This window comes from Oncorhynchus mykiss, chromosome 14, assembly GCF_013265735.2.
Source record: "Oncorhynchus mykiss isolate Arlee chromosome 14, USDA_OmykA_1.1, whole genome shotgun sequence".
Classification (NCBI taxonomy): domain Eukaryota; kingdom Metazoa; phylum Chordata; class Actinopteri; order Salmoniformes; family Salmonidae; genus Oncorhynchus; species Oncorhynchus mykiss.
In genome coordinates this window covers 20,819,954-20,964,132 of record NC_048578.1, presented here as the reverse complement: position 1 = coordinate 20,964,132, position 144,179 = coordinate 20,819,954, and the positions used below count along the sequence as shown (strand labels likewise).

General features: G+C 43.6%; 1 protein-coding gene across 7 annotated transcripts; it reads right to left on the bottom strand.

Moving 5' to 3' along the window:
- Window positions 1-50,911: 50,911 nt before the first annotated feature.
- Window positions 50,912-141,090, bottom strand: pcdh19 (protocadherin 19). 7 transcript variants are annotated; one of them, XM_021561495.2, is made up of 5 exons: window positions 137,825-141,090; window positions 132,651-133,002; window positions 86,279-86,334; window positions 83,616-83,800; window positions 50,912-53,707 (listed from the first exon to the last, which is right to left on the bottom strand). In XM_021561495.2, exons 1-5 carry the CDS (start codon window positions 139,969-139,971, stop codon window positions 53,118-53,120), a joined length of 3,330 nt encoding a protein of 1,109 aa, XP_021417170.1. In that variant the 5' UTR covers window positions 139,972-141,090; the 3' UTR covers window positions 50,912-53,117. The 7 variants fall into 7 exon arrangements, with proteins under 7 accessions (XP_021417170.1, XP_021417171.1, XP_021417174.1 ...); XM_021561496.2 differs by having other exon boundaries at window positions 83,628-83,800; XM_021561499.2 differs by having other exon boundaries at window positions 132,873-133,002.
- Between the last annotated feature and the right edge of the window lie 3,089 nt (window positions 141,091-144,179).

Here is a 144,179-nt window from a genome sequence, read left to right as displayed (position 1 = left end):
ATTCCAGCCCGGCTGCTGTCAATCAAAATTGCACGGCCATTCGATACTAAGGTGGCTTTGTGTGCCTAATAGCCCAGTTACGTATCCCAACCTACTCCGCGACAAACGTTTCTTTCAATTTAATTTCCCCCATCTCCAAATCATGGAATGTCAACTCTGGTTCATATTATGTTTATTGTTTGATGTGCAATAGCCACATCATTCCCGATCTCTGTCTTGTGGAAGGCCAAACTTACATATCCTATATCTATTCGACTACACCTCTAACATAACCAATTAAACAGTTTACAACTTATTCAATAGGATCTTTTACATGCAGATTCAGTCGATCTATTAATTAACTAAATCTCTAAACACAACCAATTAAACAGTTTAGAACTTATTCAATAGGAACTTTTACGTGCATACTACACTTCTAAGCCACAACCAATTAAACAGTAAGCACTTATTTAATAGGATCTTTTACATGCATACTACACTTCTAATAATAGGCCAATTGATAAAAAATAAAAATACAAATAAAAAATAAAAACGAGCAAAACAAGATCTCCCCGATCAATGTCTTAGGTTATGTAAAAATTTGGGCACCGATTCATACTCACGCCCAGTACTTTCTGATCAAAATTTGGTTTAGGCTATAATACAATATGCAGATTTCGATATAACGGGCTCTGCTCACCTTTATATAGAGCGCTCCGATCAGATTTCCTGAGGCAAGATGAATGGCTGGGGAAGTCACTCTTCCGTCTGATTTTTTAGCCGTGATCAGTCTCGTCCTCTCACACTAACTTAAAATAGATCGAATTCAAGAACAACCATCCTCTGCTACCAATTTTGTTAGTGTTCAAATACTGGAGAGTTGAGACCAAATCACGGACGCTGGACAGAGTGGATTTCAGTTGTAACAAAAGACAGTTTTAATGAGTCAGAGATATCTTGTCCCGCAGTTTTACGTGCACGGACCTAGTTCACATAACTCGGCAAGGAGCCAGGTGAAAAAGAGGCCCATACAATGGCCACATACATTTTTATACACAGAACAAAGTAGGTGGAGTCCTGTCATCTCGGTCTTCCTGACTGGTCGGAGGGCTGGAGGCGGGCCCCGCTCCAGCCAGAGCGGGCCCCATTGGTGCACAGCAAAAGCTCCTTGCTCTTGGGACCGGCCAGCCAGAGGGAGATGAGACGTGCGTCTACATAAGGAAGAGGGGGCCAGTCCCATGGCTGGGTGTATGTGTTCCTACGACGGAATGTCTCTGTTTATATGAGCTATGTGTATGAATATTTATATAACAAAGGCTTCTCCTGTCTTTAGTTGCTATAACACCTCTCCTGTCTTTAATCGTTAGAATTCTTCTGTCTTATGTCGCTGTAACTCTTCTCCTGTCCTTAGTCGCTGTAACCCTTCTCCTGTCCTTAGTCGCTCTAACCCTTCTCCTGTCTTTAGTCACTGATAGGCTTCTCCTATCTTTAGTTGCTATAAAACTTCTCCTGTCTTTAGTCGCTAGAACACTTCTCCTATCTTTGGTCACTGGAACACTTATCCTGTCTTTAGTTGTAGTAACACTTCTCCTGTGTTTAATTGCTAGAATTCTTCTGTCTTATATCGCTGTAACTCTTCTCCTGTCTTTAGACGTTGTAACTCTTCTCCTGCATTTAGACGCTGTAACTCTTCTCCTGTCTTTAATCGTTAGAATTCTTCTGTCTTATGTCGCTGTAACTCTTCTCCTGTCTTTAATTGCTGTAACCATTCTCCTTTCCTTAGTCGCTGTAACCCTTCTCCTGTCTTTAATTGCTGTAACCATTCTCCTGTCCTTAGTCGATGTAACCCTTCTCCTGTCTTTAATCGCTGTAACCCTTCTCCTGTCCTTAGTCGCTGTAACCCTTCTCCTGTCTTTAATTGCTGTAACCATTCTCCTTTCCTTAGTCGCTGTAACCCTTCTCCTGTCTTTAATTGCTGTAACCATTCTCCTGTCCTTAGTCGATGTAACCCTTCTCCTGTCTTTAATTGCTGTAACCATTCTCCTGTCCTTAGTTGCTGTAACCCTTCTCCTGTCCTTAGTCGCTGTAACGCTTCGCCTGTCTTTAGTCACTGGAAGGCTTCTCCTGTCTTTAGTTGCTATAACACCTCTCCTATCTTTAATTGTTAGAATTCTTCTGTCTTATGTTGCTGTAACCCTTCTCCTGTCCTTAATCGCTGTAACTCTTCTCCTGTCTTTAATCGTTAAAATTATCATGTCGCTGTAACATTTCTCCTGTCTTTAGACGCTGTAACTCTTCTCCTGTCTTTAGTCGCTGTAACTCATCTCCTGTCTTATGTCGCTGTAACCCTTCTCCTGTCCTTAGTCGCTGTAACACTTCTCCTGTCCTTAGTCACTGTAACACTTCTCCTGTCCTTAATTGCTGTAGCTCTTCTCCTGTCTTAGTCGGTGTAACCCTTTTCCTGTCTTAGTTGGTGTAGCCCTTTTCCTGTCTTAGTCGCTGTAACTCTTCTCCTGTCTTTAGTCGCTGTAACTCTTCTCCTCTCTTTAGTCGCTGTAACTCTTCTCCTGTCTTTAATCGTTATAATTCTTCTGTCTTATGTCGCTGTAACTCTTCTCCTGTCTTTAATTGCTGTAACCATTCTCTTGTCCTTAGTCGATGTAACCCTTCTCCTGTCTTTAATTGCTGTAACCATTCTCCTGTCCTTAGTCGCTGTAACCCTTCTCCTGTCTTTAATTGCTGTAACCATTCTCCTGTCCTTAGTCGCTGTAACCCTTCTCCTGTCGTTAATTGCTTTAACCATTCTCCTGTCCTTAGTCGCTGTAACCCTTCTCCTGTCTTTAATTGCTGTAACCATTCTCCTGTCCTTAGTCGCTGTAACCCTTCTCCTTTCTTTAATTGCTGTAACTCTTCTCCTGTCTTTAGTCACTGGAAGGCTTCTCCTGTCTTTAGTTGCTATAACACCTCTCCTGTCTTTAATCGCTGGAACACTTCTCCTGTCTTTAGTCACTGGAACACTTATCCTGTCTTTAATCGTTAGAATTCTTCTGTCTTATGTCGCTGTAACTCTTCTCCTGTCTTTAGACGCTGTAACTCTTCTCCTGTCTTTAGTCGCTGTAACTCTTCTCCTGCATTTAGACGCTGTAACTCTTCTCCCGTCTTTAGACGCTATAACCCTTCTCCTGTCTTTAGATGCTGTAACTCTTCTCCTGTCTTTAGTCGCTGTAACTCTTCTCCTGCATTTAGACGCTGTAACTCTTCTCCTGTCTTTAGACGCTATAACCCTTCTCCTGTCTTTAGATGCTGTAACTCTTCTCCTGTCTTTAGTCGCTGTAACTCTTCTCCTGTCCTTAGTTGCTGTAACTCTTCTCCTGTCTTTAGACGCTGTAACCCTTCTTCCGTCTTTAGTTGCTGGAACTCTTCTCGTGTCTTCAGTCACTGGAACTTCTTCACCGGTTTCTTTTTTATCATGCTGTGTTTCTTTTTTTTTTTTAGATCCTTTCGGTCTTTGTCTTTTTTGTTTAAAAACTCTGTATTTTTTATGTAACTACTACAATTGAGCCTGAGATCAATACTTTTTCGTGCATATTTTGGAGACATTTAGGGTCTGTATTTTTTTTAAGAAAGACAGGCACATGCAGGACAGTTTCTCTGCTTGGGAAATCATCAAGTCCACACTGCAGTAGCAACCTGAAAGCAACGAGGGACATTTTTTTATCCAGAAGAAGATATCAATGTAGTTTTCCTCAAACTTGATACTATTAATTAAACTCCCCCTCTCCCTCAGGGGCTTTGGAGGTATCTGATCCTTTCACATGGAGGACTATTTTTTGTTCCAGTGAAGTTGCACTGTGAAGAGGGGCACACCAAGATCTGAGTACAACGTAATTGATCAACTCCATGGTGCATTTGAAACAACATAATAGCATCATTGCAAAAATCTTTATGGGTCCAATTGCTATGATACCATACCTCAAAACACAGCATAGACTGAAAGGTTTGTAAATTGATTTGGTTGTCACAGCATGGACTGAAAGGTGTATAAATTGACTTGGTTGTCACAGCATGGACTGAAAGGTTTGTAAATTGAGTTGGCTGTCAGGTCTTCTGAATTGTTTTGCTGGTTTGATGGGGAGAAGATTCAAGCAGAGGCGTAAAACCTACATCCAATGTTTATTTTAGCAGTAGCTGTAGGTAGATATTTAAAAATCCTGGAGAAAACCCTATTGGTTATAACATAATGTCTATCAACACTTATGAAATCAAATCAAATCAAATCAAAATCAAATCAAATTTTATTTATCACATACACATTGAGTAGCTTGGATTAAAAGGTGCCCAGAGGTGCCCAAAGTAAACTACCTGCTCCTCAGTCCCAGTTGCTAATATATGCATATTATTATTAGTATTGGATAGAAAACACTCTGAAGTTTCTAAAACGGTTTGAATGGTGTCTGTGAGTATAACATAACTCATATGGCAGGCAAAACCCTGAGAAGAAATCCAAACAGGAAGTGGGAAATCTGAGGTTGGTTGATTTTCAACCCGGCCCCTATTGAATACACAGTGGAATATCGGTTATGTTGCACTTCCTGAGGCTTCCACTAGATGTCAACCGTCTTTAGAAACTTGTTTGAGGATTCTACTGTGAAGTGGGACCGAATGAGAGAGGAATGAGTCAGGTCTGGCAGATTGCCACAGGCTCTGAGGCGCGATCACGAGAGAGTTAGCTCTCGTTCCATTGCTTTTCTACAGACATAGGAATTTTCCGGTCGGGATATTATTGAAGTTTTTTGTTAAAAACATCCTAAAGATTGATTCCATACATCGTTTGACATGTTTCTACGGACAGTAACGGAACTTTTTGACATTTCGTCTGCAACTAGGGAACGCGCTTCATGACTTTGGATTTGTTTACCAAACATGCTAACAAAAGTAGCTCTTTGGACATAAATGATGGACATTATCGAACAAATCAAACATTTAATGTGGAACTAGGATTCCTGGGAGTGCATTCTGAAGAAGATCATCAAAGGTAAGTGAATATTTATAATGTTATTTCTGATTTCTGTTGACTCCAACATGGCGAATATCTCTATTTGTTTTCTGAGCGCCCTTCTCAGATTATTGCATGGTTTGCTTTTTCCGTAAAGTTTTTTTGAAATCTGGCACAGCGGTTGCATTAAGGAGAAGTGTATCTATATTTCCATGTCTAACACTTGTATTTTCATCGACATTTATAATGAGTATTTCTGTAAAATGATGTGGCTCTCTGCAATATCACCAGATGTTTTTGGAACTAGTGAACATAACGCACCAATGTATACTGAGATTTTTTTATATAAATATGCACTTTATCGAACAAAACGTACATGTTTTGTGTAACATGAAGTCCTATGAGTGTCATCTGATGAAGATCATCAAATGTTAGTGATTCATTTTATCTCTATTTGTGCTATTTGTGACTCCTCTCTTTGGCTGGAAAAATGGCTGAATTTTTCTGTGACTTGGCGGTGACCTAACATAATTGTTTGCGGTGCTTTCGCTGTAAAGCCTATTTGAAATCGGACACTTTGGTGGGATTAACAACAAGATTACCTTTAAAATGGTATAAAATACATGTATGTCTGAGGAATTTTAATTATGAGATTTCTCTTTGAATTTGGCGCTCTGCTCTGCACTTTCACTGGCTGTTGTCATATTAATCCCATTAATGGGATTGCAGCCCTAAGAAGTTTTAACTGACATACCTAGTTAAATAAAGGTAAAATAAAAAAAATATATAAAGAACTTGAAGGTTAGGTATGAAAAGAAGGGAAACATATTTTGACCCTGAGTAAAGTCACAGTGAACTAATCAAGATCAAACCAGCAGTGTTTATGAATACCGATGGAGAGTCTTTCGCCCTGCACGAACACAAAAGACCTGACATCCTCCACAGAGCCAAATACTTTCATGCTATGAATGTGGCGGTGATAAACCCTGACTGAAGTTATCAGAAAACTTTGATCAGGTCTGGCCGCTGACCTGTGTGCCACCAATGAAAGCACCCTGCTCTGAATGGCATTATTCATTTCCAGAGTCCTGCAGGAGCTCTGCTGTCTGGGAAAAAAATGGATGTCGCAAACATTAATTTAGGCTGAATTGTAAATTTGCAGCTATTCATTCATAAAAAATGTGAATACAAATATTGTGTGTGTATGTGCGTGCGTGCGATCGGTCAATAAAGCCCTCAAAATAGACAACATAACATAGCTTGATTGACAAGATGGTGATTGTGTAATGTTTAAACACAGGGTTCAGTATAATGAAACTGATCTGGTTGACTAGGAGAGAGGTGTGAGTCACACACATCAAATAAAGGAAATGTCAAAGATGATACCCTGCACAAATGAAATGTCAAGGACAATACCTCGGTCTGTGGCCCCTCTCACTGTGGCCCCTCTCACCTGTCCTCATCATCCCCAGCCAGTCATATTTTTTGTTAGGCAATGTGAGGGTACAGCAATAGGTGCTCTTCCAGGCACAGAAATTGGTATCCAATTGACCCGTTAGGACCCCATTATTTGAACTGCTGAATGGAAAGTGCCAGGGCCTGCTCCAATCTCCAACCCACCAGAGAGAGTTAAGGTCACGAAGTACATTTCCCCAACACTTTTCTCCATCCCTCGCCCCCAGGCACTTCTCCTCTCTGTTTCTGCCTTCTTGTCCCTGTCTGGGACTCTGCCTCAGTTTCTCCCATTGCAGGCAACCCATCCCCCCCTTCACCAACTCTGACTAACAAAACAACAGTCGTTAGGCACATTTGCTTTGGTGCAGGATTACGTTAATTATGATGGAATTATCACTTCATTAAAGCGGGTAGAGAATTTTTTTTTAGCTATTACTCGACGAAGGAAATAAAAAAAGAACTCCTCATCTCGTTCCCAAAGAGCAGGCCCAAACCCTAAGAGACATTGCAGAACAATGCGACATGAGAGAGCAAACGTGTTTAAACCACCCATGCTCGAACACGACTCATGAGGCACAAGCTTCTTCCGGGGATTTCTTTCCAGAGCAGGCGGGTAACTTTTTTCCTATTGCGTGTTGCATGTATCCATTAATCACACCAAATACCAACTATAATGAAGGCTCGCATCCGCCTGGTGAAGCTCCTCTTTGTTTGCCTAACAAAGTATGGAGCTCTGCGGCAAGACTGGTGAGTGTAATTTGGTGGATTGATGCCTCTATAATAATAATTATAATAATGACCATTATTATTATTGTTGGGATTATCACTGTGACAGCCTTTGTTCTAGTTTCTTTTCAGTGAAACACAATTACGCTGAGTTGAATGTCAAATATGGTACATTATGAGAATGTACCGTCGTGGTGTGAGGGAAGGTTTGTTATGGAGGACGCCAGGGCTGTCTTATCTAAATGTGTATCGTATTTGTCACCCGGGTGATACACAGCATGGTGACCAGAGGGATGCAGTGTACGGCTGATCTGCCGTTATTAAAGGGGTCATATTACTATGTCAACTTCCACAGGACTCCTGTCTCCCCGTTGCTCGGTGATAGAGTGACTTAGGGAGTGGGTCAGGCATCAGACAGCAACCAGGCAGAGGATAGGAGGGATCACTGAAGCCGTGGCAGCCTGGTCTCTCTATCTGCAAATCCAAAGAGGCATGGGTAGGATCCACGATGTGTAGACACGAATAGTCCTGTTTTCACTTCTTAATACTTCAGAATCTATTGACTAAATACGGTCCAAAGATTTGATGTGTTTTTTTGGATTCTATTTATAATCCAATCAGCGGAATACACATTCATAGAGAAGTGCTGTACAAATATTGAATACACAGGGCAGGGTATGGTTGTGTGGTTCAGCGGTTACAAAAGCGTGTGAATAAAAGTGTCCTTGGTCTTGTTCCATGTGTTACAAAGATTCAGCTGGTGTTCTGCAGTTCGATGAATACAACGGATTGAAATTAGCATAATATTTGCCTTGCAGAGTTAGTGAGTAGGTTTAGGTAGACTTATTCAGACCACAGCCCAAACCAGATCTATCATTTCTAAAATTATATTACACTGTACAAGTAGGAGCCCAACAAAAGTATTATTTTTGTTGCTTACTCATTCCCCAAGTTCCCAGTCTCCTCTCTCTCTGGGATAGTACCTTGGCATCATTTATCTGTGTTTGAGGTGACTTGAATGAACACTTTTCATGCATGTGACCAAGCATCAGTAACACAGCATTCACCTTATTTATAAAAAGTGCCAGGGTTGTTTTAAGTCTAACCTCAGTAGGTGGAATAACTAAATGTAAAGGCTGCTTGATCTTATATTCCTTTCACATTCCTCTCTGCATTTGTTTAGACTTTTTTTGTGTGTAGATTTACATACTTTTCTATAGTCAGAGGTGGCACAATAGGTTAAAAAGTGGTGTCAACTTTTTTTTTCTGATCTCATGACCTTAAAGAGGTTAAACTCTGGTTCCTATTCGTAGGCAATGTCAAAATATTGTTATTATAGATAACTTATCTTTTCATCTGTCGTATGACTATAGGGCTGAGGGTTTTCTTGTCGGGTTATGTGAATTGGAAACACTCCTAGCCTAAGGTGGATAAAACCCTTTCAAACTACCACACACCTTGTTATTATTCATTCTGAGTCTGATATCAAAAGAGCCAGAGACAACAACTTCCATGGACAACACACTGTAGTTTAGTGAACTACTATAGCATGGCTGAGCGTTATGTGAATGGTTACAATGCCTTTAAATATTCATGTCACTCTTTACACACAATGCTAAGCAAAGACAGACAGGTTTCAATTTAGAAAAGTATTTTAATTTGATGTCATAAAACCTAGTATTATTAATATTAATATTAATATTATTATCACCTGATAATAATTATCACCTGATTATCACCTGCTATTCTGCAATTATTCATTATGTTAGCTTTATTTAAGTTATCCATTCACCACAATACACAGTAGACTTTGTAACAATGTTTTTTATGTGTCATAAAACCTATTTTAAACTGGGTGGTTTGAGCCCTAAATGCTGATTGGCTGACAGTCGTGGTATATCAGACCGCGTAGCGTCGTTTGTAAGAATAGCCCTTAGCCATGGTATATTGGCCATATACCACACCCCCTCAGGCCTTATTGCTTAATTATACCACAGCATTGTTGAATGATTGTTTCTGATTTTCTAGAAGGGCTTTCTAGAATGGACATTAAAACCAGATAACGGGACAGTTGGAACATACAGTGGGGAGAACAAGTATTTGATACACTGCCGATTTTGCAGGTTTTCCTACTTGCAAAGCATGTAGAGGTCTGTAATTTTTATCATAGGTACACTTCAACTGTGAGAGACGGAATCCAGAAATCCAGAAAATAACATGATATGATTTTTAAGTAATTCATTTGCATTTTATTGCATGACATAAGTATTTGATACATCAGAAAAGCATAACTTAATATTTGGTACAGAAACCTTTGTTTGCAATTACAGAGATCATACGTTTCCTGTAGTTCTTGACCAGGTTTGCACACACTGCAGCAGGGATTTTGGCCCACTCCTCCATACAGATCTTCTCCAGATCCTTCAGGTTTCGGGGTTGTCGCTGGGCAATACAGACTTTCAGCTCCCTCCAAAGATTTTCTATTGGGTTCAGGTCTGGAGACTGGTTAGGCCACTCCAGGACCTTGAGATGCTTCTTACGGAGCCACTCCTTAGTTGCCCTGGCTGTGTGTTTCGGGTCATTGTAATGCTGGGAGACCCAGCCACAACCCATCTTCAATGCTCTTACTGAGGGAAGGAGGTTGTTGGCCAAGATCTCGCGATACATCCATCCTCCCCTCAATACGGTGCAGTCGTCCTGTCCCCTTTGCAGAAAAGCATCCCCAAAGAATGATGTTTCCACCTCCATGCTTCATGGTTGGGATGGTGTTCTTGGGGTTGTACTCATCCTTCTTCTTCCTCCAAACACGGCGAGTGGAGTTTAGACCAAAAATATCTATTTTTGTCTCATCAGACCACATGACCTTCTCCCATTCCTCCTCTGGATCATCCAGATGGTCATTGGCAAACTTCAATCGGGCCTGGGCATGTGCTGGCTTGAGCAGGGGGACCTTGCATGCACTGCAGGATTTTAATCCATGACGGCGCAGTGTGTTACTAATGGTTTTCTTTGAGACTGTGGTCCCAACTCTCTTCAGGTCATTGACCAGGTCCTGCCGTGTAGTTCTGGGTTGATCCCTCACCTTCCTCATGATCATTGATGCCCCACGAGGTGAGATCTTGCATGGAGCCCCAGACCGAGGGTGATTGACCGTCATCTTGAACTTCTCACATTTTCTAATAATTGCGGCAACAGTTGTTGCCTTCTCACCAAGCTGCTTACCTATTGTCCTTTAGCCCATCCCAGCCTTGTGCAGGTCTACAATTTTATCCCTGATGTCCTTACACAGCTCTCTGGTTTTATCCATTGTGGAGAGGTTGTAGTCTGTTTGATTGAGTGTGTGGACAGTTGTCTTTTATACAGGTAACGAGTTCAAACAGGTGCAGATAATAGAGGTAATGAGTTGAGAACAGGAGGGCTTCTTAAAGAAAAACTAACAGGTCTGTGAGAGCCAGAATTCTTACTGATTGGTAGGTGATCAAATACTTATGTCATGCAATAAAATGCAAATGAATTACTTAAAAATCATAAAATGTGTTTTTCTGGATGTTTGTCTTAGATTCCGTCTCTCACAGTTGAAGTGTACCTATGATAAAAAATTACAGACCTCTACATGCTTTGTAAGTAGGAAAACCTGCAAAATCAGCAGTGTATCAAATACTTGTTCTCCCCACTGTACATATTTACGCTCAGTGTGACGTCTTGATCACTGTTGAAAAGTTAGTTTCTGTTGGAGAGTTTTCTCTCTCTCTCTCTCTCTCTCTCTCTCTCTCTCTCTCTCTCTCTCTCTCGGTTAGAGGGGATAGTTCAGAGTGACATTCATTCATTTGTTATAGAAATAATTTTGGCAGTTGTCGTTCTTCGCGTTCAATGATGCCGAATTCCTAGCTGCAGACTAGTAATTAATATCAAAGACTTGTTATTATTCTGTCGGTATCGATAGTCTAAGAGTTTAACCACATGGTGTGGTTAAAAGATTCAGCAATGGTCTGCAACCTACATCCCTTCCTAATGGAGAAAAACATGGTCTGGAGATAATTTCTCAAAGTTGGGTTTTATTCGGAATTGCAGAAAAGGGCTGTCCCAGGATGCCTGACCCTAACTGGGCTCAGGGGCGGTCCTCTGATTTAGTTAAACTCAAAAGGAAATTGGAGTTTCCTTCATTAAACAGTCCAAAATCACATCACACAATTTTACAAACAGTATCATACTCACTCATTCATCTTATACAACAATTAGATGTAAACCTCACATCTGAGGCTGTTAAATAAACAGAGTTATGGCAATGTGGCCACACCGTCTCCCATGAGCTTCCCCAAAATGTAACAAACGGACCAGTTCGTAGCTGGATTCTTCACCGATCTTTTATACCTTGTCCGGAACTTGAAATTTGTTCGGACCTCAAGTTCTGTGAGGTGGAAGAAATTCCTTTGTTCTCTATGAAAATGCACTCTGTCCCTTATGCTGTGTGGCCATGAGGCAGGGTATTCTCAGAAATTTACGACCTCTCTCTGACCACAGCAGCCTAGTTGAAGGAGGCAGGGGGAGGCAGGGAGAGGGGGATGGGCTTGCTGTACCCAAAGAGGGCAAAAGGCAAAATCGGGCATTATCAGCTCATTGTTATGGATGTATCCAAATGATTGTCAATAAAAACATCTACTTTGTTGTTATTCTGGCTGCAGAGGTCGTGACTGTGTTAGTCGTAGCTAGCTGGCTAGCTAACAAGCAAGGGATAAGAACATTGCCAGCAAGCATGACAACAGAACATAAAGAACGAATGACTGGGTCGCGTCCATAAATATCGAACTAATCGAATGAACACATTTCTAGCAACTGTCTCTTGCAACCAAAATATGAGAAATTATGTATTTTCCAATATAAATTAAAATATTTTATTTCTACTGGTAAATGTGTGTTTATAGTATTGTATTCTTTAGTATAAGTGGGTATAAATTGGTTCTATAAGTGGGATAAATGGTGGTATAAGTGGGATAAACAGCTTAAACAAAGGTAACAAAATAAACATATCTGTTATTCTGGCTGCAGGATAAATGCCTCAGTTCTGTACATTACCTTGGAAAAATTTACTCCGAAAAGGAACATGACTCCTCGTCTGTGTTTTCCCTGACTTTTTTCATCATCTAATTAGTGTTCTTCTGTAATTATTCATTATTTTAAGTCCTACTCCAGTCTCCTTTTCACCTCAATTATTTACTTAACAAAAGGCACACATCTCAATAGGTCCAGGCATCCTCATGACATGGCACATGTGGGGGGAGGGGCTTTCCTCTTGTGTTCACTATTACTTCTCTATGGTTGAATTTGAGGGTTTTTTACCACAAATATTTGTGAATAATCACCAGCAATGGAAAGAAAATAATATGCCCACTTTAACAAATTAATAAACTGGCTGACTAACCTTTTCATAAACTTCAGTATCCCGTGGCCTTCAGTAGCAAAAGCAGATCGTTTCATCTTCTTTATGCCAAATGCATTTATTTAGTGAGTCTAAATTATTATCGTTAGCTGCTGGCTGAATGATGGAATGATCCTAGCTTGCTAGCGATCTAGCTAGGCTAATAAATATAACATTAGTAGATTGGATCATTCTAGAGCATTTGCTTTTATTAACACATACCTTTTCTTCAATGAAAATGTGTGTTTTCTCGCGATGCAGGCAACCAGGTAGGCAGGAGAGGAGGTTTGTCACTAGTTACCACAGCCACAAAGTCAAAATTGGCGGTATTAAAAAAATGAGGCTATGTAGGGTGTTGGCTAGGAGACCACTGTGACTGACAAGTGAATCTACCTGTTGCAGCGAGCGTGGGGTTACTCCGTGAAATCTCAGGGAAAGGGCTGTATTCACTAGACAAATCAGAGGCAAACGTGCTAAAATTGGGGGTGGTACTATGTCAACTTGTCCAATAAGAAACTTTTCTGTTGCAAAATCATACTTCACGAGGCCATATCAAACAATGGTGCTCATCCCCAGGATTGTTCTATGTCAGTTGCAACTAGTACCTCCAACAGTAGCTGTATTGCTAGGCTCAGGCACATATTCGCAGTAGGCCTATAGATTGGGTGCTATAACCCTAAAAGCACTAACAAGTGTCAATTTTAACACCATGTCACGTTCGTCGTATAGAGGAGACCAAAGCGCAGCGTGATTAGAATACATTATTCTTTTAATGAACGCAGAACACTTAACAAACTATACAAAAACAACAAAACAAACGTGAAGCTATATACAACGAGTGCTGAAACAGGCAACTACACATAGAATATAACCCAAAGATAAACCAAGGAATATGGCTTCCTAAATATGGTTCCCAATCAGAGACAACGATAAATTGAGATTGAGAACCAATCTAGGAAACCATAGACATATAAACCCCTAGACGAGAAAAAAACCCTAGACAGAACCCCCCCCGAAAAAACAAAGATAACTAAGGTCAGGGCGTGACACACCAAGTGGTAAAACATTTCATAATTTAGATTTTTTTATCCTTCAGAAATTTTAGGGCATTGTCAAGCAACTAGTCATGACAAAAAAAAATGATCATAATTTCTATATTAATATGGAGGAATAAAAAAGCCTAAACTGAAAATTAAGACTAAAAAGCAACAAAAAGTTTCCATACATTTTCACTATTCATGAATGTATAGATATAGACCTACCCCAGATTTTCCAAAATTACCCCTGTTGGTGCTTTTACATTTGAAATATGTTGCTGCTTTTAGGGTTAGAAAGGAAACCAATGAAACTAAAATGAAATCCTCAGAGATACAGTCCTACGTTTGTATACATTCACAATACACCGGACCTAGCCTTTTGGACTTTCAATGTTTGTTTGGTTTTAGATTACTTTTTCATGTCTTTTTCCGTTGCGGGGAAATCTCTCTTTGGCAATCTCCAAAAAAGTTAGGCTCAGGAGAAACCAAATCCAATTTCCTCCACCTGCTGCACTGAATGCTTTACACACCTGTCCTCAAAGCTCCTGGCAAGCTCTCCCTGGCTTTTGTTGGGATATTTAATTAACATCACAGAGACAAAGGTAGTGTAGAAGCACACACACACCACACATGCACAGTGTGTTTCAAAATACCATTAGCAGCAACTACAACAACAATAATGAGAATAACAATACATTAAAGCAAAGCAATAGTAGTTGTCAGATATACAGTATGTGTATAGGTGGCAGGGAAGTCAGGCGCAGGAGAGTCAAACAGAGTGTAAAATGGAGTCTTTTAATAAATGTCCAAGTAACATGCTCCATAACACTAAATAGAAAAAATGAATATAAACAAATATGGGTACGAAGACCCGTCGCGCACCTATACAAAAAAACACTACACTGACAATAAACAATCTCTGACAAAGACATGAGGGGAAACAGAGGGTTAAATACACAACAGGTAATGAATGGGATTGAAAACAGGTGTGTGGGAAGACATGACAAAACCAATGGAAAATGAAAAATGGATCAATGATGGCTAGAAGACCGGTGACGTCGAACGTCGAGCACCGCCCGAACAAGGAGAGGCAACGACTTCGGTAGAAGTCGTGACAGTAGTAGAACAGTCTCAACATGGCTGAGAAGACACATGACATGGTATGAAATCCAAAACAAAACCAAAATGTAAATGTTATTGACATAAAATTGTACTTTTCAGTGGCTGTCCCTTAGGTTGTGACAGGACACATTTAGGCTTTTCACCCAATAAATATTGAATTTTTTCTAACTCTTTTATAGTTAAAATTCTTTATACTGAATGGTAATTTGTGAAAAAAAGATTATCTTAGGCCTGAGTATTTGTCACAGTGTAATTGGAAAGGCAGCTCTGTCTCTCCCCTGGAGCAGAGTGGAGCAGAGTGAGCACAGCCTGTCCTCTCTGGGCAGCCAGATTTGCCTGTGACTACCGGTCTCTATAGCCAGACTGTGCTCACTGAGTCTGTACCTAGTCAGTGTTTTCCTCAGTTTTCTATCAGTGACAGTAGTCAGATAGTCTGCCACCATGTACTGTCTGTTTAGAACCAAATAGCATTGAAGTTTACTTGGATTTTTTTGTGGTGTCTTTCCAATAGGTGATATATTTTTATTTTAGCTTTGTGATGATTTGGTCAGCTGTCCTGAGACTCTATGGGGTTGGTTTGGCTTGGTGAACTGAGCCTCAGAACCAGCTGACTGTGGGGACTCTTCTCTTGTTTAATCTCTTGACATTGTAGGCCTGTGTGATGAAATGTTTTGGGGTCCCTTGTTTTTATATGGTTGTCAAATTTGATGGCTCTTTTTTATATTCGAATAAGGAGGGGGTATTGGCCCTATTCTGCTCTACATGCGTTATTTTGAGTATTTCGAATAGATGTTTGGTAAATTCATTATTAGAGAGTGGACCACATACTTCGCTGCCATATAGAGCAATTGGTTCTATAACTGATTGGACAATTTTGAGCCAGATTCTAATTGGATTTTCAATTTTAATGTTATTTTTAATGGCATAGAATGCTCTTCTTGCGTTGGCTCTCAGCTCGTTCACAACCATGCGAAAGCTACCTGTGTTGCTGATCTTTAGTCCTAGATATGTGTAGTTTCTGGTGTGTTCTATTAGAACTGTGTCCAAATATAATTTATATTTGTGATCCTGATTTTCGGACCTCTTTTGGAATTTCATTTTATTTGTTTTCTTTACAGTACCAGTCAAAAGTTTGGATGCACCTACTCGTTCCAGGATGTGTCTTTATTTTTTACTATTTTCTACATTGTAGAATATTAGTTAAGACATCAAAACTATGAAATAACACACATGGAATCATGTCGTAACCAAAAAAGTGTTAAACAAATAAAAATATATTTGAGATTATTCAAAGTAGCCACCTTTTGCCTTGATGACAGCTTTGTACACTATTGGCATACTCTCAAGCAGCTTCATGAGGTATTCACCTGGAATATATTTCAATTAAATGTTCATTTGTGGAATTTCTTTCCTTCTTAATGCGTTTGAGCCAATTATGTTGTGACAAGGTAGGAGTGGTATACAGAATATTGCCCTATTTGGTAAAAGTCCAAGAACAGCTCAAATAAGCAAAGAGAAATGACAGTCAATCAACACATTAAGACATGAAGGTCAGTCAATATTTTCTAGTTCTTCCGGTTTTGACCATTCTGCCTGCCCTGACCCTGAGCCTGCCTGCCATTCTGTACCTTACTGATTCTGCCCTGGATTACTGACCTCTGCCTACCCTTGACCTGTCGTTTGACTTCCCCCTGTTTTGTAAATAAACATATGTGATTCAAACTGTCTGCATCTGGGTCTTATACTGAGTCGTGATGGTACGAACTGGCCATGACTGACCCAGCTGACTTGGACCAGCTCCTCTACAACGTCTCTTCCCAAGGAGCCACCATTGGGAGACACGAGGAGTTACTTCGAGGTCTTATGGAAGGATTCCAGTCCTTTGTGCAACGCCATGACCATGCCTTGAATACACTGCTGTAGCAATTCCACGGATTGTCTGTTGGGCTGCCAGCCATGACAGTAACCTCCCAGCCCATCAGTAACCCTGCTGTCAGCAGCGCGTCTCTCCAGGCCACCCCAGCTTCCCGAGAACCCTGCTTACCTCCTCCGGAACGCTTCGCTGGAGAGTCAGGAACCTGTTGGGCATTTCTCTCCCAGTGCTTCCTCATCTTCGAGCTGACTCCCGCAGTGTGGCAGACTACGCGGTTGATTTCCGCACGTTGGCTGCCGGAAGTGCCTGGAACCTGGAATCCCTGTTTGACGCATTCCTTCACGGAATATCGGAGGAAGTTAAAGACGAGCTCACAGCCCGGGAGCTGCCTACGGATATCGACTCGCTCATCGCCTTGACCAACCGGATCGATGGACAGCTACAGGAACGTAGGAGGGAGAGGAAGTCTGATTCTGGTCCCACTTGCTCGCCCAAGGATACCACCTTGCGTCCAAGGAATCCCGGAAGTCCCTGACATCTACGTTTCTGAGAGAATCCAAGGTTACCCAAGTTCCCCCAAGAGTCTCCGAGGTCTGCCGACTCATGCAGAGCTAGGTTGTCTCCAGCCGAACGTTGATGCAGACTTAACACCAAGAGATGGCTGTATTGCGGAAATACCGATCATTACGTGTCTACCTGTCCATTAAAATAACAGGCTCATCAGTAGGTACGAGTACTCTGGTGGGCCATACAGAGAATGTTCCTTCTCCCCTTACTCGTACCCCTCTCCATGCCATCCTGCTGTGGGGTGACTGGTCAAAATATCTTTGGGTACTCTTTGACTCTGGGGCCGATGGGAGTTTAATGGACACTACCCTGGTGTCAGATCTGGGCATCCCCACTCAGCCCCTCTCCATTCCTATGGACATCCCCTCTCCATTCCCTAGCCTGTATAGGCAGAGTCACCCATAATACTAGGAAACCACAGTGGGTCTATATAGTTATGCTCATCAAGTCTCCTCGGGTACCCGTGGTATTAGGGTTTTCATGACTCCAGCGACACAATCCCCTTCTCAACTGGACTGCTGGTGCTTTCACAGGCTGGTGCCCGTTCTGCCACACTCATTGCTCGAAAGAAATCTTGGATGTCTCCACCGTTCCCGCTGAGTACCAGGATCTCCGGGAGATTTTCAGCAAGGTCCGGGCCACAAGGTTCCTCTACATCAACCCTACCACTGCGTGATCGACTTTCTCCCGGGCACTACACCACCCCGGGGACAGCTGTATTCACTGTCAGGTCCGGAGACCAAGGCTATGGAAACATACTATGGGGATGGCTGCAGGGTGTATCCGTCCTTCTGCCTCCCCCGACGGTGCAGGGTTCTTCTTTGTGGAGAAGATGGACAAAACCCTTCACCCATGAATCGACTACCGGGGCCTTAATGACATCACGGTTAAATACCGCTATCCGCTACCACTCATCGCCTCGGGTTTCGAGCCACTCCAGGCGGCCACCATTTTCTGACGAGAGGAAGACAACCTTCAACATGGCTAGCGGACAATATGAATACCTGGTGATGCCATTCGGTCTTACCAGTGCTCCTGCTATGGTCCAGGCCTGAGTAACAACGGTCTCCGTGACATGTTGAAATGGTTCGTGTTTGTCTACCTTGACAACATCCTTCTCTTTTCCCGCTCAGCTCAAGAACACATTCTCCACGTCCGACAAGTCCTCCAGCTTCTCCTGGAAAACCAGCTTTTTTTTAAAGCAGAGAAGTGCGAATTCCATTGCGCCACCATCTCCTTCCTGGGATACAGCAGGACCTCGGAAAGGTTGCAGCTGCAACGCTTCCTGGGATTTGCCCATTTCTATCGCCATTTCATCCAGAGTTACAGCACCCTAGCTTCCCCCCTTTCAGCACTCACCTCTCCCAAGGTCGTGTTCACGTGGTCCTCGGCTACTGATTGGCCGTTCCTGGACTTTAAGCATCGCTTCCCCACATCTCCCATATTAATCCATCTGGACCCGTCCCGCCAGTACGTGGTGGAGGTCAACACTTCAGACTTTGGAGTGGGGATTGTTCTGTCCCAGTGTTCTGCCCTGGAACTTAAGCTGCATCCCTGTGCCTTATTCTCCCATCGTCTAAAATGCCACGGAGAGGAATTATGATGTGGGAAATTAAGAACTACTTGCGGTGAAGATGGTGTACTGTCCTCCGTATGCGTTAAGGTGCATATTCTGACAGCAAGATGAACGCCTTTACATCAATAATCCTCAAACCATGATCTCTGTGTTCACAAAACTCACTGAGTAGAAACAGAGTGAAACTGAAACACAAAGACAATAATGTCTGCATAAACCAATGTAATCTGTCCTAAAATACAAACTAGATATGAACTTAACCTGATATTTTCTTACACTGACAACTAGCAAACTCTAGGCTAACATTCTGTAGCAATTACGCTTGTGCTGACCATCTATTCCACAAAGTAAACATACACATCCAAATTCTAAAAAACAATGCTCTGAAACGAAAGATATGCAAAGAGAAATAAAAAAACTCACTGACAAAGCTTCCTAAGGCACACAACATAAAGGATGGATGAAGACTGTAAGCAGACAGCTGAAAGAGCACTCTGAGCTCTAACTGAGGCCTACAATGACCAACTTCCTCCTAACAGGTCACATGACGGGTCATTTTTTAGCTAAAGGAAAATACTCCAGATCAACATTAGGGGAGACAAATTCAAGGTAAGTAATATAGGTAAGTATTACAACTAAAATAGAACAGATGGCATTGGAGTGGAGGCACTGGTTAGAGTTGGTGGAACAGCCATTCATTGGATGGGTAGATCACAAGAACCTAGAATATCTCCACACCGCCAAGCGTCTCAACTCCAGGCAAGCTCGATGGGCCCTGCTTTTCACTCGGTGGCAACACCACTATCCTTACGGTGGTGGACAGGTGTACCAAAGCCATCCATTTCATTCCCCTACCCAAGCTACCCTCAGCCAAGGAGACAGCCCAGCTCATGGTACAGCCCATCTTCCAGATCCATGGACTTCTGGCGGACATGGTCCTCAGTACTCGTCCTGGTTCTGAAAGGCGTTCTACACACTCATTGGGTCGTCGGCCAGTCGGAGCGGGCCAATCAGAACCTGGAGATGACTCTTCGTTGCCTTGTCTCCAACAACCCCACCACCTGGAGCCAGCAACTTGTGTGGGTGGACCCTTCCCTGCTCAGCCACTGGTCTCTCGCCTTTCTAATTTTCAATGGGTTATCAGCCCCCGCTCTTCCCTGAGTAAGAGGAAGAGGTCAGCATACCCTTGGCCCAGATGTTCGTCGGCCGCTGTTGCCGTACCCGGAAGAGAGCCCGGACTGCTCTTCTCAAGACCACCTCCAGGTATCGATGACAGGCGAACCACCACCGAACCCAGGCTCCCCATTACCGTCTTCGGCAGAGGGCAAACTTTCTCCCCATTTTATCGTCCTTTTCCCTATCTCTAAGATTCTTAGCCCCTCTGCTGTTCATCTTCTGTTGCCCCGCACCCTCCGTATGTATCAAAGAATAAACCTCTGTCTCACAGCCCGCTGTCTCATCTTTCCATTCTGCCTAATATGACCCTGACCCTGCTTGCTGTCCGGTACCTTTCTGACACTACCCTGGATTACTGACCTCTGCCTGCCCTGACCCTGTCTACCATTCTGTATCCTATTGACTCTGCCTTGGATTACTGACCTCTGCCTGCCCTTGACCTGTCGTTTGCCTGCCCCCTGTTTTGTAAATTAACATCTGTGATTCGAAATGTCTGCATCTGGGTCTTATCCTGAGTCGTCATAACTAAAGGACACCAATAAGAAGAAGAGACTTGCTTGAGGCAAGGAACACGAGCAATGGACATTAGACTGGTGGAAATCTGTTTTTTGGTCTGATGAGCACAAATGTAAGATTTTTGGTTCCAACCGCTGTGTCTTTGTGAGACGCAGAGTAGGTGAACGGATGATCTCAGCATGTGTGGTTCCCACCTTGAAGCATGGAGGAGGTGTGATGGTGTGGGGGTGCTTTACAGGTGACACTGTCTGTAAATTATTTAGAATTCAAGGCACACTTAACCAGCATGGCTACCAGAGCATTCTGCAGCGATACGCCATCCCATCTGGTTTGCGCTATAATTTGTGGGACTATAATTTGTTTTTCAACAGGACAGTGACCCAACACACCTCCAGGCTGTGTAAGGGCTATTTGACCAAGAAGGAGAGTTATGGAGTGCTGTATCAGATGACCTGCCCTCAACAATCACCCGACCTCAACCCAATTGAGATGGTTTGGGATGAGTTGGACCGCAGAGTGAAGGAAAAGCATCCAACAAATGCTCAGCAGATGTGGGAACTCCTTCAAGACTGTTGGAAAAGCATTCCAGATGAAGCTGGTTGAGAGAATGCCAAGAGTGTGCAAAGCTGTTATCAAGGCAAAGGGTGGTTACTTTGAAGAATCTAAAATATATTTTTATTTGTTTAACACTTTTTTGGTTACTACATGATTCCATATGTGTTATTTCATAGTTTTGATGTCTTCACTATTATTCTACAATGTAGAAAATCGTAAAAAAATAAAGAAAAACCCTTGATTAAGTAGGTGTGTTCAAACCTTTGACTGGTACTGTAGGTTAACCGTCAGAGCCCGGGTCTTACAAAACCTGTGCAGATGATCTAGATGCTGCTGTAAGCCAGCCATGTGTCATGTTCACATTAATCATCACTTCAGCATTCACATCCACAAAAATCTTACAGAATTAGCAATAGAGATAACTTTCACCTGTAGTCCCTTATGAAGCTAGATGTGTATGGACATCCATCTACTTTGTTTAACTCTTCTGAAGGAGGGTCAAAACAATGCCCATGGTTCCAAATTGACCCCTCTACACAACAATGACTCTCTGTGACTGTGAGTAAGCTCATTAATGTCTATCTGGCAGATGTAGCAGCAACATCCCCTCTCCACTCCCCATCCACATCTGCAGCCCCTTTGTCAGCCTTTCAATTGATTGGAAAGCCCTAATTACTTGCTTGCTTGAGGGAGAAAACAAAATGGTGTGTGATTGGGATTTGACTAGTGATTGGATCACTCAGATTGGCTTGAATAGGGTGACCGAATGGAAATTGCCAGGTGTGTCGTCGTTTTTAATGGTGTTCTGTTGTGTTTTATGGTACAACTGCACAATGCATGCACATGTAACCAGTCTTAGAGTAACTATGCTATAGCTGGAGTGGTGTGTAGTCAATCATATTTGTTCCATAGAGGTGCAAGCTTGCTTGTTATGAGATGAGACCTTGTATTCACTCATCATCTCCAGTTATGAGACCAGACCTTGTATTCACTCATTATATTTAGTTATGAGAACAGACCTTGTATTCACTCATCATCTCTAGTTGTTAAGAGACCAGAACTTGTATTTACTCATCATCTCTGGTTATGAGACCAGACCTTGTATTCACTGATCATCTCTAGTTATGAGATCAGACCTTGTGTTCACTGATCATCTCTAGTTATGAGATCAGACCTTGCATTCACTCATCATCTCTAGTTGTTATAAAACAGCTGCCTAGAAGATTAACAACTGCAAATTACACACGATAATCACTTTGTCATATTTTGCCCTGAATCATAGCACAATGTACCTAGGTTTCATGATAGTAAAGCATTATGTAATATCTCGAGAGCCCTCTCATTTATAGTTAAAACACAACACACTCCTCTGTTCGCACCTTGGTATTGTGACTCAGTCACCTACCTGCACATCTTCAGGGAAGGAAGTTAACATAGACCACTGTCATCTTCAGGGAGAGAACTTAGCATAGATCACTGTCATCGTTTCAAGTTCCTTGGCATTAGCCGTGTTTGTTAGCGAGGCAAAAGGAGAACGTCTCTACACCAAAGAGAACTGATTTTCATGAATAAAAAAACAAACATTGCTTTGGACAACACACAAAAGGCATATCCTAGATTAAAAAGCAGAGCTGTCATCACGGTGATGGCAGGATTAAACAGGTCGAAACAGAGGAGTTTTATTCCTCTAGCCATGTGTCATCTTCCCACTGGTTTAACGCTTTCTCTGTGTAAAATATGAATCGTTATAGCTTCCTACGCCTCATACAAATTGATTTTCCTTTTTTGAGATGCCTTTACTTTATCGGAACTGGTTTGGAAATGGGAAAACGGGCGGTTGCAATGTTTAGGGAACCACTGCACTGCACTTATGATAAGACTTCAAAGTGGCACTAGGGTTGGGGAAGGAAAGTAACCCGCGCTCGCCTTAGGGGTGAACAAGTTAATGGAAGGAGAAAGCTGTAAATGTGTGTATTGTTTATATAAGGGTCTTTCTATAAATAATTGGACTAATGTGTGACTTTGATCAACATTACAAAATCGTTTGAAACAAAATAAGCAACAACAAAAATGATGCAGTTTCACATGTGTACATAGAGGAATTAAAGTGAATATATGCAAATGGCCCATAACTCAACCTATGCAACAACAAATGCCTAGAACTATACATCCTTTAAGCAGGATTCATACAGCCATTGGCAAGTCAAATTCTAGGACTTCTGGGGACCTTTTCAAGCATTAAATTGTCATTTTCAAGGACCTCAATGTTATAAAAAAAGAAGAATATTGTGCATAATGCTTTTAATTTAGAACCCCCCCCCATCTAAAAAAAAGTAGGCCATTACCACTATTAAGAATATATACATTTTTTAGGCCTTACTATTGATATTACAATTATTATTACATTGTAAAATATGTGAGAATAATGTGGACATTACCTGACGAAATAGACTGTATGCATGGCGATGTTTCTGTAGCCTATGTGGCCAACGCAGGCACACATAATAAATGGTGGTAGCATTAATCTCACCATCGTTGTTTTTATAATGAGAAAGTGACCAAAAATCAGGTTGCCTTTTTAATGGAAGGATTTGTATGGAAAGCCAAGTTGAAGCCAACATTAGATGTCCTCAAAACACACATGGTTTTACCGCAACAGAGTAGCGCAACACAGTTCAATTAAAGCGAAACAAACAAATATGGCCACATCTCTCACAAAAAAATGGATCAAAATGAAATTACGGATAATTTTAATGGAGCAGTAGAATTTAATAATTACAAGGACTTTTCAAGCACCAAATTGAGGAAATTTCTGATTTTCAAGGTAGGCCTATACCAACACTTGAATTTCTGATGTCCAAATTCAAGTTCAAGTAGGCTGCTTCAAGGCCCCGGTATTGTTTAAAATTGTAGGTGAAAATTCGCAAATACTTTTTTTTACAGCACTCGGGCTGTTGTTGCATTGCATGCGCTATCACAACACTTGACTGTCATTCAGAAAATGATATCCTGGATCAGATGATATGTTAAAATATCACCCGTAACTAATCAGCTGGACACCAACTGCGCATCCAACATGCATAATTATTGAAGAACCACGTTAATGACTATAGATGGTTCAATAGGTGACTCTTTCGGTTAGAAGCATTCGATTTTGCAATCTCATTTATTATTTTGGATTTGTGTGCACATGAAAACTGTTTTCACCCCGTAACATAAGGAGACATGAAATGTTATGTAGTTACACTGCATTTCTGAGCTCTCTATACAAAAAAAAAGTCAGACAGCTAGATTCACGATTCTTACATGTTCAATGTCATGTTTCATGTTCAATGTCTAATTTAACTGATTAATGCCAACTTACACTTCCATAAATGCAAGGACAGAAAAGTAATGTTTTATGTCACACAATTTTGGACAAATCTATTGTCACACCCTGACCATAGTTTGCTTTGTATGTTTCTATGTTTTGTTTGGTCAGGGTGTGATCTGAGTGGGCATTCTATGTTGTGTGTCTAGTTTGTCTATTTCTATGTTTGGCCTGATATGGTTCTCAATCAGAGGCAGGTGTTAGCCATTGTCTCTGATTGGGAACCATATTTAGGTAGCCTGTTTTGTGTTGGGTTTTGTGGGTGGTTGTTCCTGTCTCTGTGTTTTGCACCAGTTAGGACCGTTTGGGTTCTTATTTGTATTATACATTCAAATTATCATCTTTATTAAAGATGTTTATAAATAACCACGCTGCGTTTTGGTCCGCCTCTCTTTCACTAGAAAACCGTTACATCTATGGAGACACCAACCATGATTTAAAAGCTATGTTTAACCCTTTATCAACTTGTGAATTTTATTGAATATAGTTATGATCCCCCCCCCCCCCCCCCTTATATCTTAATGTAATGACCATGAAAATATTTAGCTGATTGTTATCAATGACATATCAACAGCTGTTTCAAGTTGTCCAGTGTAAGAAATCCTCAATGGTACCTAGTTTATAGAAAGACCCACGTAGTTATTTCTAATACAGTCAATCTGTTTTTGGATTGATTTTTAAGGCAGCAAAATGTGAAGGCTTTGCAAGGGGTGTGTAGACTTTAACTAGGCACTGTACATACAGCAAAAACATTCACACATTAACAACAGTAAGTACAGAAACAAAGTTTGTCGTAGACCCCGATCCAGACGTTTTTGGAAGGTAGTAGCGGCTTTCACGCCGACACCCTTGGGTTCGATTTATATTCCAACTGATCACAGAGTAAGACTACTTTTCCTACACACCTCCACGCCTACGTCTCCACCTCCTCGCTCAGAAATAAAGTATGACAGCTGTTATTCAACATAAGTGCTACTCTGCCTTCGTTCGCATGTGTCCAGCTCTCACTAAAGTGCTCATGCATCTGGGCAAAACCATTGTCCACTTATCAACTCTCTCTCTCAACGCTTGGGTAACCTTCGCTGCTTTCCTACACACGAGAACAATACCTTCAGCTCGACCTCACCTAGAGCATGTTGGTTCTAGGCCCTTGGCCCCCTGGTGAAGATTATGATAATTAATAAGGGCTCTAATTTATCGGGTTGACGGCATGGGGGCTCTTCTCCAGACAGAGGATCCTCAGAGAGCCCTGTTTCCAGGTCAGCATTATCAGGACATCTCCAATGGTTATGATATCATCTGTCTAGCATCAATGCCATTTACAGGGGGGTGGAGGGCATTTGGTCTCTGGTTCTTGTCTCATTGGGGCTGCAGCAACGCACCATGAATGCAAAGCATTGTTTGTCCCCTTCATTTCAGCAGGGTGATCAAAGTTCCATTGGGCTCTAATTTATCAGGGTAAATTATGTTTGCACTGTTGCATGCATTATGTACTGTGATAAAGCACACAGCTTAATATAAAGATGGAGCTCCCTCCTAAAATGCATGAATGGAGGACAGTGCTATCTATAACACCATGTTATGGATAGCACTCCATATGGGTAGCACTCCATGTCCTCATTACATAAGTAATGTGAGTCACTCTGTTTTGAGAAATAGCCCCAATATAGGTATTCACACCAGAACAGGTTATCACAATTAATTGCCTGTGGGGCAAATGTCTTTCACTCTTTTTCGATTATATGTATATAGCTAAGAGTTGATTGACAGTGATAACTGTGACTCCAACCTGAGTGAGTCACAAGATTAAAATCAAATGTCTTGTATCACCGCTGGAATAAAGAGAGTGAAATGAAAGGATATTCCAGGAAGAAAGTTGTGGAAGATATTGCATATTTCATAAAATTCTATTCCCTTGTCTCGGAGCATACCTCAGTTACCATGGGAACTGACATTTAAAGTGATATGCTCCTGTGATTTTAGCTATCCACAGAACATTTTTGGTATTTGGACTGTAGTCCAGCTGAATTACTATAGCTCCGGAACAATTGATCTGATCGTTTTAAGTCCATAGTAAATTCCACTAAAAGGCTTTGCACCATTTTACATTTTAGTAATTTCTCAGACACACTTATCCAGAGCAATTAGGGTTAGGCTTTGCTTTGCTTTGCTCAAGGGCACATCAACAGACTTTTCACCTAGTCGGCTCTGGGATTCGAATCAGCCACCTTTCGGTTACTGGTCCAGCGCACTTAATCACTAGGCTACCTGCCACCCCACCAGAGAGGAAGACAGAGACACATTTGAGTTAGATTCAAAGACAGATTAAAAAAGTGGATCTCATAAAGTAGTCCTTTGTTGAAGGAAATACTTTTGATTGTATCATACTTCAACTCCTACCACAGTTTGACAGACAACCTAACAGATTGGCAACCTTCCTTACAACGCCGGGCAAACTTTGGCCTTCTCTTGTCACTCTTCTTAAACCTCTATTAGGATCAGAGAGGTCAGGTAGCTTACCTCTGCAAGGGTAAAATAAATCACTTGCGGGCAGGGAGTTTAGGTCAACTAATCAGCCCTGCCATAATGCACGTCCATGGAGAGGCCCGGGGAGATTCACTGCCCTGCTAGCGCTGACAATAATGGAGGCTTTAAAAGGCCAGACTCTTTAATTACTAGTCCCGGCTATCAGCGCTTTTATCCTCCAGAGAGAGGAGGGGAGGTCAACGGCGTCTGTTCCCCAGCCACAGAGCCTCGTTTTGGGGCTTTGAGAGCTGAGAGAGGTGCCCATGGGTCAGTGTCTGATTGCTGCTGGAGATGGCAGGTTGACGGCATGGGGGCTCTTCTCCAGACAGAGGATCCACAGAGAGCCCTGTTTCCAGGTCAGCATTATCAGGACATCTCCAATGGTTATGATATCATCTGTCTAGCATCAATGCCATTTACAGGGGGGTGGAGGGCATTTGGTCTCTGGTTCTTGTCTCATTGGGGCTGCAGCAACGCACGATGAATGCAAAGCATTGTTTGTCCCCTTCATTTCAGCAGGGCGATCAAAGTTCCATTGTGCGCACCACAAAAGGAAGTTGCCGGGTCTACTGGACATGTGATGGTGGAGGGAGATGGAGAGGGGAATGAGTGTTCTCACAATTTAACTGATAGTAATGACCAGCAATGACCAGTGATAGCAATGACCAGTGACCACATCAGTCACTGGCTTCAATAAAAAGTGTATTGATGATGTCGTCTCCACAGTGACTGTAGGTACATACCCCAACCAGAAGCCATGGATTACAGGCAACATTCGCACTGAGCTAAAGGGTAGAGCTGCCGCTTCCAAGGAGTGTGACTCTAACACAGAAGTGTATAAGAAATACTGCTATGCCCTCTGACGAACCATCAAACAGGCAAAGCATCAATACAAGATTAAGATCGAATCGTACTACACCGGCTCCGACGCTCGTCGGATGTGGCAGGGCTTGCAAACTATTACAGACTACAAAGGGAAGCACAGGCGAGAGCTGCCAAGTGACACAAGCCTACCAGGAAAGCTAAATAACTTCTATGCTGGCTTCAAGGCAAGTAACACTGAAACATGCATGATAGCATCAGCTCTTCTGGACAGCAGTGTGATCACGCTCTCCTCAGCCGATGTGAATAAGACCTTTAAACAGGTCAACATTCACGGCCGCAGGGCCAGATGGATTACCAGGATGTGTACTCCGAGCATGCGCTGACCAACTGTTAAATGTCTTCACTGACATTTTCAACCTCTCCCTGTCTGAGTCTGTAATACCAACATGTTTCAAGCAGACCACAATAGTCCTTTTGCCCAAGAACACAAAGGCAACCTGCCTAAATGACTACCGACCCGTAGCACTCACGTCTGTAGCCATGAAATGCTTTGAACGGTTGGTAATGGCTCACATCAACACCATTATCCCATAATCCCTAGACACACTCCAATTTGCATACCGCTCAAACAGATCCACAGATGATGCAATCTCAGTTGCACTCCACACTGCCCTTTCCCACCTGGACAAAAATAACACTTATGTGAGAATAATATTCATTGACTACAGCTCAGCGTTCAACACCATAGTACCCTCAAAGCTCATCACTAAGCTAAGGATCCTGGGACTAAACACCTCCCTCTGCAAATGGATCCTGGACTTCCTGATGGGCCGCTCCCAGGTGGTGAGGGTAGGTAGGAACACATCTGCCACGCTGATCCTCAACACTGGAGCTCCCCAGGGGTGCGTGTTCAGTCCCCTCCTGTACTCCATGTTCACCCACGACTGCATGGCCAGGCACGACTCCAACACCATCATTAAGTTTGCAGAAGACACAACAGTGGTAGGCCTGATCACCGACAACGACGAGACAGCCTATAGGGAGGAGGTCAGAGACCTGACAGGGTGGTGCCAGAATAACAACCTATCCCTCAATGTAACCAAGACTAATGAGATGATTGTGGACTACAGAAAAAGGAGGTCCGAGCACTTCCCCATTCTCATCGATGGGGCTGTAGTGGAGCAGGTTGAGAGCTACAAGTTCCAACAAACTAGAATGGTCCAAGTACACCAAGACAGTCGTGAAGAGGGCACAACAAAGCCTATTCCCCCTCAGGAAACTAAAAAGATTTGGCATGAGTCCTCAGATCCTCAAAAGGTTTACAGCTGCACCATCTGCATCACTGCCTGGTATGGCAACTGCTCGGCCTCCGACTGCAAGGCACTACAGAGAGTAAGTAGTGTGTACTAGAGGTCGACCGATTAATCGGAATGGCCGATTAATTAGGGCCGATTTCAAGTTTTTATAACAATCGGAAATCAGTATTTTTGGGCGCCGATTTCCGTTTTTTTTTTTACTAGGCAAGTCAGTTAAGAACACATTCTTATTTTCAATTACGGCCTAGGAACGGTGGGTTAACTGCCTTGTTCAGGGGCAGAACGACAGATTTTCACTTTGTTAGCTCAGGGGATCCAATCTTGCAACCGTACAGTTAACTAGTACAACGCTCTAACCATTGCACTAAACAAGGAGCCTGCCTGTTACGCGAATGCAGTAGAAGCCAAGGTAAATTGCTAGCTAGCATTAAACTTATCTTATAAAAAACAATCAATCATAATCACTAGTTATAACTACTAATCCAGTTTAGCAGGCAATATTAACCAGGTGAAATTGTGTCATTTCTCTTGCGTTCATTGCACGCAGAGTCAGGGTATATGCAACAGTTTGGGCTGCCTGGCTCATTGCGAACTAATTTGCCAGAATTTTACGTAATTATGACATAACATTGAAGGTTGTGCAATGTAACAAGAATATTTAGATTTAGGGATGCCACCCGTTAGATAAAATACCAAACGGTTCCGTATTTCACTGAAATAATAATGATAGTTTCCGGATTTTGACCATATTAATGACCAAAGGCTTGTATTTCTGTGTGTTATTATGTTATAATTAAGTCTGATTTGATAGAGCAGTCTGACTGAGCAGTAGCAGGCCCGTAATCATTCAAACAGCACTTTTGTGCGTTTTGCCAGCAGCTCTTCACAAGCACAGCGCTGTTTATGACTTCAAGCCTAATGGCTGGTATAACCAATGTGAAATGGCTAGCTAGTTAGCTGGGTGTGCGCTAATACCGTTTAAAACGTCACTCGCTTTTAGATTTGGAGTAGTTATTCCCCTTGCGTTGCAAGGGCCGCAGCTTTTGTGGAGCGATGAGTAACGCTGCTTTGAGTGTGGCTGTTGTCGATGTGTTCCTGGTTCGAGCCCAGGTAGGGGCAAGGAGAGGGATGGAAGCAATACTATAGTGGCAATTTTTTTTTTTATTATTTTTTATTTCACCTTTATTTAACCAGGTAGGCTAGTTGAGAACAAGTTCTCATTTACAACTGTGACTTGGCCAAGATAAAGCATAGCAGTGTGAACAGACAACAACACAGAGTGCCTATACTACATAGTGCCTATAAGAACATCCAATAGTCAAAAGTATATGAAATACAAATGGTATAGAGAGAAATAGTCCTATAAATACTATATTAACTACAACCTAAAACCTCTTACCTTGGAATATTGAAGTCTCATGTTAAAAGGAACCACCAACTTTCAATGTTCTCATGTTCTGAGCAAGGAACTTCAACTTTAGCTTTTTTACATGGCACATATTTTACATGGCACACATTTTTACATGACACATATTACATTCTTCTCCAACACTTGGTTTTTGCATTATTTAAACCAAATTGAACATGTTTCATTATTTATTTAAGGCTAAATAGATTTTATTGATGTATTATATTAAGTTAAAATAAGTGTTCATTCAGTATTGTTGTAATTGTCATTATTACAAATAAAAAAATAAAAAATTGGCCGATTAATCGGTATCGGCTTTCTGGTCCTCCAATAATCGGTATCGGTGTTGAAAAATCATAATCGTTCGACCTCTAGTGTGTACGGCCCAGTACATCACCGGGGCCAAACTTCCTGCTCTCCAGGATCTCTTCCAGGCAGTGTCAGAGGAAGGGCCTAAAAATTGTTGAAGACTCTAGGTCCAAGAGGCTTCTAAACAGCTTCTACTCCCAAGTCATAAGCTCCTGAACATCTAATCAAATGGCTACCCAGATTATTTGCATTGCCCCCACCCCCTCTTTGACGCCGCTGCTACTCTCTGTTATTATCTATGCATCGTCACTTTAATAACCATACCTCAATTACCTCGACACCAGTGGCCCCGCACAATGACTCAGTACCGGTACATCCTGTATATAGCCTCACTATTGTTATTTTACTGCTGCTCTTTAATTATTTATTATTTATATCTCTTGCTTTTTTAATGTATTTTCTTAACTGCATTGTTGGTTAAGAGCTTGTAATTAAGCATTTTACTGTTGTATTCGGCACATGTGACAACTAACGTTTGATTTGATTTTGACCTCTTTGCTGCATGTCAAGCAAAATGCACACCCCTTTTCTTTGACATTGCTAATCTCCAAAATGATGGGTTCAAATCTTAACGTTTTAGTGTCAGAAAAGCATAGTAACCTCATGAGAAAAAAGTGTCTCAAAGGCTCTGACTGATTCCCAGTCTTATTCTTGAGTGAAATCAGTGTCTCTTGTCAGATAATGTGGTATTCTTGGGGCTCATCACCTCCAAATGACTGTGACCTTATAACACGTTGTGGGAGATGCTTTATCCACTACTCCTGTGTGCTGCTTCCCAGCTCCACAGTCCTCATCCAAGCCCCATCCAGGGACTACTCTGAGCCCCATGCAGATGGGCTGTGTGTGGGCTGCATGCAGGGCGGCAGGGCCCCGGCGCTGGGTCGATCCGATTACCCTCCTGCCGTGAGGATAATGGTTTCTCCTAAAGGTGTGGATCTTCAGACCAAGACCATTATCTGCCTGACACCACCCACCTCTTCCTCCCTGTACCTTTCCAACCTCAATCTAAGGTCCTTAGGTCCTGACCTCCCACCCCTTCCTCCTGACACCCTCCTCCCTTCCTCCTGTACCCCCAACAATCCTCCTGACACACCCCCACACACCTTCCTCCTGACCCCCCACCCCTTCCTCCTGACCCTTCCACCCCTTCCTCAGAGCCCACTTGGATCAGCGCATAGGTTTTATTGATTGCTACACTAAGGGATAGACTAAGTATACATACCCCTTGATCCATATTTTGTTGTGTTACAGCCTAAATTTGGCCACCCATCTACACACAATACTCCATAATAACAAAGTACTTAAAAAATGTTTGTAATGTATTGAAAATTAAATACAAAAATATCTGATCTACATAAGCATTCACACACCTCGGTCAATACTTTGTGGATTACAGCTGTGTCTTTCTGGGTAAGTCTGTAAGAGCTTTCCACACCTGGATTGTGCAACATTTGCCCATTATTATTTTCAAAATTCTTCAAGCTCTGTCAAATTTGTTGTTGATCATTGCTAGAAATCATTTTCAGGTCTTGCCATAGACTTTCAAGTAGATTTAAGTTAAAGCTATAACTTGGCCACTCAGGAACATTCACTGTCTTCTTGGTAAGCAAACTCCAGTGTAGATTTGGCCTTTTGTTTTAGGTTATTCTCCAGCTGAAAGGTGAATTCCACCCAGGGTCTGGTGGAAAGCCGACTGAACCAGTTTTTCTTCTAGGATTTTGCCTGTGTATAGCTCCATTCCGTTTCATTTTCAACCTGAAAAACTCCCTAATGATCCATAATGATTACAAGCATACCCATAACATAATGCAGCCACCACGATGTGTGAAAATATGGAGCGCAGTACTCAGTAATGTGTTATATTGGATTTGCCCCAAATACAACACTTTTTATTTAGGACAAAAAGTGAATTGCTTTGCCACACAAGTATTACTTTAGTGCCTTGTTGTGAACAGAATGCATGTTTTGGAATGTTTTTATTCTGTACAGGCGTCCTTCTTTTCACTCTGTCAATGAGATTAGTTATGTGGATTAACTACAATAATGTTGAGCCATCCTCAGGTTTCTCCTATCACAGCCATTAAACTTAAAGTTACCATTGGCCTCATAGTGAAATCCCTGAGCAGTTTCCACCTGTATCTTTGTAGTGACTGCGTGTATTGATACACCATCCAAAGTGCAATTAATAACTTCACGACACTCAAAGGGATATTCAATGTATGCTTTTTTAAATTTATTATTATATACCAATAGCTGAATATCTTTGTGAGGCATTGGAAAACCTCCATGGTCTTTGTGATGGAATCTGTGTTTGAAATTCACTGCTCAACTGATGGACCTTACAGATAATTGTATGTGTGGGGTTACAGAGATGAGGTAGTCATTCAAAAATCATGTTCAAAACTGTTATTCCATACAGAGTGAGTCCATGCAAGTTATTTTTATCTTGAATTTATTTAGGCTTGCCAAAACAAAGTGGTTGAATACTTATTGATTCAAGACATTTCAGCTTTTAATTTTGTATTAATTTGTAAAACATATGAAAAAAATCATTTTACTTTAACATTATGGACAATTTGATCAGAAGATTCTACTTATCCTAGACTGTTGCAAAGGTTTGCAGGCAGATTAACAGTCAGTGTATTATATAATAATCAAGACTGGGTGGGCTCTATTCCTTGCAGGCTGATCACGTTCAATAGCCACCTCAGGATGCTGCCTAGTAGCAGTAGTGTAAATTACTTAAGTAAAAATACTTTAAAGTACTACTTTAGTCGTTTTGCGGAGTATCTGTACTTTACTTTACTATTTATATTTTTGACAACTTTAACATTTTCTTCATGCAAAATAAAATAACATACTTTTTACTACACACATTTTCCCTGACACCTGAAAGTACTTGTTACATTTTGAATTCTTAGCAGGACAGGACAATTGTCAAATTCACATCAAGAGAACATCCTTGGTCATCCCTACTGCCTCTAATCTGGTGAACTCACTAATCACAAATGCTTCATTTGTAAACATGTCTGGCTTTCCGTAAATTAAAAAAACAAGTGGTGCCATCTGGTTTGCTTAATATAAGGAATTTTAAATGATACTTAAGTATATTTTTGAAATTACATTTACTTTTGATACATAAGTATTTTTAAAAACAAACACTTTTAGACTTTTACTCAAGTAGTGAATGAATGAATGAATAAATGAAAAAAAAGTTTCCGTCAAATCGTCAATTGGCAACTCATCCCTTATGGGATTAATTGACACGTAACAATATTTCACCTTGGTAATTAAATAATAATTATTCTTCCGGTGTTCTCTGCATTGCGCATCACATAAAGAGTGAAAAAATAAAAAGTAAATCAATACATAATAGTAAATAAGGTTATCTAAACAATAATTACATCCCTAGAGCAGTAAAATAATATACAGTATATACACATACATACAGTGGCTTGCGAAAGTATTCACCTCCTTGGCATTTTTCCTATTTTGTTGCCTTACAACCTGGAATTAAAGATGAAGATGCTAAATTTTTTTTTTTTGTGAAACAAACAAGAAATAAGACAGAAAATCAGAAAACTTGAACGTGCCTAACTATTCACCCCCCCAAAGTCAATACTTTGTAGAGCCACCTTTTGCAGAAATTACAGCTGCAAATCTCTTGGGGTATGTCTCTACAAGCTCGGCACATCTAGCCACTGGGATTTTTGCCCATTCTTCAAGGTAAAACGTCTCCATCTCCTTCAAGTTGGATGGGTTCTGCTGGTGTAGAGCAATCTTTAATTAAGTCAAGGCATACAGAGGGTAGTGCGTACAGCCCAGTACATCACTGGGGCTAAGCTGCCTGCCATCCAGGACCTCTACACCAGACGGTGTCGGAGGAAGGCTCTAAAAATTGTCAAAGACCCCAGCCACCCCAGTCATAGTCATAGACTGTTTTGTCCTAGAGTGCCAAGTCTAGGACAAAAAGGCTTCTCAACAGTTTTATCCAGCTTTTAGCCATAAGACTCCTGAACTGGTAATCAAATGGCTACCCGGACTATTTGCATTGTGTGCCCCCCCCAACCTCCCCCAACCCCTCTTTTTATGCTGCTGCTACTCTCTGTTTTTCATATATGCACAGTCACTTTAACTATACATTCATATACATACTACCTCAATTGGGCCGACCAACCAGTGCTCCCGGCACATTGGCTAACCGGGCTATCCGCATTGTGTCCTGCCACCCACCACTCGCCAACCCCTCTTTTACGCTATTGCTACTCTCTGTTCATCTTATATGCATAGTCACTTTAACCATATCTACATTTACATACTACCTCAAACAGCCTGACTTACCGGTGTCTGTATGCAGCCTCGCTACTTTTATAGCCTCGCTACTATATATAGCCTGTCTTTTACTGTTGTTTTATTTCTTTACTTACCTATTGTTCACCTAATACATTTTTTTGCACTATTGGTTAGAGCCTGTAAGTAAGCATTTCACTGTAAGGACTTCTTCCGAAGTCGATGCCTCTCCTTGTTCGGGCGGTGTTCAGCGGTCGACGTCGCTGGTCTTCTAGCCATCGCCGATCCATTTTTCATTTTCCATTTGTTTTGTCTCGTTTTCCCACACACCTGGTTCTAATTTCCCTCATTATGTGTTGTGTATATAACCCTCTATTCCCCCCATCTACACCTGTTGTATTCGTCGCACGTGACAAATAAACTTTGATTTGATCTCTAGGAGACAGAAAGCGTCTCCTTCCTGAGCGGTATGACGGCTGCGTGGTCCCATGGTGTTTATACTTGCGTACTATTGTTTGTACAGATGAACGTGGTACCTTCAGGCATTTGGAAATTGCACCCAAGTATGAACCAGACCAATTTTTTTCTGAGGGCTTGGCTGATTTCTTTTGATTTTCCCATGATGTCAAGCAAAGAGACACTGAGTTTGAAGTTAGGCCTTGAAATACATCCACAGGTACACTTCCAATTGACTCAAATTATGTCAATCAGAGGCTTCTAAAGCCATGACATAATGTTCTGGAATTTTCCAAGCTGTTTAAAGGCACAGTCAACTTCCGGCAGCAGGAAGAATTAAGTCCTCCACAATAGTATGGGGCTTGCCTGTCCTAGCCACTCGGTAGCTCACCATATAATACGCTTCTAGACCCTTCTTATTAATGGTATCTGTTGTTTTTATACGTCTTACTACTCGAAAGTCGTCTTATTTCTCACTCCAAAAACTCCAGTGGCTTATTTTTTAAATTGGCATGTTTTGTTTCTAAATGTCTGCGCAAGATTGAAGGTTTCATTGAGTTGTGAGATAGTACTTTTTTTTTTTTTTTATAACACACTGTGGCTGAGGAAAGGCACTACTCCCAATACGAGTGAACCCCATCATATTTGTGCCTCTTCGATGGTCCAACGTTCCTGTCTGTTTTTCGGTGCTTTCCCGGGTAAGGGGGCAGTAGCTCTTTGGCTGCATCAGATTCACAACTGTCAGTGTCCATGCTAGCTGGACACTGACATTAACAACAAATGTATAATTACTGATGCTAGCATTGGATGTGCTCGTGGAAGCAGAACAACTTGTGTCATCGACAGGTGCAGGTGTAGTACTACTGGTAGCAGGTGTAGTACTGCTGGTAGTAGCAGTACTACCAGTAGAGCTGGTATGTGTCTCTACGGATGCGGGCCTTACTTTTTTTAACCATTTATCAATTTTCGAGCAAACAGAATGGGCAGCAGCTACGTTTAGCTACATATGAACCGTTAGTGGAATTCCCGCGAGAGACTAACGGTTAATGTGATTGGATGTTAATTATTTGACTAGGTTACCTGTATTTAACATTGTGTTGTTATTTTGTTGAACACTAGATGGTTTAATTTTATTTTTGGCAGTAAAACGAGGCTACTCAGGTGAGAAAATATAAAATAGAAATGAAATAGAAATGAACTGTTTGAATGATAATTAAATGTTTTTTTAGTTTAAAAAAAATGTGAATCATATTTTTATTTGGAGTACCCCCAACGGCATTGCATACCCCAGTTTGGGAATACCTGCCCTAGACTGAATGCATTTGGTAATTAATTTGAGAAGAAAGCACATTAGGCCTTGGATATTTATGGCCCAGACACCAGACAGACCTCCCTAAAACAATTAATGGTGCCATTGTTGACTGGCCACAGCTTCGGCCTTCAAGCCAGCTTGAATAGCTGATGCATTTCAATGGAGTTTAAAACAAACATGAGGTCTACATCCATTCTTTCCTTACAAAAGTCTATATACTGTATTCATGATCCCTAATTCTGTAGGAACTCCAAATTATAGTTGTTCTCTTTCCCCTGACTTCTCTGAAGGTGTTCGATGTGTCTGAACTGAGATTTGATGTTGCCTTAGTGGCAACTCAAGCCTTTGCTATTTGATGGTGCTGGACTCTGTAGGCAGACAGTTTGTTAGCTGCCAATATAATCCCCCTGTGAAAGTGTTGTGGGGCTCCCGAACTGGTCCCATGGTCCCAGAGGTTACAGTGAATAGGAATTGTGGGCCACAATGAGGCCTGTCCCTCTGCAGGAGAAGCAGCTGCAGTGCCTTTTGAAAGAATGAGGTTGGTGCAGGAATGGAGATCGATGGCTGTGATTGCAGGAGGAGGGGAAGAGGAAGAACAGGCAACAAACTGTTTTGTATTGGAGGAATGTTCTGCCGTTGATGGTGGTGGACCCCCCTCTTCAATGGATGTCTGTGTCAGAAATACATCATTTTAATTGTTCTCTGATTCCCCCTTTCACCATTTCGGAAAATGCTAATTGAAACATTAATAAGACGTTAATAGGACATGTGTTCCGGTAACCTTTTATATAAATCTCTGCGCTGTAGTGGGGGAGATTTCACCCTGACCAATGGGAATCAGAAATAATTAAATATGAGGAGAGTGCCATTTGGGGATGGCTTGAATTATAAATATGGAAACGATTTGCAAATACAGCTAATAAACTCGGGGGACTCTGTTGATAGTGAAGGCCACAGTATTCACACAAGGCTGTGAGTATTACAGGATCGGAATCTTTTGACGCTAGTTTTTATTTTATTTTGAAATGCCTTCTTGAACATGTGAATTTTCATGTACCTTAATTACAAACTTATATGGGATCTGGAAATATAACTCAAATGTAAAATGATGAGCCTAGTTTAGCCAAGGAGAAAGCACTGAGCTATACAGGGAGAAGACAGGATCCTTCCTGGCTAGCCATGATTGGCTGAGATAATGGTGTGGTTGGCCATGCCAATAGATGAGTCCTGATTGGTCTGTCATGTAACAGGCGTCTGTCCATAACAGAATGGAGCTTCCCTGGTCAGTATATAGATAATATTTTCTACCGCAGACTTTTGGAAAGATACAGACTATTGTAGCTATGGACAACTGCAAAACTGTTGCTATGGCTCTCAAAAACTGCCCTGAATTTTGATGTTGATATTGACTAAGCTCACTGGGAGAAAGTTTAAGTAGAGCGAGTACTTTCTGGAGGACAATTCTATGCTGACTCACATACGTTTACATGTGTGGGTGTGGTGAGGCTAAGGCTTAAGAGTGTGTGAACGATGATGAATGGGCATAAACAAAGACCTTGAAGACAGTAGCTGCTAGCTCCAGGTTAAATGAACACAAGGTTTTGAGTGTATACAGTATGTGTTTGCTACTGAATTGCAGTATTTTGCTGGTTTTTAATGGTATAGTTTATGATATAGGCCTCTTTGAAGTGCAGGTTTTGACCTTAAAGAGTAAAGCTGGCTAGCTCCAGGTTAAAGGGACTGTTATGGGAAGAACCCATGGGTCTAAACTATAATAGAATGGCATGAGTCATCCATATGAATGGGGACAGGGCTAGCATGCTACTGCCTGGGAGGAAGGTGAGGAAGCGTTAGCTGGAGGAGTCCAGATCCTCCTAATAGATTAATGGGACTGTTAGCGAGTAGGTTTTACAGCAACTTTCATGTTGGCTCGACGAGAGGGTAGAGAGGCAATGGCAAATGAATTAACAAATATAGAAAGGACAGCTACTGTGGGGTCTTCTTCTTCTTCTTATGTAGCTCTAGTTCTGGAATGTCTCCTAGTCAATTAGCATTTTGTTATTTGGAGCATAAATCCATTGTAACTCACTCAAGGCAGTAATCTGCACCTATGGGGGCAACCTGGACTCAAGGGCAGATATCATATAGTAATGTAAATCCAGTACACTCCAGTTAATATGATATGTTACATTTCATATGGTATGGATTAATTTGTGGATCTCTGTCATCCATTCCGTATGATATGTTGTGAATTACAATTCATATGATATGTGACTAATTGCAATTCGTACAATATGTTATGAATTTGCAAAATGTATGATATGTTGCGAATTCCAATTTGTTGTTGCTAACATTAGCTAGGTGACTAATGTTAGCTAGGCTAGGGGTTAAGAGTTAGGTTAAAGGGTTAATGTTAGTGTTAAGGGAAGGGTTAGCTAACATGCTAAGTAGGTGCAAAGTAGCTCAAATGTAGTAAGTAGTTGCAAAGTTGCTAATTCGCTAAAATAGTAGTCCATGATGTCAATGGTGTATTGGAGGCGAAATCAGGTGCTGGAGAGCAGAGTATACTGAACAGGCACACTTTTCTTATAGTTCCAAAAACGAGAGCACTACATAAAACAAACGTGCTCAAAAAACAGAACATAAAAGTAAACTAACACCACGTAACATGAAACATTTACTCACAAAACATGATGGGAAACAGAGGGTTAAATACAAGTAGATTGATTGGGGAAATGAAAACCAGGTGTGTATGGAAACAAGACAAGACAAATGGATAATTGAAAAATGGAGCGGTGATGGCTAGAAAGCCGGTGACATCGATCACCGCACGAACAAGGAGAGGAGCCGACTGATGAGAAACACACATTTTTGTAGATTGATAAAGTTTTTGTGAGTTACTTTTTCCACATCTGGGCAAGACGATTGGTCCAGTGTATGTCAAATTGTTGTTCCAGTTATGTTTCAACGAGATACTGAGGTTGGGTCACAATGGTAGTATGGTAGGCCATATTGGGGTCAACAAGACTTATGACCGGATCTTGCATAACTTCTTCTTGACTGTTCTGAAACAGGATGTTGTGGCTTACTGTAAATCCTCTGCCGTTTGCCAGCAGACGAATAAACTGAACCAAGCTGTACCGGTTGCACCTTTTCAGCCTATTCCTGCTTTTGATTAACCTTGCAGCAGGGTTCTGGTGGACTGTGTTGGTACTTTGCCCAAAGCCAAGAGTGGTAACCAGTTTATCTTAACCATCATGTGTGCTGGCACTTGTTTCCCTGAGGACATTCCAGGAAAATCACATCTCCCAGTATTGTTAAGGCCCGAATTGCATGTCAAAGGTCTTCTTACAAGTGCTACAACGGTTGGGTGTAACCCATTTCCCCTCTAGTGCCAACCACCCAGAGTTTCAAGGTGCTCTTGAGAGATTTCATCAGACTTTGAAGTCTATGTTGAGAGCTTACTGCTTTGAGTTGACTAGGATGAAGAGGTCCCTCTTGTGCTGTTTGCTGTGCCGAAGGTTGTTCAGGAATCTCGTTTTAGGTACGAATTAACTTGTGTTTGGGCATCATGTCAGAGGTCCTTTGAGTTTGCTGAGAGAGAGGTTGTTGCAGGGCGGGACCTTAAAAAACAAACAAATCTGTTGGAGCACGTTAACGCTTTTCGTTACAGATTGCACCACATCTTTGAGTTTGCCAGTGAGAATCTGGAGAGGGTGCAAACGAAAATGAAAGTTTGGTATAATCGGAAGGCGTAAACCCGGACTTTCAATGTGGGTGACCAAGTCCTGCCCGTTGAGGGGTCAAGCTCGCTTTTCAAGCTCGCTTTTCAGGCCCTCACCCCATAGTGAAAAACAATTGTTATCTGGATTACATCATCGCAGGAGAAAAACCATGTCAACATGTTGAATCCATACTTCACCCGCTACGATCGGCACGAAGTCAGTGGAAACCGGTAGTGATGTTCTGCCTGTGTCCACTGCTGTCACCATTGACTATAGTCTTCCTCAAGAGTACGAGGAAAGCTCAATACGCCCTGTGCTGGTTGTAATTTTGTAATTTTGGCCCTTTTATTAGGATCCCCATTAGCTAATGCCAGATAATCTTCCTGCGATCCAACACCAATTAAGAAGACATTACCAACAACCAATTAAGAAGACATTACCAACAACCACAATCAAGACTTCACAAACATACAACAAGTAGACAAGACAGATAATTAAAATACCTGACAGGAAACACATTTAACATTCAGTTAATACTTTCTATTTGCTGTCCAGTCATATGGTCTTTCACATTAGACATTTTTTTTTCTTTCTTGAAGGTGTATTTAAGTTTTGCCTGAGAATTATGGATTGGTAAAGAGTTCAATTCAGCTATGGCTCTATATAAAACTGTAGATTTAAGGTGATTTGTCCTTGGCTTTAGTTGTTTTAGCTGCCCTGAATTTGCCTGTCTGGTTTGGTGGTTATGCGTGTTGCCAGTATGTACTAACTGGACTGAAAAATACTGTGTTTTTTTGAAGAATATAACATTCCTAAAGAAAATCAGAAGACTGGATTGTAATTTGTTTTTAACGTGAGGCCTTGAGAGATTCTGCTGCATTTGGATAATATTCATACGGTTAGAGCAATGAAGAGCTAATCTGGCAGCACTGTTTAGAGCAATGAAGAGCTAATCTGGCAGCACTGTTTAGAGCAATGAAGAGCTAATCTGGCAGCACTGTTTAGAGCAATGAAGAGCTCATCTGGCAGCACTGTTTAGAGCAATGAAGAGCTAATCTGGCAGCCCTGTTTAGAGCAATGAAGATCTATCAGCCCTGTTTTGAGCCATTTGGAGCTGTTTTATATCTTTCTTTGCTGCAGGTGACCATAAAACTGGACATTACTCTAAGTGTGATAGGACCAGGGATTGACCATATAACCAGACAGTATTCTAAGTGTGATAGGGCCAGGGATTGACCATATAACCAGGCGGTATTCTAAGTGTGATAGGACCAGGGATTGACCATATAACCAGACAATAGTCTAAGTGTGATAGGACCAGAGATTGACCATATAACCAGAGAGTACTTTGTGTGATAGGACCAGGGATTGACCATATAACCAGACAGTACTCTGTGTGATAGGACCAGGGATTGACCATATAACCAGACAGTACTCTGTGTGATAGGACCATGGATTGACCATATAACTGGGCAGTACTCTAAGTGTGATAGGACCAGGGATTGACCATATAACCAGACAGTACTCTAAGTGTGATAGGACCAGGTATTGACCATATAACTGGAAAGTACTCTAAGTGTGATAGGACCAGGGATTGACCATATAAGTGGACAGTACTCTGTGTGATAGGACCAGGGATTAAGTCACCTGATTCAGAGTGTAAAAGATGTTACATACTCTGAACATTTTCTTGTAACAGCAATTCCCTTACCCATCTTAATAACAATAATTATCTATGTGTTCTGACCATGATGTGCTGGTTGGACAGTTGAGTAACTGATGTCTTTTTGGCACATGTAACGTAGACGCAGGGAGTCAGGTAGTTAGTTTAATGATAACAAACATGGAACGATACAAAACAAGAGAAGTGTCTGGCATGAAAACACAAACAATACTACCAGATGACTGACAAAACAGAGTGCTAGATAAATGGTAAGTAATGAAGTTGGGATCTAGAATGTCGGCCACCGGACCAGGAACCACCGGCCTGAGGAGGAAAACATGAAAAGATGGTGAGATCCGGTAGTTAGTGGGGAGTTGTAATCTGTAACCTCGTTGAGCCTCCGGAGGACCTTGAACGGCCCCACAAACCGGGGACTCAGCTTCATACAGGACAGGCGCAGCGGAAGGTTCCTGGTGGAGAGCCAGGCTCGATCACCAGGGTGGAACACCGGAGCCTCACTGCGGTGGCTATACGCCTGCGATTTTTGGCAGCAGATGACATGCTGGAGTCTCACGTGGGCATCATTCTATAACTCTTCTACGCACCTGAACCACTCGTCCATCGCAGTGGACTGGCTCGGAGTCCACTGATCCAGGGATGGCTTATAACCCAGAACACACTGGAAAGTTGTCAGCCCGGTGGAGGAGTGTCGCAATGAATTCCCTATGTAAACAGCCTAGGGAAGGAATCGGCCCACTCCCCCTGCCGGTCCTGGCAGTGGCTCCTCAGGAACCTCCCCAGCTCCTGGTTCATCCTCCACACCTGAACGTTAGATTCCGGTACCTGGAAGTGAGGCTGACTGTAACCCCCAGATTTTCCATGAATGCCTTCAATATACGTGATGTGAATTGGGGGCCACGATCGGAGATGATATTCTCCGGAAGGCCATAGTGCTACAAGATCTAATAGAACAGTGCCTCAGCGACTTGGATAGCAGTTAGGATGACCAGGGAAAGGGATGAAATGGCATGATTTAGAGAATATTTCCACTATCACAAAAATGGTGGTAAAACCATCAGAAGAGGGGAGATCAGTGACAAAATCAATGGACAGATGAGACCAGGGACGCTGAGGAATGGAAAGGGGAAGCAGTTTTCCTGCTGGAGCATTCCAGAGGGATTTGGATTGGGCACATATGGAACAGGAGTTGACATAACGAGTGACGTCCTGCGCCAAGGAGGGCCAACAATACTTTCCAGAGATGGACTGAATGGTGCGGGTAATATCTGGATGTCCAGCAATGACAGCTGTGTGCGCCCAGGTCAACAGCCGATTCCTTAACCCGTGGGAACTTAGGTGCGCTCAGGAGGGCAGGTAGCAGGTGCGGTTTCCCTCTCCAGGGCCTGGCGAATGTCCACAATCACGTCCCAGAGCACGGTGGCTATGACTTGAGTGGGCGTAATTATGGGTGCACTCAAGACAAGAACCTCTCCTGATCCATAGAGACGGGAAAGGGCATTGACTTTTATGTCTTTTTAACCTGGGCAATATGTCAGCATGAAATCGAACCTGGTGAAGAAAAGGCCCCACCTGGTTTGGTGTCGTTTGGTGTCGCCTCGCTGTCCGTATGTACTCCAGGTTCCGATGGTCAGTGAGGATGAGAAATGGGTCCTGGGCGCCCTCCAGCCATTGTTTCCACTCCTCTAATGCCAACTTGACCACCCGGAGCTCCTAATCGCCAACATCATAGTTCTTCTCTGCAGGAGAGCTTTTTAAAGTAATATGTACATGGATACAATTTCTGTGGATTACCTTGACATAGGGACAGGACAGCCCCCACTCCTACTTCTGAAGCATCCACCTCCACTACGAAGGGCAGCATAGGATCTGGATGTTTGAGAAACTGGGCGGAGGTGAAACATCCCTTCAGTAGGTGGAAGGCTTCGTCAGCTACAAGATTCCAACCCAACATCCTTGGACAACCCATGAGGAGAGAAGTGAGAGGAGAGGCGATGGAGCTAAAGTTCTTAATGAACCGGCGGTAGAAGTTGGCAAATCCCTAAAAACATTGAAACCCCTTTATGGTGGTTGGTACTGACCATGACCTGACAGCATCCACATTCTTTTCATCCATCATGAGTCGGGCCAAATTGTTAACCCAAAAAGGAAAAATACTCCTGATGGAATTGGCACATCTCAGCTTTGACGTGCAAGTGTTTGGCCCGGAGATGTTTTTGGACTACTTGGATGTTAGCGATGTGATCCTCCAAGATAGCTGAGAACCAGGATGTCGTCGATATACACGACCACCTGGCGTTCAAGCATGTCCCGGAACACCTCGTTGACAAATGCCTGGAACACAGACAGAGCATTGGCTAATTCAAAAGTAATTTCCAAATACTCGTAGTGACCAAACATCGTGCTGAAGGCTATCTTCCATTTATCCTACTCCCGGATGTGGATCAAATTGTAGGCACTCCACAGGTAAAACTTGATTTAAAAAAAACGGGCCCCACAGAGGTGTTCAATCGTGACTGGCACCAACGGGAGACGGTAGTGGTACTCCTTGGTAATTGAATTCAGATTTCTGTAATCAATGCAGGGGCGCAACCCTCCGTTCTTCTTGGCCATGAAGAAGAAGCCTGCCGGAGGTGGACGTGCGAATGAAACTCTGCTGGAAGTGTCTTCACTGATGTTTTCAACCTGTCAATGACTGAGTCTGTAATACAAACATGTTTCAAGCAGACCACCATAGTACCTGTGTCCAAGAACACTAAGCTAACCTGCCAAAATGACTACTGATCCGTAGCACTCACATCTGTAGCCATGACGTGCTTTGAAAGGCTGGTCATGGCTCACATCAACACCATTATCCCAGAAACCCTAGACCCACTCCAATTTGCATACCGCCCCAACAGAACCACAGATGATGCAATCTCTATTGCACACCACACTGCCCTTTCCCACCTGGACAGAAGGAACACCTATGTGAGAATGCTATTCATTGACAACAGCTAATCGTTCAACACCATAGTGCCCTCAAAGCTCATCATTAACCTGTTGGATCTCTAGGGGCGCTATTTCATTTTTGGATAAAAAACGTTTCCGTTTTAAGCGCGATATTTTGTCACGAAAAGATGCTCGACTATGCATATTCTTGACAGTTTTTGAAAGAAAACTCTCTGAAGTTTCAGAATCTGCAAATATATTGTCTGTAAGTGCCCCAGAACTCATTCTACAGGCGAAACCAAGATGATGTGTCAACCAGGAAATTAGCAGAATTTCTGAAGCTCTGTTTTCCATTGTCTCCTTATATGGCTGTGATTGCGCAAGGAATGAGCCTACACTTTCTGTCGTTCCCCCAAGGTCTTAGCAGCATTGTGACGTATTTGTAGGCATATCATTGGAAGATTGACCATAAGAGACTACATTTTCCAAGTGTCCGCCTTGTGTCCTGCGTGGAATTCGGTGCGCAATTGCCAGCTGCTTGTACTTTTCCATTTGATATAGGGGAGAAACCATGCGTCCAAGAACGATATATCAATGAAGAGATATGTGAAAAACACCTTGATGATTGATTCTAAACAACGTTTGCCATGTTTTCAGTCGATATTATGGAGTTAATTTGGAAAAAAGTTCGCGTTTTGAGGACTGAATTTTCTGTTTTTTTTTGGTAGCCAAATGTGATGTATAAAACGGAGCTATTTCTAATACACAAAGAATCTTTTTGGAAAAACTGAGCATCTGCTATCTAACTGAGAGTATCCTCATTGAAAACATCAGAAGTTCTTCAAAGGTAAATGATTTTATTTGAAGGCTTTTATGTTTTTGTTGAAATGTTGCGTGCTGGATGCTAACGCTAATACTAACGCTAAATGCTACGCTAGCTAGCTACTTTTACACAGATTATTGTTTTCCTATGGTTGAGAAGCATATTTTGAAAATCTGAGATGACAGTGTTGTTTACAAAAGGCTAAGCTTGAGAGATGGCATATTTATTTCATTTGCGATTTTCATGAATAGTTAACGTTGCGTTATGGTAATGAGCTTGAGGCTGTAGTCACGATACTGGATCCGGGTTTGGGAGATCAGAGAGGTTAAGCTAAGGACCCTGAAACTAAACACCTCCTTCTGCAACTGGATCCTGGACTTCCTGACGAGCCGCCCTCAGATGGTGAGGGTAGGTAACAACACATCCGCCACACTGATCCACAACACGGGGGCCCCTCAGGGGTGCGTGCTCAGTCCCCTCCTGTACTCCCTGTTCTGACTGCATGGTCAGGCAGGACTCCAACACCAAGTTTGCCGATGACACAACAGTGGTAGGCCTGGTCACCGACAATGATGAGACAGGGAGGAGATCAGAGACCTGGCCGTGTGGTGCCAGGATAACAACCTCTCCCTCAATGTGATCAAGACAAAGGAGATGATTGTGGACTACAGGAAAAGGAGGACCAAGCATGCACCCATTCTTATTGACGGGGCTGTAGTGGAGCAGGTTGAGAGCTTCAAGTTCCTTGGTGTCCACATCGCCAACAATCTATCATGGGTCAAACACACCAAGACAGTCATGAAGAGGGCACGAAAAAGCCTATTCCCCCTCAGGAGACTGAAAATAATTGGCATGGGTCCTCAGATCCTCAAAAGTTCTACAAATGCACCATCGAAAGCAACCTAACTGTTTGCATCACTGCCTGATATGGCAACTGCTCGGCCTCCGACTGCAAGGCACTACAGAGGGTAGTGTGTACGACCCAGTACCTCACTGGAGCCAAGCTTCCTTCCATCCAGGACCTCTATACCAGGCGGTAACAGAGGAAGGCCCACATGACAAGCGGCACGGAGCGCCGAGTCTAGGACAAAAAGGCTTCTCAACAGTTTTTACCCCCAAGCCATAAGACTCCTGAACAGGTAATCAAATGGCTACCCAGACTATTTGCATTTTGTGCCACCTTAACCCCTCTGTTCACGCTGCTGCTACTCTCTTTATCATATATGCATAGTCACTTTAACTATACATTCATGTACATACTACCTCAATTGGGCCGGCCAACCAGTGCTCCCGCACATTGGCTAACCAGGCTATCTGCATTGTGTCCCACCCCCCAAACGCCAACCCCTCTTTTTCACTACTGCTACTCTCTGTTCATCATATATGCATAGTCACTTTATCCATATCTACATGTACATACTACCTCAATCAGCCTGACTAACCAGTGTCTGTATGTAGCCTCGCTACTTTTATAGCCTTGCTACTGTATATAGCCTGTCTTTTTACTGTTGATTTATTTCTTTACCTACCTATTGTTCACATAATACCTTTCTTGCACTTTTGGTTAGAGTTTGTAAGTAAGCATTTCACTGTTGTATTCGGCGCACGTGACAAATAAACTTTGATTTGATTTGCCAATTCTGATTCTGACAGTGAGTTGTAAGAAGAGGATGAGCTTAACCCTCAGCCAGCCCAAGGACCACCCAGGACCAGACCTTCAGCAGCTTGCAAAAGGAGAAATATGGATGTCAACATTTTTTGCCATTGAACGGTCTTCTTGCCCAAGGAATTAGCCCCCCCGCATGGCTGCCAATGTGAAAAAGATGCAACCAGGGCCGACGAGGATGGCGGTTGCTCATGTGCAGGACGTAATGTCTTCTTTTGAACTGTTCATCCCAGACACCATCCAGAAAATCATTCTGGACTGCAGTAATTTGGAGGAAAGGCGTGTTTTTGATGAGAGATGGAAGGAGATGGGCCAAACTCATTTAAATGCATACTTTGGGTTTCTTTTCATTGCTGGGTTTTGGACCTAGATTCAATGGGGAATCCACAGAATCCCTGTGGGATGCAGAAACTGGCAGATAACTTTTCCGAAAAACAATGTCTCTGGAAAACTTCCACATAATTTCCAGGATTATCCACTTCGATAACCGAGACACCAGACCAGCTTTGCGGCAGAGAGATAGGCTAGCTGCAACCAGGTCAGTGCAGAGAGACAAGCTAGCTGCAATCAGGTCAGGTCAGCCTTCCCCTGTTTTACAACCCTGGGACCAGCATTATTGTTGATGTGCAGCGTATGCCATTTAGAAGCAGCTGCCCCTTCAGGCAGTACATACCGTCTATACCTGCAAAATATGGAATCATGATCTGGGCTGCCTGTGATGCTGCTTCATTATATGCTTGGAACTTGCAAGTGTATACACGGAAGCCAGATGGAGGAACCCCTGAGAAGAACCAAGGGATGCGGGTTGTCATGGACGTGACACAGGGACTCTGTAGCCACGACATCACATGCGATAACGCAGGGAGTCAGGAAGCAGGTTCAGCGAGTGAGTTTAATGATAAAGAACATGGAACGATATGGACCGATACAAAACAAGCGCAACGTCTGACATGAAAACACAAACAATACTACCTGATGACTGACAAAACAGAGTGCTAGATAAATGGTAAGAAATGAAGGTAGTAATGAAGTCCAGGTGTGACTGATGATAGGGCGTAGGTGTGCGTAAAGATGGGTTGCCAGGACTGGTGGTTAGTAGACCAGTGACATCGAGCACCAGAGCAGGAAAGTGGGAGTAGACATAACAGCACACTTGTCTCGGAAGGAAAAATGCAACACTGTTCTTACAATATCATGGTTTATTCTCGGATGTGCCAACCCAGACAAATGTACTAAAGCATGACATTGACGATGGGGACCCGGCTCCGATCCTACAACATACCTATCAGCTGAACCCTGAAAAGAGAGAGTAGCTCCTCAGTGAGATGGTAACTTTCCTCACGAGAAGAAAGTTACTATGGATTCCCCTGGAAATCCATAGTAACTAGAAATCAGAAATGTCCGTGGTAAGGACAACTTGGTTGCCGATTGTCTTTCAAGTGTGGGCAGTCAATAAGTTTTGTGTTTAGTCAGTGTTTAGCCCTGGCTCACAAATATGACTCTAGGTTTTTGCTGTTATGGAGATTAGTTTTGTTTTGTTTGGGCTCGGTCCAAGGGGATGAGAGTTATAGAAGCGTACTTGAGTTTTTCACAACTATAGAAATAAAAGGCCAAAAAACAAAAAGATGGTAAAAAATATATGCATATTTACAAAATAATTGTGTGTTTTGTCTTATATTTAATTGTTGAAAGCCAGTAGACACCATGTTTATATATGGGAGGTAACCCATTTTTAAGTAGCAAAGCATTTTAATTGATCATGCTGTGTAATGGAAGTTGCTTTCTGTTAGTGGTGAGCAAACTTGTTTTATCAAAAATATAGGATATATTAGATGTCTTAAAGCAGAAGGTGTTACAAGTTTTGGTTATTCCATTTGTGTTTCGAGGTTGCACGTTGAGGCATGCCATTTGGTGTCACCTTGTTAGTCATTATGTGTTACACCTGTGCTGGATTGTCATCTCGTTAGTGGAAAGTTGTTTCTCCTGTGCTGGCCCAGGTGATATTTAAGAGAGGCTGGCCCAGTGCTCCGGTTGTTTTGAGGGATGTGGAGGATAAACACCTTTAGTTGTCGTGCCATTTTTGAGTTAAAAAACATTCCTTTGTCAGATTTCCTTGATTTTATTTTGCGGCACCTTTTGGGTTTGATTCGTGTCTTTAAGTTTGGTGTAGGTTGTAATTGTGTTTGTCTCTTCTTGGGGAAATTTAGTGGACACTCATGGTGGGTGTCTTTACATGCCAGTTCTTGATGCTGGTCAATTTTCAGTGGACACCCCCATGAGTGCTTTTCCGAACCCCTCCTTTCATTTTGGTTGTTTTCAGTGAATCTTTGTTAGTTCCCATTTCTGTTTGAGAGACACATTTTGGTTTTCTTACTGGGGAACGTAACAAAATGCGCGTTAAAATTATTTTAGAGCTTTAGTGCATCAAGGCAGCTAATCAATATGATTCATAAAGAGAAAATACTGCCAAAATGACACCTTCCTGGCTGTAAATGTGCATTGCTCCCTCACCTAATGTAAAAGGAATGGCAACGCAAGGCTTCACAGGCATCAAAATCTGTTTCATGATATCTAAAGAAGAGCTAGGGAATGTTCAATGCCTCTAAAATGGTATGCATCACCCACTCCTGCAAATGAAAAGGTCTCAGACATTAGAAATAGACACTTTGGCTGGAGCAGTCCCTAAAGACTTCCTTGCTTAGCCAGCTTGATGTGTAGTTACCGTCCATCACCTGATACTGGTGGCCCTTCCTCATTTATTTGCTCAAATTAGTCAATCGGGAGATTTAAAAATGATGTCACAGAGCACTTATAATGAGAGAGCAGCATCAGCACCTGCCTGGAATCCTAATTGCGCCTTGTGAGCGAGCCTGAACAGAAACTGTTCATTTCCATTTTATCATGATAGATTTAATAGTCATCACTCTATGCACCGTCATGCCATTTTCAAGGAAGCCTTCCAGACGATATTCAGATCACATTATAGATTTGAATGAATTATGGCAAGACAAAAGATAATTTAAAAATGGATAATTGCAATATGCTGGGTCGTGGTCATGCTCATTAATTTACAACAATGCACACACTCTCCTCTCTCTCTCTTTCTCCTCGTTTCAACGTGCATTTATTTCATTATGAGGTATTTGATGGTCATATCGAGGAGTATGTTATCGAAGATGACTTCCTCTCTCATACACTCAGGAAAACAAGGAAACAAAGTGGAGAACATTTAATAGTTTAATAATAAGCTGCTGTATACATTCAGTGATTATTCCGATGTTCATGTTGCCAAAAGCCATGGGTGAGACAAGCAAAAACATTCAGCTACAAGATCTATTTCATTGTATGTAATTTTGTCCTTTTTTTCATTTACAATTTTCCATGTTGTACATAGTTTAACTGTAAAGCAACTGAAAACCGCATTGCTGATTTGCAAGATGGTTCTTCGAAGAACTTAATTTCCTTTAAACATACGATTCCACCAAATCTGTTTGGTCATGACTGAAAGGTTTGTCTTGCTGTTCTTAAATATATTTTCAGACTCAATTCAAAGGAGATGATACATGATGGCACAGCAGTTGAGCAAAGCTTGTCTGCATACCTTCACCTTTAGTCTCTTACTTGAAGTGTTGACAGGGCCTATTCTCTGGTTCACATCACTAAGGCCAGTTCTGAGGTGAGGAACTAACAGGAAACCTTAGTCCAAAAACAGACACACAGAAATAGGTGGAATTATCTCACTAGCTTAAAAAACTAGCTTAACCATCTTCTTCTTACTTAAATATTAAGATTAAGCAATCTTTACGGTTTTGTTTGCTTCTTTTTTGGTTTATTTTGCTATCTCACTCTAAGCTCATTGAACTGACACACTACTATTGGTGCTGAAATTGCAATATTTTTTTTGTATTTTTACATTTTCTATTTGTCCACACAGAAACTTGATGGCACAAGAACTGACCAATAAGAAACTCTTTACAACAAGGTAGACTGCAAGTCAACAGTTGCCAGGGGTAACACAGTAAACAAAAACAAAAAACCAAGTTCATTTTTAAAAATAATCCATAATCATTGAAAAAATGCCAAATAAACAAAAGCCAGTTAATTTCAAGTATAACTTACTGATAAAATAACTACACGGAATTAAATATTCTCATTATACATTTTTAAATTATTTATAAAATATATTTTGGCATATGTTTTTTTGTTTTTGTTTGTGTAACAACGCTACTGTAGCTTCAGTTGAACACCAATGTTTATTTTTATTATTTTTTTACTCTTGAAACAAAACATTAAAGGGATTGTCACATAACAACAGGTTATTAAAAATGATAATAGTAAACCCTATACAGAGTTTCACATAGCAAGACGTGAGTGACGATCCCTTCTATCCTAGCCCCATAGTCAAAAGTCAGAAAAAGTACAAGACCAGAGCACAAAGTTCTAATTGTGCTCCACTGGCTACAATCAAGAATGGGCACAGGAGATTTCAAAAGCAATAAGTATTTTTTTATCTTCCTCATAGCTCAGTCGAAAGTCTGTCCCACTTCCCAGTGTTGGGAGTGCCTGGGCAGATAGCAAGAGTTCATTAAGCTCCATCAGTGATAAACCATAAATACTGTGCAGACCTCACAGTCTGGTGATACTGGGATGTCCTCCAGTGGGGGGGGGGGGGGGGGTGTATACAGAGAATACGGATTCTCTTATCAGACCGAGAAGAAAATGAGACTGGGAATGTGTTGCTTCCCTCTTCCGTCTTCACTACTGACCACTGTTCAAGATGCACATAGAGGCAATGGTTCACAGAAGAAGAATCAAGTGCATGTCTGTCTGTCTCCGTCTGTTGCACTGTGGGGAGCTTTACAAAGGAAACGAGGAGTCAATTTGGCAGCCGAGACAAAACCAAAGAAGGCAATCTCAGTTAGTGACGCAAAAACAGTCAAAAGGCATAAAGTTCTGTACTTTTTTTTATCCGTCACCGTAGGTGTCAGGTCCTCCTAAATCTGAACAGGGGAGAGGCAGAATCCGGCCGAAGGGGCAAGTCACACAGTCAACAGCAACCTGCCTGTCCACTGGCTGCAGAAAACGAACGGAAAACCAAACAAGAAAAGTACTGCGACTACAACAAAGCCACATCTACGGCCTTCACTTTTCTGGAGGAACACAACATGAAGCTCAGCATTTTCCAGTAATATTTCACATCTGGGCTTTGTCCTTAGTACTGTATACTACGCTCAAGTTGTGTCTTTCTCTCTCTCTCTCTCTTTCTTTCTTTCATCGGCTTGACTTTCACCTGCGTACACACAGCTATGGCGGAGTATGTGTGTATATATATATATATATATATATATGTGTGTTTGTTTACACTGTGTGTGTGTGGGTGTGTGTGTGTGTGTGTGTGTGTGTGAGTAAGCTCCCCTGAGGCCCGTTAGAGCACAATGTCCTTCAGGCGCTTGCTGCTGGGAGACTCCTTCTCAAGATGGCTGCCGTCATGGAGGAGAGTGTTGATCTCCCGGACGGCCGGCTCGCTGTCCTTCCCCTCGGGCTGCCGCAGCATGCTGTGGTTGGCAATGCGCTCGGCGCCACGGCACCTGAGCGTGTTGTAGCCGGATGGCACCTTGGCCAGCGGGCTCTTCAGGTGCACAGGGGAGGTGATGGGACTGGCTGCTTCGCGCCCGTTGCCCGCCTCACGCACGGCGCCGCCGTTGGCCTTGGGGCTGCACACCTGAGACTCCATCATTGTCCGCTTGTTGCCCTTTAGCTCACCCCGCTCGGGGTCTTCTGGGCCATCCTTGCCGAAGGTGGCAAAAGTCCTTTTGATGGTGCCGGTGCCACAGTCCTCGTAGTGGGGCACATCTACGGTGGTGGCCTCAATAGACAGGGCGATGACGTTGTTACGTGGGTGGCCATGCTCAGGTGACTTGCCGCGGGCCGGACCAGGCACACGGGGCATCCAGCAGCGGTCCGAATGGCCCAGGATACGACACTCTTCCTGGCAGTGGAAGCCTTCGCTGGGGTCTGCAGAGAGAGGGAAGAAGGGGGAGGGGGAAATAAAAGGGAATGGTTAGATTTGTCTGTTGAACTGGCCGATTTGCCAGGACTGTAACTCATTGACACTTTGCTTTCATGGATTTCACCATGCATTCTTTCAGGTCCTTTCATTTTATTTAACTTCATGTCAGATACTTTAAAAAAATTAAGCAAAGTTTGTTGGAACCCAAACATCCCCAGTTCATATTTTCTGTGGGTAATTTCTCTCTCATGTCTGGTGTTCTTGCCGTTTACACAAGACTACAAGACTTGCCGTTACTTCCTGACGAGATCTGCAAGTTTCAGGCACTTCTAATGCGTCAATTAAAGGACGCATTGTTAAATCAAAGTCCATTTCCAGCTCATGCATAATTGGGTTTTCTGTAGCAACACTTGATGAAAGCCAGGGTTTAAATATTACCACTAAGAGACACCAGCTGCGTTGCCATATCGCTGCCTAGTTCATCTAGCTCAGTCTGTCATCTGCCGCTGAGTTATAAATATCTAATGATGTTTTAATGCTGACAAAAAGTCTGTATTACTACATATCCTTTGTGTTGGAGGGAAGGGCTTTCAGGACGATGTTTGTATCATTAGAACAACAACAACAAGAGCCAAGCACTCTTTGTCAGGAACTGAAGAGCTGTCGTCCTCTTCTCTGCCTTTGTTATCTAAGTAAGAACTGTATTTAGGATTTTTATCCATAGGCCAGTCGAGTGAGTACTTGATGCTGAGGGCTTTGAATCCATACATATTTGATTATTGGCCATCTGGACTGATAACCTAACAAGGGCACATTCAAGATGCCCTCGTGTTTACGAATACCATCAAAGAGTGTTAGCCTCTCACCAAATCACACCCTCTCACAAAGCAGGCAAATAATGGCTTTATACAGACATATTGAACACAGGTCAAGGGCAAGTGTTGTCATGAGAATCAAAGGATGTCGCATTTGTGAAAAAAGACTGAATATAACATGAATAATATCTACAGTATACGGTAGCTACCATGTTACAGGCCAAATAGACAGTAATTTACCTTAACTATTCATCCTCCCGATTGGTCCTTGCCTCCTAGGGGCAAGGGGCCCTCCTCCCACAAGAGAGGCCCAAGGTGACAGGAAGGGATTGTGGGAAGGAATTGCCATCGACCCTCAGCACACCACACGTTTAGATCTGGCACTCGCAGCTTGACAGATCACCTAATTAAAATCACAAATTATCTGTTTTCTTCCCCTCTTTTCTGCACTCTGAGGGGCACCTCTGCTTTGGGTGTGCCAATCTATATTTAAAGATTGCCTTCCAGGGACAAGGCTGCCGAAGCTGTCTCCCTCATAAACTGTGATCTGATGAGACTGACACGACTGAATGACTGGCTGGGTTAGTGGGCCATTTGAACCATGCTATGGCTGATCTCAATATAGGATTATGGGGGTCGTTTATGACCAGGGACACTAGAGCTCAAGAGGCCAAACGGGTAGCCAGGACCATGGGTGACCAACGTCAATTCCATCATGAATGTTTCATGGGAGAGCTGTGCTAAAGGATTACCTTGAGCTTTGCTGTGTGTGTGTGTAGGTTTGTGTACCTTGACACATATTGACTGTGTCTGCGTACTCTGGCCACATCCTCCCTCACTCCCTTCCTCTCTTCATACGCACATCCATACCCGCTCCCGCCCACACATTTCGATGTGTACAGGGGAAAATTGTGAAATTAAAAAAGAATAGAAAATAAAGCTCTGGATCGACTGGTGGCTCAAGTGGCCAAAGTTTTGTCTGTAATTACCAGGGCCTGTGAACACACTCAAGTCCACATCTTGAAAGGGGATTTTCATCACCAATAGTCAATGTTATCACCATGGCAACAAGGGGTTGAGTTTTACCATTATCCATACTGCTCGTGGCAGAGACTGGTTATAGAACACCTGGCATCAAGAGACTGGTTATAGAACACCTGGCATCAAGAGACTGGTTAGAGAACACCTGGCATCAAGAGACTGGTTAGAGAACACCTGACATCAAGAGACTGGAAAGAGAACACCTGGCAACAAGAGACTGGTTAGAGAACACCTGGCATATTGCACAATCCCAATCTCCCCTTCAAAACTTCTGCTCTCTTATGAGGCTCTTCCTTCTTTTCCAGGGGACTTGGATTGATAGATTTGAAACTTGTTTTCCCGTAGCCTGACTGAATGGTCTCAGGACACAAAGAAGACATAATCAAACACTACGCTTTATACAGAGCCGTCCATGCAACAGCAGTGAATAAACCCCTTTTCTCACCCTCTTCCTTTAGAGGGATCTCCGGAGAGAGAGAGCGGTTCTGTTGTAACTGACATCGTTCTGAAAGCCTGAGCGCCATCAACAGAACATTCACATCCTGCCTCTGCTTAGAGGCTCACCACACAAGCAGATGTCGTTGTCAAAGGTCCCCTAGAAGACGACAGAACAACATTGAAAAGAAAGAAAAAGAAAGGAGAGCGACGGGCCATCGGTCAACCCCTGACAAAGCCCAATCTCTTACTGGGAAAAATCGAAAGAAGCTAAATCTAATGCTCACAAACAAAGCAATTAAAAGCTCTTTATAGCTCTGCCGAGGTCTGAAACACCACAAGCCAAGAGGAAGACCAAGAAGGAGGTACCCTCCTGCTGTGAATGCCTATTGAAAGTCATCAGGAAAATAAGCTTGCTAATCAGTTACGGGAAAAAGACTTAAAGTACAGAGCGGTTCTATATCAGTAGGAACATTTCCTAACTAGGATTTAATACCTATTAATTACTGAGGGCACTCCGTCGGGAGCCAGAAGCTCGCCTGTGTTTTTCAGTCATTCCAGATTTGAAATAGAAATAGAGTTAAATGGAGAGAATGGGAAAATAACAAAATCACAAGGATCCAAGTCCCTCACCACTGCTGACAAATCGGAAATGTTGTGCTTTTAATTCCGAATTGGGAGTTCCAAAAAGTATCAAAGGCTTTGGGGAGCACTTTAAATATGTATGTCCTTATGCACACGTCGACTGGTGTTGGCGATTAATAAATATTGCCACTTCAAATTCAATAGCCGTAATTTCCTGGTAGATATCGTTTTTGTTTTACCTGGAATAACATCAGTTTACATCAGCATGAAGAAGAGAGCTCACCTGTTCCCCCTCACTCCAGCATCCTCGGCTGTATTCAAGCACTAGTAGCCTCGCTCATTCAATCACCTCACTTCCTGTCCCCATCCTCATTCACGGGAAGGAGTTACAACCTTAGGTCTCGACAGATAGGAAATCAGCGAGTGGCTCTATGAGCCTTGCACAGCAATCCCTCAGTTTACTGTTGCTAGTCGTCTTTAACGATCCTCCCTAGTCACACACCTGGAGGGGCTATTTGTTTGTGGCTAATGTAGCAAAAGTGAGAGAATCATCTGAATCGGTGAACGGCTAAGGATGAAATATCCTAACAGTGAAGACATAAGGGAAGTATTTACATCACATGGAGAAAAGACTCTACCCCCTAAACTCGTCCTGTTTGGCAGGGTAATGTGGTCTCACTTGAGAAACAAACACTGTTTTCCCTCCAAAAAGTTCAACAAGAGATCCTCCAGGTTCAAAACAGTGATGTAATCCTACAACATGAGGGGGAGGAAGGCAGAGTAATGTCCTAACTAGAAAGCCAGTGGTGACTTGATGCAAACCCAGATTCTGGAGACTACGCACACTCTGTTTCTATTGGAGGGCTTAATTGCGGCCATAGGGCTGTGAGATCTTCTGTATGACACCATTCAGTCAGTTTGGGTTTGCTGAACGATGAGCCCTAAAAGGAATTTAGAGCAGTAAGATTCTATAAAAAGTAGTATTAGAAAAAGGTGGATGAGGATATATGCTTCAAGATAATTGGATATACTAATAGTCTCCCTATGGGTAAGACCGCTTTATTTAGCAATGATTAGAGCAATTTATAATGATTACAATAACCCAATAATACCGTGGCAACACTTTATGCTGACCCAAAATAAAGGAAATCATCAGACGATATCATGTCCAAATCATTCATCAGACGCTACTCTGGCAAACTCATAATTTGGGGATATTTTCAACTTTTCATTTATTTCGCCCTCAAAAAGCTTTACTTTCTACTGTCAGTCTGTGGTTGTTGTTTCACCCCCATGCCATCGTTGATATTGCTGTCTGTGTCCAATTGCTGAAACAATGCATTTGAAGATTATCTTTGCGAGAGGACAAAATAATAGTCTCTGAGAGAGCGAAAGAGCAAACCGCCAAGGTTGCCATTTAGTTTTCTCTCTTTCACATCGCTGCATGAGTGGTGCTGGTTGTGGCTGACTGGTATGAAATGAGAATGAAATCAACAGAGCAGTTATCCACCCGCTGACCCCTTTAAGGACAAGGCTGGTGGCGGGACGCCTCTCCCCCTCCATGTCTGTCTGTCTGTCTGTCTGTCTGTCTGTCTGTCTCTGTCTGTCTCTGTCTGTCTCTGTCTGTCTCTGTCTGTCTGTCATTACTCCTCATGCACCACAAACCAAGCCCCTGCGTTCCTGCACTCGAAGTGCCAGTCCCTATCTGTGACAGTGGAATTGCTGTTTTCTAATTGCTCTCCATATTAATTTTCCATTCTACCAGCCAAACACTAAATTATCAAGATTACATCTAAATTGTTGCCGCAGCCTCTCAATGCTCAACCGCTAATGCAGAAGCTCCCTCAGCAGACAAATTAGAGAGAGGAATTTCAGAAACAGGGAACTAGTGGAATTGAGTGTCTGTGTGGTTGGTTGGTGCTGGAGCTGAATTTGAATTCTCAGGCAACCCTGGACTGTGCTGAAAACCTTGGTTGTGTTCATTAGGCACAAAAACGGAAGAAAATGGTACCCCAATCAGCACAACCCTGATTAACTTGGTCGTGGCTTACCTAGACACAGTGGGTCAGGGCCTTTACAGGTTTGTCTGCTTTAGCTAGCGGTATCGCTATCTGGTCTGCTTTAGCTAGTGCTAGGGCTAACTCTATTTTCCATCCTATCACTGGGCTTGAGCGGGGCCTGCCAGTGAGGCAGCCTCCCCCACTACTACCCACCAGGGAGTCCAAGCGCTGCTGTCAACCCAGCCAGCCAATTCAGTCGGCCGGTGCCATTAATCAGCCGCGAGCCCTGGCTCTTGCAGGAGCGCAAGATGGAGTGTGATGGTCTTGTTTTTACAAACAGTGGAGGGGCACCCTTACCGCGCCGCACAAGCCCATCATTCTCCCAGCACCGTCACAGAAGCCGAGGCCTATCCCTCCACTCATTCCTCTCCCTCCACTGCCTCCTACTCCCAACAGCATCTGGTTCACTCTACTCCGTCCTCCTCCTCCTCCCATCCATGAGTCCATCTCTCCTCCCCATGCTCTGTTTTCCCTCCTTCCTCTCTCCTCCTTCCTCTCCTCGTCTCTTGTCTTCTCTCTTGTCTCACATACAGCACATCGCTTTTAATAAATCTGCCCTTCTTCCCAAAAATCTCTCCTTTTTTGTTATCTGTATCTGACCCCTCCAAACTTCCTCCTCCTTTCATCCTCTTTTCCATCAGTCAGATTATTAATTATGGAGGAAATTAGAGTCGCTGGGAAGCCATGTTAAGACTGTCGTACGGATTGGGAACCATGAGAGCGGGGTTTCATGCAGCCCTAGCTGGTTCCATTTTGGAGCATTAGTACCAGTCAATTTATCAAGGAAGTGATTTGCTACCTAGTCTGCCGAGCGGACGGGTAAGTGTGTCTGACAGGCCAGTCTCTTCCGTGAAGGCCCCGGGTGCGGTTTGTCGGCGACTAACGCAAGCTGACAGGTTAACTTATATCTCCGGTCAACACCAACAACCACCACCACGGCCGTTGCCTATTTCTTTTACAAGTAGTGTTTTCATTAATTATTTTGAACGCCACACGGTAAATCATGCCAAATTCCAGAGGAGCATTTTTCCTCTAACCATCCCCTGCCTCCTCTCCTCTCCATTTTCCCCCTCCCTTTTCATTCTGCTGCTCCATCAACCCCCAGCGCGTGTGCATTCCATCACAGGTTCCCCCTGTTTTAAAGAATGAATCTCCAAACCGGTGTTGACAAACAATGCAGTGGCTTCTAAATTGGTACAAACAGCATCTGTTTAACAGCTGTGTAACTGCGATGGGGAGAGAAGAGAGAGGGAGAAAAAAAGCAAAAGCATTTGCTGTTTTTATAAATCACTTTGTCATCACTGCCTACTGCACTGTTTTGTTCAAAGGCAGAAGCGGCGAGCCAATGGACTGCTTGATATAGTGGTAACGAGCACGAGCTCGTTGTCATGATGACATACGTGCGGTGGGCTGGTGGGATGGTTTTTCCACGCGCCCTGTCTGGCGACTAATTCTAATTTGCTGGGAGGCACATTTCCACACCCTATCATACAGTGTTTTATATATACCCCCGGAGCCAGCGATGGCATTTTTGTACAGGCTTCTGTGACCTCTAGTTGCCATTGATGGTTATATCTCCTACACTCTTAGAAAAAAAGGTTCTAAAATGGTTCTTCGGCTGTCCCCATAGGAGAACCCTTTGAAGAAACCTTTTGGTTCCAGGTAGAATCCTATTGGGTTCCATGTTTTACATGGAACACAAAATAGTTCTACCTGGAACCAAAAAGGGTTCTCCTATGGGGACAGCCGAAGAACCATTTTAGAACCTTTTTTTCTAAGAATGTAGGAGATATAACCATCAATGGCAACTAGAGGTCACAGAAGCCTGTACAAAAATGCCATCTCTAGCTCCGGGGGCTCAGCCTTTACTGGGAACGTGGAATATGGAGATAGAAGGAGGTAGGGGACACTCAGAGGGGCAGGTTTCAAAGTGATCATGACTGATCTGGTGTGATGTAGGCGACTTGGATCAGTACGTTGTAATAATTCATGCGATGAGGGGGGTTAATACGCTGCGTGAGCAGCCCGGGGCTCTGATTCGACAACAGCCCATCTCGACTGGATCTTAAACAGGCGTACATGCATGGAGAGTTAAGCTAAGATGAGTTGAGCTGGGCTGAACCAGGACAAACTGGGCTAAGAGGGTAGTGGAGGACTCCACACACACATAGCCAGGTCAGGCCAACCTATCAGAGCCTTAACTGTATAGCATCATGGGCGACCAGCTCATTAGATGCAGAAGAAGCCATTGTAGTGGTGCTCCCCCACTAAAGTTGGCCTCCTAATGGCAGACCCTCAACGTAACCTGGCTCACTGCAGGCCCACAACAACAGTGGCACGCACCCCCAGAACACAAATGTCCTCTCCATAATGGCATCGGCAGCGGCAGGAAGGACATCTTTAAATACACTATATCAAATGTCGCATTTCTGCTGTGTTTAAGCTTGACCGAGCTAGCGAGCTAATTTGCTTTAGCAAAAACCCTTGAGTCTGAGAGAGGGAACGAGGAGGGACAAACGCAGACAGTAAATTACATCTGTGGTGGGGAGACAAGGAAGAGCTGGGCTTTTGGGGTTGAGGGATGGAGAGGGAAGAGTAGGGTGAGGCAGGAGGATGTTAACCGATCGGCAGTGTAGGCAGGATGAAATGATCTGTGAGAAAAGAACAGGAAAAGCTGAGGTCCTGAGGTTTTCTACTCATCTCCAGGGAGACACTTATTGGACAGCTTTCAAATTAGTCTATTTGTGGAGTTTGTAGAACCAGAGTTGGAATATATTAGAATAGTATTTTCAGGAATACTATTGCAACAAAGGACAACGTCGATGTGTAACGTGCTGCACATGCTACTTAACACTTCTATTTTATTGAGATGATTTCAGTATTGCAATACACGTTCATGCCCTATCACAATCTAACACATGACCAAATAATGTTGAGGGGAATGGATGTGCGATTGGGCAATGACAGACAACATATTCCAATATACCTCAGGTCAATGCACTTTACACATAGAAACTCCACTCTCACCCTAGTGCTACCATAAAGCAAACCTTACATTTTGTATTTTATTGTGTGGTGTTTTATTTGCTCAGGAAACCCAACACAATAGCTCAGTACCCATCAGACTATGAACCCACCTGGACATCCGGCAGCCTGAGCTCAACAAATCAATGTGTCTTTCTCTAAACAGCTGGGCCCAGCACACCGAGGCATAGAATACACTAACATCTCCAGAATCCTTGGCTTCATCCCAAATGGCACCCTTTTCCATAGAAAATGCACTACTTTTGACCAAGAGCTCTATGGCTCTGCTTATGGGCCCTGGTCAAACATTGTGCACTAAACAGGGAGTAGGGCCCAATTTAGGACTCATCCCATCTCCGTCTCTTCCCAGCGAGACTCGGCACTGCTTGAACAGAGGCCCCTTACATAATTAATGTAATGTGCCATCTCATTCAGTCATGTTCACTCTGTGTCAGCCGGGACTATGTGTTTTATATTCCGTTTTATCTCTCAGCAGAAAGACACACGAGCATTCTCTCTCCCCCTCTCTCTCTCTCTCTCTCTCTCTCTCTCACGCACTCCCTTCCTGTATCTCTCTCTCTCTTTCTCCTGTTATTATTTCTTACATTGTCTCCATATCTTTCCATATCCCTTTTTCCTGCTCACTTGAACAATCTATGGAAGTAGGACAACGTGGGGGGCTGCCGAGTGTGCTGGGCTGATTTGGCTGTGCATGCAGAAAACACTGCTAAGCAGGAATGGCCCCCTGGGGAGAGGCTAGCAGTCCAGTAGAGAAGCTTGATAAGAGAGAGACCTAGTCAGCCAGCTCTGCCTGGCGCGGGTCAACCTAACTTTCACAGCACCGGTTCAATGGACCAACCCCTAGGAAAGGTAAAGTCCTGGGGAATTTTTATGAGAGGAAAACAGAAGGAATAAGAAACTATTACCATTGTCGCCGCGGCAACGGAAGCAGCAGTCCCTGCCATCCCCCACACCTTAGTATTACATACAGACACATTGAGACTAATGTTGCACAGGGGCTTGTTGTGATTTTCTCCAGCCACAAAAGGCCCTTTTTGTTTGGTGTCTGGAGAACTGCTGTTTCTATCCGAGGGTCTCCATTATTCATAGCTGAGAGGGGCCTCGCTGTGATGGCACATAATAGCACTGAGCCCATGGCAACACCACTCAGTATTTTCTAGCAGTTCTCTAGTCACTGCCACTACAGCGTAGAGGGGTCTCTACCATTTCTCTTGCCACTGCCACTACAGTGTAGAGGGGGGTCTCTACCATTTCTCTTGTCACTGCCACTACAGCATAGAGGGGTCTCTACCATTTCTCTAGCCACTGCCACTACAGCATAGAGGGGTCTCTACCATTTCTCTAGCCACTGCCACCAGAGTGGAGAGGGAGTCTCTACCATTTCTCTAGCCACTACAGCGGAGAGGGGTCTCTAATATTTCTCTATTCACTACAGTGGAGAGGGGGTCTCTAATATTTCTCTATTCACTACAGTGGAGAGGGGGTCTCTAACATTTCTCTAGCCACTACAGTGGAGAGGGGGTCTCTAACATTTCTCTAGCCACTACAGTGGAGAGGGGGTCTCTAACATTTCTCTAGCCACTACAGTGGGGAGGGGTCTCTAACATTTCTCTAGCCACTACAGTGGAGAGGGGGTCTCTAACATTTCTCTAGCCACTACAGTGGAGAGGGGGTCTCTAACATTTCTCTAGCCACTACAGTGGAGAGGGGATCTCTAACATTTCTCTAGCCACTACCGTGGAGAGGGGGTCTCTAACATTTCTCTAGCCACTACAGTGGAGAGGGGTTCTCTAACATTTCTCTAGCCACTACAGTGGAGAGGGGGTTTCTAACATTTCTCTAGCCACTACAGTGGAGAGGGGTTCTCTAACATTCCTCTAGCCACTACAGTGGAGAGGGGGTTGTCACCAGTACAGACAGACAGAGAGTGAGGGAAGAAATTGAAAAAAAGGAGGAAAGGAAGGGAGATTTACAGTACAGTTAAATGGAACCTGACTATGGCGTAAGGGGGGGGGGGGGGGGGGGGTACAGTACAGTTACATGCACACAATAATTTTGTGAATCTTCCTATTAATATTTGTTTGTTAAAAACATTTACATGCTTTGCAGGAATAACGACTTCCCTAATAATCCTGTTTACACTCAAATCAATCAAAATAAATGTTCTACCACAGCAACCATGCTATTTTTGGGAAGCCTATTTGATTCTGAGTTCGGACATATAAAGTTGGTATGTGAAAACTATTTCTAAGGTGCATACTTTCCGTTTTTCCAAACTCACTTCGCTTGTGCCTAAGAGGGAGGCTGGCACTACCGGTGCTAGCACATGCACAGATCAAATACCCACGCCTATTAAACTGTTTACATGTCCTAATCATTTGAAAGATTGCTTAGAAAAGTAGATGTTTCATCGGCGTATGCTTCCTTTGATTTTGACCTTGGCCGATTTAAGATAAACAGAGTAAAGTGTTTACATGACTATTGCATTATCTGCCTACTGCCATAATCAGTTTAAAATCAAATTATTAGTGTGCTTGTAAATAGGGTTGCACATTTTGGGGAATATTCAGAGGTGGAAACTTTCTGTGGGAATTAACGGGAATATATGGGAATTAACAGAAGAATTTGCTAATTAATATTAATACCATTTAAATGTAAATGTTTTTTGCATTGGATATACAGTGCCTTGCGAAAGTATTCGGTCCCCTTGAACTTTGCGACCTTTTGCCACATTTCAGGCTTCAAACTTAAAGATATAAAACTGTATTTTTTTGTGAAGAATCAACAACAAGTGGGACACAATCATGAAGTGGAATGACATTTATTGGATATTTCAAACTTTTTTAACAAATCAAAAACTGAAAAATTGGGCTTGCAAAATTATTCAGCCCCTTTACTTTCAGTGCAGCAAACTCTCTCCAGAAGTTCAGTGAGGATCTCTGAATGATCCAATGTTGACCTAAATGACTAATGATGATAAATACAATCCACCTGTGTGTAATCAAGACTCCTTATAAATGCACCTGCCCTGAGGTCCGTTAAAAGCGCAGAGAGCATCATGAAGAACAAGGAACACACCAGGCAGGTCCGAGATACTGTTGTGAAGAAGTTTAAAGCCGGATTTGGATACAAAAAGATTTCCCAAGCTTTAAACATCCCAAGGAGCACTGTGCAAGCGATAATATTGAAATGGAAGGAGTATCAGACCACTGCAAATCTACCAAGACCTGGCCGTCCCTCTAAACTTTCAGCTCATACAAGGAGAAGACTGATCAGAGATGCAGCCAAGAGGCCCATGATCACTCATGATGGACTGCAGGCCCATGATGAACTGCAGAGATCTACAGCTGAGGTGGGAGACTCTGTCCATAGGACAACAATCAGTCGTATATTGCACAAATCTGGCCTTTATGGAAGAGTGGCAAGAAGAAAGACATTTCTTAAAGATATCCATAAAAAGTGTTGTTTAAAGTTTGCCACAAGCCACCTGGGAGACACACCAAACATGTGGAAGAAGGTGCTCTGGTCAGATGAAACCAAAATTGAACTTTTTGGCAACAATACAAAACGTTATGTTTGGCGTAAAAGCAACACAGCTGAACACACCATCCCCACTGTCAAACATGGTGGTGGCAGCATCATGGTTTGGGCCTGCTTTTCTTCAGCAGGGACAGGGAAGATGGTTAAAATTGATGGGAAGATGGATGGAGCCAAATACAGGACCATTCTGGAAGAAAACCTGATGGAGTCTGCAAAAGACCTGAGACTGGGACGGAGATTTGTCTTCCAACAAGACAATGATCCAAAACATAAAGCAAAATCTACAATGGAATGGTTCAAAAATAAACATATCCAGGTGTTAGAATGGCCAAGTCAAAGTCCAGACCTGAATCCAATCAAGAATCTGTGGAAAGAACTGAAAACTGCTGTTCACAAATGCTCTCCATCCAACCTCACTGAGCTCGAGCTGTTTTGCAAGGAGGAATGGGAAAACATTTCAGTCTCTCGATGTGCAAAACTGATAGAGACATACCCCAAGCGACTTACAGCTGTAATCGCAGCAAAAGGTGGCGCTACAAAGTATTAACTTAAGGGGGCTGAATAATTTTGCACGCCCAATTTTTCAGTTTTTGATTTGTTAAAAAAGTTTGAAATATCCAATAAATGTCGTTCCACTTAATGATTGTGTCCCACTTGTTGTTGATTCTTCACAAAAAAATACAGTTTTATATCTTTATGTTTGAAGCCTGAAATGTGGCAAAAGGTCGCAAAGTTCAAGGGGGCCGAATACTTTCGCAAGGCACTGTATTTACCATATCATATCATTTTGACCGGGTCTCTCTTGGAAAAGAGATGTTATATTAATGGAGAACAACCTGTATAAATAACAGTACAAAAATAAAATAAAATAATATGGAGACAAACACTTGACCTTATCATAAATATACATTATTGCAAATGATTAAATCCTTCCAATAGAAATGTAAAAAACAATTTAGTTATGAATTTAACTTTAATTAAATGAGTTGACTCTTCACATGGGATGATTTCATTGAACAACAAAAGGGAATATTTAATGATCCCAATGATCCATCGCATCTCCCAAAAACTTTTTCAACATACATCTGTTAAACGATAGTCTAGATACTAAAGCTTTGGTTGTCTTCCTCTCAGGCTTCCATGTCTTCTCCCTGGACCTCCTCAATGTCCACCTCTTGAACATCAGACTCTGAGGCCTCATCTTCACTGTCACTTTCCAACCTTGTTGAGGATGGCTTTTTGCCAGGCTCAAAAAGCCTCAAATTTGCCCGGAAGGCCACCAATCTTCAACCCTTGTATTAGTCAGCCTGTTGCGTGCTTTGGAAATTTACCGAAAAGTTTCCGACCCTTTGCAACCCTACTTGTAAACATACTCATTGACATTAAATGCCATATCTGTGGCAAGGGAGCAAGAACTCAGCTTGGCTCAGCCCCTATGCCAGCTGGAATACCCCTTGTAGGGATGGATCACACACATAACAAGGTTTGTAGGTTGGTCGTGGAGGTGGGGACGGGAGGGCCCAGACATGTCCTCAAGGACACCCATGTCAGAAGGAACTCCTCGTGTGGCGGGATATTAAATAAGACATCTACTGTGAGTGCCGAATGATATCAGTGTCCATGGTAACTAGACTTATTAGGTTGTTTTTGATCTCTTTGTGATGCTAATGAGAGCTGACCTGGGAGAAGGTGTACGTCCCAAATCACACTCTAATCCAGACATAGTGCACTACTTTTGACCAGAGCCCTATGGGTCAAAAGTAGTGCACTATATAGGTAATAGGGTGCCATTTGGGACGCAGTCAAGGAAGTACAATATTCCCATTATAGTAATGTGTGTTATTAATATGGCCTGGTGAAAACTAAGGGGCTTGAGACCCCTAATGTATATATGGCGGCTCGTGTGTCTGGAGCAGTTCATTGTCTGGGGTTTGGCGGTGGCCGGTCGGTCTCTCTCTCTGCTGTTTATGTGTAGCCCTGAGTTTTAATAGAGAATGCATGAGAACAAGCCAGCGCATCATTAAAAAAAGCAATTTTGAAGCTTTCCTGTCTGCCATTAAATTTAACGGCTAACCTCTCCCATTACTTTTTATCCTCCTTTTTAAAGGGGTGGAAGAGGAGGAAGAGCCGAAAATGATAATTGGCTCACCAAGAAGAATGAAGTGATTGAATGGAATTCCTTCCTTTATGAGATAGAAAAAAATAACCCACATACAAAGGGAAAGCTATTCGATTGGCATACCCAGAATGCACTTGGGGTTGTTGTTCTCTTATTTTTCTCTTAGACCTCATGGAGGAATGGAGGTTGCGTAAACTCAGAGTGGCTGGAGAGGAGGCATGTGCACATGATGGTCTGGGCAGTGTGTGTGTGTGTGGTGGAAGTAGAGTCGTCAGCATCAGCAGGCTCCTAGTTTATTAGTATTGGCCACAGGCCTTCTGGCATGGTTGGAGAGGTGAGGAAGGCTACAGGAGTCCACAGGCTGTTTACTGATCCCCTCCCTCCCTTTAATCTTTCATCAATAGCTGATCATCTGGACCCTGGCTGGTCAACAGGTAGGCTTTGGCTGCAGTCATTCTGTACCAAGGGGAAGTCCCTCCCTCAACCTCAAAATTATACCCTGTTCAAAATGGCTGGATTTCATTTCAATACCGTGATCATCATAGGGGACAACCAAGGGGCCCCCGACACTAATCAGTGAGGCCGAGACAGAGAAAAGAGGTTTGGTTTACTTCTTCTCAACCTGTGGAACCTGAAATCCATGAAAATACTTAATTATGCATGTTTTATAGGTGTTCTGGCACAGCTGGCGGGGTAGTGTTTCTGCTCAGATAAAAGGGGGTCTGCATTCCAAATGACTGAACGTTAAAGACTAAATCAATCGGCGCTCAATATACATGAAGCAGAGTGAGAGATATGGAAATGCCAGATGCCCAGGGCAGTAATCTTTTGTCACCACCTTAATTACCACAGAAGAAAGAGGAAGTGGCGTCTTCGCCGTAACAAATTCCATATATGTAATGTCGTCAAAGGGGTTGAAATGCGAGGGGAGGAAAATTTAAAAGCAGCATAAAAGGTGACAAAAACACTGAAAGACATCAACAACACAGAGACACATCAACAACACTGAGACACATCAACAACACTGGGAGAGACACATCAATAACACTGAGACACATCAACAACACTGGGAGAGACACATCAATAACACTGAGAGACACAACAACACAGAGACACATCAACAACACTGAGACACATCAACAACACTGGGAGACACACATCAACAACACTGAGAGACACAACAACACTGAGAGACACATCAACAACACAGAGACACGTCAACAACACTGAGACACATCAACAACACTGAGACACATCAACAACACTGGGAGACACACATCAACAACACTGGGAGACACACATCAACAACACTGGGAGACACACATCAACAACCCTGGGAGACGCATCAACAACCCTGAGACACAACACTGAGACACACATCAACAACACCCCTTCACTTTATCCACATTTTTACAGTATTATTCTAAAATGGATGAAACTTTTTCCCCCTCATCAATCTACACACAATAACGAGAAAGCAAAAAAAATATATATTTTTTTTATTTTGCAAATGTATTAAAAATACAATGTAATAAATGTAATATCACATTTACAAGAATATTCAGATCCTTTACTCAGTACTTTGTTGAAGCACCTTTGGCAGCGATTACAGCCTCGAGTCTTCTTTGGTATGACGCTACAAGCTTGGCACACCTGTATTCGGGGAGTTCCTCTCATTCTTTTCTGCAGATCCTCTCAAGCTCTATCAGGTTGGATTGGGAGTGCTGCTGCACAGCTATTTTCAGGTCTGTCCAGACCTTAAATCGGATTCAAGTCCGGGCTCTGGCTGGGCCACTCAAGGACATTCAGACTAGTCCCGAATCTACTCCTGCGTTGTCTTCGCTGTGTGCTTAGGGTCATTGTCCTGTTGGAAGGTGAACCTTCAACCCAGTCTGAGGTCCTGAGCACTCTGGGGTCCTGAGCACTCTGGAGCAGGTTTTCATCAAGGCATCAATGCATTGTCAACTGTGGGACCTTATATAGACAGGTGTGTGCCTTTGCAAATCATGTCCAATAAATTGAATTTACCACAGGTGGTTTCCAATCAATTTGTAGAAACATCTCAAGGATGATCAATGGAAACAGGATGCACCTGAGCTCAATTTCAAGTCTCATAGGAAAGGGTTTAAATACTCGTTGTAAATAAGTTATTTCAGTTTTTAATTGTTACATTTTTTTCAAACATTTCTAAAAACCTGTTCTCACTTTGTCATTATGAAGTATTGTGTGTCGGTTGATGAGGACGTTTCTTTCATTTAATCAATTTTAGAATAAGGCTGTAACGTAACAAAATGTGGAAAAATTCAGAATGCACTTTAAATGAGGAGGAGAGAAGCCTTCTATCTGTCAGGAAGTGTGAGAGAGGGTTAAAAGCAGAACACACATTGTATCAGTGGAGAGATGCGTCTCTCTCTCTCTGTCTCTCTCATTCTCTCTCTCTCTCTCTCTCTCTTTCTAGCTCTCCTCACCTCCTCTCCCCAGCTGCAGTGATAAATGTCTCTTTGTATTCTGGACAGAAAACTGCAGTGTTACAATGTACTTGTCAGAAGACAGCTGATTTTCTCTCCCTTAAACAGAGTCCAGTATATGCTTTATCTTTCCCTTTGGTGGAGGCATGAGATAAAAGAAACATCTATTGCCAAGAACTGTAATGCCCAGAAAATCTCCCCCCATTCCTTGCATGTGTGTGTGTATGTGTGTGTGCATGCATCCATGTGTGCTTGCATCTGGTTTGTGTATGCTTCTCTGTTTTACGATGTGTGTTGTAACGGTTTTGACTTGAGGTTATTATTTATAGGGGTGCCAGGTAGGTTGTGCCTGTGTGTGTATGCGTGTGTATGTGTGTGCAAGCATATTATGTGCTTGCCTGTAGTATGCATGTCTGTGAGAGTGGCATATTCATTCATTGTGGCTGCATGGCTGTTCATATCTTTGTGCCTATACCCTACTGACATTCTGACTGTAGTACTGTAAAGTGTTCCTAAATGGAAGTCTGCAGTGTAGCTAATGGAGTTGATTAGAGCTGGCTCATTGCAAGGTAACTCCTAGAGGGAGCGCATACAGGCTCGTCTGATAGCCAAGGATCCCTGTAATACGAGGCCCAGCTTTGCTTTGGCAGCCCGCACACACACAAGCACATATACACACACACAAAGCCTCTCCCAACGCTATCTGGCTTGCTCGGTTATTGCAACACACACAGCTCCCACTAGTAGAGTTCCACATCGTCATCATCAATATACATACAAAGCATGTGCCCTCAGGAAAAGTCTAAGATTAAGATTACATAGGGTGTCCAATCAAAAACTCATCTTTTGACCAATGGGTAAAATACTATGTAAATTGTATAGATACTCCGCTATGAAAACCAATGGTCAAAACCTCATGTCTCTATCATAATCTGTTCAAATGTTATTGGTGTTTTTACCCTTGTAGGATGGCCAGAATTATGGTGACTAAATCAATGGAGGGCAGAGAAGAAAATGTGTCATAAATCAGGACCGTAGCATTGTGTCAGCTAGGCTGGATGCTGAGTGACACTTAAGGCTAACTGAGAGGCACACTGTTTAACTCAACATGTTTTTTTTTTTTTTTTTTACATTGTGTTCAGTTTGGGTCATGTTAGTCTTTTTGTGACCCGCGGAGTCAACTTTGCAGATGAACACCAGAGCATGTGAAATCCTAAAGAAAGCTGGACCGCTCTGTTAAACAGAGGTCTGTGATTTTTATGGGATGCATTAGGTGGCGAAATCAGACTTTAAAAAAAAATGATGATATATATGTTAGAGAAAGACCCCACTGAACGTTCTAAAAATGAAGAATCCTATTTTTCTTGGTAAACTGTATTTTATAACAAGTAAAATGTCATCACCAAAGTGCGCTTTCATTCACTCTGTACAGACACCATAGATTACATGGTATTTCAATCAAGCCAATATATAATCATACCATTTCCAATGTGTTTTGATTAGTGATCCAGCACATAAGCAAAGCTTCCAGTAGTGGTTGAGACCTATAGATCTGGAATTTAATGAGCAGAGGTGTTCGGATCATCTCCACTGGGCTCGGCCCCTGGTTCCAGCCGATGGTCCCCTGGCCGTTATTTAGTATGTGATTAGGATACAGAGAGGGATGACTTAGAGATGGCTAGGGTCATCCCTAGCCTCCCTACAGATCTCTACCCCCTGAGCCTTTTTACCGGTGAGGGGTGTGTTGGAATGGAGATGGGGCTGTGCCAAACCCAAAGGAGGATTCTGGAGGTACTAGGAGGATAGGAGTAAGGGGTAGAGGGGGAGTGGGGACTACTTAGTGCTTCCACAGACTTCCACAGCCCATAAACACCAAATCAATCAGAACCACAATAGCCTGGCAGACTGGAGACGGCTAGCACGAGGCCCGGGCTTGGCTACTCATATTTCAGTCTGTTTTCTCTCTCCTCCACCCACAGTCCCCTCCTATCTAGCTTTATCGCTCTACCCTCCTCTCTCTCATTAACCTTTTAAACACACACACACACACACACACACACTCATTTGCTCGATCCAGCACACAGATGCAGACACACAGATATACACACACACACATGCATATGGACACAATCTCCAGACACACAACCTCCAGACACAATCTCTCTCTCTACCTTTCTCTTTCACACACACACACACACACACACACACACACACACACACACACACACACATACACACACACACGTGCATACACAGACACACACACACACAAACACACAGATTTGAAATTCAGGTGCTGTAATACTACTCTCTCCACTCCCTGTCAACTCCAGACACATGACATGTCCTTAATCTCTCCCCCTCTGTTCAGTACCTGATCCCTGATCCCCCTGTACTGTTCTGCTGCCCAGCTCAGGCCTCCTCCATCAACTACTCGCTACGTGTTTGACAAACAATTGTGATTCCACTTGGTTTGCAAGGACATTATTAACACATCTAGCCTAGCATGCCTAGTAACTACCGGGGGTCATGAATAAGCAATGGAAAGAAGTATCCAAGATAACTATTTTCTGTCTGTCTGTCTGTCTGTCTGTCTGTCTGTCTGTCTGTCTGTCTGTCTGTCTGTCTGTCTGTCTGTCTGTCTGTCTGTCTGTCTGTCTGTCTGTCTGTCTGTCTGTCTGTCTGTCTGTCTGTCTGTCTGTCTGTCTGTCTGTCTGTCTGTCTGTCTCTCTCTCAAATGAATACCAGGGATTGTGTAGAAAATGAGCTGTCAGTGGAGGAGATGCATCAGGCTCATTGGAGGAGCCCTAGGAAATAATGAAGCGCTCCTCCGTTTCTCCCTGATACCTTCAATATGCTCATGACAAGTGCATGTGAGATAAGCAGTCGTCCCTCTCGAGCTGATTAAATACTTTGGATGTATTGTGGAAGGCTGGAACGTTAAGGGAATGTTAGGCGAAGGTTCAGGGGACATTTTTTTATTTTTTTTATTTCACCTTTATTTAACCAGGTAGGCTAGTTGAGAACAAGTTCTCATTTACAACTGCGACCTGGCCTAGATAAAGCAAAGCAGTGAGACACAAACTACAAACTACACATGGAGTAAAACAAACATACAGTCAATAATACAGTATAAACAAATCTATATACGATGTGAGCAAATGAGGTGAGATAAGGGAGGTAAAGGCAAAAAAAGGCCATGGTGGCAAAGTAAATACAATATAGCAAGTAAAACACTGGAATGGTAGATTTGCAGTGGAAGAATGTGAAAAGTAGAAATAAAAATAATGGGGTGCAAAGGAGCAAAATAAATAAATAAATAAAATAAATACAGTAGGGAAAGAGGTAGTTGTTTGGGCTAAATTATAGGTGGGCTATGTACAGGTGCAGTAATCTGTGAGCTGCTCTGACAGTTGGTGCTTAAAGCTAGTGAGATAGTGACATTGATACAACGTTAGAGCGATGTTGTCTTGTGAGTCACAGGATGGAGAGGAGGGAAGGCGGGAGATATATTTTGTGTGTGTGCGTGGTGCAAAGCAAGCAGCAGCCATGTTAGGGGTAGAGAGAGAGGAGAGGAGAGGGCCTCAAGCCTGAGTGGAAGACACGCATTTGACCATCTTCTCATGCTCTCACGGCACACCTCTTAAATCTCACACGTTGAAAAGTACTGTGTTTATTTTTCTAGTTAGTCCACTGTATAGTCAGGGCATTAACTTTTCAACTGTGCTCCAAATCTTTTTGAAATCAGAGGATCTGCGCCTGCAATTTAACATCACGAGCTGAACCTCTATCATTGTCCTGTCTTGCCACAGCACTGTGAACCGCAGCACACTTACTGGAAGCATATGATTGGTCTAGTTCTGTAAGTATTCAAGGGGACTGGATACATGTTTTAAATAAACACCCCTCAAGATTTGAGTGGAGTTGAATGGATGGAGAACTTTCTCCACTGAGTGTATAAAACTGTAAAATGAGCAGCATGGTAGTTGCTGTTACTCCCTGTTGCAGAAGGCAGCCTTTTGACAGCATGTTCTAAAGTTAATTTAATACACACTTGCATGTGTACGTTATTATTCTAGAGCGGGGACAATAAATATAAACATTATTTGGTTAGGATGTAGGGGCAGATTTCTGTAATCTTGTCTACAGGAGATTTCATTACTCATTTACTTTATTTACTCTGATCAGTGGAACAATTATCATTCTTAACAATGGGCAAACATAAATGTAATTACTGTGCTTGTCAACAAGAACACTACTGTTATTCCCCACAATTATTATTCCACTTCTTCCCAATTTGTCCAGTGTAATTACATATTTGAAATCTGATATGTGTCTTTTAAAATGAATTATATGAGACTATGAGACTATGTATTATTGCAGCCATTAATGGACAGTTTTGAATATGTCATACCAATAAGCAGTGGATATTAAATGCTCCAGGAATCAAATGTAATTTTAGACATTTTAGTATAATGCACATGCTAGGCAGAGATGAGATGGGGGACTCACAACTCAAACACGTCATATTTTGTCGAGTAAAATGATGGCAAGAATCTTCAACTAGAAGGCATAAACCACCTGAATATTGATATTCATTAGATTTTTCTTGAAGGTTGGGGGATTTTGATGAATTAGTTGTTATAACAAGAACATTTTCAAACACCCTGCACTTCAGGGGAGGCCAACCCTCTTGGAGAGAAAGCAGGATTTTCTTCCAGCCCTATTTTAAAGAGAAAATATTTGTGTCCTTAACTTGAAAGCAGTCTGTGGACAAGGAGACTGTAACCTATGATGTGGTTATCCACTGCCATCAACCATCAATATTACAATTGTACTTAAAATGTCATCCTCAAAAAATCTCTAAGTCCCAAAGTTGGCGTATTTTGAGTATTGATTTAATGTTAAAAGCATCCTGAATACACCTGACCTGTGTTTTTTCGTTTTGTTTTGTTTTACCCTGGTCATTCACCTAAACCATGTCAAAATATGTAGAATTGCAAGAAATTAGCTTTAAAAACGTACAATTTTCCATCTAGGGGTTGTGCCAGGGTGCAATGAAATTCACATAGCAGATCCACTCCAAGCTTTTTCAAAAGATGGCAGCCCTGGTAGAATGAGTTTTTATACTCATTCGGTTTGTCTAATATGCTGCCTACCAGTCTACTCATTGTCAACATTTCATCTTCAGTCGTTCAAACAGGTTCCATATTTGACTAGACAATTCTACATCATTCTACACAGAAGATGACATGGACTGTTGCCGGGCAGAAACAACTAAAAGTCTTTGGAGTTTGATGTTTAATTCAATCAAATGTTAATATTTATTTGAGCAGCTGTCGAATCCTTTGACACACTCATGGGGGTATTTTGCCTACTGAGAGAGAGAGAGAGAGTGGCGGAGGAGAGAGAGAGTGATGGAGGAGAGAGAGAGAGAGAGAGAGAGAGAGAGAGTGATGGAGGAGCGAGAGGGAGAGGGAGAGAGAAAGTGATGAAGGAGAGAGAGAGAGAGAGTGATGGAGGAGCGAGAGGGAGAGGGAGAGAGTGATGAAGGAGAGAGAGATGAGAGAGAGAGAGAGTGATGGAGGAGCGAGAGGGAGAGGGAGAGAGAGAGTGATGAAGGAGAGAGAGAGAGAGTGAAGAAGGAGAGAGAGAGAGAGTGAAGAAAGAGAGAGTGACGGAGGAGAGCGAGAGAGAGAGTGATGGAGGAGAGAGAGAGAGAGTGAAGAAGGAGAGAGAGAGAGAGAGTGAAGAAGGAGAGAGAGAGAGAGTGAAGAAAGAGAGAGTGACGGAGGAGAGCGAGAGAGAGAGTGATGGAGGAGAGAGAGAGAGAGAGTGAAGAAGGACAGAGAGAGAGAGAGAGAGAGAGAGTGACGGAGGAGAGCGAGAGAGAGAGTGATGGAGGAGAGAGAGAGAGAGAGTGAAGAAGGAGAGAGAGAGTGATGGAGGAGAGAGAGAGAGAGAGAGAGTGATGGAGGAGCGAGAGGGAGAGGGAGAGAGAGAGTGATGAAGGAGAGAGAGAGAGAGAGTGAAGAAGGAGAGAGAGAGAGAGTGAAGAAAGAGAGAGTGACGGAGGAGAGCGAGAGAGAGAGTGATGGAGGAGAGAGAGAGAGAGAGTGAAGAAGGAGAGAGAGAGAGAGAGTGAAGAAGGAGAGAGAGAGAGAGTGAAGAAAGAGAGAGTGACGGAGGAGAGCGAGAGAGAGAGTGATGGAGGAGAGAGAGAGAGAGAGTGAAGAAGGACAGAGAGAGAGAGAGAGAGAGAGAGTGACGGAGGAGAGCGAGAGAGAGAGTGATGGAGGAGAGAGAGAGAGAGAGTGAAGAAGGAGAGAGAGAGTGATGGAGGAGAGAGAGAGAGAGAGAGAGTGATGGAGGAGCGAGAGGGAGAGGGAGAGAGAGAGTGATGAAGGAGAGAGAGAGAGAGAGTGAAGAAGGAGAGAGAGAGAGAGTGAAGAAAGAGAGAGTGACGGAGGAGAGCGAGAGAGAGAGTGATGGAGGAGAGAGAGAGAGAGAGTGAAGAAGGAGAGAGAGAGAGAGAGTGAAGAAGGAGAGAGAGAGAGAGTGAAGAAAGAGAGAGTGACGGAGGAGAGCGAGAGAGAGAGTGATGGAGGAGAGAGAGAGAGAGAGTGAAGAAGGACAGAGAGAGAGAGAGAGAGAGAGAGAGTGAGTAAAAAAATATTCCTACCTGTCAGAGATCATTTTCTCTCTTCCCTTTTTATTTTCCCTCGTCAAGACTGCTTACTAGACTTTAAACTCCTCTCCCTCCCTCTCTCCCTCTCTCTCTCGGGTTGTCAGCACAAATGGATGAGTGGGGCAAAGTAGAGAGGAATCTGTGCCCCATGGAGGGGCTTCATTCCTGGGGTTCTGTTTAGAGAACACACCGATGGGGCATGGATGGGAATGATGAATGGGAAAGCCCCTCAGGGGTGAACAATATGGAATATGTGAAGAAAGAGAGATACTAGTGTCCTGCGGCCGCTAGTCGACTTGTTCCCCTCTGGTGCTAAAGCCAGGAAAAATAGCTTTTCTAACCCATACTTTGCCCCTTACAGTCATAATCCCAAAACCAAATGATGGCTAACTAAAACCCGCACAATGGTCAACAGGAAAAATACATAGAAGGCAACAACAACAAAAAACAGAGCATGTAAAAGTCGAGTTTCCACGCATTGATAACTTCCATGCTTAACTAGAGAATCAGAGAATCTCCAGTCCTTCAAAAAACCCATGGCTCATCCGTGTCTGCAAGGGATTAAGTAAGCGCCTCGATAATCAAAGGGTGTGGGGGGGGGGGGGGGGGGGGGGGATGTTTGCCTGTTCTCCTGTGAGACACTAATGGTCCTCCAGAGCAAAAGTCAGCATGTGTTACATCTTCCAAAGAAAATCCCCTTGACTTTCACTGTCAAAGCCCTCTCTACTGACTCAGACCATAGTACAGCTACTGCTGGATGCCAGAGACACAACACGTTATGGAGTATCACAAATCAAGACCGGGAGGTTAAATAGACATGCAGGAAATGGACAAACAAGCCGGTAATAGAGTGCAGAAAGGAAGCCTGTAACAGAGGAAGCCTGTAACAGAGGAAGCCTGTGTATGCTGTGAGAGATAACCAGAGCCTCACAGAGAGATCTCTATATTGGGGGATTCCCACACTGGTGACTTATAAGACAAGGGGTAGGGGATTGTGTGTGTGTGTGTGTGTGTGTGTGTGTGTGTGTGTGTGTGTGTGTGTGTGTGTGTGTGTGTGTGTGTGTGTGTGTGTGTGTGTGTGTGTGTGTGTGTGTGTGTGTGTGTGTGTGTGTGTGTGTGCGTGCGTGCGTGTGCGTCCCTCTTTGTACAGAGGTAAAGGTACGTCCCACTGTGCAAACGCCACCTTTACATGGCACCTGTGAGAATAGTAAACATTTGCACTGTGAGCCTAGGGAACGCACAGGGGGGGATTTACTGCACTCCCCTTATCCCCTTTCATTACTTCCTGTGTGCGTTTTTCTTCCGAACACAAGAAAACATCACAATAAAAACACAAAAGGCAAGGCGTTTGTATGCAGAGCCTGTGTTTGTGTCCTTTGGGGCGATTGCAGTGTGTTTTGCTGTAGTATGAGAAAGAGAGGCAAACTGCAGATCTGAGGTATTTCCATCCAAACACATCTAAATGACGGGGTGTTTGACAAACCTGACTATTTGTTTTGCTCACACACATTTCCCTTCGGTAAACAGGGCTACTGCATGGTCAGTGTTTGCTTACTTACTGTCAATTAAGATGGATGTGTCTGAGCGTACCGTGGTTTCACTTCACTCGGAGCCATCGTGGCTCTCACATCTGATTCCCTACATAGTGCACTACTTTTGACCACTGCTTTGGCAATGTTAACATATGTTTGGAGAGAGAGAGAGAGAGAAAGAGCGCTTTATTATGATAGGACCGTGTCTGAGGGGTAGAGGAAGATAATGTGGCTGTGTTGATTCTGTTGAGCTTAACCCCAGCCCCGTCATACACTTTAACTGTGTAATTAGACCGCTGAGATGGTAATGGTAGTACAATTCCATTTGGCTATGTCGTTACGTTAGTGCATGTGTAAGGGTCTTTCGGTCAATTCATTTAATAATTATGAACAGGCCCTCATTACTGACGAGCCCTTATGCAGCTTTACTGCCACAGTCTCCCTTTAAAGACAATGAGAAGACAGACATTCCGCATCCCAAATGGCACCCTATTTCCTACATACTGCACTACTTTTGTCCAGGACCCATAGGCCCACTATATCGGGGTTAGATTGCCATTTGGGATGCAAGCTTAGAGGAAGAATTAAGCCATTTTGTTCAGTGCTTCTCACTGCTTCTTTTTCAACTGAGGGAGAAAATGGCCTGTAGCAAGACCATATTATAACTAGATCTAGAAGAAGAAGAAGAGCCCAATAACAATAGAGACGAGGATCCAATTCCAAACAGATATTTTGTCCTTATCTATTCTGCTATGGTCAAAGCAAGTAGTGGCCGCCTGCCAGGCAGTGTGAAATAGCCTCCGTCATTCTATAGCTTCCAGTTTACCAGTTTACCTACATTCTACATTCCAGGAGTGTGCATCCATCTCACTGAAACAGATACAATCACCAGGAGTGTTAATGAAAAAAGAGCTGGATGTGAAAAAAGCTCTCTCACTCTCTCTTTTTTTCTCTGCCTCTATCCCTCTCTCTCTCTCTCTCTATCCCTCTCTCTCTCTCTCTCTCTATCCCTCTCTCTCTCTCTCTCTTTCTTTCTCTGCCTCTATCCCTCTCTCTCTCTCTCTCTATTTCTCTCTCTCTATCCATTTTACTCTGTTTCTCTTTCTCCACATAATATTCTTCATGTCCATATTTTTTAATTGTCTCCAATAATGAGTTCCCAATACCTGTCAGTATCCAATAATGAGTTCCCTAGACCTGTCAGTATTCAATAATGAGTTTCCTAGACCTGTCAGTATTCAATAATGAGTTCCCTAGACCTGTCAGTATTCAATAATGAGTTCCCTAGACCTGTCAGTATTCAATAATGAGTTCCCTAGACCTGTCAGTATTCAATAATGAGTTCCCTAGACCTGTCAGTATTCAATAATGAGTTCCCTAGACCTGTCAGTATTCAATAATGAGTTCCCTAGACCTGTCAGTATTCAATAATGAGTTCCCTAGACCTGTCAGTATGTATCTTTTGGAGGCGCTGGCATTTTTGCGGAGAGGCTTGTGAAATAATGACGTCCAGCTAACCAATAGGTGTCGAACTCACTAATCATTGTTCATTACTGTTTGACACTGCAGAGGCAACAGTCCAACTGCAGCTAGCCTCCCCATGCAGGTAACATGCAGATACAGTACACACACACATACACACTTCAACACGTGCAGGCATGCCAACTCATTCACACGCAAGCACGCATGCACACACTCATACAGACTCACACACACTCCCTGCCCTGGCACTGATGAGCCTTGCCCAACCAACCAGCACCATGCTGGACTTCAACACTAGCCACTAAGCCAGATCCACTTCAATCCACATGCCTTAAACAGCAGCATCCCCTACAGATGAAAACAGAAGTGGAAGAGACTAAACTGCTCTATTGCCCTCGTATCACAACATCATGCCACCTTTCTCCATTACCCATAATGTTTTGGGGTGAAAGGCTGCCAAATTATCCCAGTAGAACAGCTGTGTGTGAGGCCAAGTGATCCTGAGCTAACAACTTCCTAATTGGCTCTGCAGCCCATTCCCCACTATTGAGAAGGTTCTCTGTTGGGAAAAGGAAGCGGGGGGAAAAAACCTGACTCCCTCATAAATAACTTCCTTACACATTTTTTCATTCACTTATTGGGCTCTCTTTCTGGAGCGAGGCTGAGAGAAGTGAGGAGGGAGCATGAAAAAGGAAAACTGAAAATGTGCACGTGTAGCCAGAGATAGCAATGGTTTGAGAAAATGGAGGGAAAATCAGGTAGACTGGGCGGTTGCTAAGTGCCTACATTTGGACACCATCACACACCATCACACACGGTGAATTTAATTTCACCGTACATGTCCTATATTAATGATTTACTCCATAGTAGAAGCCAATGACCAAGTATGTAGGCTAACTCTACAAATTCAAAGATAGACTGAAGTGAAGCATCCTGGGTAATATGCGGATATAGTTTTCCCTATTGACCAATGGAGTTGTTTGATTGTTTCAAGTTGGTAAGATGAAAGGCCTTGTCATCGAGACTGGACAAAGCATGGCAAATCTATCCTCCTGTCTCCTCAGAAAATAAAATAATTGTTAAATGTTTCTTCATACCTGTGATCTACAGTCTGATATACCATGGCAGTCAGCCAATCAGCATTCAGGGCTCGAACCACCCAGTTTAAAATTTCACTTCACACACTGACGCCCCTGCTCTGTGCTCTCCCAAGTCTGAGCACCTGTGTTTCCTTTGAGCTGGGTAAACACCCCCAGGTGCATACAGTACTAGCGCACAGGTCTGTGCCAGTTTCTATCCACCTACTGCTCTCTCGCTCTCTCATTCTCCATCGTTTTTTGTTCTCTCTCTCTCTATCGCGGTCTATAGCCCTATCTTTCATTCACTCTCAATTAAATAAAATATAATTACATTTCTTCACAGGTCCGTGCCAGTTCTCACTACCTTTCTCTCACACACACACCCTCTCTTTCAATTCAATTTCAATGTAAGGGCTTTATTGGCATGGGGAACATATGTTTACATTGCCGAAGCAAGTGGAATAGATAATAAACAAAAGTGAAATAAACAATAAAAAATGAACAGTAAACATTACACTCACAAAAGTTCCAAAAGAGTAAAGACATTTCAAATGTCAGTGGTGTAATGAAGTGCAAATATAGTTTGTATTTACAATGGTGTTTGTTCTTCACTGGTTTTCCTTTTATTGTGGCAACAGGTGCTGCTGCTGTGATTGCACACTGTGGTGTTTCACCCAATAGATATGGGAGTTTATCAAAATTGGATTTGTTTTCAAATTCTTTGTGGGTCTGTGGAACCTGAGAGAAACGTGTCTCTAATATGTTCATAGATTTGGCAGGAGTTTAGGAAGTGCAGCTCAGATTACACCTCATTTTGTGGGCAGGCTGCACATAGCCTGTCTTCTCTTGAGAGCCAGGTCTGCCTACGGCGGCCTTTCTCAATAGCAAGGCAGGATTCACTAAGTCTGTACATAGTCAAAGCTTTTCTTAAGTTTGGGCCAGTCACAGTGGTCAGGTATTCTGCCACTGTGTACTCACTATTTAGGGCCAAATAGCATTCTAGTTAGCTCTGTTTTTTTGTAAATTCTTTCCAATGTGTCAAGTAATTATCTTTTTGTTTCTCATGATTTGGTTGTGTCTAATTGTGTTGCTGTCCTGCAGCTATGTGAGGTCTGTTTGTGTTTGTGAACAGAGTCCAAGGACCAACTTGCTTAGGGGTCTCTTCTCCAGGTTAATGTATCTGTAGCTGATGACTTTGTTATGGAAGTTTTGGTTAATCGCTTCCTTTTAGGTAGTCTTTAATAGTTGATTCTAAGATTTGTATTTGATCATGTATATGTTTTTGCTGTTTGTTCTTTGTTATAGAGCCAAAAAGATTGGAGAAGTAGTTAATCCATACATCTCCGTTTTTTTATACAGTAGATAACTCTTCCTGTTGTTGTTTGTTTAGAGTTTTCCAATTTCCGAAGAAGTTGTTAGATTCTATGGATTCTTCAATTACATTGAGTTGATTTCGACGTGCTTTTCCTTCGTTTTCCATAGTGTATTTCTGTATTGTTTTAGGAATTCACCATAGTGAAGGCGTGGGTTCAGGTTTTCTGGGTCTCTATGTTTTTGGTTTGATAGGTTTATCAATTTCTTTCTTAGGTTTTTGCATTCTTCACCAAACCATTTCTCTCTTTTTTTCCCCCATCCATGTCCCTCTCTCTCACACTCAGTCCCTTTCTCGCTCTCCCTCAACCCCTCCATCTCCCTCTCTCTCACGCTCTGTCCCTTTCTCGCTCTCCCTCTACCCCTCCATCTCCCTCCCTCTCACGCTCAGTCCCTTTCTCGTTCTCCCTCTACCCATCCATCTCCCTCCCTCTCACGCTCAGTCCCTTTCTCGCTCTCCTTCTACCCCTCCATCTCCCTCCCTCTCACGCTCAGTCCCTTTCTCGCTCTCCCTCTACCCCTCCATCTCCCTCCCTCTCATGCTCAATCCCTTTCTCGCTCTATCCCTCCATCTCCCTCCCTCTCACACTCATTCCCTCTCACACCCCCCCCCCCCCCTTTCTCTATGACACTTCTTCACATAAGCTCCCCATCTCCACCACTCAAGAACCATGGAACCAGGAACCACTAACTGACTAGCAGTAGTGAAGAACGAACATGACCCCTTCTACTTCCCCTGCCATGGATTCTGATGTGTCGTTAAACTGTGGAAGTCGGCAAAGAAACATCAACATTAATTCCTCCGCTAAATGATCCTGCTGAATAATGTATGAGAGAGGTTACAACGATATGTAGAGCCCCCCCCACCCACCCACCTTCCACCTTTGTCAGCCTAATTGCTCTTGCTATCCGCCATTCAAGCGCCTCAGAAGTCTACTGCCGATGAATACTGCCAGACAGACATGGCTAGGCCTACTATCAGGCAATAATGTTACCGGAGCCTTGTATCAAAGGCTGCCCTGGCTGGGAGGGATCCCTCTACATTAGCACGGGGACTTCAAAGGAAAGTACTGAGGTATTCACACAGATCTGAGGGCCCTTGTCTGAAAGTGGGCATAATGCTCTGCTTGGTGTAAACACACAGATACACACTTAGAAATATAATTAATTCTACATTTCAATTTTACACTTTGGTCATTTAATAGACACTCTTATCCAGAGGGACTTACAGTCAGTGCATTCAACTAAGGTAGATAAACAACCACATATGACAGTCAAAGCCAGTAAAAGGTTTCTGGGAGAATGGCGTTGTGGTTGAAGTGTTCTGGTGGTTGTCAGACAACTTTGAACATGATCACTGCCAGTTTAATTCTTATTCTATGGACACACACACACACACACACACACACACACACACACACACACACAAAGGTCTCTCAGGCTTAAGTAGGAGTGGGCATAATGTACAGCTTAAAGGTGCTCTGGGTGGCAGTGTAAACCGTAACACTGAGTTACCGAGTAACTGATGGGAATTCTTATTCTAACAATAAGGGATGAATGATGAGTAACACACAGTTACCGAGTAACTGATGGGAATTCTTATTCTAACAATAAGGGATGAATGATGAGTAACACACACAGCTTTCCACACACCTTTTCTCCTACCTTGGTCGGGCAGCTGGCAGACGTTGGGGGGCACGGTCATATTGAGCACATCGTTGACAGCCGTGTCTATGTAGTGGCCTCTCTGGACGTCGTGCTCACTGTCCGTCTGGTCGCTCTCCTCGTGCCCGCTGTCCTTCAGACTATTGCCCTCCAGGTCCTTGAATGTCGATGTGCTACAGAGGGAAGGAGGGAGGGAGAGGAGGAGAGAATGTTGATTTCCTGTCACATCAACTTCAATCAGAAGCTCTCTCCTTTCTCCTTCAGCACCTCTCCCTATCCATCTCTCTCTTTGTAGATCTATTTTTTTGCTCTTTCTTTCTTTGCTTTATTACATTTTTCTCAATCTTTACCCCTTTTCACTCTTTCCTCCTTGACTGCTAAATGAACGTGTCTCTCTGCATCCTTCGCTCTCACACAGCTCTCGAGGCACTGGAAACGTTGACACAAGGAGAGAGGTGGTAGGCATCTTCAGGAGGACTCCTCTTAACTCTGGCCTCAGCTGTATAAAGGGCACAACTTCACAGCCTTCCACATTTTATTAGTGTAGGGAACAGAACCTTGCTACTCCTGCAGTAGTCGGAGGGTGGTGATTGTGATGTTGGTGGTGGAGGCACAGATAAACTCTGTTGGGGCTTTTTGGGATTAAGAGGCCATTTTTTTACTGGGCTGATAGCGGAGCAGAGAGGCTGCAGGCTGTTTCTAAAAGGGACAGCGTGGGTGCCGATGCACTGACTTCAAGGGCATCGCTAGTGTGAACCGTTGTGACTTTAAAGACCCACGCTGGGTATTGACGGAGGTTTTTATCATTTAAATTGATGAGATTATTACATACCCATTGATTCATTAAGAATATCACTTGTAAATGAGAGAAGAGAAGAAAAGAGAACGAAAGAGAATGAAAGAGAATGAAAGAGAAGGCCCATCCCTCAGCTTTATAGCAAACCAAGTGTCATAGCTGCCGTTGTGTTGTTTTTCAAAAAAAGGAGTGGGCCTTTAAAATGGGATGCAATCAATCACTCTCTACTGTTCAATCAAAGGGGTATAGAAAATGCTATGCGCACATACAGTATGTGCACAGATTGCATCTGTCTTGTTTGGGGCTTACAGCCAATAGAGGCAGGGGAGAAAGGCCATCAGCAGCTGTATAGTACATGCATGAATTCCATTCATTTGATTGCCAGCCCATTGGAACAAATTGTGCTAGGCAAACAAGACTGGTATTGAGGGAGGGGGTGAATGTATACTTGTACATGTAGCAGAGTGAGAGAGAAAAGAGAAGAGAAAGAAAGAGAAGGAAATAGAAGGGAAGTAAATAGAAGAGAAGAAAAGAGAAGGAAACGAAAGAGAAGAGAAGGAAAGAGAAGAGAAGGAAAGAGAAGAGAAGTAAATAGAGAAGGAAAGATAAGTAAATAGAAGAGACGTAAATAGAGGAGAAGGAAAGAGAAGATAAGAGAAGAGAAGGAAAGAGAAGGACAGAAGAGAAGGAACGAGAAGAGAAGCAAAGAGAAGGAAAGAGAAGAGAAGAGAAGAGAAGGAAGTAGAAGAGAAGGGAAGGGAAGAGAAGGAAATATAATGAAAGAGAAGGAAAGAGAAGAGAAGAGAATGAAATAAAAGAGAAGAAAAGAGAAGATAATGAAATAGAAGAGAAGGGAAGAGAAGAAAAGAAAAGAAGAGAAAAGAGAAAATAAATAGTAGCGGCAGCAGTTCCCTTCTTTCCTGTGAGAAGCCTGCCTGGGAAAATGAGAGAGAGAGGGAGTGCAGTGGTGGTAATGATGGCTCTACATCTCTCTGATGTTATCAGTGTTATGGCATCTGTCCCAGACCACAGGCCCACATGCTCCTAGGGGGGATAACTTTGTAGTGTGCTGCAGAGGCGCCTCTCAGGCGCTTTGTTTACATAAACACAGGGAATCTCAAATGGGGATGGGCTCAAACAAAGGGAAGTTGGAATGTTCCATAGCTGCAGGTAAAAAGGGGGAATTATAGTCCTGCCCCCCCCCCCCCCCCTCCCCCCCGAATCGCTGCAGGCCGTTATTAGGGTTGTCTACACTACCACCCTCAGAACCACTAACTCCCCTAACATCCTGCTTCAGGTGGACTCAGGAATGCACTATTACTAATACCTCACAAAGACAACACTTGTGCTCAGCTCAATGTTCTCAAAATGGCAGACAAATGAACTTCATTATTGGTACTTTCGTAACAGCATTGAGCTGATGTATTTTTATACACTGAGATCTAACTGTGCTGCGAACCTCAGTACTGAAATCACTTTCCTGGCAAAAATGTTATTTGATTTCTTTAAACTTATTTATCGTGATGTGTAAGTTGTTTTAAGATCCGCGATTTAGCAGTAGTTTTTCAGAATTGCTTAATGTGCAAGATGGATAATTGTTTTTTAATGGGAATGGGTAGAATTATTCATGATGTGAAGATAGAGAGTCAAAGGTGACCTAACAGAACAGGGAGGGAACATTTTAGAGTTTAATTCCAAATTATATTCTTGATTCTGTCAATTTGTATCGAATACACAGAACAAACACTGATTTTAACAACATGCGCACTCATGCATTTGCAGCCAATACCATCAGACAATTATGGATCACAATGATTGATAGCGAAAATCATAAAATTGTCTAATCGAGAAGTACCTTTTGATAAGGTGTGCTCGGCTGTTTACGTAGCTGGAGTCGATATAGTTCTCCGTCTATAACAGAAGATTGGGGGAGGAGGGGGAAGAGGAGAAAGAGGAGAAGAGGGGGGAGGGAGAAAAAACACAGAAGAGATGCATTTAATTACGTAGGGAACCAAATAATGTTACACCGGTAATTGCCTTTCAATATACATTTTATTTTACACAAAGGGCTGGTGAGCGAGCCTCTGCTTTCAAAGGCAGAAACCATTCTCTTTCAAAGCACACCCAGGGAGACAGGGAGAGAGAAAGGCAGACTAGGAGCTGAGAGAGCTGAGGAAAGTGCTGCAGTGAGCAGGGCCTCTCCTCCCTCCCACCCTGCTTCCATCCTCTCCCTCCCTCCGTCAGACCACAGTCTTCAAAATGGGATCATTAGGGAGGACAGTGCATCACGCAGAGAGATAGAGCGAGAGAGAGGAGGAAGAGAAGTTTCCCTTTTTTCTCCTCTCTAGATCTCTCTCTTTCTCCTCAACCACTTTTGAGCAGATTGGAATCTATAAATATTAAATAAATAAAAGTGTGGAAAGAAGAAATTAAGAGCGTACCAGGGGGAATCTTAACTTTCGGCAATAGCAGATAAAAATCCAGCACGGAAGAATCTGCATATGATGGATCTCTGACCCACATAGTTCCAAGGCATCATGCGTTTAACTTTTTAACTTCACACATATTTATAGAAAGAGGTTGAGGGAGAGGGGAGCTCTGACAGCGGAGAGAGAGGACGTTGAGGCATCCCCTTGTGTCTGGTGAGAATCTACTCAGTAAAAGGAATCCAGCATTCAACATAAAAAAATAAAATCCCCCAACATTTATAGAAGACTGTTGTAGTGAGTTAGAGAGGAGAGTACTGACAGGGGAGAGAGGGGACATTGAACAGGTAGTCTTTTGTGATTGGCCAACATCCACTCACATCCAGATAACATGTCAAGGGGGTATGAAAGGCACTCTCAAAGGACATCCCCAGGGGGCCCATAAAAAACTCCATGACCTGACCCTTTCAACAGACTTTGATAATATGCAATTGTTTTCCTGTGGGAAGAGGGAGAAATTCCTCTCATGGACTCATTACATCCCAGATAAAGGGATAGAGAGACCGAGTCAATGGCTCCCATCCGGTGAGGAAGTGTTACTTCTCAAACATCCTGAAAAAAAGAGTCACCCCTAGATGAACGAGGTTAATGCAGGCGGTGGAGCGAACTCACTGATTATCAATTGAGGGACATTTCTTGCCGGCTCGGCCCTGCTGTTCATGGGAGCAGGGAGCCGTGTGTAACGGTGAGGCAGTGAGGCAGCAACGCAGGGTGACCAAACAGATTTGGATTAAAAATGGCACTTGAGTTTTGCTTTCACCTTGTTAGACGGTGAAACCTAATCCCCACCCTCTCCAGTTGAACCTGTGTAGGTTGAGGCAGAAACCACAATACAGAAGAGAGAGAGAGGCTTTTGATGGTCTTTATTGAGACATCCTGACTTAAAAACACCCCATAAAACATGCCCCCACCCTTCAGTAGAAAGCAAGGGGGGGGGGGGGGTAATGTTGCCTGTGGGAAATAGCACCCTGTGACCCAAAATGTTTTATTTATTTAACGAGGCAAATTCTTATTTACAATGACGACCTAGGAACAGTGGGTTAGCTGCCTTGTTCAGGGGCAGAACGACAGATATTTACCTTGTCATCTCGGGGATTCGATCTAGCAACCTTTCAGTTACTGGCCCAACACTCTAACCACTAGGCCACCTGCCGCCCTAAAATAGCACCCTGTGACCCCCGTTGTGGTCTTTGAAACAATGGAACAGCTTGTTAATGCTAGGTAAATGCAAGTGTCTGTGTTTGTTTTACTCTTTAGTAACCCTGGAATTATCTCCCTGAGCTTCAAATACAAATACAATACAAGCATTATCATAAATATATCAGCGCTAGCATTGTTCTTAGAGGAACTCCCATGCTTTAACAAAGTACTGTATTTTAGTTCACAGAAGTGTAAAGTAAGTAAGTAGCCTTGTCTTGTGTGAGCCAGAACAGCTCATAGGCCAGGAGCCTATCTCCTGTTTCTGTTGCATGAGTCAGCTTGATGTACAAGTAAACCCCCTGAACAGGACACTAGTCTATCACAAGGCCTTACCCCCAATCTATCTCCTTGATGCTGAATGCCAAACAGAGACACATCAGGTCCCATTTTTATCGTGTTTGGTATGACTCATTCAGGGATTGAACTCGCAACCTTACAATCTCAGGGCAGAGGCCGCTAATTGCAGACCGCAAATTAGGGGGATTTTCTGATATAGGCATTTCTTGATATCACGTTACATCCATTGATGCTCACCATTTGTCCGTGGACTTTTCTTTCGCGTAGGGCACAGTTGTAGACAACTGTAGCATTGTAGCTAAGCCTAACCCTTTGCCTAACCTTAACCTCATTCTCCTAACATGCCACGCTAATTTGTAATCCTAACCTGCTATGTAACCAGATCATCTGTGTCGAGAAACAATCAGTCTCATAACACCTGAACCAGCCGATGGCAGGTATCAATAAGGGTTTCCTGATATCAGGCAACACCCTCATAAAGTAACACCCCAAATTGTGGTCTGCAATTACACCAGTTGGTGTAATTAAGTTGGTGGCATCTTAATTGGGGAGAACAGGCTCATAGTAATGACTGGAGTGTAAACGCGGGCTACAATTTAGGGTGTTTCTTTATGTGGGTGTTGGGTTCCAGGTAAAACCCTTTCCACAGAGGGTTCTACATGGAACCCAAAAGGGTTGTACCTGGAAACAAAAAGGGTTCCACCTGGAACCAAATAGGGTTATCCTACAGGGACAGCTGAAGAACACTTTTGGAACCATTTTTTCTAAGAATATACAACAGGTCTATTTAATTCATTAGTTAGTTCATTAGTTAGTTCATTATTTAATTAGAAAAGAAGTGGAAGGCACTCAACCAATGTTGAGTAAAAGTGCAACCATAACATTTGATAGGGCACAATGCTCACTCACCATACATTTTTATTTTATTTAAACAACTATTAAAAGCTTAGGTCATTTTAAAATTATCTGAAAACTAAGCATCTCAATAAAAAACACAAAGATATGTCAAATCAGGTACTGACAAATTCCAGCCTGACGTTATGCTTTGAAATAATTTCCCAGGTGTTTTTTGTCACACTCCCTTCTAACGAGTCCTTGTGTATCAGAGATGGAAACAGAAGGCACGTACGTGTTTCTGGGAGTCGTAGCTTTCAGGAATGGGGTCATAATATTTAGCTTAAACCATTCAAATTCTAAAGCCACTTTCATAAGAAGACAAAATTATCAACATGCCACATAGGCGCAAGAAACCTTGAGGAACCACACTATAGACAACCAAAATAGTGCTCCTCATTTTGGAACTGAAATTTGGATTTTGGCAGGGATTTTTTTGCAGACTTTAATTCATTTTCATAATTCAACCACCAGTCTAAATTAGTAAACGGGTCGGTTCTGGCCCGCAGGCCGTCAGTTGAATAGCCCTGGTGTACTACAATGGTTAATTGTACACCAATGTAAGTCACAGTTGTTATTGTGGGTTAAATGTCTTGTTTATTCCACCGCCTCTGTCTAGTAGACTAGGCCTGCCAAAATACCTTCAATCACAGGCCAAATAAGGCCATTGTTTGTCGTCTCACCTCCACGCTGGCTAATTACCTCTGCAGCGAGATAATATTGTAATTAGCGAAGACGGCAGGGCAGGCGGCCTCCTGATTGAGATTTGAGAGATGACGATGCATCTGGACGCACTGAAGGTTAGCGGTTAGCTGCGGCGGGCCGCTTTTTCCCCTCCGTCTAATTAAACTTTAACTCATTGTTATCAAGGAGATAATTAGTAAAAGCCATTTTAATTAACATTTTATTAGCTGCCCTTAATTCAGAGCGCACCATGGCGTGTTTGCTCGACAAGCAGTGGATAGAGAACAAAACTCCTTTGTTCCTGTCCGGCTTGACTCCATTAATATCAAACGTAATTGGGTGTCTGCAATTATTTTTGCTAGTCTTACCGGGGTTGGACGTGTATGCACTGTATGTAGATATATAAATATATATCATATCATATCATGTTTTTTTGGTGTAGCGCGCCACCTGTGCTCCACTTCGGTCCCAGTGAGCACTCATTAAAATGTCTTGATCTCCATCTAGCCCGGGCATTCAGTGAGAAGCTAATGAACATGTATTGTGGGAGTAACAAGGGGAAAACTTTATTAAAGAGATACACATTTCCTGATGAATCTTACCCTGGATCGAGCCCTGTAATTGGTTTGGAATAGCAAGCACGGCATTGAATGTAGTCCAGAGAGGGGTGGTGGAGCGTAGTCCCGAGAGGGGTGGTGGAGGGTAGTCCCGAGAGGGGTGGTGGAGGGTAGTCCCGAGAGGGGTGGTGGAGGGTAGTCCCGAGAGGAGTGGTGGAGCGTAGTCCCGAGAGGGGTGGTGGAGGGTAGTCCCGAGAGGGGTGGTGGAGGGTAGTCCAGAGGAGTGGTGGAGCGTAGTCCCGAGAGGAGTGGTGGAGCGTAGTCCCGAGAGGAGTGGTGGAGCGTAGTCCCGAGAGGAGTGGTGGAGCGTAGTCCCGAGAGGGGTGGTGGAGGGTAGTCCCGAGAGGAGTGGTGGAGCGTAGTCCCGAGAGGGGTGGTGGAGGGTAGTCCCGAGAGGAGTGGTGGAGCGTAGTCCCGAGAGGGGTGGTGGAGGGTAGTCCCGAGAGGAGTGGTGGAGTGTAGTCCCGAGAGGGGTGGTGCAGGGTAGTCCCGGGAGGGGTGGTGGAGTGTAGTCCCGAGAGGAGTGGTGGAGGGTAGTCCCGAGAGGGGTGGTGGAGGGTAGTCCAGAGGAGTGGTGGAGGGTAGTCCCGAGAGGGGTGGTGGAGGGTAGTCCCGAGAGGAGTGGTGGAGCGTAGTCCCGAGAGGGGTGGTGGAGGGTAGTCCCGAGAGGAGTGGTGGAGTGTAGTCCCGAGAGGGGTGGTGCAGGGTAGTCCCGGGAGGGGTGGTGGAGGGTAGTCCAGAGGAGTGGTGGAGCGTAGTCCCGAGAGGGGTGGTGGAGGGTAGTCCCGAGAGGAGTGGTGGAGCGTAGTCCCGAGAGGGGTGGTGGAGGGTAGTCCCGAGAGGAGTGGTGGAGTGTAGTCCCGAGAGGGGTGGTGCAGGGTAGTCCCGGGAGGGGTGGTGGAGTGTAGTCCCGAGAGGAGTGGTGGAGGGTAGTCCCGAGAGGGGTGGTGGAGGGTAGTCCAGAGGAGTGGTGGAGGGTAGTCCCGAGAGGGGTGGTGGAGGGTAGTCCAGAGGAGTGGTGGAGTGTAGTCCCGAGAGGGGTGGTGGAGGGTAGTCCCGAGAGGAGTGATGGAGTGTAGTCCCGAGAGGGGTGGTGGAGGTTAGTCCCGAGAAGAGTGGTGGAGTGTAGTCCCGAGAGGGGTGGTGGAGGGTAGTCCCGAGAGGAGTGATGGAGTGTAGTCCCAAGAGGAGTGGTGGAAGGTAGTCCCGAGAGGAGTGATGGTGTAGTCCCGAGAGGAGTGGTGGAAGGTAGTCCCGAGAGGAGTGGTGGTGTAGTCCCGAGAGGGGTGGTGGAGAGTAGTCCCTAGAGTAGAGGTGGAGGATTGTCTTGAGAGGAGTGGTGGAAGGTAGTCCCTAGAGGAGCGGTGGAGGGTAGTCCTGAGAGGAGTGGTGGAGGGAGGGATGAAACTTAGGCTCTATGGTGGTTTAGTTATCTACACACTGGGCTACGTCATAAAGACTGCATTTCCCAAAATGCACTGCTTAGTGTTCACCACAAGTCATGTCATCGTAACCCCTTAAAAGAGTGGTATTCCATTTTTTTATTGTTATTATTATTTGTATGGGAAAATATACAAATGTTTGTGAGAAAGATCATTTAAAAAAATACCATTTTATTGAGTAAATATATTTATTGGTTTCTTTTCATTTTGATTAAAGATGAAAATGCAATAAATTTAAGGTTATTTGTTGACGTAAATATAGACATGTCCTGATTTTAAGGTTGTCATTAGATTTGGGATGAAAATTTAAATAATAATGTGGTCCCCAGAAATTCTGGTGGAATAAATGCGGTCCCCAGAAATGAGTTATTCTAGGTCTTCTGCCCTCAAAATGATTTGATCTGTTATTCAACTGTACACTAGAACAGCTTACATGGACCCGTGCTCCCCCAAGGGACTCTATTCATCAGAAAAATCAGTGGCAATAAAGTGAGTGCATCCCCACTGGCATAGATGTCAGTTCAACATCTATTTTCTATTTACATTTGGTTGAGTTGTCAACTAATATGAATTCAACATGAAATCAATAAAATATTTATTGAGGTTGAAAGTTAGGTGACAAAATTATGAAATTCCTTTTCTTTGATTCCTTTTTGCAAATGCAATCAGTTTCCCACATTGATTCAATATCACCGCATGGAATTTTGTTGAAATGACATGGAAAAAATGTTGATTCAGTGGGTTTCCTCTATTATCACATAGGCAAACACAAAACAGGAAGGTGCACAACCTTGCCTAGTGCATTGATAAGGAGGCACTCTGGAGAGGGTCGTTCTGAGGGTGAAAACAGACAGATACATTAGCAGGGTGGCTTCCTGTAAAGAAATGTACCGTCCACCCCCGTCCGTCCACCTCTACCCAATGTAGATGACCGCCTTTCAAAATCCAGAGGAGAACATGTCAATATTTCTCGCTCTGAGGTTGAGTTTCAGACCGATGGAGGATGAGGAGAGGCCCGCTTAACTACCGCGAGGCCACCGCAAATGGTACTTAGTCAGGTTGGATAATGTGTTGTTGTGATCTGAGTGGCCCCAGTTTGACGACCGGAGTTACTCTATCCCCGTAATTATTGTCCTGTTTTGTCTGGAGAAGAGGAGGACAGGAGGTTTACAGCGTTTTGGGGGGTTAAACAAAAGGGGGGCATTGGTGGTGTCATAGTGAAAGGGGAGATGGAGGGAGGGAATGAGGGAGGAGGGAGATAGAGAAGACTCCTTGGGGGTAAAGTGTCACCTATCTCCTAGCCCTCTAGCTCCAGCCCTAAAGGCCTCCACATTTCCCTTCTCTTCCTCCCTCGATTCCTCCCGTGAAGGGGGCACTAGTGGGATCCTCCTCTGTGGCGCTCTTACTCCCGCAGCAGAGAGAGGAAAAGCAATCTCCCCGCTTAGTGGCTGCCGTGAGATTTGATTTGTCTTCCTTCCCAGTGTGACAATTGGTTCCGTAGTACGAATGCAAGTGTATTCATTGTATATGGGGGTGAGAGAGAGAGAGAGAGAGAGAGAGAGAGAGAGAGAGAGAGAGAGAGAGAGAGAGAGAGAGAGAGAGAGAGAGAGAGAGAGAGAGAGAGAGAGAGAGAGAGAGAGAGAGAGAGAAGGACGGGTTGGGAGCAGACTAACACCAGGCCAGTTCAGCAGGTGTCAGGGAAATAGAAAAAAAAGATAACAGATGATAGAAATCTTGCCACACCACCTCCTCAGCAATTTCTGTTAAAACATTTTTTATCACTGCCGAGTCCCGATACATCAACCAATGCAATTAGCATTTACACAAGGGAGGGATGCAAAAAAAAAGTGGACTAATTGAAGCACCACAGTTTCGCCGCAAATTATGAATTATTGTGCCGTGTCCTTGTTTTCGGCGCTGTAGATAAAATGGCCATTAGTTTGCCATTTAATTCCTTTCAGAAGAGCGAAACCCTTAACTCAAATGACTAAAACCTTGCTGGGACTTGGTTGCAATGGGGAGTTGAGTGAGTGGTGATAAATAAAAAGGTGCCAGTGAGGTCTGGAAAGAGGAGCGCTCCATGTCTGTCATGGATGCAGGCCTCTAATCCTGTCAAGTTGTTGTGCAGACACACTCGGCCGAGGCTGTATCACTTTAGTGAGTCACACAGCCTCTGGCTGCACCATTCCTTCTACACTACATCTATAAATAAGAAAATAGTCCACAACATCATCAACGTAGAAAAAACATGAACTTCCTCAATTAAAACGGATTGATGGCGTTCCATCAGGCTTATTTTCACGCCTGATTTGGTCCTTCACACTCTCGGTCTGCAGTCTCAGTGTTGACTCATCTTATAGCAGGGCTTACTCATAGGGTCCCTTGAGTCCCGGGAAGGACATTTTGTTTATATCCTCTTCCGCAGGAAGGGGACAGCTAGTAGGGATCAGTGAGAGAGAGAGGGGTGTGTGTGTGTGTGTGTGTGTGTGTGTGTGTGTGTGTGTGTGTGTGTGTGTGTGTGTGTGTGTGTGTGTGTGTGTGTGTGTGTGTGTGTGTGTGTGTGTGTGTGTGTGTGTGTGTGGTTATGGTTGTGCAGCCTCTCATCCTACACCCTGCTCTTGCACATTCTGATCGTGAAAAGAAATACTCACCCTTAAGCCTCTCACACTCTCTCTGTCACGCAAGTCTCTCTCTCTCTTCCCCTCTCCAAAAAACGCTGCTCTGACAAACTCTGATTTGCATGCCTGTTTTGCCACCCCCGCCACCACTGCTACTGCTGACGCCACAACAGACCTGCTACTGTAGAACCCCTAACCAGCTCAGATTTGCTCTGTGTGGCACTACCCATGACAACACACCAGACCACCATAGCACCTGGTAGGAGTGGGAGTTATGCAGTGTTTACCAACGAGAGAGGGTGGAAACGCTCATCTAGATTGTATGGGTTGCTAATATCCCGCCTTTACCACACACACGAACACACACTTATAGAATTTCCTATTGATGCTGTACCATTTTCTAGGCTATAGCTTTCCCTCTTCCGTCAGAGAAGCCCAGCCCCCTCAGGGAGGCTCAACAGGGGGGAAAGAGCGCCTGAGGCACCACACCCATGGAACCAGTGGATGAGACTACACATTCTCTTTCTGAAGTCTGCCATATGATGAATACAAGGGTTAGAGTTGTTACCATTTAATGTCAACCAGCAAACTGAAATTACGGCCGATCTATGGTGACAAGAGGGCACGTCTGACAAATAACCTGCCACGTCCTCCACATCATTTCACTTCATCACCTGTCAATTCAGCCCCCAAAATCAAATTGCTCCAATTGGGAATCAATCTTATTATGAAAGTGAGCGAGGAGGGAATGTAGTAATGGCTTTCTGAAAGCTGAGCTAAGAAATGCAGTTTCCCAGTTCTTTGTGTCAGCAGGCACTGTGGTAGTGCTACTATGTTCACACAGAGAGACTGTGTCCCAAACTGTACTATATTCCCTATTCCCTATTCCCTATATAGTCTTTTGACCATGATCTAGTCATAATTAATTCACTATGTAGGGAATAGGGTGCAATTTGGGGCACAACCACAGAAAAGCATTGGCAGACCAAGAGTGAATCAAACACAGGACTGACCTTGACCAAGTGTTGTGGTGTCGTCGGCATTGTTTTGACCCAACTATACAACCGGTCTACCAAGGGAGGAAACACAATGAAACAGATATGTCAACACAATAGTCCTACTTCCTGGTTCAAGTCTTTCTTTATTTCAGATCTTTCTCTCTGCCTTCCTGTGTAAAACAGAATTTAGTTTGAAAACAATCGCCAACTGTTCATTCTAATAAATTGATGAAAAGAAAAGATGAAGGGGTGTGGATACATCTGTGGTGAGAGAGAGAGAGAGAGGGAGAGAGAGAGAGAGAGAGAGAGAGAGAGAGAGAGAGAGAGAGAGAGAGAGAGAGAGAGAGAGAGAGAGAGAGAGAGAGAGAGACAGGGGAGAGAAAGACAGTGAGAGACAGAGAGAGAGAGAGAGAGAGAGAGAGAGAGAGAGAGAGAGAGAGAGAGAGAGAGAGAGAGAGAGAGGCTTGCCCTTTGATCCTGTAATAGTGTAAAGCCTCAATAGCCAGCCCAGGCTATAACATCCCAGTCAGGCCTGTATAAGCTTGGTCTCCTTCGGCTCCATTTGTGTGCAAGTGAGTGGAGATGTGATTAATTATACATACATTAATAGCAAAAGTATGAATAATTCATGAGGTTGTCAAACGTCAAAGCTACTTTCCCTCCCTTTCAGCGTGATGAAAAGATTTTTAATAATAGACCCCCGTCCAGAAGTCTGTTGCTGCATTCCAGAGGATGGGGCTGAGAGGGTTTGTTTCAGCCTGATCTTGTTGTTGTCTTACTAGAGAGAAGCACTGTTCTAGCCCACCGCACCCAGCCAGAGAGAGTTGGAGAGGAGTGGAATAGCACCTGTGTTGTGCTTTGTCCGTGTATCTGCCTTTGTGGTAAAATGCAAATGAGATGAAGACAATGTATCCACTGAGTAGCAGGTTATCAGTGTAACATCACGTTCAGTAGAGTCATGCCATTGACATAGAGAGAAGGGAGGATGGGGAACCGTGGTTACATTTGAGACTTGTGTGTGTCAAGTGTGTTAAGAAATTAAGTGTGTGCGCGTGTTTGTGTGTGCTGTTGGGTGTGTGTCTGTGTGTGTATGTTTGTGTGTCAGCGTGTGCCTTTTTTAAAGCTATCTATTATGCCCGTCTGTCTTGAGCGAAATCCTGAAGGAATGGGTCGAGATTAAGATTTGGGGTTTTACATACTAAAAAGGGGAAGGAGAAAAAACTTGGCTATCACGTACCAGCTTTTTCAAAGGGATGAATCAGCTTGCTTTTCTCTTAAGCCTGGGGAACCTAATCAAACTCAAATAGAGGGAACTTCCCCTGAGGCAGTCCCAGGGGATTTCCCTTCATTTGGAAGTCAGGACAGAAAAAATAAGGAAAAATCGAAATAAAATCACACTCTCATCCCAAAACCTGTCATCTGAGACAGGTGGACAGGTAAATCGGAATTCCCTGAACAGGCCCTGGAATTCCAGAAATACCTGGAATTAGAAGAATGGTGGAAGTTGGAACGTTTAATCGGAATGTGTAATCCACGCAGATTTACCAAATGTCCTGTTCTTCCGGCGATAGGTATGAAACTGGTGTTGCTACCAGCCATTTTAGCTTTCCAAGTGAATTAACCTAGCGAGGATTTCGACTCAATTGTGGCCTCTATCTGTTCACCAATGTAACAGGGGAGAGGGGAGACTAATTTAATGTACTCATAATTCCCACCGCTTTTAGTGAATGTTCCTTCCCTTTCACTAAATCCAAATCTCAAATAGGAGCAACTCTGCAGCATCTCGCCCACATTCTTAGCTAATAATCCTACATACTTAAGAGTGGCACTGGTAGTAGGCTGAACTTTAATGAGTAGGCTGTGCTCCTTTACACTTTAATATAAATATACAGTATAGTAGGATATATTGTAGGAAACAGTATCACTGAGTACAGTATATAAATATGATTCACAGTACAGCTGTGTGCCGCAGGATAGCAAACGACCCAAACCTTGAATTATTGTACGTAATTAAATTATTGAATAAACATTTTCCTGTGACATAACATTTGACATCTCCGGGTCCTAGCTGGTGTACAGAGAGCTATCAATCCAGGACAGTGCACCACAGTGACCACATGACACAAGGGGCTATGTTTTCTCCAAAAATATCTGATGTACCTCAAGGGGATATGTTTCCCCTCAACATATCTGATGTACCTCAAGAGGCCATGTTTTCCACCAAAATATCTAGCAGGCAGACAGCTGCCGTGTTGGGTTGTCATGTCATATTCCATAATAAAGGTCTCTCACTCTCACTCTCTCTGGTCCCCGTCTTCATCAGAATGACAAGGCATCTTTCCAGACATTTTTGTTGGATGAAGATTTGCGGCAGCTCATTACAGACTGGGATGCTCGGCGAGCGGATGCACTCTGAGATGGATTGAGTGGGTCATGTTATTGACATGTTTTAATCTGACACTGAATAAGGAATGAGTCACACAAACACACTAGTCACGCATACACAAGTACACACACACACACACACACACACACACACACACACACACACACACTGCCTCCAGACAAGGCAGAGAGAGCCACTCTGGCAAATAGGGGAGGCAGCGGCCGACTGGGATACAGGTGGGACTTCATCAGTGCTCATTAATCCTGCTTGCCCTGAATACTCACTCAAACAAGTCATGTTTACACACTGGGCTTGGGATGGCCATTGTGGCGAGACGGGTGGTGGGGGTGGACACTAGCCAGGGCGTGTGTGCAGGGGTTAAGAGGATCATACATACATACATACACACACACACACACACACAGACGTGTGGGGCAAAAAAGTATTTAGTCAGCCACCAATTGTGCAAGTTCTCCCACTTAAAAAGATGAGAGATGCCTGTAATTGTCATCATAGGTCCACTTCAACTATGACAGACACAATGAGGAAAAAAAATCCAGAAAATCACATTGTAGGATTTTTTATGAATTTATTGGCAAATTATGGTGGAAAATAAGTATTTGGTCACCTACAAACAAGCAAGATTTCTGGCTCTCACAGACCTGTAACTTCTTCTTTAAGAGGCTCCTCTGTCCTCCACTCGTTACCTGTATTAATGGCACCTGTTTGAACTTGTTATCAGTATAAAAGACACCTGTCGACAACCTCAAACAGTCACACTCCAAACTCCACTATGGCCAAGACCAAAGAGCTGTCAAAGGACACCAGAAACAAAATTGTAGACCTGCACCAGGCTGGGAAGACTGAATCTGCAATAGGTAAGCAGCTTGGTTTGAAGAAATCAACTGTGGGAGCAATTATTAGGAAATGGAAGACATACAAGACCACTGATAATCTCCCTCGATCTGGGGCTCCACTCAAGATCTCACCCCGTGGGGTCAAAATGATGACAAGAACGGTGAGCAAAAATCCCAGAACACGGGGGACCTAGTGAATAACCTGCAGAAAGCTGGGACCAAAGTAACAAAGCCTACCATCAGCAAGGGCATTGAAGATGAAACGTGCCTGGGTCTTTCAGCATGACAATGATCCCAAACACACTGCCCTGGCAACGAAGGAGTGGCTTCGTAAGAAGCATTTCAAGGTCCTGGAGTGGCCTAGCCAGTCTCCAGATCTCAACCCCATAGAACATCTTTGGAGGGAGTTGAAAGTCCGTGTTGTCCAGCAACAGCCCCAAAACATCACTGCTCTAGAGGAGATCTGCATGGAGGAATGGGCCAAAATACCAGCAACAGTGTGTGAAAACCTTGTGAAGACTTACAGAAAACGTTTGACCTCTGTCATTGCCAACAAAGGGTATTTAACAAAGTATTGAGATAAACTTTTGTTATTGACCAAATACTTATTTTCCACCATAATTTGCAAATAAATTCATTAAAAATCCTCCAATGTGATTTTCTGTATTTTTTTCTCATTTTGTCTGTCATGGTTGAAGTGTAGCTATGATGAAAATTACAGGGCTCTCTCATCTTTTTAAGTGGGAGAACTTGCACAATTGGTGGCTGACTAAATACTTTTTTGCCCCACTGTACACACACACATTCTCATTCACTGACTCCCATCCCAATCCAACAAACACGCACGCACGCACGCACGCGCGCACACACACACACACACACACACACACACACACACACACACACACACACACACACACACACACACACACACACACACACACACACACACACACACACACAGTACCTGTATACACTGGTTGTGCAGCACCACTACTGATACACTTTCCTGTCTCACAAATGAGAGCCTCTATCTAGCTATCTCCTCATATCTCCTGCTTATGAAGCTCCTAAATAAGATCTAGTGCAACCAATTACCTACATAATTAGTTAAATAAAGGTCTCATGATCTGTCACATGATCTCATACACCTGTTCTGAAAGGCCCCAGAGTCTGCAACACCACTAGCAAGGGGCATCACCAAGCCAGCGGCACCATGAAGACCAAGGAGCTCTCCAAACAGGTCAGGGACAAAGTTGTGGAGAAGTACAGATCAGGGTTGGGTTATAAAAAAATATCAGAAACTTTGAACATCCCACAGAGCACCATTAAATCCAGTATTTAAAAAATGGAAAGAATATGGCACCACAACAAACCTGCCAAGAGAGGGCCGCCCACCAAAACACATGGACCAGGCAAGGAGGGCATTAATCAGAGAGGCAACAAAGAGACCAAAGATAACCCTGAAGGAGCTGCAAAGCTCCACAACAGAGATTGGAGTATCTGTCCATAGGACCACTTTAAGCCATACACACAGAGCGGGGCTTTACGGAAGAGTGTCCAGAAAAAAAGCCATTGCTTAAAGAAAAAAATAAGCAAACTTGTTTGGTGTTTGCCAAAAGGCATGTGGGAGACTCCCCAAACATACTGCAGAAGGTACTCTGGTCAGATGAGACTAAAATTGAGCTTTTAGGCCATCAAGGAAAATGCTATGTCTGGCGCAAACCCAACACTTATCATCACCCCGAGAACACCATCCCCACAGAGAAGCATGGTGGTGGCAGCATCATGCGGTGGGGATGTTTTTAATCGGCAGGGACTGGGAAACTGGTCAGAATTGAAGGAATGATGGATGGTGCTAAATACAGGAAAATTATTGAGGGAAACTTGTTTCAGTGTTCCAGAGATTTGAGACTGTGACAGAGGTTCACCTTCCAGCAGGACAATGACCCTAAGCATACTGCTAAAGGAACATTCAAGTGTTTTAAGGGGAAAGATTAAATATCTTGGAATGGCCTAGTCAAAGCCCAGACCTCAATCCAATTTAGAATCTGTGGTATGACTTAAAGATTGCTGTACACCAGCGGAACCCATCCAACTTGAAGGAGCTGGAGCAGTTTTTCATAGAAAAATTGCCAAAAATCCCAGTGGCTAGATTATAGAGACATACCTTAAGAGACTTGCAGCTGTAATTGCTGCAAAAGGTGTCTCTACAAATGATTGACTTTGTGGGGGTGAATAGTTATGCACGCTCAAGTTTTCATTTTTTGTCTTATTTCTTGTTTGTTTCACAATATTTTTTTTTTTGCATCTTCAAAGTGGTAGGCATGTTGTGTAAATCAAATGATACAACAATATGATAGGGTTAAGTGACTGGGGGATATGATAGGTTTGGGTGAATGGAGGATATGATAGGTTTAGGTGAATGGGGGATATGATAGGGTTAGGTGAATGGTGGATTTGATAGGGTTAGGTGAATGGGGGATATGACAGGGTTAGGTGAATGGGGGATATGATAGGGTTAGGTGAATGGTGGATATGATAGGGTTAGGTGAATGGTGGATATGATAGGGCGGCTCTTGCTACCTACTGAATCATAGAGAGGGGGGCCTTTAATAGACAGATGTGCATTTACTATCTGTGGCTTCTAACCACAACAGGGCTGTTCCAATCACGGCTCCCATCCAGTAATGGAAGGCCCTAGTTAGCTCTGAGCCCCCCTGGTGTCGGAGGTTACATGTGAGGTACATCTGACCCTCGTTTTTCAGAATGGCCTTTCTAGGCAGCTGTCAGCTAGGGGTGGGATTGACGGGAGTCGCAATACCTCCTCCAGCACGTCACTCACACATCTGTACAGCCAAGTAACAGCTTGGTAAGCAGGGGCCATGACAGGCTGCCACCAGGGGCCATGACAGGCTGCCACCAGGGGCCATGACAGGCAGCCACCAGGGGCCATGACAGGCTGCCACCAAGGCATCATAGTCATAACAACAGCATTCTATCTCTCACATCTCTACAGGGAATGTCATTCACACTGCCATGTTGTTCTAGTTCAACCACCTTATTTCAATAAGCAAATGTATTTCTTCAGGCTGCTACTAAATGTAGTGATAGGATAGAGCTTTATAAAATGTATTTCCCCAGGCTGATTCTCAATGTAGTGATAGGATAGAGCTTTATAAAATGTATTTCCCCAGGCTGATTCTAAATGTAGTGATAGGATAGAGCTTTATAAAATGTATTTCCCCAGGCTGATTCTCAATGTAGTGATAGGATAGAGCTTTATAAAATGTATTTCCCCAGGCTGATTCTCAATGTAGTGATAGGATAGAGCTTTATAACATGTATTTACCCAGGCTGATTCTCAATGTAGTGATAGGATAGAGCATGCATACACTTGGAGAGAAACACACACACAACCAACCAACCACCCACCCACCCACACTCACATCCTCACATCCCCACTCTCAGTGGGGAGGGGGGGTCGAGTAGGGGCCTGCTGTCATCTTCAGTCAGGGAGCGAACAGGGAATGGCTGAGCAGCTTGAGAGCGCGGCTAGGGCCGATAGGAGGCCAGATGCAGTGCGCTTGACCCGCTCGCTCACGGGGGGGATTCCAACCCGCTGATAAACACAGGGATTAGCCTAGCCTACACAAACTTGATTTAATTTAATTTGTATTAGGCCCTGTCTTTGGGAGCAAACAGGTTTATAAAGAGAGAGAGGGAAGCCAGGGTCACAGAAAACAACAACAACAGAAGGCCTGTCTCTCCGGCGCTCCCAGACCCCCCGTCTCCATACTGTGCTCCCAGACCCCCCGTCTCCATACTGTGCTCCCAGACCCCCCGTCTCAATACTGTGTTCCCAGCCCCCCTGTCTCAATACTGTGTTCCCAGAACCCCTGTTTCAATACTGTGCTCCCAGACCCCCCCCCGTCTCCATACTGTGCTCCCAGACCCCCCGTCTCCATACTGTGTTCCCAGTCCCCCTGTCTCAATACTGTGCTCCCAGACCCCCTGTCTCCATACTACAGTCCCGGACACCCTGTCTCCATACTGCAGTCCGGGACACCCTGTCTCCATACTACAGTCCCGGACACCCTGTCTCCATACTGCAGTCCGGGACACCCTGTCTCCATACTGCAGTCCGGGACCCACTGTCTCCATACTACAGTCCGGGACACCATGTCTCCATACTACAGTCCGGGACACCCTGTCTCCATACTACAGTCCGGGACACCCTGTCTCCATACTGCAGTCCGGGACACCCTGTATCCATACTGCAGTCCGGGACACCCTGTCTCCATACTACAGTCCCGGACACCCTGTATCCATACTGCAGTCCTGGAGCTGCGTGGATCTGCTACATACTGCAGGGAGGCAGGAGTCACCAGGCCAAAATGTTCTAGCACACCTGGTAGCATCTTGTTTACGGCTTGACTTTGTCAGCTGCCTGTGTTTTACCTCCTCGACATAATGAAGTCAGTAGCCTACCTTAAATAAGACACCTCTCCACACCTTGACCTCTCCAAAGCTTGACCTCTCCACACCTTGACCTCTCCAAAGCTTGACCTCTCCACACCTTGACCTCTCCACGCCTAGACCTCTCCACACCTTGATCACTCCAAAGCTTGACCTCTCCAAAGCTTGACCTCTCCACATCTTGACCTCTCCACACCTTGACCTCTCCACACCTTGATCACTCCAAAGCTTGACCTCTCCAAAGCTTGACCTCTCCACACCTTGACCTCTCCAAAGCTTGACCTCTCCACACCTTGACCTCTCCAAAGCTTGACCTCTCCACACCTTGACCTCTCCAAAGCTTGACCTCTCCACACCTTGACCTCTCCACACCTTGACCTCTCCACACCTTGACCTCTCCACACCTTGATCACTCCAAAGCTTGACCTCTCCAAAGCTTGACCTCTCCACACCTTGACCTCTCCACACCTTGACCCCTCCACACCTGGACTTCCTTGAAATGATGAGCTGAAATCCTTATTTTTTCCCGCCGTAAACAACTTGTCGTAATTGTTGTTGGCTTATCAGCAGGGGTGTGTGCGTAGGTGTGTGTGTGAGAGAATGATTGTGTGTGTATGTATGTGTGGGTATATAGTATGATATGCTGCACACACACACACTGTCAGTGGTTATCTGCTGAGAACATATCTTGGGGGTTGATGTTTATCCATTCTGATGCAAGATTGGGTGAAGTTAGTCTTTGTCTCAACACAGCAGCCATGGCATGATAATGACATTCATCTTCTCCTTATTCATGGCTTCCTGATTAACAGGCTATTTAATTCCTTGCAGGCTGATGTAGTTTGATATCCTATAAGGGATAGAGGAATCCTTTTATTTACCCCATAGATATCTAAGGTGCTTTTACTTGTAATCTTGGGAATTAATTCAATGAAAATGAGAAGAAATCTGCACACAATTGAAGAACTTTACATTCCACTTCATACTCGACTGGCGAAGTCGACGGACGACAACATACACTGTAACGCAGAAAGAGAGAGAGAGAAAGGAAACTGCAGTGCTGAGCTGTGGGCCTAGGAAAATAAAAAGTGAAAACTGAGCGGCCGGAGAATAATAACAGCGTGGGCTATTCCAGTGAATAAGTACACCTCCTAGCACCTGAACATTTACAATGGCACGCTGTGAAAAATATGGCAGTGCTGTGTAGCCATCAAGTCTGTTATAGCCCAAAGGCCGTGGTCATCTAAAACCTCCTTTATATCTTCTGGCTCAGGTGACAGGCTTCATGAGGCTCCCTGAGCAAACTAATGTACCATGCACTGGGGAAAGTTGTTTTATTACAGAGCAGATCTAAACAACATTAAAAAAAAGAAAGAGAGGAAAACCTGGGGAGATCTAAAGATGATTTGGAGGCCTAGGCTAGTCCTTCTAACAGAACAAGAAAACACTGTCAGAGTTCCTTCGTTGGAGATTATCAAACAGCACTCAGAAAAGCCATGCTTTTTTCTTTCTATTTATTTCTTCCTTAGAAAGTAGAATAATTGGGCCCCGCTTAGATTCATTGCAAGAGTAGCACGCCAGCCAAAAGAGTGCTCCGACTGCCCCCGTTCAGTTTATGTGGGAAGCTTTGAGAAATATCGCTTCCTGTACTAACTCGCTCGCCGTGAGATGCAACAGATCTGACATCAGTGGCACTCCTCTGACCCTACTGTGCATTGATGGGCAATTTCTCGAATCTTTGAAAATTCTTCTTCCATACCATCCCATTGTTAAAACATCTATGGCGTGGTGGTGAATTAGTACAGAAAAGAAAAAAAACAGAGATATGACTCTGTAATAAGGTAATTAGGAACGAGCATTACACAACGTTTTAACATCTCTCTCTCACTGTCTCTCACTGTCTCTCTCTCTCTCTCACTGTCTCTCTCTCTCTCTCTCTCTCTCTCTCTCTCTCTCTCTTTCTGTCTCTCTCTCTGTCTCTCACTGTCTTTCTCTCCTCTGTCTCTCTCTCTCAATCTCTCTCGTTCTTTGGCAGTACATTTCCTCCTCATTTGGATGTAGTATTGTAATGCGTGTACCCGGGCTAATTCGGGACCTATTTCTAATAGCTAGGAGCATCATCCTTATTGTTGCTCTAACTACCCATGTTAATGATTGTAACTCTAATTACTACCGTATAACTGTATCACCCAAATTAACCTATTTCAGGGTTTAGATCACCCACATTGACAGCAGTCTGAAATTAAGTCCCAAAAGGCATCCTATTCCCTTTATTGTGCACTAGTTTTGACCAGAGCCCATAGGGCTATGTAGGGAATAGGGTGCCATTTGGAACATAGCCCATATGGGTCTGGTGAGGAATAGCAGAATTGTCCCTTCAATCCAATCTAATTAGCAGTGTGGTTTACAGGGACTCTGTGATGGCAATAATTAATGCTACTGTATAGTGAGGATGCACACTGCATGGGGAATGGGGAAGAGAGGGTGGTACAGAGAATGAAGGGAGAGAATAGTGGGGAGAAAGTGGGTGAGGAGAGGAGTGGGTATTGCAGATCTATATTATATGACCTAGCTTCCGTTTTACCTGTCAAAATTGGTAATTTGTTAACCAACCCCCCCCCCAAAAAATCGATATTGAAAACCTATTATGACAGCAAATACTGTAGGGTTCCATCTAACAAAGTGAAAATGGATCTATGATTGAATTCTGAGGGTCATTACCAGGGAGCGGACTAGCTGTGAATTCACATCAACTGAAATTGATTCTCTCTACCTCTTGCCTTTGGGGTGCAACCACGGCTCTAGGACCACACTGTGCTCTACGTTCAGTAGTTAAAGTCTGATGTTGTTTGCTTGTGTTTACCTTTTCTTATCGCCATTAATTAATACTGGGAAGAGAAACAAAGAGACAAAGAGACAAAGAGAGAGAGAAAGAGAGAGAGAGAGAGAGGCGTCTTGAGTCAGGTGCAGCCAGGTACTAGTAAACCGAGTCAGAAGGTATCACCTCGTAAACGAGTTTCCAGAAGTAATTAGATAAACTTTAAGCGAATGTGCTAACTTTGGAATACCGCTTAGATCTGGTTTGACATTCAAGTATTTATGCATTCACATTTGAGCTTAAATCCTTATTTTCCTTTTCATAAAAGCCCGGGCAATCGTGTCAAATTGAGTTGCTAAGTGCGTGAGTTGTAAGTGATTATAAAGGCGTGAACCGTACAGCTTAAATAGAACAGCTGGACATGCCATTCTGCTGCTACATTTAGTCAGATTTTACTTACTGCCTTAATTCAGTGGTGTGTGTGTGTGTGTGTGTGTGTGTGTGTGTGTGTGTGTGTGTGTGTGTGTGTGTGTGTGTGTGTGTGTGTGTGTGTGCCTGCGTGTGTGTGTGTGTGTGCCTGCGTGTGTGTGTGTGTGTGCCTGCGTGTGTGTGTGTGTGTGTGCGTGCGTGTGTGTGCCTGCGTCTGTGTGTGTGCCTGCGTGTGTGTGCCTGCGTGTGTGTGTGTGTGTGTGTGTGCCTGTGTGTGTGTGCCTGTGTGTGTGTGCCTGTGTGTGTGTGCCTGTGTGTGTGTGCCTGCGTGTGTGTGCCTGCGTGTGTGTGCCTGTGTGTGTGTGCCTGCGCGTGTGTGCCTGCGTGTGTGTGTGTGTGCCTGTGTGTGTGTGCTTACGTGCTTATCCATATGCCTTTATAACTTCAGAGGATTAAAAACTCTAAATTGTTGTTATCCCGATTATCATCTTAATGTCAGATGGCCTAATCACGACGACACAAATAGCACACACATAAAACTAGCCCCATTCTGTGACGTTGTCATCTTCCCACCATATTTGAAAAAGTTGCTATTAGAAGGGCGTGTCCCAAATGGCAAAATATTCCCTGCACTACTTTTGACCAGAGCCCTATGGGCCCTAAATAGGGAATACATTGTAATTTGGGAGGCAGCTGAAGTGTTGAGGGAGGCGGTGATAAGCAGCCCCTTATCCGTTTAAAGACGCCACCTGGTAATCCCGCTGAGGGGAAGCTGCAGCTTTAAGAGACTTAGTCTGGATTAAGCCTAGTCCTTCCAAATTAAACCAAAAGTAAGCTTTCTAGCCGTTGCTCATGAAAGCTGCTGCTTTGCCTTGTTTGGCGTTGGGCCACCAACCACCAACCAACCAGAACAAGGAGATCAGAAAAGGGTTAGGGCTATTATTAGAATATTAAGAATAATAGAATTATGTTGCTCTGTTGTCTGTTGCCGTCCCCGGGCACCCAGGTACTAGCAGGATCGGCAAAGCCTTGTCCCACCCCATCCCTACCCCCCCTCCTCCCTCCCCCCTCTCCGCAGCTGGCCTTTCAACAACCCATTGTCTCTTTTTCTCCTATTCTTTGCCACCCAGCTTAGCCTCTCAGCCAGCCAGACAAGCCTCTCATTCAGCCAACCAGCCGTGGCGAGGCTTCTGCTGCCCTGACTATCCCCCAGTTGACTTTTGCTGCTTCCCAGGCAAAACAAGGCCAAATCTGGGGAGCTTAGTGGATGGAGGGGGAAATAATCATTACTAAGGAGCACAAACAGATGAAAAGTCAGAGTGCCACTCCCCATTTCTAATTCTAACTTCCTCCCAGTACTGTATTTGGCCTGGCTTAGCTGTGGTACACACAAAGGAAAAGTAGACACACACACAAGCATGCACACACAGGAGAGGCTATTGTTTATCGTAGAAGAAGAAGAAGCAGAAGAAGAATGAGGATAAAGAAGAAGAAGAAGAAGAAGAAAAAGAACAAGAACAAGGCATCTGAACACCTCTGAAACTAGAATCTGAGTTTTTCCGGTAATGTGATTTCTATACTCGAGGGAACATTGCTACAGGTGTAGGATCTTAATGTGTCCTCTTTTGTCACATCAAAATAATCCTGCAGTAACAGGATTTGAACATTAAGTCCATCATGTTGCTTGATCGGTGGTTAGGCTATTAACTGGCAAAAAAAAGTAGGCTATATGAAAAGTGCAATACTGTCAATATAACCATGTGTTAGTGAGGGTTTTCAGTGAATTTACAAAGCCCATCTGCATAAATCACGAAGCCCATCTGGATTTCCTGCGGTGCAGGAAAATTCTCAGCAAGAAAAGAGTGATCAAATTAAGATCTCACACCTGTACATCGACCAGGGCTGTGCAGTAGGAAAACAGCAGAAAGTAATGATTTGTTACTTATCCCTGCCCCGCAATGTGCAAAACCATTACTCACAGAACTTGTAAAAAGCCTAGAGTGCACAATGTCTTGACTCATGTCATGACACACCCAAAATGAAATGCTTAGAGTGTGACGTGGCTCAGATTAAGATGGTTGTGATTGAAAACTAGATGCACCTCATTTTCCCGCAATTACATTGTTGCTGTGTGTGTGTGTGTGTGTGTGTGTGTGTGTGTGTGTGTGTGTGTGGATAATGATCCCTCAGCACTGGTGGGTGTGATCAGATCACCCAAGCACAACTCCATGGTGACCCTTCTACTATACTCCCCCAGAGGGAACATTAAATCCCAATCGTTATTACAGCAAGCAAAATAAGTCACAATCTCCACTCCTTCCCCCATAAGGCAGGTCTGGGAACAGCTGCCAAAGCAGAGGGGAGTAAGGGAGCTTAGGGCTCCTGCTGTAAGCACCGTACTCAGAACAGCCCAGAATGGCTCAGCACGTCAGAGCCCAGAAGCTTTCATTCATTAACTCGGCCACTTGTGCAGCGGGATGTCAAACGTTGGATGTGAGCAAAAACTCAAAGCTTTACTTCCTATTGTGTTTCCATAGACACTGGCTGCTGGACCTGCAAACATTGTTTTCTGACTGGTTAACGGCACTATAGTTAGTTGTTTTCTGACTGGATAATGGTGTTATAGTTATAGTTGTTTTCTGACTGGTTAATGGTGGTATATTTATGAATTCACAATCATAGCTATTATCACCATTACTTGTTTACTGCTTCCATGCTCAACCAAAAGTATATAGACCTATTTAATATATATATTAGAGGTAGACTTTTCTTTCCTCCGCCTCCCAGGAAACGAGATATGAGCATAAACAAGAAACAAGATGCCTATCCCCGTCTCTCCTCTCTCTCTCAGAAGCCTAATCCAAGCAAAACAAATCAGAGAGAAACAGGCCCACCTGAATCGCTTTCAGGGAAAACCAGAAAATAAAAATGCAAAACAGCCTTTGGAAAAAAAAAATACAATCTGAAACACCGAAGCTCTAAAGTGCAAATCCGTACACATATAACTTCAGCATTTCTCCTTCTAAACGTTGTAGTCATCTGCTCTGTGTTTGGCTTTTTAATGTAGTATTATATAGTATAATGTAGTATCCCAGACCCTCCCAGTCAATGGACTACTGCTATTCTCTCTAGTTTCTTTAGGGCCAGCAGAATAGAGGAATCCCTAATGGGGCCTTCCAGACAGAAAACGCTAGAGGCATTGTGACACATTAGGGGTCCCACCATCTCTTTAGACAGGGGACAAAGGGAGGGAAGGGGAGGAGAGAGAAAGGGGGAACAAAGGAGAGGGATGAGGGTAGTGGTAGGGGCAAGGGGAAGATGAGAGAAAAAAAAGATGGAGACAGAGGCATTGGTGACATAGGGTGGAGAGAAAAGGAGGAGAGAAAAGAGAGGGATGAGGGTAGAAGGGGAAAGGGGAGAAGAGAAAAGAGAGGGTAGGGGCAGGGGCAAGGGAAGAAATAGAGAAAGAGAGATGAGAACTAAAGACAGAGAGAGAAAGAGGCAATGGTGACTTTAAATGCTTGGGGTAAAGAGATGCATGGGGGTGTTAGCTCTGAAAGGCCTGTGAGTCCTATGGCCGGTCATAGCCCATTAGGCCTGCGCGGGGAGAGAGTGCTACAGCTCATTACATGCTCTGACTCCTGTTTTGGGGATGAACAATGCACAATTACTCCACCCTGCTGTTTCCACAGCCTACCACTGTCTGCCTCTGAGGCTACTGTTGCTGTGTCTATAGCCTGCCAACAGGCTTCTATGTAAATTAAACTACCCCTATAGCTACTAGCTATGCTAATGCTACATTTATGATAATACTAAGTCTATGAAAAACAAATGTAAATCTGTTTCTATGAAATGAAGGTATGGTATACCATTAAGATAGATATGATAATAATACACCAAGGTAATGTGCTGTTTGTTTTTTTATCATGTGGTTTTTAATGCAATTGTGTTTTTCTGGGTCAGCTCGCTCTAATAGATATCAAAGTCAGACATTAAAGTAAGACAACATGTGATGAGGAAATGAAGTGCCTAATTCATTTATCTTCAATTGACTTAGGGTCATTCAGGGTCAAAACCCAAAACAGGAATGTGCCGAAATGGACATGGACAGCCAAACGCCATCTATCTTTTATTAGATTCAGATTCAATGGCATTAATAGGCGACCAGTCATGCCTAAGGTGCATGACTATAATATAGTGACGCATATCTTCTATTTTCCTAGCACTGCCGAGGATAACAAGACAATGGGCCCATTTCACCCACCAGCAAATTGGTTCATCTCCCTTTTCCCCCCTCATTCTTTCTCTCCTGTACCATCCAACAATTACACATGCAGAAGTTGACATTTAATCGGATGGTGGAGAAATGCTAACTAACTAACATCCTCCCTATCTCCTCTTTGTTTTAAGGAGGCAAAGCAGGACACTTGGAAATGTCATTCTCTCCTAGTTGTCTGAGTTGGATGCCTGGAAAAATAGTATTTTCCTTCACAATGAGCATTGTTGTGTTCTCACCACGGCCCTCCCCCATCGCTCAATCACTCTAACTACCACACAGTATCACCACTTCAAGCTGAGGTCGTGAGAAACCTTGTCAGCCAGAGCGGTGGGAAGTCTGGTGGTGTAACTAGCAATTCAGCTGAGAGTGTGGGAGCCCAAAAGAAGAGCTAGCTATTCATACATTTTAATTAATACCTTTCCATTTGCATTTTGGACTGAATACATTTTGTGCACTCGAATAATAGTGGTCATTATAAAGTCATAATTAATTACATTTTCCACTATGGGAATGGTTAGGTTTGTTGCTCCTCACACTTTGGAAGATAATTTACATAGATTTCCCCAAAGAGAACTCAAAGCCTGTAAGTCCCTTGTCAGTCTTATCGCTAACAGGGACAAACATATTGGAGGGGTGTCTACTTCCCCAAATCCGAAGGACCTAAATACCAAGGCTGCATTCCCAACAAAAAACCCATTCCTCAATGTTCCTCAGCCTGCACTATGAGTGACAGACTTAGCTATCCAGCACTTTTGCTGGCACAAAAACTCTGAGTCTAGGCCACTGTATAAAGGTCAATAGCCTTTCCTCCTTAACCCACGGCAATAACAAGTTGTCTAGCTTGTGTTGAGGAATCTAGGCCGACCTTTCCCACCCCATTAATTGAACTGCCGGAGTTTTAAAAAAGCTAGTAGACAAATCTGTATAATGAGAGATGAGGCTAGGAGAGACAAAAATATTTTTTTCCTTCGATAACAAATGCTCTTCCCTGAGACCAGTCGTCATTTATTGGGTATGCTTTTGCAACCAACCGCCAACTTCATTTGAATCGTTTTCCACCGAAGACGGCAGGAAATCTAACACATGAAATGTGTATGATATGAAAAAAAATGTGTTATGTTTCTTGCAACCCTCAGTGCTGGTTTCCAAAAGCTTCTCTTAAAAATGAGATGGGAAGTAAAGCCAGCAGTACACTGGATTTCTCTCACACTGACAGAGCGCCGTGGGAGATGCTTAAGACCCAAAATATATTCTACACTTAAAATCTTACCCAAGATTAAGATGAGATTAAGATACATCCATGCTGATAGGAACAGAAATATGTCTACAGTATTTAAGACATTATGAATTTGAGCGAAGCGGTCATTTTTTCTAACCATGTACCTCTAACTGCCAACATCACCAACACTGGATGCAGTAGGCCTACTTATCCTGACAAAACACGCTCAGAGATATAGTTAAACAGCATAGAATAGTATATTTAAAAAATGCTGGAGGTATAGGCCTATCTACTAGAGTCCAGAGATTGCAGCGAATCGCAAACCGAATATAGCATATTTGTGTCACAGGCTTTAATTTGAAAAATAAAAACAGTGGCTGCAGGAATCTCATTTAAATGGGTAATTACGTCTGAGACTCTGCGTCGCTAGCAGGGCTTAACAAGGTGCGCAATGATGTCCCCCCTTCCCCGGCAATAAACATCATCCCTCTCTTTCCCTTTCCCCTCTCTCTCTGTCCTTTTCACTCACTCCGTTTATTTTAGGTGGTTTCGTTCTATCCTTCTTCCCTCATGTACTGTATGCCCCTACTACCTTCAGTCCAGGCCCAAACTCATACCTTCAGACCAGGCCCAAACTCATACCTTCAGTCCAGGCCCAAAGTCATAAACTTCAGTCCAGGCCCAAAGTCATAGCTTCAGTCCAGGCCCAAAGTCATAGCTTCAGTCCAGGCCCAAACTCATACCTTCAGTCCAGGCCCAAACTCATACCTTCAGTCCAGGCCCAAATTAATTTCCTTCAGTCCAGGCCCAAAGTCATATCCTTCAGTCCAGGCCCAAAGTCATATCCTTCAGTCCAGGCCCAAACTCATACCTTCAGTCCAGGCCCAAACTCATACCTTCAGTTCAGGCCCAAAGTTATACCTTCAGTCCAGGCCCAAACTCATACCTTCAGTCCAGGCCCAAAGTTATAGCTTCAGTCCAGGCCCAAACTCATACCTTCAGTCCAAGCCCAAAGTCATAGCTTCAGACCAGGCCCAAACTCATACCTTCAGTCCAGGCCCAAAGTCATAGCTTCAGTCCAGGACCAAAGACATACCTTCAGTCCAGGCCCAATGTCATAGCTTCAGTCCAGACCCAAAGCCATTATCTCCTTATTGCCTTTCTGGGATCTATGGACGCTCGGCTAGTTTACGTGTTTAATGTATGACTTGTAATGCGCTGATGCCATTGTGAAACTCATTACGTTTGCGCACAAAATGTGTTTTGCCATCTGTAATGGATCACGGCTTGGCTCACAGTAAGTATAAGTCAAGCTATAATTGAGTAATATATGTAATATGGATTTATAATTGAGGTTGTTGTTTTTCATCTGCTAGTCATGAGTGCTGGATGATGTATTGAAAAAGTGAGAAAGTAATTCAATAGGTGAATTGCATCTTGGGATGGGTGGTAAAATGTATCATTATATTAGTGTGATATGATATGTTAGAATATGTGGACCACTACAAATACCTAGGTGTCTGGTTAGACTGTAAACTCTCATTCCAGACTCACATCAAACATCTCCAATCCAAAGTTAAATCTAGAATTGGCTTCCTATTTCGCAACAAAGCATCCTTCACTCATGCTGCCAAACATACCCTCGTAAAACTGACCATCTTACCGATCCTCGACTTTGGCGATGTCATTTACAAAATAGCCTCCAACACCCTACTCAACAAATTGGATGCAGTCTATCACAGTGCCATCCGTTTTGTCACCAAAGCCCCATATACTACCCGCCACTGCGACCTGTACGCTCTCGTTGGCTGGCTCTCGCTTCATAGTCGTCGCCAAACCCACTGGCTCCAGGTCATCAACAAGACCCTGCTAGGTAAAGTCCCGCCTTATCTCTGCTCGCTGGTCACCATAACTGCACCCACCCATAGCACGCGTTCCAGTAGGTATATCTCACTTGTCACCCCCAAAGCCAATTCCTCCTTTGGTCGCCTCTCCTTACAGTTCTCTGCTGCCAATGAGTGAAACGAACTACACAAATCTCTGAAACTGGAAACACTTATCTCCCTCACTAGCTTTAAGCTAGTTTAAGCTAACTCTGTGATGTTATATGTATCGAACTGCTTTGCTTTATCTTGGCCAGGTCGCAGTTGTAAATGAGAACTTGTCTACCTGGTTAAATAAAGGTGAAATAAATTTAAATGATTTTGTTTTAGACAGGGGTTTGGGTACAAGAACAACTATTAATGTATTAACATCACATGGCAAGGACACTTGTGTAGCAAGCCTGTTGTTAAATTACTGTGCTTTAACCCACTAAGGGTATTCATTTGCTTTCCTTTCAACATTCTAATTTTAAAGCTAGACTTGGTTTTCAAAGCACAGTTAGTGCTTACCTTTTCATACAGTCTACCATATAATATTTAATGTTCGGACCACCATTGCTTCTAGGCGAAATGTGCACATGACAAAAAAATAAGCATTCTGGTGAATGACTACAGTATTTCCACATGTTCAGGTCCAATCCACCATTTGGAGCTGCAGACCTGGACTGGATGTTTCATTTAGCACACAGAATTCCTTCTGAACTAACATTAAGAAAGACATGTTCTTTCTCTCCTGACGTACAGTTTCATATGGGTTATATTCTGGACAAATGATTTCTCTCCTGCTGTACAGTTTCATATGGGTTATATTCTGAACAAATGATTTCTCTCCTGCTGTACAGTTTCATATGGGTTATATTCTGGACAAATGATTTCTCTCCTGACGTACAGTTTCATATGGGTTATATTCTGGACAAATGATTTCTCTCCTGACGTACAGTTTCATATGGGTTATATTCTGGACAAATGATTTCTCTCCTGACGTACAGTTTCATATGGGTTATATTCTGGACAAATGATTTCTCTCCTGACGTACAGTTTCATATGGGTTATATTCTGGACAAATGATTTCTCTCCTGACGTACAGTTTCATATGGGTTATATTCTGGACAAATGATTTCTCTCCTGACGTACAGTTTCATATGGGTTATATTCTGGACAAATGATTTCTCTCCTGACGTACAGTTTCATATGGGTTATATTCTGAACAAATGATTTCTCTCCTGACGTACAGTTTCATATGGGTTATATTCTGGACAAATGATTTCTCTCCTGACGTACAGTTTCATATGGGTTATATTCTGAACAAATGATTTCTCTCCTGACGTACAGTTTCATATGGGTTATATTCTGGACAAATGATTTCTCTCCTGACGTACAGTTTCATATGGGTTATATTCTGAACAAATGATTTCTCTCCTGACGTACAGTTTCATATGGGTTATATTCTGGACAAATGATTTCTCTCCTGACGTACAGTTTCATATGGGTTATATTCTGAACAAATGATTTCTCTCCTGACGTACAGTTTCATATGGGTTATATTCTGGACAAATGATTTCTCTCCTGACGTACAGTTTCATATGGGTTATATTCTGAACAAATGATTTCTCTCCTGACGTACAGTTTCATATGGGTTATATTCTGGACAAATGATTTCTCTCCTGACGTACAGTTTCATATGGGTTATATTCTGGACAAATGATTTCTCTCCTGACGTACAGTTTCATATGGGTTATATTCTGGACAAATGATTTCTCTCCTGACGTACAGTTTCATATGGGTTATATTCTGGACAAATGATTTCTCTCCTGACGTACAGTTTCATATGGGTTATATTCTGAACAAATGATTTCTCTCCTGACGTACAGTTTCATATGGGTTATATTCTGGACAAATGATTTCTCTCCTGACGTACAGTTTCATATGGGTTATATTCTGAACAAATGATTTCTCTCCTGACGTACAGTTTCATATGGGTTATATTCTGGACAAATGATTTCTCTCCTGACGTACAGTTTCATATGGGTTATATTCTGGACAAATGATTTCTCTCCTGACGTACAGTTTCATATGGGTTATATTCTGGACAAATGATTTCTTTCCTGACGTACAGTTTCATATGGGTTATATTCTGAACAAATGATTTCTCTCCTGACGTACAGTTTCATATGGGTTATATTCTGAACAAATGATGGGGCTTTCAGTATAATAACGTTATCTGTACTTTACAATAGAATTACATTTCCTCTCTCTCTCCTTTCCTCCTTCCTTTCCTCATTATTCCAGGCGTTGCTCCCTGTCCAGTGTCCCTGGCCCCGATGCACAGAGTGCTGCTCAGCCATCACACATGGTAGTAGGCAGGCTATAGTGACATGCGTATGTCAGGCTCTGTCACTCATGTATGTTTTAACACCTCAGCTGTTGCCTGTATGCACCGAGCCTGACAAGAGGGCAGTGGCCTGGGGCTTGATTAGGCTGCCATTGGCTCTTATTGTGACATATTTACTGTACCTCCCCAACATAGGAAGCAATGAATAATGTTTAAGGGCCAAGGCTATATATACACTGAACTGGCATTGGCTTGTCAGTCACGATAACCTTTCCACACTATAGTGTTGACCTGAAGCGTACTGTGCTGTCTTGGATATTGTCTTTTCACATTGTCCTTTGCAGCAAGGTGCCAGGAACTATGATGGGATGCATAACCAGGCCAGCCCAGTACAGCTCAGCTTGGCTAGACCATAGTGTGAAAAGGGTCTATATCTATGAGCAAAAGCATCTCATAGGATAATGTTACTCGTGCATTGAGGCTCCAGTGCAACCCATTTCAGAGTTCATCACAGCATAATTTCAGTCAACGGAAATGAAATGGCCCGACATGACCATTGGCTGACACATAGAAATGACTGCATGAATGTTGAAATATTTGCTTGGTTCTTTGACTAACTGAACTAACTAACTAACTGATGCTTTATTTGTCTTGGCATAAAATTACATTTAAAGAGTAAGACATTCCCAAATCCTCAGCTCACTCACAAATCTAACCTTTCTTGCTATAATTCCCACGCTCATCTGCCAGTTACTCAATCAGGGGCTTCAGATAAGACGCTTCACTCTCTTGCATTCCTCTGAAGAGGAGACTGTTATGGTGAGTGAATGAGGACCCAAAAGCGAACTAACTTAAACAGAGCTTCTTTAATAACAAAACATAGGTAGGCTCAGATAGACCGGCAGATTCCGACAGGACAGGACAAGGTTACAGCAAACATGACGATAGTCTGGCTCAGGCATGAAACACAAACAAACAAGAATCCGACAAGGACAGGAGCAGAAACAGAGGGAGATATAGGGACCTAATCAGAGGGAAAAAGGGAACAGGTGGGGAACGGGGTGAATGGGTAGTTAGGAGGAGACAGGGAACAGCTGGGGGAAAGAAGGGGAGAAAAGGTAACCTGACACGACCAGCAGAGGGAGACAGGGTGAAGGGAAAGGACAGAGACAAGACAACATGACAGTACCCCCCCACTCACCGAGCGCCTCCTGGCGCACTCGAGGAGGAAACCTGGCGGCAACGGAGGAAATCCTCGATCAGCGCACGGTCCAGCACGTCCCGAGAGGGAACCCAACTCCTCTCCTCAGGACCGTACCCCTCCCAATCGACAAGGTACTGGTGACCACGGCCCCGAGGACGCATGTCCAAAATCCTGCGGACCCTGTAGATGGGTGCGCCCTCGACAAGGATGGGGGGGGGGGGGGGGGGGAAGACGAGCGGGGGCGCGAAGAACGGGCTTAATGCAGGAGACGTGGAAGACCGGGTGGACGCGACGAAGGTATCGCGGAAGAAGAAGTCGAACTGCGACAGGATTAATGACCCGAGAAATACGGAACGGACCAATGAACCGCGGGGTCAACTTGCGAGAAGCCGTCTTAAGGGGAAGGTTCTGAGTGGAGAGCCAAACTCTCTGACCGCGACAATATCTAGGACTCTTAGTTCTACGCTTATTAGCAGCCCTCACAGTCTGCGTCCTATAACGGCAAAGTGCAGACCTGACCCTCTTCCAGGTGCGCTCGCAACGTTGGACAAAAGCCTGAGCGGAGGGGACGCTGGACTCGGCGAACTGAGATGAGAACAGCGGAGGCTGGTACCCGAGGCTACTCTGAAAAGGAGATAGCCCGGTCGCAGACGAAGGAAGCGAGTTGTGGGCGTATTCTGCCCAGGGGAGCTGTTCTGACCAAGACGCAGGGTTGCGAAAAGAAAGACTGCGTAAGATGCGACCAATAGTCTGATTGGCCCGTTCTGCTTGACCGTTAGACTGGGGGTGAAAGCCGGAAGAGAGACTGACGGAAGCCCCAATCAAACGGCAAAACTCCCTCCAAAATTGAGACGTGAATTGCGGACCTCTGTCCGAAACGACGTCTGACGGAAGGCCATGAATTCTGAAAACATTCTCGATGATGATTTGTGCCGTCTCTTTAGCAGAAGGAAGCTTAGCAAGGGGAATGAAATGGGCCGCCTTAGAGAACCTATCGACAACCGTAAGAATAACAGTCTTCCCCGCTGACGAAGGCAGTCCGGTGACAAAATCTAAGGCGATGTGAGACCACGGTCGAGAGGGAATAGGAAGCGGCCTGAGACGGCCGGCAGGAGGAGAGTTACCGGACTTAGTCTGCGCGCAGACCGAACAAGCAGCCACGAAACGACGCGTGTCATGCTCCCGGGTGGGCCACCAAAAACGCTGGCGAATGGAAGCAAGCGTACCCCGAACGCCAGGGTGGCCGGCTAACTTGGCAGAGTGAGCCCACTGAAGAACGGCCAGACGAGTAGGAACGGGAACGAAAAGAAGGTTCCTAGGACAAGCGCGCGGCGACGGAGTGTGAGTGAGCGCTTGTTTTACCTGCCTCTCAATTCCCCAGACAGTCAACCCGACAACACGCCCCTCAGGGAGAATCCCCTCGGGGTCAGTGGAGGCTACTGAAGAACTGAAGAGACGAGACAAAGCATCAGGCTTGGTGTTCTTAGAGCCCGGACGATAAGAAATCACGAACTCGAAACGAGCGAAAAACAGCGCCCAACGCGCCTGACGCGCATTAAGTCGTTTGGCAGAACGGATGTACTCAAGGTTCCTATGGTCAGTCCAAACGACAAAAGGAACGGTCGCCCCCTCCAACCACTGTCGCCATTCGCCTAGGGCTAACCGGATGGCGAGCAGTTCGCGGTTACCCACATCATAGTTACGTTCCGACGGCGACAGGCGATGAGAAAAATACGCGCATGGGTGGACCTTGTCGTCAGAGAGGGAGCGCTGAGAAAGAATGGCTCCCACGCCCACCTCTGACGCGTCAACCTCGACAACGAACTGTCTAGAGACGTCAGGTGTAACAAGGATAGGAGCGGATGTAAAACGATTCTTGAGGAGATCAAAAGCTCCCTGGGCGGAAACGGACCACTTAAAGCACGTCTTGACAGAAGTAAGGGCTGTGAGAGGAGCGGCCACCTGACCGAAATTACGGATGAAACGACGATAGAAGTTCGCGAAGCCGAGAAAGCGCTGCAGCTCGACGCGTGACTTAGGGACGGGCCAATCAATGACAGCTTGGACTTTAGCGGGATCCATCTTAATGCCTTCAGCGGAAATAACAGAACCGAGAAATGTGACGGAGGAGGCATGAAAAGTGCACTTCTCAGCCTTCACAAAAAGACAATTCTCTAAAAGGCGCTGGAGGACACGTCGAACGTGCTGAACATGAATCTGGAGTGACGGTGAAAAAATCAGGATATCGTCAAGGTAAACGAAAACAAAGATGTTCAGCATGTCTCTCAGGACATCATTGACTAATGCCTGAAAGACAGCTGGAGCGTTAGCGAGGCCGAAAGGAAGAACCCGGTATTCAAAGTGCCCTAACGGAGTGTTAAACGCCGTCTTCCACTCGTCCCCCTCCCTGATGCGCACGAGATGGTAAGCGTTACGAAGGTCCAACTTAGTGAAAAACCTGGCTCCCTGCAGGATCTCGAAGGCTGAAGACATAAGAGGAAGCGGATAACGATTCTTAACTGTTATGTCATTCAGCCCTCGATAATCTATGCAGGGGCGCAGAGACCCGTCCTTCTTCTTGACAAAAAAAAACCCCGCTCCGGCGGGAGAGGAGGAGGGGACTATGGTACCGGCGTCAAGAGCTACAGACAAATAATCCTCGAGAGCCTTACGTTCGGGAGCCGACAGAGAGTATAGTCTACCCCGGGGGGGAGTGGTTCCCGGAAGGAGATCAATACTACAATCATACGACCGGTGTGGAGGAAGAGAGGTGGCCCTGGACCGACTGAACACCGTGCGCAGATCGTGATATTCCTCCGGCACCCCTGTCAAATCACCAGGCTCCTCCTGTGAAGAAGAGACAGAGGAAACAGGAGGGATAGCAGACATTAAACATTTCACATGACAAGAGACGTTCCAGGAGAGGATAGAATTACTAGACCAATTAATGGAAGGATTATGACAAACTAGCCAGGGATGGCCCAAAACAACAGGTGTAAAAGGTGAACGAAAAATCAAAAAAGAAATGGTTTCGCTATGATTACCAGAAACAGTGAGGGTTAAAGGTAGCGTCTCACGCTGAATCCTGGGGAGAGGACTACCATCCAGGGCGAACAAGGCCGTGGACTCCCTTAACTGTCTGAGAGGAATGTCATGTTCCCGAGCCCAGGTCTCGTCCATAAAACAGCCCTCCGCCCCAGAGTCTATTAAGGCACTGCAGGAAGCTGACGAACCGGTCCAGCGTAGATGGACCGACAAGGTAGTGCAGGATCTTGAAGGAGAGACAGGAGTAGTAGCGCTCACCAGTAGCCCTCCGCTTACTGATGAGCTCTGGCTTTTACTGGACATGAAGTGACAAAATGACCAGCAGAACCGCAATAGAGACAGAGGCGGTTGGTGATTCTCCGTTCCCTCTCCTTAGTCGAGATGCGGATACCTCCCAGCTGCATAGGCTCAGCTCCCGAGCCGGCAGAGGAAGATGGTAGTGATGCGGAGAGGGGGGCAACGGAGAACGCGAGCTCCTTTCCACGAGCTCGGTGACGCAGATCAACCCGTCGCTCAATGCGAATAGCGAGTTCAATCAGGGAATCCACGCTGGAAGGGACCTCCCGGGAGAGAATCTCATCCTTTACCTCTGCGCGGAGACCCTCCAGAAAACGAGCGAGCAAAGCCGGCTCGTTCCAGCCACTGGAGGCAGCAAGAGTGCGAAACTCAATAGAGTAGTCTGTTATGGATCGATTACCTTGACATAGGGAAGACAGGGCCCTGGAAGCCTCCTCCCCAAAAACAGATCGATCAAAAACCCGTATCATCTCCTCCTTAAAGTCCTGATACTGGTTAGTACACTCAGCCCTTGCCTCCCAGATTGCCGTGCCCCACTCACGAGCCCGTCCAATAAGGAGAGATATGACGTAGGCGACACGAGCAGTGCTCCTGGAGTAAGTGTTGGGCTGGAGAGAAAACACAATATCACACTGGGTGAGGAACGAGCGGCATTCAGTGGGCTCCCCAGAGTAACACGGCGGGTTATTGATTCTGGGCTCCGGAGATTCGAAAGCCCTGGAAGTGGCCGGTGGATCGAGGCGGAGATGGTGAACCTGTTCTGTGAGGTTGGAGACTTGGGTGGCCAGGGTCTCAACGGCATGTCGAGCAGCAGACACTTCCTGCTCGTGTCTGCCTAGCATCGCTCCCTGGATCCCGACGGCTGAGTGGAGAGGATCCGAAGTCGCTGGGTCCATTCTTGGTCGGATTCTTCTGTTATGGTGAGTGAATGAGGACCCAAAAGCGAACTAACTTAAACAGAGCTTCTTTAATAACAAAACATAGGTAGGCTCAGATAGACCGGCAGATTCCGACAGGACAGGACAAGGTTACAGCAAACATGACGATAGTCTGGCTCAGGCATGAAACACAAACAAACAAGAATCCGACAAGGACAGGAGCAGAAACAGAGGGAGATATAGGGACCTAATCAGAGGGAAAAAGGGAACAGGTGGGGAACGGGGTGAATGGGTAGTTAGGAGGAGACAGGGAACAGCTGGGGGAAAGAAGGGGAGAAAAGGTAACCTGACACGACCAGCAGAGGGAGACAGGGTGAAGGGAAAGGACAGAGACAAGACAACATGACAGAGACATTAAACCAGGCAAAGCTTTGCCTAAACTCCTTCAACAGATAAAACACACACACACACACTAACATTGCAACATTTCAAGTTCAAGTAGTCAAGGATCCGTCAATTTCCAATCTGTAAAATCTTTGTTTCATTTTTCCACTACCTGATTAGTCTGTTTTCTCTTTCCTGCGCTTTGAGAAGTGTTTAAATGCCTCAGCAGAGCTTTCTCCTGGAACCTGACTGAATCTTCTCCTCAGCACAAAGCCCCTTGCCGAGACAGCATGCTGTGACCTTTACTTTATTGTGTACGGGATGCAGAGATGATTAATTGGATTAGGTTGATGAAATTTAGAGAAATACAAAAGCCCTAGTCGGGTGCCTCGATGGGAATCTTCGAAAATATCAAATTCTGTAATTCGCAACATATTAGCCCGTCATACTGCATGTGTTGTCACATGTATTGGTTGGTGGCTTAAAGAGGAAGGCGACCAGATTAGAAGTGACAGATATTTTTCTCAGAAAAGGGGAAGTGAGATGGAGGGAGGGGTTAGATAGTCAGATTACAATGGAAGATCAGATACTAAATGTGGAGCGGCTTGAGTTTGTGTTGTGCCACTCCAACCAGACCCAACACTCTAGTAAGAGGCAAGGCAATGTGCTTTAATTCCTCTATTGTTCTCTTCAGGAATGTAATTATATTTTATATGGCAAAGATGCAGTCTTTGTCTATGTCCCAAATGGCACCCTACCCTATTCCCTTTATAGTGCACTACTTCTGTCTAGAACCCATAGGCCTCTGGTCAAAAGTAGTGTACTCCAGATATAGGATCCTAATTTGATCAGTTTCTCACAGCAGGAAAATAATCCTGCAGCAACAGGAAAAGTGAATTATTGTGTGCATTATAATTACTGGACATTTTTGTATCTGTTGATACATTTTTGGTTAAAAACTTTTAAAAAATGTAAAAATTATAAACTAAAAGTTAGTATTTGCTGGTGTGCAGCAAATTTCCTGCAACAACAGGGTGATCAAATTAAGATCCCACATATGTATATAGGGAATAGGGTGCCCTTTAGGATACAGCCTATATGATTAAGGGAGACAGGATGACAGCGCATTAGAAGATAGGAAGAGGGGGGATAGAAGATGGAAGGTGATTGGCAGGCACAGCAGATGTGTACTATGTGTTGACAGCATGACATCTACTTTGCATTCTCAATATGACACGTTTGAATGTGTTCTGTGCATATTGTCCTGATGTGAAAGAGATTGGGTGGGGGGCGGGATGATGTGTAAGCATGCGGAATATGGAACCCAGTACCACTCCCCATCGCCTCTCTTGAAACAATATTAAAATGTAGACTATTTCTAGCTATCTCACAAAACAGTTAGCAATTAGCATATTGCTGTAGCTAGCTACCTTGGTTTTGTTTACAGCATGGAGTTCCTTGACTGTGAGAGGAACAAATGCAAGACACAGACAGAGAAATGCCTCTTGTTGTGCCCAACAAAAAAAGCCAGAAATTGAACTGTACTGCATATGCCATACTGTATGCATACAGTAGCTACTTATGTGGTCCTCTAACAAGTAACAGAATGGAAGCATCTGGAAGCGGATTTACCTCAATTAGCACTCAATTAGCATCAATTTGTTCATTGTAGCACTGAACTAATTGGACAAGATGGCGCCGACAGAGATGGTTGCCTCGCTTCGAGTCCGTTTTTATGTATTATTTCTTACATTGTTACCCCAGGAAATCGTAAGTCTTATTACATACAGCCAGGAAAAACTATTAGATATAAGAACGACATCAACTTACCAAAATTACGACCAGGAATATGGCTTTCCCGAAGCGGATCCTCTGTTTGGACCACCACCCAGGACAATGGATCTAATCCCAGAAGCCAACCCAAAACAATGGCGCCGCAGAAGGGGCAGACGGAGCGGCCTCCTGGTCAGGCTCCGTAGACGTGCACATCGCCCACCGCTCCCGAGTATACTAGTCGCCAATGTCCAGTCTCTTGACAACAAGTTTGACGAAATTTAAGCAAGAGTTGCCTTCCAGAGAGACATCAGAGATTGTAACATTTTCTGCTTCATGGAAACATGGCTGTCTCACCCGATCTAGAAATCCTTACAATCAAATGCCGGCCATATTACCTACCAAGTGAATTCTTATCAGTTATTGTTAAAGCTATGTGCATTCCCCCTAAAGCAGACACCAAGACGGCCCTCAAGGAACTTTACTGGACTCTATGTAAACTGGAAACCATATATCCTGAGGCTGCATTTATTGTAGCTGGGGATGTTAACAAAGCAAATTTGAGAACAAGGCTACCTAAATTCTATCAGCATATTGATTGCATTACGCGTGGGGTAATACACTTGATCACTGCTACTCTAACTTCCGCGATGGATACAAAGCCCTCCCCCTACCTCCCTTTGGCAAATCTGACCACGATGCCATCTTGCTCCTACCGTCTTATAGGCAGAAACTCAAAAAGGATGCACCAGTGACTAGAGCCATTCAACACTGGTTTTAACAATCAAAATCCACATTTCAAGATTGTTTTGATCACGAGGAGTGGGATGTGTTCTGGTTAGCCTCAGAGAACAACATCGATCTATACACTGACTCGGTGAGTGAGTTTATAAGGAAGTGCATTGAAGATGTTGTACCAACTGTGACTATTAAACCTACCCTAACCAGAAACCGTGGATGGATGGCGGCCTTAGCGCAAAACCTGAAGCACGAACCACCGCATTTAACCATGAAAAGACGTCTGGGAATATGGCTGAATATAAACAGTGTAGTTATTCCCTCCGCAAAGCAATCAAACAAGCGAAATGCCGGTACAGGGTCAAAGTGGAGTCGCAACTCAACGGCTCAGACACGAGACGTATATGGCAGAGTCTACAAGAAATCACGGACTATAAAAAGAAAACCAGCCACATTACGGACACCAACGTCACACTTCCAGACAAACTAAACACCTACTTTGCCCGCTTTGAGGATAATACAGTGCCACCGTCGCGGCCCGATAACAAGGTCTGCGCCCCTTCTCCGTGGGTGACGTGAGTAAAACATTTAAACATGTTAACCCTCGCTAGGCTGCTTGCACAGAAGGCAACGCTAACTGAACTAAATGACTATCACCCCGTAGCACTCACTTCTGTCTTCATGAAGTGCTTTGAGAGGCTAGTCAAGGATCATATTACCTCCACCTTAACGGCCACCATAGACACACTTTAGTTTGCATACCACCCCAACAGGTCTACAGACAATGCAATCGCTATCACACTGCACACTGCCCTATCCCATCTGGACAAAAGGAATAGCTATGTAAGAATGCTGTTCATTGACTACAGCTCAGCATTCAACACCTTAGTACCATCCAAGCTCATCATCAAGCTGGAGGCCCTGGGTCTCAACCCCGCCCTATACAATTGGGTCCTGGACTTTCTGACGGGCCACCCCCCAGGGGGTGAAGGTAGGAAACAACATCTCCACTTCGCTGACCCTCAACACTGAGGCCCACAAGGTTGCATGCTCAGCCCCCTCCTGTACTCCCTGTTCACCCACGACTGCGTAGCAATGCACACATCCAACTTAATTATCAAGTTTGCAGACGACACAACAATAGTGGACTTGATTACCAACAACGACTAGACAGCCTACAGGTAGGGGGTGAGGGCACTCGGAGTGTGGTGTCAGGAAAATGACCTCTCACTCAACGTCAACAAAACAAAGGAGATGATCGTGGACTTCAGGAAACAGCAGAGGGAGCACACCCTATTCACATCGAAGGGACAGCAGTGGAAAAGGTGGAAAGTTTTAAGTTCCTCAGCTTACACATCACAGACAAACTGAAATGGTCCACACAGACAGTGTGGTGAACAACCACCTGAGCCACTGCCTGTTCACACCGCTACTGTATCATCCAGAAGGCGAGGTCAGTGCAGGTGCAGCAAAGCTGCGACCGAGAGATTGAAAAACAGCTTCTATCTCAAGGCCATCAGACTGCTAAACAGCCATCACTAATTCAGAGAGGCTGCTGCCTACATTGAGACCCAATCACTGGTTACTTTAATAAATGGATCACTAGTCACTTTAAACAATGCCACTTTAATAATGTTTACATACAGTATCTTACATATCATATGTAAATACTGTATTTTATACCATCTACTGCACCTTGCCTATGCCGCTCGGGCCATCGCTCATCCATGTATTAATATGTACATATTCTCATTCACCCCTTTAGATTTGTGTGTATTAGGTAGTTGTTGGGGATTTGTTTGATTACTTGTTAGATATTATTGCACTGTCGGAACTAGAAGCACAAGTATTTCGCTACACTCGCATTAACATCTGCTAACCATGTGTATGTGACCTACAACATTTGATTTGATTTGACTAAATTTGATTTAAAAATGATAGAACTCGAGAATAATGGTCTTCTTACAGTTTCTCCACAGAAAGTCTAACACTAGAGTTAAAAGACTGCCTCCCTTTTTTCCATTTCATTGAACACCATAATGAAACCCAATAACAATTTTATCAAATTCAATCTCTTTCCCGCATAAGGATAAGCATAAACTGAATCAATACCCACGATAAGTTATTTTCTTTCTGCTATATTCATTTTATGGAAACACAGGTGGAGGAAAAATCAAGTCACAGGAATACACATTACCAATTCAAAAACACATTATAGCCAAAGGCCATTGCTTACTGTCTAATTGTCTCTCTCCACCAACTGATCTGGTGTAATTAAGACATGGCAGAAGGCTCTATTCTCCAGTGACTTCTAGTCTTTTCATCTGCAACCACAACCACAGGCAGGTCAACCAAACATATCTCAGCTGCTGCTGCTACTTCTCAACATTGGACAGGGGTTCCACTGGGATGTCTATTGGAGCTGCATGTGTCTCGGGAGAGGGAATACTGTACACACAATGCAATTGCAGGTAGAAAGTCTTTGGGGAAGCGTTGCCACTGTTTTCTTGGCCAACTACTGTATACTATGCACCAGTCTGCTGCTATGTGTAGTCTACCTGTGTCTCCTTGCTGGAACAGCTGATGGTAGTTTATTTTATGCTCCTCTTTCCACTGGTATTTATCTGGTGTTTTATTGGAAATTCTGTGGTAACAATGGGTGTAATTCATTCCTGTTGGTGATTACCTGGTACCAATGGTGCCCAGTGGTTCTTTTTTAGTGAATCCCTGAAAACAAACAAGTGATACTGTACATAGGTGCTTCCTGCCTAACTACCTGCCTAACTACTATGTTCTTTCTCAGTAAATACCTGGTCAGTGAAGTACTACTAAAAAGCTCTCTCTATCTGAAGTAGAATACTACAACCACTGTAGCAGACCTGATACATGTACTGGGTGTTGATGAGACCCATCTACACCAACAAGCCAAATCCAATAACAATAATGAATCGCCTAAAATCAAATCCTGTGTCACGACTTCCGCTGAAGTTGGCTCCCCTGCCTGTTCGGGCGGTGCTCGGCGGTCGTCGTCACCGTCCTACTAGCCGCTACCGATCCCTTTTTCGTTTGTCTGTTGGTTTTGTCTTATTAGTTTCACCTGTGTGTATTTTTGTTTAATTAGCTTCCCTATATGAGGTAGTTTGACCCGCCCTTGTTTTGTGCGGGATTGTCTTCTGTTACGTGTGTACATATTAGGTCGTGGTGTATTTTATTTTCTATACTGGACACCCTGTGGTTTTGGGTTGTCTGGTATAGTGTCCTGCGCCCTGTATTTTATTGGGCTTATCAGTTTGGTGTGCAATAGTAAAGCACTTTACTCCGTTACTCTCTCTCTGTGTCTGATTCCTGCACACACACCTAGTCCCGCGTGACATCCTCATTATTATACATGAAGTCTTTTACTCTGATCTTTTCTATTCTTCTTCTTTATTCTCCTCTTATTCAAATCCTAATAGTATAATTCCATGAGGCTCGGCCTAGGCTTCATACAGTAGGTTGGAAATGGAACCAGTAAAACAGTGGTTGACTCACAAATGATTATGACGGCGCCCTGGCGCCAAGGTGATGACAAATGTTTTTGGGGACGAAGCAAAAGCCTCACTAATCACAACAGTGCTCTAGTGTCCTAGCTAGACCTCGGGGAAATGTGGACTTGTGGAGTCAAGTGGGTTTCAAGCCCGGGCTTGCTCACCGTGACAGAGCTACAGATGTATTATCTTCATTTTGTTACTGAGAATATTCCTGCACCGCAGATGAGCTTCATGATTTACATCCATTCAGTCAAAACCTGCACTAACACACGTTGATATTAACAGTATTGCACTTTATTGTAGCCTCATTTTGGCCAGCTAATAGCCTATCTGCTGATCAAGCAACATTATGAACTAAACATTCAAATCCTCGTGCTGCAGGAGAATTTTTCTGCTATAATACTAATCAAATTAAGATCCTACAGCTGTATTTTCGTTAATTTTACAGATGCACTGTCTGTTTACACTCTACATAAATGGCTATGTAATTGCACTTGACAACAGTTTTTGTAATTTAACAGCAATGTGTGGTTACGGAGTTACTGTCTTTTCTAAATGTCAGAGTGGAGAAGAAATATTTGGAGATAGCTGCAGCCTGCTTGAGGGGGAGAATTCACACACGTACATGAACATACTCTCTCTCTCTCTCTCTCTCTCTTACTCCCTCCTTCCCTCTCTTCCATCGCTTCCATCGACTAGCTATCAGCACCTCCTCTCTCCATCAGTCCACAGGAAATATGCATGGGGCCGCAGTCAAAGAGATGTTTGTCAACGTCATGTGGAACGCGGAGCTGCGACGATGCTTGCATGTTAAGCAGCCCCTCTGCCTTAATCAAGCCAATCACAGGCGCTAGGAAAATGAGAAAATGCGGTAGGGCCCAGACACCTGGCATTAAGACACTCTCCCTCCTTCCCTCCATCCCTCTCCCTCTTTTCCTTCATCCAGCCACCCCCTAACTCAGCCCTATCAGACACCTCCAAGCTTTGCATATGAGATCATCAGATTCGATTTGCGGCCCTATTTGTCTCCCCCTCTCCCTCTCCCTCTCTCCTCTTTTCATGAACCGAAACAAAGAAAGGCCTCCCTAATCCCGCGGCTAAGGTGCTTTTTTATTGGATGCTTAAGCCGCCAAGACAGGCTACTACGCCTGGGTTTAACAACTGCTCAGGAATTCCTTTGTGCCGGCTGGACTATCCTTGTGTTTTGCTCATGGAGAGGGTTGTGACCTGAATGCTACCTGTGGGTACATAAAGGCCTGGACACAGCATAGCGGCATGCACTCGTTCCCCTCTACTAACGCTTGACTTTACAGTTCCACAGGATGGATCTACACCCTTTCTTAGTTTCTTTCTTTCTTTGTCTCTCTCTCTCTCCCCCTGTCCCCTCTCCCTCTCTCTCCCTCTCCCCATCCCCCTCTCTCCCCATCTATCCCAGACAGTCTGCAGTAAATCATTGTGGCTGTAAACGGGGCCCTTTTGACCCTCGCGAGACCCAATAAGTGCCCAGATCCTAACTGGATCCGCCAATCAATGGATCAATAATCATTCTTATGTTTCTGGTTTTGTTTTTAGACTTTTCTTCTTCTTGCTGAATGTCAAACTGGATTTGGAGTCATCAAATATGTGATGGGTGGGTTGGGTTGCTTTACTTGGGGCTGAACAAGATTGTGAGAACCACCTACCCAGCTGAGGGCCATAGCAGTAGGTCAAGCTAGAGAGGTTGTCCAGGAATCCAGTAGACTAGGTCATAGAGGCAGATCAGCTGGTTGGTGGACACTTTTGTTAGCTTGAATAGCCCACTCGAGCGAGAATTTTGCTTTCTTCTGAATCTCTACGGCAATACAATCAACCCCTATGCATGGTGGGGTGACTATAGCTATATAATAGCAAGCTGCGCGGAGTGCAAAGCTGCAACCTTGGCCTTCACTGCATGACGATTGGGCAGTTCGCACATCGAGCAATGATTATTCATTGTGGTGGTGGAGCTGATAACCTGGATCAATGCGTCTGGCACCCTGTAAAAAAATCAAGTGATGTGTTTGCTCCAATTGGTTCATATGTTCATTCAACTACTGTCATGTGTGCTCCCTCGCTGGCCTCTAGGTCACCAGGCTGCTCGTTATGGCGCACACCTGTCACCATCGTTACACGCACCTGCGCGTTATCAGACTCATCTGGACTCCATCACCTCCTTGATTACCTGCCCTATTTATGTCACTCCCTTTGGTTCCTTCCCCAGGTGTAATTGTTTCTGTTTCCTGTCTGTGCATTGGTCGTTATTATTTGGACATCTTACCTAAAAAAATGCTGTGGAACTAGTTACACACACAGTATTTTTAACATACAATGTTTTCAACTTGTTAAGCAAAGACAGCATAATACATTCACTGAATTTTTTCTGAACGTTTTCTCAAGTTGGGACTAAGTTCGGTAACACTTGGATCGAAAAGTTAAGTAAACAAAAAGGCTGTGGAACCAGTTACTTAATAATAATTAGTTGAAACAAATAAACCTCTGAAAGGCCTTGATCTATTTCTCAAATGTATCTGTCTGACCAGACTCCGTATAGAATATCTGTTATGTTTCTGGAACATATGAGCTTATGACTGGCCCTGAAGGTGTGGCTCAATCTGTTGACAGAACATCCACGGTAAATGTGACCATTCATTCACTTTAGACTTCTTCACAGATCTAAAAAGATCGAAATGAACCTGGGGCTTTCCCACCCCGAACCGATACATAGATGATCTTTGTTAAATATAGAGTCCTGTTTCGAACAGACCTGAGGACAATTACACCCGTTCCATACAGATCTGGTCAGATCCAGACCCGGTCCGATCCGAGTGATAGAAGCAGCAGAAAGGTCATTTTTTTAAGCTACTTTATTAAATGTAGTAGAGAGAGGTACCGACTCGCTCTGTAGTAGACTAATAGCTGCCATAGCTAGGTTATTTATCATGCAATATGATTACGTCGTGCCTGTCTTGATTGCATCAAACCGTGAGAACCTAGTTAAGTTAACGTTAGCTAGCTAGGCTAATTCAGGCTGCAGTGGATGTGCTTCTCATCCTACAGTTACAAATAACAACAACTCCACCCAGAATATTAAGCAGCAGCCTAACTGTTGTCTCTTGTTCGTTGTAGCCTATCCTTGTCCTTTAACTTTTAATTCCGCCATTTTAATTTCAACTTCCACTGATTAGATATCTCCTGACTTTTGCCACACACGGAGGCTCTATGACTGTAGACTATTGCTGCTTTGATGACTTATGATTGGCCAACAATAGCAACAATCTACACACGCCACGCTCCACTCTCTTGAAAAGCAAGGGCAGCAGCACACATTTTAAGATATCTCTACCTCTCTACTGCAGCAGTCGCACTCTAATTTGTACCGGCCCTTCCGGACAAGGCAGGGTATTCGAGTACAGGTGGATCCGTGAAGACCTCTAATTGACATTCACCAGGTGAATCCACAGTGACTATACTCCCTACAAAGACTATATTATAACCCACAGCGACTATACACCCTACAAAGACTATATTATAACCCACAGCGACTATACACCCTACAAAGACTATATTATAATCCACAGCGACTATACACCCTACAAAGACTATATTATAACCCACAGCGACTATACACCCTACAAAGACTATATTATAATCCACAGTGACTATACTCCCTACAAAGACTATATTATAACCCACAGCGACTATACACCCTACAAAGACTATATTTTAACCCACAGCGACTATACACCCTACAAAGACTATATTATAACCCACAGCGACTATACACCCTACAAAGACTATATTATAATCCACAGCGACTATACACCCTACAAATACTATATTATAACCCACAGCGACTATACACCCTACAAAGACTATATTATAACCCACAGCGACTATACACCCTACAAAGACTATATTATAATCCACAGCGACTATACACCCTACAAAGACTATATTTTAACCCACAGCGACTATACACCCTACAAAGACTATATTATAACCCACAGCGACTATACACCCTACAAAGACTATATTATAATCCACAGCGACTATACACCCTACAAATACTATTTTATAACCAACAGTGACTACACTCCCTACAAAGACTATATTATAACCCACAGTAACTATACTCTCTACAAGACTATATTATAACCCACAGTGACTATACATCCTTCAAAGACTATATTGTAACACACAACAACAATACACCCATTGGATGCTGAAGCACTACGCAGTCATGACAATGAGTAGTGAGTCTGAGAGTCGACTGGGCCCATCTTAACCATCACTCTCCTATGTTCCCGTCTTAACCATCGATCTCCCCTGTCCTGTACACCCACCCCCTGTCCCCCTCTCCCCCAGGGCATTGGCACAGATTGGCACAACAGCAACACGCTGCAGGGACAGATCAGATCAGAGCGAACTAAGCGTGGTCTCACCTCTGGCAGCGGCATGCCGTTGATGATGAGGTCAGGCTGCTGGGGACCCTGCCCGCTGGCGAAGGGATGCTGCTGATAGCCACCGTGGTTGGGCGCGGCATTGCGCGAGTTCTGGTTCTCCACGTTGAGGAAGGTGCTCTCGGAGCGCCTGCAGCCCAGCGGCAGGCTCTGCTGGTGGTAGTCGAAGTAGTTGAGCGAGGAGGTGAGAGACGAGCAACTCACCACGTTCATCTTGTCCGTCTCCTCCACGTCGCGCGGCACGAGGCGGATGTCGTTCTTGCTCAGCTTCTTCTTGCTCGACTTCTTCTGGCTGCCATACGAGTACTCCGCCACCCTGCGCAAGTAGAAGAAACTGAACAGACTCAATAAAGCAGTGCTCTGTCGTACCCGCCCACAGGCACACGTCGTTCGGCCAGAGGCCCCCCGCTCAGCCATGCCAGAGTGCTGACCGAAGTGTGCCGTGGTGGTGGCAAGCACATTGGTAAGCATCCGGGGTAGCGAGACAGAGGAGCCACGCTCAAGTGACCCCCCCCCTCCACCCAAGCCTGACCGCCTTCCCCGGGCCACCAATGGAGCCGTCATCCCTCATTTGTTTTTATTTGCATGCTCGGCACAGTTGACATGTCACAAACAACAAGCACACACAATGCAAACATGCCAAACCACAAAAGCACACAAGGCAACAACAAAAGACGATACTGAAGATCACCAACCAGAATCAGCCATCATATTAAAGCCTCACTGCTAATTCACTTTTTTCTTTCATTATCAAGCGAGGCCCACTGGCGATATGGAGTGCAGGAGCACTGTAAATTCAAATTCATTTAGAGCCTAGTCTCTGTGGCTGTTCCCTGACTTGAGCAGAGCATTTTGATTCTAATCAGCCCAAATGAGAAAGCCGGAGATTCTTTATGGAAAGGATGCTGCTGATGCTCGGGTCCATTCTCCATCCAGGCTTGCAAATTCTTATGAGGGGAAGCTGTGTTTTAAGCAGCTTGTGCTCTGAACCCTTGAATCCCTCCTGACCCGGGCCTTGCCTCTGAGTTTTAACGTGTCAAACATTTGCATGGACTCCCACTCTCCAAAGGTATATTTTTAGCACTGGTTGGAAATAGTATTTACTCTTGTTTCTAGCCTGCATCTAATAACACTTGAGGCCCTGGCTGCATATGCTGAAATGCCCTAGGAAGATTCCCCATCCTTAGTATTAACTGGATGGGTTTTCCTTTTCATGTATGATGAAGTCTGGGTCTGGCTGCTCTTCCATGCCTTCATTCTAGCAAAGCAAATGGTAATAGCAGCCTTCGAATGTTTCTTTTTCCGGATATCTCAAAACTGTTATTTTTTTCTCTCTCTCTCTCTCTCTTTCTCTCTCAATCTTTGGAGTCTGAGTAGGGGAGAGAAGAGACTGAGGGTAAAAAAAAGAGTGCATTGTTCTGTCATTGTTCTCTTTAGTGCTTCTGGGCCCAAAATCAGAAAATGGACAGGAGAATCAAAGAGAATGAGCAATAAATTACAGATAAGCACTGCTCAGGTTTGAGGTGGTAGCTAACTACTCAGGAGCACTGCAAATCAATACTGATTACAGTACCCAGCAGGAAAATTATTTTTATGCCACAAGACAGGATTTTTAAAGAGGAAGGTTAGGTGGTGTGGGTCAGATATTATTTGATTTACCTTAGTTGTTTGTTTGAATGGTTGGTTGGTTTCTTGTGGTTTTTTTAATTAGAGAAATAGTGCATTGTGGGTCACATCCAAATCTGAAAGCATGTTGAGAAATGTACTAGGCTATATTTGTCAATATGACAATGACAGCCATCAAATCATATAAAATGCCCTAAAACCCCTATAAATTGTCTTAATAACATAACTTATGTTGCGAGTCTTTTGCATAGTTCTCTAAGAGCATTGGCTTTTCAGAAAACAGATGTTTTTATTCTTATGTCGTTAAATTAGACTGTGGGCTGTAGTGTTGACAACAATGTCACTTTGAAACTATACTGAACAAAAATATAAATGCAACATGTAAAGTGTTGGTCCCAAATGTTGAGCACAAATTTGTTTACATCCCTGTTAGTGAGGATTTCTCCTTTGCCAAGATAATCCATCCACCTGACAGATGTGGTATAAAAAGAAGCTGATTAAACAGCATGATCATTACACAGGTGCACCTTGTGCTGGGGACAATTAAAGGCCACTCTAAAATGTGCAGTTTTATCACACAACACAATGCCAGAAATGTCTCAAGTTTTGAGGGAGTGCGCAATTGGCATGCTGACTGCAGGAATGTCCACTAGAGCTATTGCCAGAGAAATTAATGTTCATTTCTCTACCATAAGCAGCCTCTCAACATTGTTTTAGAGAATTTGGCAGTACGTCCAACCAGCCACACAACCGCAGATCACGTGTAACCACTGCAGCCCAGGACCTCCACATCGGGCTTCTTCCCCTGCGGGATTGTCTGAGACCAGCCACCCAGACAGCTGATGAAACTGAGGAGTATTTATGTCTGTAATAAAGCCCTTTTGTTGTGAAAAACTCATTCAGAAAAAACTAATTCTCCCCAGTGGGTGGCCTTTGCCCAATGCTGCGCCCATGCCCAGTCATGTGAAATCCAAAGATCCTGGCCTAATGATTTTATTTAAATTGACTGATTTCCTTATAAAAAATGTAACTCAGTAAAATCGTTGCAATTGTTGCACGTTGCGTTTATAATTTTGTTCAGTAGAAGCTATGTATCTTAACAAGTTAGGCCTTAGAGGTGCTATACTACATACTTAGAATACTGAATGTAAAGATGCTCTCCTACTAGGTGAAACCCTCATCAAATCTACATCTCTGAACCTGATGTGGATATCTCACCAACCATCACATGATATTGCAAATACATGACTGCTTTAGATTTCAAATCAATAGGTGATCAATATTAACCATTATCCATGAGTATGTGAAAAGTTTCATTTCAGAAAGCAATATTTTCAGAAATATTGGTACATATATTTACGTTTATTCTTTAAAGAACTTATGAAAGAGATTCTTTAAAGAGATTGTTTAAAGAAATAGATTGGTGTGTTTGTTCACTATCTAATCATGGCATGGGGTTGTTGAATGAGAAACATATATTTGTTTGAAATCTATCACTTTAAACAAATAGTCATGTTTTTTTGCAAAACACTATATATCTGCCTCACTCTCTGGGAAATAAGTGGTACTGCTAAGTTTTACACAGTCAAATAGAACAAATGGCCTTTTTTTTTATAAAGAACTCTACAAATTATACATTTGTGACAATATATGTAAATAATATATTTTGTAACAAAATAATCAATTCAGTAATATGAGATCTGTATGTAAAACATTTACAAGTAACATTTGTTTTACATTTAGCAGATGCTCTTATCCAGAGTGACGTACAGTTAGTGCATTCATCTTAATATAGCTACAGTAGTTGAGACTAATATACAGGATGCAAACGTTCTATTCCAGCTAAACAATGGATATATAGCGTTTTGCACAAGTGTATTTTTTTAACATTTTAATACAGATCTAAAATCTATGAATTACAAATCTGAGAGGGGTAATATTTTAAACACATATGAAGGTACCCATAAGCAATCATTTCTGATGAAAAAACACACGTGAAAAATTGGTGGGTATAGTGTTTTGGAAATAAACTTTTCTGTGTGCCTGTGAAGGTCCACACTTTAAAAAGGAGATCTGTCTGGACACCTTATGTAGTTCTTTAAGTGCATAAAGGAGAAGAAACTCAATGTTAAAAAAAAGAGTAACTGCCGCACAATGGCATTCTTAGGCTACATGTGTGTTTAATGGATCTCAACCCAACATTTTGGTCAATAGAGCTTCATCCACTGGGACTTACTGAGAGATGTATGTTTGCTCTACTTTATGGAGGAATCATACAGGGTCAGCCAATTGCCACATGTATGAAATGGCCTGACATAGCAGCACATCAACAAGAATGATGTTGAGTGTAAAATCTGAAATATGATAATAGCTTCAGGTTAAATTGACAAATTCACAGTACCAGTCAAAAGTTTTGGACACACCTACTCATTCCAGGGTTTTTCTTTATTTTGACTATTTTATACATCATAGAATATTAGTGAAGACATAAAAACTATAAAATAAACATATGGAATCGCAGAGTGAAGGAAAAGCAGTCAACAAGTGTTCAGCGTATGTGGGAACTCCTTCAAGACTGTTGGAAAAGCATTCCAGGTGAAGCTGGTTGAGAGAATGCCAAGAGTGTGCAAAGCTGTCATCAAGGCGAATAGTTTTGATGTCTTCACTATTATTTCTACAATGTAAAGAATAGTAAAAAATAAAGAAAAACACTTGAATGAGTAGGTGTGTCCAAACTTTTGACTGGTAATGTATATATTTTATATATTTTAAGTGGTAATACACAAGGAAAGTGAGAGCTGATGCTATACAGATTGCTGAAAAAAAACATTTTTATTATGATGGATCAAGATAATAATGTGCTTCCCTTCTGAGGCATAGTCATACACGGAGTAGAGGCCTAGATGGTTCAAAGCTGCATTACTTAGTAGTTTTAGTATGATAGTAGATCCCACTTGATTTGCATTACTTTTTTTTTAAATTCTGTATTATTATTAACACTATTATTACCAATATCATCATTACTATGTCATCATTCTTGCAGAATCGTAGGCCATGCTGTCTTCTTTAGAACATCCATTTAAACCTTTGGGAATAGAATGCACTAGAAATTCAATAGCTGTAAAATTCAGCTAATTGTCCTCGCCTAGTCACGATTATTAGTCCTAGTTAATTGTGCGTGTTGAAAAAAGGAAGTAAGGCAACAGCGCCTAGTCTAGGAGTCCATTGGCCATTTTTTCTTATCAGTTATGGGCACCTGCATTCCTTAGTGCCGCCTAACATCTGGGGCCCTCAACATGCACTAGAAATACAGCTACGTGCACTCACGACTAGCCTGAACAACACACACACGGAGGCACCAACGCAAGGGCGCGCATATCGCCAGCAGAAACACACGCGCGCACCACTGAATGGGCAATAAAATGTGTAAATGTAGGCCCATGAGAATAAGAAAATAGGTACTTGGCTATAACCATGACTGACTGAAACACCAAAGTAATGAGATGCGTATGAAGAGCTGTTTTCAGTACCTGCAGTTGTACGTTCGGATCTCCTTGTTATCCCTTTTGCACTTGACTGCCACAAAAATCATAGTGACAAACAGGATAGCTGCAATAGAGCCCAGGGCAATGATGAAAATCAATGACAGGTTTACTGGTCCAATAGATTCCTGGGCGTTCAGGTCCGGTGAGAGGTAGACAACAATGTATGCAGACGCCGACAAGGACGGTTTCCCGTGATCGCGTGCCACCACTGTGATCTCGTAGGTCGACTTGACCTGCTCCCCGAACATCTTAGTGGACCGCACCTCTCCATTCACCTGGTCTATCTCAAAGAAAGGCCTGTCTCCCTCCGAAATGGTATAGGTGAGCCTTCCATTCTCCCCCTCGTCGTAGTCGTCGGCCTTGACTTGGGTCACCAGGTAACCCACCCCTGCATTCCTTGGAATGGATACTTCCGCGGTGCCATTTACCAGGGGTGGAGTAGTCATAACAGGTGTATTGTCATTCACATCCAAAACGACAATGCGCACCGTCGCGTTACTGGATAAGGACGGATTGCCTTGGTCCCTGGCCAAAACTTTGAAGTCAAAAGTCCTAGTGTACTCATGGTCGAATGATCTCATGGAGTAAATACGTCCTGAAGGATTTATACTGACATATGTGTTTACGTCCATGTGTTTAATCTCACTGGGAACGATGGTGTATGAAACGGTGCCATTCATGCCCAAATCGGGATCTACAGCAGACACTGCCAGCAAACATGAGCCGGGCAGGTTATTTTCTAGGACCATCTCTTGGTAATGGGGTTTTAGGAAGTGGGGAGGGTTATCATTTTCATCTGTGACTTTCACTACAAACGACTTAGTGGCACGTAAAGGAGGGGTGCCACTGTCCTCTGCTTGGATAGTTAGATTGTACGTGTCCCTCTGTTCTCTGTCTAGCCTGCCATCGACAAGGATGGTTGAGAAGCTCTCGTATTCCTGGAGCCTGAAAGGGACGTTGCCTTGTAGTCTACACTGCACCTTGCCATTCGCGCCAGCGTCCTTATCTGAGACCCTTACTAATGCAATAACGTATCCACGTGGCGCGTTCTCACTAACTTCAATCAGCTCTGTGTTCACCGACAATAAACTAATGACAGGTGGGTTATCATTTGCATCCATCACATTGACCGTGACTTTACAATGAGCCGGAATAGAATTTGGACCTAAATCTTTGGCTTGGACATCAATCTCGTAAATATGGGTTGCTTCATAATCCAACGGGCCATTTACAGTGATAATACCGGTTCTAGGGTCGATTTTAAATACATCTCTAGTTTTCTCGGTGACGTAACTGTTAAACGAGTATACAACCTCACCATTAGTTCCCTCGTCAGGATCCGTTGCATTCAAGTCAATTACAAGTGTATTAATAGGAGAATTCTCCATCACATTCACTGTATACACAGGCTGGTCAAAAACGGGATTATTATCATTCGAATCCATTACTTTAATATTGAGCTGAACTGCGCCAATCTTTGGGGGGTCTCCGCCGTCTTCTGCACTGATTTCGTATGAGTAGTGAGACTGGGTCTCCCTATCTAACGATTTTTGCACTACGAGTTCGGCAATCTTGGACCCGTCCCCCCTAGTCTTAATCTCCAACCCGAAGAGCTCATTCGGGGTGATCGAATATGATTGCACACCGAAAATCCCAGAGTCCGGATCGCTTGCCCCCTCTAGGGGAAACCTGGTACCAGGGGAGGCATTCTCTGAGATTTCAATGTCAATGTGGTTTGTGGGGAACCTGGGCGCATTATCGTTCAAATCCACAATTTCAACTTTAATCACACATATCTCCATGGAGTTTGACATCACCTCCAGAGAGACAGTGCACTTTGACGTCTGTCGGCAAGCCACATCTCGGTCTATTTTCTGATGTGTGAGGAGAAGTCCAGCAGGGCTGAGTTCCACCCATCGCGGCTCTGAATTTGAGATGACCCGCAAGTACGGCGCACGCGGTGCAATGGCAAATCCTTGAGTTTGTGCGTCCTTTGTCACGTTTCCAATGATATACCCAGCCTTCTGCTCCTCGTTTATCGAGTATTTCAAATTGATAACAGAATCAGCCCCAGTCCAGCATAAAAGGACTATCCAAATAATTTGCATAAAATCCATTTCCTTGGCGTACATTGTACCTGTTGATTTTTCCTTCGATTTAATTGGGACCTCGTATGATCACGCACACCTATGCATGTCAGAGATAACTGGCAAAATTTTCCAGTTAGCGAATCTCATCGAAAAGTTATCCTTGGAATAGGTTTGGTATACATGTAACTTGATTATATGGTCTTAAGTCCATCTACCTCATTGTGCTCTTCTGAGAGAAACCACATTCTCCAATCTGCTGCAACGCGTGAGATCTTGAGGATAGATATTAGAAAACATTATGAATTGTCTCAGAACACTGATGGTCTCAGAACAACATATAAATCTGCGCTGTTTGTATCAAGCTACAACTATAGGAACGTCTGACATGATAACCCGACCATTTCGATACAGGCTGGAAAACAATGCAAATAATGAATAAAAAAATCAAAAGGGAGGAAAATTCTAATGAACAGGTTTACCCGAAAAAATAATGTTCACTGAAGATTAAATTATTGGCTAAAAATGATCCATTTCAATTCTTCCCAGCATCATGATTGCGATTCAACAACCATAAGGACAATTTTAGACACTGAATTTTACGCATACGTCCACAAATGCATATGAATGATTTGTTCAAGTTGTAATGACTTTTCCTTTGTAATGACTTTTCCTCTTCAATTGGCAATTATATCACACCACATATCCGATGGAAACGTAAAAAAGGAATCCGCATTGAGAAAATCCGTGAATAGCCAAAGTCCAGTCATCGAATGTAGACCAATGATGCTGTTGACAGAACGAATCTTATGGGCCTAATGCTATCAGTGAAGACCACGGTTACCTTTTAATTTCCAGGCGAGCCGATAAGAGGTTTCACTCTCTCTCTCTCTGTCAAAGTCTTTTATCTTTCTTTTGCTAATTCGTTTCCTCCAATCTCACACATGAATACATCGAACACGTCCCGGGGAGATATGGTCAATATCAAATCCAGTGTAAAAATATAGAGGCAAAAAATTATGTTATACCGTCACGATAAAAAGCAGTTCGTTTCAAGCATGCAGCAGAGCCAATTGCATGAAAAATATCCAGCACCACTCGTTGTCAGTAGACTACTAGTTCACCACAATACGCGCTCGGCTCCGCTCGCATCAATGCTGCACACTGCCGAATGCACAGCTCAGCGCTGAGCGCTAATTCTCCGGACCAGGACCAGCAATCCCCTCAACCAATCAGAGGTTACACAGGAGGGTTGGATTTGCTGGTTGGTGGGGAAATATACAGCAATGAAAACTCGGCCAGCTACCTGCACACTAGTTCATCTGTGGAATGGGTTAAGTAGTGTAAATACATGTATTTATTTATTACTCGATGTGTATCATGTAGTTAATGTAGTAGGACTAATTAAAGACCCTACGTCTATATAGCATAATGGTTAGAACTCTTGGTATGTTTACTCGTCATTCCAATGCAATCGGAGTTTTTGCATGCTTCCTTTCTAAGTTTGATATACCGGTGGTATTCAGGGTTTGCCCTAAAGGCGACTGTGATCTGAGGACAGAGAGTCCAATCCTTCAATGAATCGAAATAATACTTGATCCACACATGATTGCTGATGACATCCCGATGATTTGATGTAGTCTTTTTTTTTTTACATAATGGAAGTAGCCTATATCTTATTGTAGCCTATTTTGTTAAGGTGAGCCAAATTCGACTATGAAACGCTGAATATTTTTGCTGCTTCAGAATGCTGTACTGTAGATGCGTGAAATGTAAAACCAAGCATTCTTGAGAAACAGGTAGGTATAGTCTGGCATGTAAAACAAGGACACATGCGTTACCAATACAACGACGACAAGTGTGATGTTGCATATTATTTGTGTAACATCGTGTCTTATATCTGGACAATGAAACAAATGTGATTGTAGTCGCAGGCTGCAAAATATCCCTATCTCTCTCTCTCTCTCTCTCTCTCACACACACACACACACACACACTCAGTCACGTGCGCACGCACACACACACACACGCAAACTTACACGCGCGCACACACGCAAACACACACACACACACGCAAACACACGCGTTGCATTTCTTAGATGTGAAGAAAACGATATGGTTACTAAAATGTGTAACAACAAAAACATATGATTGCGTTGATGCAGGAACATGTTCTAATTAAAATCATTTGAGAGAATTCTTAGAATATGTCACTGCAGTCCTTAGGTCTGTTGAAAGGAACACTGTTTTGTGTCATGCTAGCTGATCCCTGATAAGGCCAGTACGGTAAATTACCTGTAGACTAGGCTACTTCGATCTGCTTTTGGGTAGAACAGCATTATAACTTCACACGTCAATCAGTGGAAATGAAGGGAAGCCTACCTGAGAACTCATATCAACTTACATTCGGAAGTTCACGAAGCTGAGTGGCAATATTTAATTGTTGTATTAATGGTACAGAAAGCACACTGATTTTTACTAACATTTGTGTCATGTGTATATTGGCCAGGTCCTATTCCTAAAATGACTATTTTGAGGATGCGATTGACTGCATATTTTTTCCATGGTCAAAAAGGTTGGCTATTTGCTTGGATAGGTAGTCTAATAATGTTTGTTTTTTTGCAACGACTAGGCCTAGTATGTGTTGTAAGACCTATTTATCATTTAGAACAGACCTTATCCCTCGTGGGTTTCGCTGCCTTCTCATTCCCCAGCTCACTCCTCCCCATCTGGCAAACTTGGCTGCAGACAACCCAGACCATATCGAGGGTTACCCGGTTTAAAAGTCACAAGGGTGACACCTAGCGTCCTTTTGCTGCTTGGCTCGGTTATTGACATTGACCCAACAACATTTGTCACAACATTTTGCTTTTCAACGTTTTATTACGTTTGGATGTAGTTTGCTTGATTACCTGCATTACAGGTGATTCTTGTTTTCTCATGATCAACATACAGTATTTGTCCACAAGTTATGCTTTCACAGAAATGTTTTGTATTCCACCTATCTTACCTGAGATGTAATGAAAAGTAATAATAGCCATACATCAAACTATTATACCAAATAGCCATATTTCTGTAATACAACACCAGGGGCGCAACTTTGGTATTAGAAATGGGGGGGACATAATATTAATATTATATATATATTTTTATCCTATCGGATAACACTCCAAACAGTCTACCCGACCGCTCGGAGGCGTCCGCATGGTCCTAAAGCACACCGTAGCCTAATTTTTAACACAATTTCAGAATGTTCGGGGGACATGTCCCCTCTGTCCCCAGTGAAAATTGCACCCCTGTACACCAAAGCCTCAAACAGCCCTCTACTTTCAGAATGGGGGTACTGTTATATTCAAATTACTGGCCGTACACCCCAACATGGAAAAGGCCAAAACACTGATTGCTTGTGAAATATGCATCAGAGTATCTCACAGTCTTACACCACATGAAATAAGAGGCTCTAGTAAGACAAGAATCACTATAGAACTGTAACAGTATGTATATATAGAATGGGCTTGGATGGATGGATGCATTATTTAAATATTTCTGAGTTATTTTACGTCTAACTGTCAACTGCAGGCTACACTACTCTGTCATTCTGCTTCTTTGAAAAGCAAAACAAGCAACATTTCTCTCTGTGTAGCCTGTAATAGGGTACATTGCTGGTGCTTTTACAAGACATTACACTGGGTGGATTCTGAGGCTAGATACAGTATCCTCGTAATAAATTCTTAATGGACAGGGAATTAAAACAACCATAGGCGGCTGTGGGACTTTTTACTCAAGGCTTTTTAGACGGCATATTTGAATCCCGTTGCAGAGTAAAGGCCTGTACATTTTATTCTGTATTATATTCCATTTGAAACTGTGCAAAGGTTGAAACAAAGTTGCTGTTTCATAGGAAAGGGGAATTAAGGTGAACAAATCAATAGTGCCAGTAGCCTAGCCACTAGCTATGTCTCTGTCTCCATGGAAGTAGCGATAGAGTAGACTACTGGACAAATTATACTCATTGGTTTGTCCTTTTGATTTTAATGATTTGAGTGCTTTGTGTTGAGTGGTTGTAAAGATAATTGTTTACATTTCTAAGCATGGTGTTGTTTTATCTGTATCATTTGGTCGAAGCCAGATATTGATCTCAGACACTAATATACTGTATCTCCTCTGTCATCTAAGAGGAGACGATGGTGATTGGCTAGGCTACTTCTCCCTTTATTATGATTGTGACTTTTTATTGTTTCAGTCTAATTACC

Coding starts and splice junctions, on each gene's coding strand:
- pcdh19 (XM_021561495.2), bottom strand. CDS start 139,971: ATGTACGCCAAGGAAATGGATTTTATGCAAATTATTTGGATAGTCCTT. Junction 133,003..137,824: donor ATCCGAACGTACAACTGCAG/GTACTGAAAACA, acceptor GAGTCTGTTCAG/TTTCTTCTACTTGCGCAGGG. Junction 53,708..83,615: donor CGACCAAGGTAGGAGAAAAG/GTGTGTGGAAAG, acceptor CTCTCTCTGCAG/ACCCCAGCGAAGGCTTCCAC.